The 135546-nt window shown below is 37.2% G+C and overlaps 6 protein-coding genes and 3 pseudogenes across 8 annotated transcripts; 4 read left to right on the top strand and 5 right to left on the bottom strand.

Annotated features, from left to right (window-relative positions):
* Positions 1 to 15491: 15491 nt before the first annotated feature.
* LOC143547410 (uncharacterized) lies at positions 15492 to 16870 on the bottom strand (annotated as a pseudogene).
* A 26980-nt stretch (positions 16871 to 43850) lies between these two features.
* Positions 43851 to 45571, bottom strand: LOC143547390 (peroxidase 27-like). The gene is made up of 4 exons (XM_077038827.1): positions 45347 to 45571; positions 44673 to 44861; positions 44379 to 44541; positions 43851 to 44257 (listed from the first exon to the last, which is right to left on the bottom strand). The coding sequence occupies exons 1-4, from the start codon at positions 45569 to 45571 to the stop codon at positions 43851 to 43853; spliced, it is 984 nt and encodes a 327-aa protein (XP_076894942.1).
* Positions 45572 to 47538: 1967 nt separating this feature from the next.
* Positions 47539 to 50690, bottom strand: LOC143547389 (ribulose-phosphate 3-epimerase, cytoplasmic isoform-like). Its single transcript, XM_077038826.1, has 7 exons — positions 50558 to 50690; positions 50339 to 50413; positions 50160 to 50266; positions 49169 to 49266; positions 48976 to 49068; positions 48839 to 48880; positions 47539 to 47924 (listed from the first exon to the last, which is right to left on the bottom strand). Exons 1-7 carry the CDS (start codon positions 50686 to 50688, stop codon positions 47769 to 47771), a joined length of 702 nt encoding a protein of 233 aa, XP_076894941.1. The 5' UTR covers positions 50689 to 50690; the 3' UTR covers positions 47539 to 47768.
* Positions 50691 to 57458: 6768 nt separating this feature from the next.
* Positions 57459 to 60224, top strand: LOC143547388 (uncharacterized). The gene is made up of 6 exons (XM_077038825.1): positions 57459 to 57691; positions 58845 to 59044; positions 59126 to 59266; positions 59658 to 59738; positions 59830 to 59954; positions 60044 to 60224. The coding sequence occupies exons 1-6, from the start codon at positions 57469 to 57471 to the stop codon at positions 60090 to 60092; spliced, it is 819 nt and encodes a 272-aa protein (XP_076894940.1). The 5' UTR covers positions 57459 to 57468; the 3' UTR covers positions 60093 to 60224.
* Positions 60225 to 91297: 31073 nt separating this feature from the next.
* Positions 91298 to 96507, top strand: LOC143547387 (snakin-2-like). Its single transcript, XM_077038824.1, has 3 exons — positions 91298 to 91389; positions 95950 to 95989; positions 96198 to 96507. Exons 1-3 carry the CDS (start codon positions 91303 to 91305, stop codon positions 96377 to 96379), a joined length of 309 nt encoding a protein of 102 aa, XP_076894939.1. The 5' UTR covers positions 91298 to 91302; the 3' UTR covers positions 96380 to 96507.
* Positions 96508 to 99937: 3430 nt separating this feature from the next.
* Positions 99938 to 100833, top strand: LOC143547402 (gibberellin-regulated protein 1 pseudogene; annotated as a pseudogene). Its single transcript, XR_013137763.1, has 3 exons — positions 99938 to 100040; positions 100269 to 100326; positions 100459 to 100833. The product of XR_013137763.1 is annotated as a gibberellin-regulated protein 1 pseudogene (transcript).
* Positions 100834 to 102445: 1612 nt separating this feature from the next.
* On the bottom strand, positions 102446 to 112133 carry LOC143547386 (5'-methylthioadenosine/S-adenosylhomocysteine nucleosidase-like; annotated as a pseudogene). The gene is made up of 8 exons (XR_013137761.1): positions 111991 to 112133; positions 111857 to 111920; positions 110866 to 110957; positions 110224 to 110330; positions 110053 to 110127; positions 106755 to 106829; positions 106587 to 106679; positions 102446 to 102846 (listed from the first exon to the last, which is right to left on the bottom strand). The product of XR_013137761.1 is annotated as a 5'-methylthioadenosine/S-adenosylhomocysteine nucleosidase-like (transcript).
* Positions 112134 to 114702: 2569 nt separating this feature from the next.
* On the bottom strand, positions 114703 to 116847 carry LOC143547385 (COBRA-like protein 1). Its single transcript, XM_077038823.1, has 5 exons — positions 116766 to 116847; positions 115916 to 116365; positions 115465 to 115624; positions 115125 to 115378; positions 114703 to 115062 (listed from the first exon to the last, which is right to left on the bottom strand). The coding sequence occupies exons 2-5, from the start codon at positions 116199 to 116201 to the stop codon at positions 114764 to 114766; spliced, it is 999 nt and encodes a 332-aa protein (XP_076894938.1). The 5' UTR covers positions 116202 to 116365; positions 116766 to 116847; the 3' UTR covers positions 114703 to 114763.
* A 9751-nt stretch (positions 116848 to 126598) lies between these two features.
* Positions 126599 to 127884, top strand: LOC143547384 (uncharacterized). Its single transcript, XM_077038822.1, has 3 exons — positions 126599 to 126724; positions 126802 to 126877; positions 126998 to 127884. The coding sequence occupies exons 1-3, from the start codon at positions 126633 to 126635 to the stop codon at positions 127784 to 127786; spliced, it is 957 nt and encodes a 318-aa protein (XP_076894937.1). The 5' UTR covers positions 126599 to 126632; the 3' UTR covers positions 127787 to 127884.
* Positions 127885 to 135546: the final 7662 nt, after the last annotated feature.

Here is a 135546-nt window from a genome sequence, read left to right as displayed (position 1 = left end):
TATGTATTAGGTGCCATATACAAGTTAATTCATTAGTTTTCATTGATAGAATTCTACATGTTAATTTTTTAGAGTTTAATTAAATCAATGACAAACAAGTCTAATAGTGTATTTTTTATTATATAATTGTTGTAAAAACTATAGTGCAACAACGACGGTATATTAATAGTGTTTGATAGGTTTACTGTGTGTCGATTTTCACTAGCATTTGATGACCATTTTGAAGGAAGTTTAGCTCTAAAACCAACATACCAAGTGTGACATCCCTCGATTTCGGGTCAAATTGTATTTGTTTTGTATTTGTTTTTATGTTGTAAACCGACCCGATTTATATCCTGAACATTTCAAATATATAAAATATTGGATTTTATGTTACTAAAACATTCCCGCTTGTCTAATTTGAAAAAACCCCTTTTACGGATTCAAAAACGGACTTAAAACGCTCGAGATACATCAAAAACGAACTTCCGGACGCGAACCGACGTGCAGACCAGCAGCCCCATCTTTTTTTTTGTTGTTTTGTGACTTGTCTTGACCCCTCTTGCATGCAAACTTTGATATCACACCCCATGCTTGACCCTTTCAACCCACCCTATATATACACCCCTATACCCTTCATTAATCCATGTTCATTCGTCTCTTTCTCTTCCAATTCTTAAGCATTCAAATGTGTTCTTCATATTTTTTTGGCAGTTTGACTTTCCAAAGTCAAATTGATAGTCTTGCATTATAATCAACTTGTTAACACTTATTTATACTTGAAGATTGTTATACAACATATATATAATAGCACCCTTTGCACCTTCGGTGGGCATTTATCCGGTCTCGGTCGGTTAAGTGTCCGGCCCATAAGACAAAGCTACATGGAGGACTCGTAGTAGTCCTTGATTATATGTATTTTCCGCATCTAACCATCAAACTTGTTATACTTGTTTAAATTCTGCTCATCTTAGTTCTATTTTACATTTTGAGTTCCATGGTTATGGGTTTGTAGAGACTAGCCTCGGTTATTCCGTAAATAGCTCCAAGCTGGAAGCCGAACTCTTGTTTACTAGTTTGTTTAAATAGTTGTATAAACATGTTTTATGTAAGATTTGAGTTTCTAAAATCATTTTAATTAGTTCCATGGTTATGGGTTTGTAGAATCTAACCTCGGTCTTATCCCGAAACAAGATCCGAATCGGAAACCGAACTTTCGTTTAAAGACTTTGTTGTTGACTTTTTGTATGTAAAACTTTGGTATTATTATTTATAAATTCTTTTACAAGTTCTATGATGTTTGGACATGTGGTAACCATTCTTGGCCTTATTCCAAGATAAAAACCGAACCAAACCGAACTAAACCAAGTTTACTTGCTTAAGACACACAAGTGTGTTTTTAACCATTAAAGCTTATATATTTATTTAAAAATACTTTATAAACTAATTTTTAATTATTTTCATAAAGTACTCGAAATGTTGAATCCAACTTGATCTTATAACAAAGTTTGGACCAATTAAACCAAACACTCGCTTAACGGACGTTGTTAGTTCTAAAACAATAGAACTACATACTTGGTTAAGTCTCTTTAAGATTTATTGAGTTATCTCATACATTTATTATTTTGGGAAAGTTGACTTTGGGTTTGGTTAAATCACCAAGACCCGAACCGATCACCCGAACACTCGTTAAAACCCGTTTTAGTATCTATATTATAAAGGGACTTGCTTTCTTGCATTTTTACCCACCTTATTACTTAACATATGTTGAGTAAAATTAAGGGCTAGATACTTTAACCCAGTTTCGAGCAAACTTACATTTTTAAAGGACTATTATTATAATTTCTTAAATATTTACATTTTAAACCTTAAACTTTAAATTGTTTACATTTCTTATCATTTATTTTCGTTTAAAGACTTCCAAGACAACTTTTCTAATACAAGACTTCTTCTCCTTTAGGCTTCGTTCGTTAAACTCATCGTTCCGGTTAATCTCCAAATCATCAAATCTTTCATTGAATGTGAGTACTTTCATCCCCCGTTTTCACTCTTTTATATTTTGGGGGTGACATTGCAAACTAATTCAAATCCAAAGATTTATACTTGAGTCTTAAACCACAAACTTTATTGTATACTTTACTTAAATAAATGCTCGATTTGGTGTTATATGCTTAAGTACTAATGTGTTTACCATTTTTGGATGGTTGATTCACAAAATCCGAGTATATCTGGCATCCTTTTATAGAAAGGTGTCGTTAATGTATTCTTATTAACGATTTCATACAAAATCCGAGTACATTTGGCATCCCTTTATAGAAAGGTGTCGTTAATGTATTCTTATTAACGATTTCATTTATCTAAATTGTTGCTATTATTTATTGTTTTGTATACAAGTTGTGGAATTTCATATTATATATCTATTGTTCAAAAACTATGAAATTGCTCACCAACCTTTGCATTGACAAAATCTATTTATGCAATGTTACAGGTTTGACTTGAGGTTGACTCGAGAACTTGAAGAAAAAACGTTATCGAGACTATTAGGATATTAGCAAAACGAACAATATATTATTTACTATGATTTGAATTCGGTTATTGTATGAACAAGTTATGTGACTCTTTGTGTTTTTATGAATTTAAATGAGTTGATTAAATATTGTCACTTAATAGTGTCGTGTGCGATGAACAATCGGTTGCGCCCCGACGTTTCCGTCATGGTCGGGGTGTGACAGATTGGTATCAGAGCCCATCGACTATAGATAGGTGGTTAGACGTAACGACCTAGTATAGTTTAGGCTTTAGGGTCCTTATACGTGATGCTTATATGTGTTTACCCTACTTGATTGTTTATTGCACTTATTTATTTATAAACTTGATTAAAATTCATTTTTAAATCATAAATGTACACATACACACACTTTCATAGTATTCTAAGGTATCCTTACCTTAAAACGCAAAACATTAGCTTTTTTTTATTATTATGTTTTATGGATCACAAACTTAACTTTGATTCCGTTGTTTAAAATCTCCTTAAAGATCGGCTCTATAATATTCGTTGCGATGACCGTAGGGACTGAACACTTGGAAACAGCCTTTTGACAAAAAGATTCCAAGAATCGAAGGTGATATACTTACCTGGGAAGGTCGAGTTTAAGTGTTCTTTTCTAGGCCAAACGACTTACGTTATATGAGACGACAACTTTAAGTAGTCGAATGCAAGCGTTCCGGTTGCCTTCATATTTTGGTGTTGAAAACATAAAAGCCACGGTGATACGTGGACTAGTGTTTTTGACATCTCGTTGTATCTCCGTTTTATTATATGTTATTATCGCAATTTGAGTCAACGACATAAAAGACGCGGTGATACGTGCATATGTTCGACTCCATATATATATTACATTTATATACAAATTTTATTGTCGGAATATCAAATCATGGTGGTTCATGTACGACTTCCCTGACTATATGTAAATTTCTATACTTCAAAACCTCCCTATTTTTAAACTCCAAAACTTTGAAACATATACTTATACACATTTTATCATTTGGTTTATGTACAAACTTAAAAAATAATAATAATAATAGAAAAAAAAAATTTCTTACTAACATATCATCCTCACTAACTCTAGGAATTCACAATCAAAAATTGAAAATTTATTTTATCTTTATACACCCTCATAATTATTTCCAATTACTTCAAACTCATTCTATTTTCTTTATAAATTTTTTTTAGAATGCCTCCACTACGACGTCAACCACGCAAGAACTCCAACCGGCGTATGGCATCTTTCGTCGTCAAGCAAATAGCCGCTGTGATTCCCGAACTACTAACCCAACTTCAAGCTACCCAACCTCCTCCTGTTGCACCTTCCGTTGTTGCACCCGTTGAACCCAAACCCGCGTCCTATACTTATAAACAATTTACCGGTGCTAACCCAACCAAATTCGTCGGCACGAACTGTGCAACTACCTTGTTGCAATGGTTTGAGAAAATGGAGTGTGTGTTCCGACACAACGAATGCCCCGAAGCGAAGAAAACTAATTTCGCTTCAAGCATGTTTGAGGAAACTGCTCTTACATGGTGGGGTAGTGTTATGCATCTCCAAGGGGCGGAAATTGCCATGGCGCTTCCATGGACCGAACTGAAGGAACTCATGATGAAGAAGTTTTGTCCCAAACACGAGCTCCAAAAGCTTGAAGCCGAATTTTGGGAATTGAAACAAGAAAGTGGTGATAATGCCGCTTACTCGCTCCGTTGTCATGAATTGAGCACCCTTGTACCTCATTTGGTTACCCGCTCGAACGTAAAATCGACAAATACATCGGGGGTTTACCCATGCTAATTCGGGACTCAGTCATGAGTAGCAAACCCGAGACCCTTGAGGATGCAATTACTCTAGCCGGTGCGCTATCGGAGAACCATGTTAAGGCGGGTACCCTAACCATCAAGAAGAAAAGTGATAAAAGCAAAACCGAACGCACCTCAAGCCAAAGTTGACCCACCACCTCAAGCCATCAACTACTCAAACTCTTCCCGCCACAACAACAAAAAGAAACCCAAACAAAACCACCGAAACTATGTCGTTACCTAACCGCAACCGCAACAACAACCCCAAGCCCCCCCACAAAATCGAAAACCCTATACCGGTACTTTTCCACTATGCAACAATTGTCAACTTCATCACCCATCTCACTTACCTTGTCGCCATTGCACCATTTGTAACCGTTTTGGCCATCTAAATAACACATGTCATTCCGCACAACGTACTCAACCCAACCAATCAAGAACCACTCCACAAAACACCCAAAAACGCTTTGCACCTTACCTGTGACATCTGCCCCGATCCGACCCGACCCAGGTACCCGTTTCTCTGATCCGATCTCTTTCTGTTATGATTTAATATTTATTTATACTTATATTTTACTTTTAATAATAATAATATATTTTTCTTCCCGCCTCTTTCTCTCTCTTTCTTTCCGCCGTCCCGTCCCTCTTCTTCTCTCTTTCCGCCTTCTTTTCCCTCTTGTCGCCGTCCCGCCCTTAAGTCTTGAACCCCTAACTGTCCTTTGTTCCTTCCCGCCTAAGGTTGTCTGCGCAGCTCCACGCGCCAGACTCCTTACAAGGAAGCCTGCGTGAAGACCACCTGTTACTGCGATACGCGAGACGAACTGTCCCCGCAGCGCGCTAAGGATTTTAGTTCTTCCCGCGGCGCGCTATGGATCCCGTTCTTCCCGCGACGCGCTAAGGAATACAGTTCTTCTCGCGACGCGTTTAGAATTGAAGTTCTTCCCGCGGCGCGCTTAGAAATATAGTTCTTTCCGCGGCGCGCAAAGGTTGGTTCTGTCTGCCTTCGCGCTCGCGCTCTCTTGACCTTCTGTGTCTGCCTTCGCGCTCAAGCTTTCTCGCGCTATGTCTTGAGTCTTTTCTTCTGTTTAATCCAGCTGTTTACTTTTGTGTTGTCTTATCTTCTGTGCTGTTGACCTGACCTATCTTATGTCTGAAAAGCCACTTTTGGCGCAGCATGCGCACCAACCCCATTGGTTGACAGAAAAAGTGACTGACATTATCTTTTGAGATCTGCTTTTTCCATGCTTGACCAGTACCTTTATCTGACCCGCCCATGCCTGTTTACTGTTCCCTGTCAGCTTTCTCTTGTCCCCTGCAGCTGCCATATCTTTTGATATCTTTTGCTTTTGGAATCTTTTACTTTTTGGAGATCTTTTCCCCTTTTCTAGGGATTGTGTTCCCTAGGGTTTCTCTATAAATAATAATGTTAATTTCCTAACACTACACACACAAAGCACTTAAACTCTCCTGTTCTCTCTTGCTCCTTGCCGTTGTCATTCCTCTGCCGTCTCCTCTCTCATTGCCTTCGTCTTCTATTCTGTTCTGCCCTGCTTTTCCGGTAATATATATTATATATAATAATTTACTTATTAATTATGCTAACTTATAATCAAGACTTAAAACAAATCATTAAAACAATAATCTTATTTATATGTTAACTTGTGCTTGTTTAAAGTTGGTTCTTGCTTTATATTACACCGCACCGATTATCAAGTGAGTAATCTCGTACCTAATCCCTTTTTGCTTTTAATGTTTTGGGATGTTCATGTGTTCATACAAACTTAGAGTCTTAAACTGTTTATGAACTTTAGTCGCGCAGTATCCCATGTGTTGAGGACGTAGACTTGGCTGTTTATTTGTATGTGTGGATCATTAACCGTCTTGTCGGTCTATTCCGCAGTTCTCATGGTACCATTAGATGAACACGGGAGAACTATCGTTTATGATTTTCTCTTTTGTTTACACTTGCACAGTCTTTCTTGTTTGTGAGCTCAATTGTGAGCACTGGCAGTCTATGAATCTTAGAGTTGGTCCCGATCGGATTACACCCTTGTTGAAAACCAGACATACACATGTTGCGCGCAGATTTATTGTTATCTATGTATTGTATTAAACTTGATTTCTCACCAACACGCAAGTGTTTGACGTTTATTTTAACACATGTTCAGGTTTGCAGTAGCTGTTTTGGAGCTTGAGGACACGTAGGAAGTTTTCTTTATTTTGGACCTAGATTAAAATGTATCAAGACAAGTTTTTGCTGTTCGAATATTATGATTTATAATATATTGATTTATGATGATTTATGTTACCTTGTGTTTACTTTGCGCGTGCGCGAATGAATGTATTTATTAAATATTGACACCCAATAGTGTCACGAGTAATGAAACAATATGTGGCGCCCCGATGTATAATCCGCCTTTGGTCGGGGTGTTACAGATTGGTATCAGAGCTCGTTGACTTTAGGATAGGTGGTTAGACGTAACGGCCTAGAATACCTAAGAGTCCCTTCTCGCGCATGAGAGAAATCTCATGTTTGCGCGCTTATTGTTAATTACTCGTTATTTATAAATATGCTTGCGCAGACGCAGTATATGATTTTATGTTTTATTCCGCGATATTTCGATTTTTGTTGAATTTCGATTTTTATTGATTTTACTTACATATTCGTTTGTTGGACTTGAAAATCCGAAAAGTCATGGTGATACATGAATAGCTGATTTTCAATTTCCATTTACGATTACGTTCTGAGGTTGGAGACTTGAAAAGTCATGGTGATACATGAATTGTCAACCTCCAATACTCATTTTCTTGTATATTTTATATTGAAGATTGAAAAGTCATGGTGATACATGAATCGTCAATCTCCAATACTCGTTTGCTCGTGTATTTTAAATTGGGAATTCGGAAAGTCATGGTGATACATGAATTGTCGATTCTTGATTCGAATTTGTTACCTTTATTAAGTCTGCATTTAGGGTCATTTATTTTACTTTAACTTTTGACAGTAACTGACTCCGTGAAACCAAGCTTTTCGAGGTTATGCTTTGCGCTAAAAACCAAGATATTAACTAAAATTAAAACTTTTATAGAATGCCTCCGCTATCTCGCCGCCATCAGAGGAGAGAAGCCTCGCGCAGACGTAGGCAGCAACATTCCCAGGAAATGGCCGCCGCAATAGCCCAAGCTTTGAGCCAAAACAATACCAACACCTCCGGTTACAACATTAAGTCCTTTAACGCGGGTAACCCTCCAAAGTTCACAGGCCTTGAAGGAGCCACCGTGATGCTCCAGTGGCTTGAGAAAATAGAAAACACTTTCCTCCACACCCAATGCCCCTCAGACCGACGAACCCTATATGCCTCCAGTGTCCTGGAAGCAAGGGCGCTTACATGGTGGAATGGAGTAGCTCATGCGCGTGGCGCAGAAGCTGCTTCTAGCATGACATGGGAGGAATTTAAGGAACTTTTGACGCGAGAGTTCTGCCCTCCCAACGAAGTTAAGCGCCTGGAGGAAGAATTTTGGAATCTTAAGCAATACAGCGGTGAAGCATGCGAGTACGCGACGCGCTTCCATGAACTAAGCCTGCTTGTCCCTCACCTTGTTACCCCTTCCCGCCGAGCCATAGAGAAATTCCTTGGGGGTCTTCCCATGGAAATTCAAGATTCTGTATGGGCCAGAAACCCAGTTACCCTCTCTGACGCCATCGAGTTGGCCGCTGTGCTCAGCGACAACCATGTCAGAGCAGGAACTCTGTTCCTGCGGGGAGCTGAGAAGACCAAATCCACCAAAACTGTCCCTGAACCCGCAGAAACCAAACCAGAACCCTCAAACCATAACCAGAAACGTAGGCGCAGACAAGTCTACGTGCTTACCAGCCCGCCCATAGTCCAGCAACCCGCCTACCAACCTCTAGTATACGCCCCTCAACCCCTGTCAACCTACCCAACACCTCCTGTAGTCCACAACTATGCCTTAACCAATCCCGCACTCCCTGCCCCGCCAACTAAGAAACCCTACACAGGAAACCACCCCTTTTGCCCAACCTGTAGACTCCACCACCCACCTCAAGTCCCATGTCGACTTTGTAACCGATGTGGCCGCGCTGGTCACCTTGCAGAAAACTGTAGAGTCCTTCCCGCCAATCCAAATGTGCCAACACCACCAGTCTACCCGCAGAACCCACAACCAACCTACCAAAACCCACGACCCAGGTCGTGCTATAACTGCGGTGATCCCAGTCATTTCCGGAACGCGTGCCCAAGACTACAAGTTCAGATTACGCAAGCGAATCCGGTGAACCAGATTTCGAACCAAGTGTCACGCGGACGAGCTTTTAACATAACCGCGCACCAAGCGCAAGCGAATAATGACGTAGTTAATGGTACATTTTTGCTTAACGGATTTTATGCTTCTGTACTTTTTGATACTGGCGCCGATCGAAGTTTTATTTCTCGCGCGTTTGAGCAGAAGCTTGCGCGACCGCGCAACGATTTAAAAGAAAATTTTTCAGTTGAATTGGCTAATGGCGAAACTGTTTTAATTAACTCAGTGATTAAAGATTGCACGCTTAACCTTAACGAAAATGATTTTCTGATCGACCTCATCCCCATGCCCCTTGGAAGTTTTGATGTTATCATTGGTATGGACTGGCTTACGCATAATCGCGCCGAAGTTATTTGCGCCAAGAAGATGATTCGCATACCTCGAGAAAATGGTGATCTTCATATCTACGGCGAGAAACCCTCCCGCGGTCTTAAACTTATGTCTTGCGCCGAAGCCCGAAGGCTCATGCGGAAAAGGTGTATTGCATTCTTAGCCCATGTGGTTAAACCTGCTGAAGAAAAGAAGAAGCTTCGCGATATCCCTGTTGTGCGTGATTTCCCTGAAGTTTTTCCTGATGATCTTCCTGGTATCCCTCCCGCTCGTGAAGTCGAGTTCCGTATTGATCTTGTCCCTGGTGCTTCCCCTGTAGCTAAATCTCCTTACCGTCTTGCGCCCGCTGAGATGCAAGAATTGGCAAGCCAACTTCAAGAGTTGACTGCTAAATGATTCATTCGCCCTAGCTCTTCACCCTGGGGTGCTCCGGTGTTGTTCGTTAAAAAGAAAGATGGATCGTTTCGCATGTGTATTGATTACCGCGAGTTGAACAAACTCACCATTAAAAACCGGTATCCCTTACCGCATTGACGACCTCTTTGATCAACTCCAAGGTGCCTCTTGTTTCTCCAAGATTGATCTCCGCTCTGGCTATCACCAGTTGCGCATCCGCGATGAAGATGTTCCGAAGACTGCTTTTCGAACTCGTTATGGCCATTTTGAATTCCTGGTCATGTCCTTCGGTTTAACCAACGCACCCGCCGTTTTCATGGATCTAATGAATCGGGTGTGTAGGCCTTTCTTGGATAAATTCGTGATTGTGTTTATCGATGACGTTCTGATTTATTCTAAGACCAAGGCCGAGCATGAGCAACATCTTCGATTGGTATTGCAAAAGCTTCGAACCGAGCAGCTCTTTGCCAAGCTCTCCAAGTGTGAATTCTGGTCTGATGAAGTACAGTTTCTTGGCCATGTTGTGAACAAGATGGGTATTCATGTCGACCCATCCAAGATTGAAGCAATCAAGAACTGGATTACGCCGACCACTCCTTCTGAGATCCGTTCCTTTCTGGGCTTAGCTGGTTATTACCGGCGCTTCATTTCGAACTTCTCGAAGATCGCTTTGCCTTTAACAGCTCTAACGCACAAAGGTAAACCGTATATTTGGGGCTCGAAGCAAGAAGGAGCCTTTCTAACGCTCAAGCGTTTATTGTGTGAAGCTCCTGTCCTTGCGCTACCTGAGGGTAATGATGATTTTGTCGTGTATTGCGATGCATCCAACCAAGGTCTCGGTTGTGTTCTTATGCAACGAGGCAAGGTTATCGCTTACGCATCGAGGCAACTCAAGGTTCATGAAAAGAATTATACGACTCACGATCTCGAACTAGGCGCAGTTGTCTTTGCCTTGAAAATCTGGAGACACTACCTTTATGGTACTAAGTGTACCATCTACACCGACCATAAAAGCCTTCAGCATATCTTTGATCAGAAGGAACTTAACATGAGACAACGCCGATGGAACGAACTCATCAGCGATTACGATTGTGAGATCCGGTATCATCCTGGTAAGGCTAATGTGGTAGCCGATGCGCTCAGCCGAAAACCCTGCCAGCTTAACTGTATCTTGCCGCGCACGCAGCTTCACTTCGCGCCGATCCAAAGCAACCTTGAATCGCGCATTCGTGACGCGCAGCGCGCATCCATCAGTAATGGTAACTTTCGCGCCGAGTTAGCGTGTGGCGCGGAAGCTCATTTTGTCCCTAATCTGAGTGGAATTCTCTGTTATCTTAATCGCATCTGGATTCCCTTTGATGAGAATCTTCGCGCTGATATCCTGAGTGAAGCGCATAAATCTCGGTATTCTATTCATCCCGGCGCTGATAAGATGTACAAGGATTTGCGCATTACTTATTGGTGGTCCGGTATGAAAAAGGATATTGCTGTGTTCGTAGCTAGATGCCTGACCTGTTCTAAGGTAAAAGCTGAACACCAACGCCCATCTGGTTTGCTCGAACAACCAGAAATTCCTGCGTGGAAATGGGAATGCATAACGATGGACTTTATTACCAAGTTACCTTTGACAACAAGCAAACACGATAGCATTTGGGTAATAGTGGATCGATTGACTAAGTCTGCTCACTTCCTGCCCATTCGTGAAAACTACCGTGTTGAGCATCTCGCGCAGCTTTATGTCAAAGAGATTGTCTGCCGCCATGGTACTCCTTTGAGCATCATATCCGATCGCGATGACCGGTTTATATCTCGCTTTTGGAAATCTCTCCAATCTGCGCTAGGAACTCGCTTGGACATGAGTACGGCATATCATCCTCAGACTGACGGTCAGTCTGAGCGAACTATTCAAACTCTTGAGGATATGCTCCGATCTTGTGTTCTTGATTTTGGAGGTAATTGGGATTCACACCTGCCTTTGATTGAGTTCTCTTATAATAACAGCTATCATTCCAGTATCGGTATGGCCCCATTTGAAGCACTTTACGGTCGTAAGTGCCGCTCCCCGATTTGTTGGAGCGAAGTGGGAGAAGCTCAAATCACAGGACCCGAACTTGTTCAAGAGACAACCGATAAAATTGCCAAGATCCGTGATCATCTGCTGACTGCCAGAAGCCGACAGAAGAGTTACGCAGATCGTAGACGGAAGCCTCTCGAATTCCAAGTTGGTGATCTTGTTCTCCTCAAAGTGTCGCCCTGGAAGGGTGTTGTCCGCTTTGGGAAGAAAGGTAAGCTTGCTCCTCGATATGTTGGACCATTTAAGATTCTCGCGCGTGTAGGAAAAGTTGCCTACAGACTTGACCTGCCGCCCGCGCTCAGTAATGTGCATCCAACGTTCCATGTATCCAATCTCAAGAAGTGTTTAGCTGACGAGAACCTTCACATTCCACTTGATGAAGTTCAAGTTGATGAATCTATGCATTTCGTTGAGAAGCCTGTTGAGATTATGGATCGTGAGGTTAAGCAAACCAAGCGCAGTCGCATCTTTATCGTGAAAGTTCGCTGGGAGTCCAAGCGCGGAGCCGAGTTTACATGGGAAAGGGAAGATCAGATGAAGATCAAGTACCCGCACCTGTTCTCTGCGCAACCTACTTCGAGATAAATTTCGGGACGAAATTTCTTAAAGTAGGGGAGACTGTGACATCTGCCCCGACCCGACCCAGGTACCCGTTTCTCTGATCCGATCTCTTTCTGTTATGATTTAATATTTATTTATACTTATATTTTACTTTTAATAATAATAATATATTTTCCTTCCCGCCTCTTTCTCTCTCTTTCTTTCCGCCGTCCCGTCCCTCTTCTTCTCTCTTTCCGCCTTCTTTTCCCTCTTGTCGCCGTCCCGGCCTTAAGTCTTGAACCCCTAACTGTCCTTTGTTCCTTCCCGCCTAAGGTTGTCTGCGCAGCTCCACGCGCCAGACTCCTTACAAGGAAGCCTGCGTGAAGACCACCTGTTACTGCGATACGCGAGACGAACTGTCCCCGCAGCGCGCTAAGGATTTTAGTTCTTCCCGCGGCGCGCTATGGATCCCGTTCTTCCCGCGACGCGCTAAGGAATACAGTTCTTCTCGCGACGCGCTTAGAATTGAAGTTCTTCCCGCGGCGCGCTTAGAAATATAGTTCTTTCCGCGGCGCGCAAAGGTTGGTTCTGTCTGCCTTCGCGCTCGCGCTCTCTTGACCTTCTGTGTCTGCCTTCGCGCTCAAGCTTTCTCGCGCTATGTCTTGAGTCTTTTCTTCTGTTTAATCCAGCTGTTTACTTTTGTGTTGTCTTATCTTCTGTGCTGTTGACCTGACCTATCTTATGTCTGAAAAGCCACTTTTGGCGCAGCATGCGCACCAACCCCATTGGTTGACAGAAAAAGTGACTGACATTATCTTTTGAGATCTGCTTTTTCCATGCTTGACCAGTACCTTTATCTGACCCGCCCATGCCTGTTTACTGTTCCCTGTCAGCTTTCTCTTGTCCCCTGCAGCTGCCATATCTTTTGATATCTTTTGCTTTTGGAATCTTTTACTTTTTGGTGATCTTTTCCCCTTTTCTAGGGATTGTGTTCCCTAGGGTTTCTCTATAAATAATAATGTTAATTTCCTAACACTACACACACAAAGCACTTAAACTCTCCTGTTCTCTCTTGCTCCTTGCCGTTGTCCTTCCTCTGCCGTCTCCTCTCTCATTGCCTTCGTCTTCTATTCTGTTCTGCCCTGCTTTTCCGGTAATATATATTATATATAATAATTTACTTATTAATTATGCTAACTTATAATCAAGACTTAAAACAAATCATTAAAACAATAATCTTATTTATAGGTTAACTTGTGCTTGTTTAAAGTTGGTTCTTGCTTTATCTTACACCGCACCGATTATCAAGTGAGTAATCTCGTACCTAATCCCTTTTTGCTTTTAATGTTTTGGGATGTTCATGTGTTCATACAAACTTAGAGTCTTAAACTGTTTATGAACTTTAGTCGCGCAGTATCCCATGTGTTGAGGACGTAGACTTGGCTGTTTATTTGTATGTGTGGATCATTAACCGTCTTGTCGGTCTATTCCGCAGTTCTCATGGTACCATTAGATGAACACGGGAGAACTATCGTTTATGATTTTCTCTTTTGTTTACACTTGCACAGTCTTTCTTGTTTGTGAGCTCAATTGTGAGCACTGGCAGTCTATGAATCTTAGAGTTGGTCCCGATCGGATTACACCCTTGTTGAAAACCAGACATACACATGTTGCGCGCAGATTTATTGTTATCTATGTATTGTATTAAACTTGATTTCTCACCAACACGCAAGTGTTTGACGTTTATTTTAACACATGTTCAGGTTTGCAGTAGCTGTTTTGGAGCTTGAGGACACGTAGGAAGTTTTCTTTATTTTGGACCTAGATTAAAATGTATCAAGACAAGTTTTTGCTGTTCGAATATTATGATTTATAATATATTGATTTATGATGATTTATGTTACCTTGTGTTTACTTTGCGCGTGCGCGAATGAATGTATTTATTAAATATTGACACCCAATAGTGTCACGAGTAATGAAACAATATGTGGCGCCCCGATGTATAATCCGACTTTGGTCGGGGTGTTACATTACCCATAAAACCTTCCTCAACAACCCCGAGCTTGCTTCAACTTGCATTTTTACCCACCTTATTACTTAACATAGGTTGAGTAAAATTAAGGGCTAGATACTTTAACCCGGTTTCGAGCAAACTTACATTTTTAAAGGACTATTATTATAATTTCTTAAATATTTACATTTTAAACCTTAAACTTTAAATTGTTTACATTTCTTATCATTTATTTTCGTTTAAAGACTTCCAAGACAACTTTTCTAATACAAGACTTCTTCTCCTTTAGGCTTCGTTCGTTAAACTCATCGTTCCGGTTAATCTCCAAATCATCAAATCTTTCAAGTTTATTACTTGAATGTGAGCACTTTCATCCCCCGGTTTCACTATTTTATATTTTGGGGGTGACATTGCAAACTTATTCAAATCCAAATGATTTATACTTGAGTCTTAAACCACAAACTTTATTGTATACTTTACTTAAATAAATGCTCGATTTGGTGTTATATGCTTATACGCTTAAGTACTAATGTGTTTACCGTTTTTGGATGGTTGATTAATAAAATCCGAGTATATCTGGCATCCCCTTATAGAAAGGTGTCGTTAATGTATTCTTATTAACGATTTCATACAAAATCCGAGTACATTTGACATCCCTTTATAGAAAGGTGTCGTTAATGTATTCTTATTAACGATTTCATTTATCTAAATTGTTGCTATTATTTATTGTTTTGTATACAAGTTGTGGAATTTTATATTATATATCTATTATTCAAAAACTATGAAATTGCTCACCAACCTTTGCGTTGACAAAATCTATTTATGCAATGTTACAGGTTTGACTTTAGGTTGACTCGAGAACTTGAAGAAAAAACGTTATCGAGACTATTAAGATATTAGCAAAACAAACAATATATTATTTACTATGATTTGAATTCGGTTATTGTATGAACAAGTTATGTGACTCTTTGTGTTTTTATGAATTTAAATGAGTTGATTAAATATTGTCACTTAATAGTGTCGTGTGCGATGAACAATCAGTTGCGCCCCGACGTTCCGTCATGGTCGGGGTGTGACACCAAGCAATCCTCATGACATGCAATAATAATAATAATAATAAATCAAAAATCATTTCTAGTTTATTTTCAGTTTAGTTATAGAACAAAAATACGTTCTAAAGTTATGTTTATACCATTTTTAGAAAGTTAGTTGGTCTATATTTACTTTTCATAATTTAATAATTTAGTAGCTGTTTTTATAGTCTAGAAACAAACATAAAAATTAATAATAAAAAGAAATTATACAACAAAAATCCCATGGCGTTTAAATAAAAAAAAACATGGTGATGCAGTTAAAAGAAACCCACAATAGACGCGGCTTATTAGCGCAACAAAGACTTCTTTTATTTCAACAAGTACATGTAAATATAATCATAATAATCATAAATATAAGATAACAACTAAAACAGTTCAAGTTGCTACAAAAACAAATCAAACCTTGAACATTTACAAATTCCATCAAATTCACACACCAAATCTTGACATCATAAACAAAAGACCGAGGCCTCTCATCCTTGGCAAATCGCAACACATCTATCCATCTACTTTCATATCTTTATTACTTTCATGAAACATTAAAGGGCACTCGAATAATCCTACACGAGTTGACTCAAGAAATTTAAACACGTACTTCTGATGGAAAGTTTAAGGGTGTGGTGGAATGGGTATGAGGGGATGATGCTTCCATTTTGGAGGAAGGGTGGGTAGAGGAGGAAGGTTAGGGAGTGAAAATGGTGGGCATGGTTTTTTATATAATGGTGGGATTGGCGGCAAGATTTTTGGATGCGGCTTGTAAATTGGGATAGGTGGTGGCAAGATTTTAGGATGCGGCTTGTAAATTGGGATAGGTGGTGGCAAGATTTTAGGATGCGGCTTGTAGATTGGGATAGGTGGTGGCAAGATTTTAGGATGCGGCTTGTAGATTGGGATAGGTGGGGGCAAGATTTTAGGAGGCGGCTTATAGTCTGGGATAGGTGGTGGCAAGATTTTAGGATGTGGCTTGTAATATGGGATAGGTGGTGGCAAAACTTTTGGTGGGCATGGCTTCGGTTTTGGCTTGTAAATTACAGGCGGTGGCAAGATTTTGGGTGGACATGGCTTGGGCTCTGGTTTAGGCTTTGGCTTGGGCATCGGCTTTGGTTTTGGCCCTGGCTTGGGCTCTGGTTTTGGCTCTGGCGGCTTAACAACTACGGGCGGTGGGCATGGCTTTTTGTCGGGTATCGGAGGGAGAACAATGGGTGGGTGGTGGAAAATGTGGTGAAACTTCTTTAACCAAGGGTGGTCTTTAGGGAGCGGCGGCAAAAAGGTGGTGGAAGAGCAAATTGCCGACGAGAATTTGAGTTTCCCGGTCGGTCCAAAAGTGTGTTTTTCGTTTGACTTTGATATGAAAGTGATCTTAGAGGCTTCTAACCCATTGTGAAATGCACAAGGTGCATTTGCAGCATTGTGGAGTTGCACATAGCATTCTTCACTCAACTTTCCATCTTTCAGGATTTCTTGATGAAGATCCACTTTGAATTCTCCTTCCTCATTGAGCTTTCCAACACCCCTTGTTTGGAACTTACCATCTTCTAGCTTGCAATCAATGGTCACCTTTAACCCTGAAAAGGCCAACAATTACTTGCATTGAACTAGCTTATGTTTAATTATGATAAGAGACAAAAGTAAATCATTGACAATGCCTGGCTTGTCTTGATATTATTCTCCTTGCAATCAGCACATTCTCCAAATCCAACTACCTCAACAGTATTGGCATTGCCATAACAAAAACTCCCAACCAACAAAATCCCAATAAGAAAACCGCGCATCATTGCGAAAAACTTAAAAACTCAAAGACAAGAACTTGGTGTTGGAATGAGGAGAACTAGATTCTTCTTGCATATATATATAAGTGGAGCTCATGAGTCATGAGTTATGTGGTTGGCTCACCTATAGGGAAGTAATTGAATAACCTCACATGAAGCCACGGGACCCACCATAGAGCATGTTGATCGGTGAAAAAAGGCTACACTATACCCGCACATTGAATGAGCTCTCAACTACACCACATGTATGTTCATCTCAGTTAGCATGCATGTGAAGGCAATATCTCCACCAACTAACTACAAGTTTATCATAAATACCTTAATTTTCTAGTCACACTAACTCCACTAAGTATTAAGTAAATCAATGACTTTTTAGCAACCAATTTGACAATTTTATCAAACAGTTGGCAGATACAAAGCCCACATAACAAAACATATAGTCATGACCATGTGAAAGCAATATATCTCCAAACCAACTAACTGAAAGTTTCTCATAAATATTATGAGTAAATTCATCATTTTTATATATGTATTTAACTCGATCTCATTTACGCATTTTATCGAACAGTGAACTGCGACACACACATTTTCATGTCATCGATCGCGAATTACGCAATGAATGTGGAACAGAGTTTGCAGAGTGAAATTGAATTTGACGTGAAATTTCTTACAGAATTGGTATGAATGATGAATGATATAATGATGCATGCTCTGACACAAATAAGAATGTTGGAATGAAATGTCATTTCCAAAGATAACAAAAATAAAAACAGAAAAAAGTTATATGCACGGTATTGATTCTCCAATCCAATAACAACTATCACGTTTAAATGTTTAACCTACCAGTGCATTTATATATTTTCTTCTTTTTTCCTTTCTTATATTTTATGAAGGATAAATTCATTGGACAATAATTGCATCAATTCAAAGAGATGCTACGTTGAGGAGGAGAACAAAACCTTCTTTATATGGATGAGGAAACTTTTTCCATCACAACGCGTTTGGGCGCTTATTAATGCTAATGGATAAGAGGTGAATTTCACAGTTAAGCATGCTCAAATGAAAGCAGTATCAGGCTGTGTGACCTCCTGTGAAGTCTCTACCTGGGTAACCGAAATCAAATCCTGAGGTGATGGTGGTACGTCCCGGCCAAAGCGGACAATACCATGGTGCGGCGGTAGCTTGGTTGTTAACAAATGGTATAAGAACCAAGGGCGGACCGATGGTGCCAGGTCTCACGAGGACGCTGAACCCCTGAGAGGGATGGATTGTGACATCCCACATCAGTTGGGGATGAGAACAAAGCATTTTTAATAAGGAGATGGAAACATTCCCCATCATAACACGTTTTGAGCGCTTAATAGTAATGAATGAGAGGAAAATTCCACAGTTAAACATGCTTAGGTGGGAGCAGCATCAGGATGGATGACCTTTTGGAAAGTCTCCACCTGGGCAACCAAAAGCAAATTCGTGAGGCGATGGTGGTACGTCCCGACCAAAGTGGACAATATTGTGGTGCGATGATAGCTGGACTGTTACTCCAACTATCATTTTTTGGTTGATGATCCAACTAACGAATTAGTTGTTAATGGTCTCATTTTTAACGTATTTGTTCTCAACGGTATGTGATTAACAGAATCTTGACGCCGTTAGTTGCAGATCCCGTAAAAGCATTTTTGGCCTGAAAACTCATATTTTTTTTTCCAGAAAACTTTACATTTTGGTTCCAAACATCTTTGTAACCTTGGATCAGACCTTTAGGAATATTTTTTCTTAGTAAAAACCTCAATTATTGAGGTCATCGGAACCTTAAAACCACTGTCTATATCGGCAGCTGGTGGTGCTCAAGTGGTGGGTGGTTGGTGGTGAGTCAGTTGTTGGTGATGCGCGGTGCTCAGGTGGTGTTCAGGTTGAGTTTTCCGGCAAAAAATGTAACCTTTTCGGCCAAAAGCGTTTTTCGGTGACCTGCAAGTAACGACATTAGGATTTTGTTAGCCGCAAACCATTAAGAACAAATACGTTAAAAAATAGAACTCTCAGCAACTAATTCGTTTGTTAAAACTGATAATGACTAAACTATGATAGTTAATATTAATAAAACCAACATACCTTTGTTTTTTAACCAACTCTAGTCCCATAAGTCAATCTAGAAAATACATTTAATGTATGCTTTTTTACTTTAGTCCCATAAGTCAGCACTCGAGTGCTTTTATTATTATTATTATTATTATTATTGTTGTTGTTGTTGTTGGAGTAACATGTTTTTCAACCTTTCTAATTTATTACACGAAACAAAATTTATGTATCATAATATCCAATGAATATCATTTATGATCAATTAGTTTTGCAACTCTTTCTTTTTGTTTTTTTAGGTAAAACGATTAATTTTTTTTAAAACAAGTTTCTTACATCTAAAATTTACACTTACAAAAGATTTGAACCTACTATTATATTTATTATATTTATGAATAGCAAACACCTAATTACCATTACACTATTTGGTCATGGACGATTAATCTTTTTAGATATTACTCGTTTATTAGGACAAGCCATATTAAAACGTAAAACATATCTAGTTATGAATTACTAGGAATCGAAAAAAGGAACCAAGCTTAGACGGTCCTTGATCTATGTTGTTATATTAATATGGTTGATTCGAAAAGCCATATATACCTTAATATATAGATCCATAATTTGTTCACCTTTGAAGACGAGATTAAACTTCTTGTCTATAATTATAATTGGATTAAGAATAGAGGGTAAATTCAATAACTTGTTTTAGTTAGATTGACGTATTTCTTGTCTAATTGTATTTTCTATTGACTCTATTAGTATCTCAGACTCTCGGCTAGCTTTGCTTTAGTGCTAATGCCACCATCCTAAAAAAGCTATGAAATAGTATCGTGAGTAATTTAGTATCCACGACAAGGACCATGACAACAAAATTAATTAAACAGCAATTAATGTATTCAAAATTTGATTCCGGTACATGTTTCTATTACTCTAGACACCCCCACATTTATTTAGTTTTTAATCAATCATTATCATAAGATTATATAAATATGACAGATGCAAGACTACCTCCACGTAAGAATCTTTTTTAGTCTTGTACTCGCTTCACGCTCGGTTTTACTTTAAAATACGTTTTAAGTTTAATGAAGATGTAAGACGTGGGAGGATTTTGTGCCGGCACTATATCTCTCTTTTTGGACCCATTTATGTTTTACTTATCTCTAAGCCTTTAAGCTATAAGCCATAGACTAGTCTCTACATATTATAATCCTTGTGTTTATAATCTCTCATCACTAGAGTAGAGAGCATAAAATAATAATATATTCTTAGTTGCGACCTTTGGACGTAGGTCAACTTAGACCGAACCATGTAAATCCTTGCGCCACGTGTTAATTTATTTTATGCAGTTTGAGTGTGTGTGAGCGTTTGCATAACCAAGATCCTAACATTCTTCTTCATCATGTACAATGTCTCGATAGTCTCATGTCATCTTCTACTTAATCCACCATAGTATCCTCATCAACTATGTATTTGCTATTCTCACTATTATCTCTTGCATTAGTATTAGGCAATGCAAAACTCTATGATAAATATACCGTGCTAAGTCATATTCAAAGGCTCGTAAATTATTCCAACCATAACCTCATTTACAACATCTTTTTTATGTTCGATACCGCTCACATTACCCTCTTGTTGTTCTTATCCCCCGTGGCTTCAACATTATCACTCCTGGTTCTACTATATGTGTCAAAACTCAAAAGCTAGTAGGGTTGGTCCTATTAGATAATGTATTATAACAATGATAATGGTTATATACATGTTAATTTCATAATTTAACCCAATTTCAAGTAAAGTATTACAACAACGATAATGGTTGATAATGTACTTGGATATAACATTGCATATAATATGTGTACCCTTTTCATACACATAATAGAACTTTTGTATAATTGTGTAGGGTTTTATACATGTTTCATGTGAAAATAAAGAAATGTAAAGTAAAAGCATACATTTATTGTACTTAAAGTAAGGGTTTATGACCCCTAATTTCCAGCTAAAGTACCTGGAGTGGGTGGGGTGGGGTTCAAAAATAAAGTAAGTTGTAAATAGAGGAAAAAGAAAATACGATGACTTTTTTTATATTTGTAAAGTTATTGTTCACCCAATATAATATTTTAGGGGTGTGCGTGGTACGGTTCGGTGCAATTTTAGGCTAAAACCAAACCAAAATAAAAAACTTCAGTTTTTGAAACCCTTTGATTTCGGTTTTCCGGTTTTCGTTTTAGTTTTAGTTTTAATTTCGGTTTTGATTTTTCCATTTGAGCTTGAAAATTTTAGGCCGAAAAAAAAGTTGGAGAAAAATAATGAATATAAGTAAATATTGTAAACTATTAACTAGTTGACAATTATACATTTGCTAAAAAATATTCGAGTTACATATTTATTAAATTTTTATTAATTATTTAAAATAAAAGATAAAACATACAAATTTAGAAATTCAGTTAGGTTCAGGTTTTTCGGTTTTTATTTAATGCAAAACCAAAACCAAACAATAAGTTCGGTTTTTACAAAAGCATAAAACCAAATCGTCGGTTTTTGTTTCGGTTCGGTTTTTTCGGTTTGGATTTTTTTTCCGGCTTCGGATCAAGTTTTTCGGTTTTTGCACACCCCTATAACCTTTTAGTATTTTTTAATAGTGGTTGTGAGTTGATGAAAGAGAAAAGATAATGATAAATGTTTGTGAATGTGAATACTTTTTTAGATCCTCAATTTCTTTTTAGATTGTTTAATAATAAGATTTATGATCTATAATTATACATACGCATAAATGATGATCCATATGATCGAGATGGCCATGTTGTCGGTTGATCTTCACGCTTTTACATCAAAATTTATGATTAAATTATAATCCAAGATTTTCAAAGTTGCAACGAATAAGCAACACAAAAAAGATTTATGATAGATATTATTCACAAGGACCATGACAAGTTGACAACAAAATGCATTAAACAATTAATGTATTCAAAATCTGATTTTCAGTATTTGTTTTCATTACTTCATTATAGAATTACAAATTTTGTCCTTTAAACATATACGATTTACGGATAAGGTCCTTTAAAAAATTTACTTGCAGACGGTGTCTTTTACATGACATGTTTGTTTGATTTTAATCATTTTGACTAACGAACATCCAAAAACTCAGTTAAGTGCCAGCATGTGATAAACATGTGATAGTCAAAATGGTAATTACAGATTTACTTAAATAAAAAGAAACTATTTAGTTAATACGGTACCACTAACTATTTTCATCATATTCAACAAATTAAATCTTCATCTTTATCACCATCACAAAAAAACGTTTACTCTTCCGTCATTCAACCCCCACCATCACTCTGACCGCCATTGCCATTCTTGAAACCACCACCGGAGGATTGGTTAAGACACTGAACAAAGTTATTGTTGCCACCTGCTTAATCTCGAATCTGGAATCATCCTTCACCATCACAAAGCCACTACCTCAGCCTAAAACATTGTCGGCCGATATGGTGTTTTCAGGATGCCAAAACAAATCAGTAGAATCACAAACTTGATTTTGAACCGAACACCACCTCTGATTTTCCCCAATTTTGTGAAGAATGTGACAAATTAGGGCAAAAAAGACCCAAAATTGGACCTGAATTGGACTAAACCGGAGATTACAGACCAACTCATTCCTGAATCTAAAAAATCGAACCTGAATGTGGTCTCGTCGTTCTGGCGAAATTTGTGGCAGTGGTCTGTGGTTGCCACAGACGGTGATGGCTGGCGGTTATAAGCCACTAATTCTTCAAACTGAAACCATGCAACTCAAGCCAGTGTTTAGGCTTGGTGTGTGGTTGCAGTTAGTGGTAGTGGTTGTGTATGATGTTCTTGGTGGTTGATGGTGGTGGTGGTTGTGTGGTGCAGTGGTGTTGGTTTTGAAGATGAAGGGTAGATGTGAAGTGTGGGTGGAGTGAGGGAGATGAAGTTATAATGTGGGTCCATTTGTTATTTATCTTTCACATAATTAAGTAAATTTTTTAGAGAAAATGACTGTCTTAGTCCTTGTGGTTTTTAGACGGAGTCACTTTGCGTCCCTGATAAAAAATATGAACCGTTTGCATCCCTGTGATTTAAAAGTTGAGCCATTTTCGTCCCTCAATCTAACATCTGTTAAGTTCAAGGTTAAAATAAGGGGCATACATGTAATTTTGTACCACACTATATTTACCCTAGATGAACTAAACTTCAATATTACAGACATACATATCGCCGTTCACGTTCACCAGTCTCCGCCGCCGGTATCCACCGCCGGTCTCCACGTTCGCCGGTCTCCACCGCCGTTCCAAGTTCGCCGGTCCACCACCGCCGGTCACCCTCTCCGTTCACAATCTGCCGTTCACCCTCTCCGTTCTCCGGTTAATCGCCGGTCAATCTATATCGCCGTTCACATTCGATGACCCGTGTGTGGAGGCTACGTCTTCCTGACGAGGAATTTGATATACAAACTTCCTGTAAGTTTAAATTAGGTTTTTCTTCTTTATTGTTATTAGTTCAAATTATTATGAAAGATTGATTTTTTTGTCCTGGGCATGGGAGTGATGTATGCCTATGTGTATAGTGATGAAGATAACTCCACTGTGTTGAATACCGTGAAACAGAGGATAAGAAGGAAAGCAATTTGTCCTGGGCCTGGGAATGATGTATGCCCATTCTATGTCGGTCAGTTAATTGAAGATAAGGATACGTTGAATGAAATGGTTAAAGCATATGCGGTGGCATCAAGAAGAGATCTTTTCATTAAGAAAAATGACAATATAAGGTATAGAGTTATGTGTTTGGGTAAGAATCCTACTTTGATTAGTGGTGAGGGTTCAAACTTGCCAACTAGGGAAAACCCTAAGGCTCAAAGTGTAAAAAAAACATTAAACCCACTTGCCCTTGGGCAATTCAGATCTCAAGACATTTCAGATCAGTGGTGTGTGAAGACAATCTCCCACCAACATCAATGCCTCCAAACTAGGGTTGTTAGTTTATACACTATGGGCACTATAGCGAGGGAGGTAGAGTCAGAAATTGTAACCAATCCTAATCCTCGTGAAATCACTTAAAGATAAATCCAGAAAAAGCACCAGATCCACGTTTCGGAAATAAAAGTGAGAAGAGCAAAGAAGTTTGCTAATGATAAAAAGGATGGTGATTTTATTCAACAGTACAGCATGCTAAGAGCCTACCTTGAATAACTGGTAAAAGCCAACCCTGGTAGCCATGTCAAAGTAGATGTTGAACCATGCCATGACCCTAACAGTCCTACTAGGCAATTCAGGAGAGTTTATATATGTTATGATGCTACAAAGAGAGGTTTTCAAATGTTGGGAAGAGAAATTTTAGGGCTAGATGGGTGTTTTATGAAAGGCCCATTTCCAGGTCAAATCTTAACTTCAGTAAGTATTGACGCTAACAAGTGTATTTATCCGGTTGCTTTTGCACTCGTGGAAAGTGAAACTATGTACTCATGGACATGGTTCTTAGAGTTCCTTAAAGATACACTTGATTTGCCCACCGATGCTAACTTCACTTTTATTAGTGATCGTCAAAAGGTAATTTTGTCCATGCTCTTTAGTTGTATTTTATGTTTTTTGTTGTTAATGCTGTTTTGTTGCTGCTAATACTGTTTTTTATGCTGCTAATGCTGTATTTTAATGTTGTATTGCTGTTAATGCTGTTTTTATGCATTATTGTTGCTGCTAATGCTGTATTTTAATGCTGTATTGCTGTTAATGCTGTTTCATGCATTATTGTTGCTGTTAATGCTGTATTGTTGTTGCTAATGCTGTATTTTAATGTTGTATTGCTGTTAATGGTGTTTTTATGCATTATTGTTGCTGTTAATGTTGTTATTATTTGCTATTTCAGGGCTTAATTCAAGTGTTAGAAAAAGTGTTCCCTAGAGCTGAGCATCGATTTTGCGTCAGACACATCATTGAGAACATGAAGAAGCAATGGCGTGGAGATGTGTTCAAAAACATGTTCTTAAAAGCAGCTGGTGCCACTTCCATCCCTTACTATTTGAAAGCTATGGAGGAAATAAAGGAAGCAGATGCTACATTATATGATTGGGTCAACCAGATTCCCGCTAAAGCATGGTCAAAAGCACATTATTCAGGTAGGGCAAAGTGTGATATGCAATTGAACAATATGTGTGAGAGTTTTAACAAGCAATTGGTTGGAGCAAGGGACAAGCCTGTGATCACATGCTTGGAGTATATCAGAGAGTACATGACAAAGAGGATTATTAATGTGAGAAAGATATTTCAAAGGCTGCAGGCCCTTTAACACCAAATGCTACAAAAGCATTTGAAGAAATCAAGACCGAGGCATCACAATTGACTGTTCTTATGGTGGATGCTGACAATTACCAGGTAAAATATTATTACATGCCATTCGTTATTCTTATTTTTTGATTCTAAAGTTGCTTTTTGTATTGACAGGTGAACAGTATAAGGTCTTAATGCGTTGTGAACGTGAAATACAAAACATGCACTTGCAGGAAGTGGGATTTGACAGGGATGCCGTGTAAACATGCAGTTGCGGCTATAAATGACATGGCTATAAATAATATGAATGTTGGCATACCTGAGCAATGGGTTTCTGAAGCTTATTGGTTAGATACTTGGAAAAGGGTGTATGACAACCAAATAATGCCAATCCCTAGTGAAGATTATTGGATGCCTTCACGAGTTCCAACAACACTGATTCCACCAAAACATCATAAGCAGGCAACAAAATGAGCCCGAGCTTTGCTTATCGAGCTCGAGCTTCAATAACTAAATAATAATTAATTGAAAAAACATGTTCAATAACTAAAGTATTAATTCAAAATTTTGTTGTCTTTTGCATAGATTGGGAGGCCAAAGAAAAAGAGGAATAAGTCATGGGATAAGTGGACAAAAAGAGTTGCTGAGGATAAAAGGATAAAAAGAGTAGAAGAGGTTGAGAAAGTGCTTTTTAAGGGAGGAAAAATGACAAGAAAAGGAGACACAGTAAAATGCGGAAACTGTGGTGGTTTTGGCCATAATCGTAAAACATGCACCGATAATGATGGGACGACAATTACAAGTGCACAACCTGGGTGATTATCTTGACTTTTTATTGTTATGGTTTATGTGAAGTTATTGACTTTTTAGTGTTTTGGGTTTGACTTTTAATTTTGGACTTGGTTATGTGTGATGGTAGACTTTTTGGTGTTTTGGGTTTGACCTTTAGTTTTAGACTTGGTTATGTGTGATGATATTGACTTTGTTTTGGACTTTGTTATGTGTAATGATATTGACTTTGTTGAGGAAACTGGTCCGGCCTTCTTATGCTGTTACTACAGAAAGGCAAAGACAGCTTACGTTGAGGCATGGATGCCAAATTTGTGATAAGTAGGTGTCTACAATCGAGTTAGTGTGTATGATGCTTATTGCTATAAATGGTATTACGTTTAAAAAAAATTTGTATATGCTAATATGCTATCTTGTAAAGACCAACTTAAGAGTGCATGTAAAAGTGTTTTGTTATGAAATCATAAACTAATAAACAATCACAATTGAATATAATAGGATCAATCATTTGTAACAAAAATTTGATCAGTTGTAGTAAGTTTAAACAAAAAGTCAGCTACACATTGAGTTTTGCTCCATAACAGAACCAAATAAACTAGGCTAAAACATAAGAACATTTGAAACAGCCAATTAAGTAGTGAATCCTAGAAGACTGTCCTGGACTCCTTTGGTTGTACTAGATTCACAGCTAGAATGTATGCTTTTGGATTGAATTCAGTGCTGGTCAAAACATTTCTCATTGACATGATATCACTTTCCAACCCTTTCTTATTCGACCCGAAGACCAAGTTCCGGGCTGTCCCGAAGACCAAGTTCCGATAGACAAAAGCAATAACAATCCCAGTCGGTTCTTCTAAGGTACTTCAATAGTTTCTTCCTTTTCTGTACCATTGCTTGTAGACCCTTTCTAGAGCGCTTATCCTGCACCATTTTCTATCCATCTCAGCTTAATTATTTTTAATAAAAGCTCACAAAAAAACCCTTTTATAGATTTAATAATGCAAAAATAAAGAGCTTATACTATTTTAGCGACTTATATACTATACTATAAAAAAATAAGAAAATATTTGTTCAAAATATAATATGGTGATCTTTTTTGTTGAACTTCTTAAAGTTAAGGGATTCAATCCTTTAGAAGTAGGGTTGTAAACGAACCGAACGTTCAACCAATAGTTCGTGAACTGTTCGGTTGGAAGTTTGTTTACGTTCGTTCAACCAAAGTTACATTTACCGGTGCCACATCATCACCCGAAAAGTTTCAAATCATCAAATGGCAACTTTTAACTGTTTTGTTAATGGTAAAAGTGAACTTTTGAAGTTTGTTCAACAGTCTACACGGATACAATTACGGGGGTTCACAATTCGGTTTTGACGGTTTTTAGATCAAACCGTGAACCAAACCGTCAGTAACGGTTTTCAATCATTGAAAACCGAAACCTAACCGTTGAAAATTGAAACCGAACCATTACTAACAATTTGGTTTCACGGTTTGGACGTTTTGACCTTTATACAAGCTGTCAACATGTAAATAAATATTATTGTCTTATTTTTCTGACCCATTTCGGCTGTTAAATTTACATCATAACTTCTGTATGGTCTTCAACACAGCTTAATCATAATAACCATGGAGTGCAAATACATGAGGATTTTATACTACATAGTTTAAATATTTTAGAATCACTATTTAAAAATCATCTTTTTGTTTGTAAACTTGGGAAGGACATGTATGAACCACTCTATAACTCTGCAAATTACAAATGGAAGCTGGTCTGTTTTACAAAATGAGAATGAACCGATTTTATTCACGAAAAAAAAAATCAATCTTTCATAATAATTTGAACTAATAACAATAAAAAAGAAAAACCTAATTTGAATTTACAGGAAGTTTGTATATCAAATTCCTCGTCGGGAAGACGTAGCCTCCACACACGGGTCATCGAATGTGAACGGCGATATAGATTGACCGGCGATTGACCGGAGAACGGAGAGGGTGAACGACAGATTTTGAACGGAGAGGGTGACCGGTGGCGGTGGACCGACGAACTTGGAACGGCGGTGGAGACCGGCGAACGTGGAGACCGGCGGTGGAGACTGGTGAACGTGAACAGCGATATGTATGTCTGTAATATTGAAGTTTAGTTCATCAAGGGTAAATACAGTGTGGTACAAAATTACATCTATGCCCCTTATTTTAACCTTGAACTTAACAGATGTTAGATTGATGGACGAAAATGGCTCAACTTTTAAAACACGGGGACGCAAACGGTTCATATTTTTTACCAGGGACGCAAAGTGATCCCTCTAAAAACCACAGGGACTAAAACAGTCATTTTCTCATTTTTTTATTTAGGTAAATATGTAATTACCATTTTGCCCATCACATGTTTATCACATGCTGGCACTTAACTGAGCTTTTGGATGTTCGTTAGTCAAAAGGACTAAAATCAAACAAACATGCCGTGTAAAGGATACCGCCTGCAAGGAAACTTTTTAAAGGACCTGATCCGTAAATCGCATATGTTTAAAGGACAAAATTTGTAATTCTGTCTTACTTCATACATCCCCATATTTATATATTTTCTAATAGGAAAATTGGTTTTTATTGGTTCCAACTATTTTATTTTTGTCGGCGCTGGTCCCAACTTTCATTTTGGCTGGCAACGGTCCCAACTTTAACATTTGTTTCTTTCACTAGTTCGCGACTAACGGAGTACTAACTCCGTTATGTTTTGCTGATGTGTCCATCTGAGTTGTCAAAAAAAAAGTTACGTGGCAGCCACTATGGATTGATTATTGAACGATCATTTATTCTCAATCTCTAGTCAACCATCAGTCAAAACCCTAACCCCACCATGCAACTGGAGAATCAGAAACCCCTACCGGACTCCGACCTCCCACCCATCGCCGCCATCAAACTCAAACCCACCTCTCCACACCACCGTCCCACCGCCACTCCCGCCACCCCCCACCACCACCGCCCAACGCCGCATCGGCATCGCCTTCGACCTCTCCGATGAGTCCGCCTTCGCCGTCAAATGGGCCGTCAACCAGTACCTCCGTCCCGGCGATGCCATCATCTTAATCCACGTTAGACCCACCTCCGTCCTCTATAGCGCTGAATGGGGCTCCGTTGACTTATCAATTGCAGACATTGACACCGACAACGAAGAGTCGAAGAACAGACTCGAATACGAGTTTAATACTTTCACAAAGGTTCTGGACATTAATTGGGGATTTTGATTTGGTTGAGCCGTTAAAGAATTAGGGATGATATAAGTATGTAATAAGTTAAGTATAAACCCATATCCACAATGGCTGCCACGTAACATTTTTTTGATAACTCAGATGAACACATCAGCAAAAATATAACGGAGTTAGTACTCCGCCCGTCGCGGACTGGTGGAAGAAACGAATGTTAAAGTTGAGACCGTTGCCAGCCAAAATGAAAGTTAGGACCAGCGCCGATAACAATGAAATTGTTGGGACCAATAAAAACCAATTTTCCTTTCTAGTAAGTTATTAACATAAGATTATATAGCAACTTTTGATGATGCATGGCTACTTCCACCTAGGAATTCTTCACCATCGTTCACAGTCTTGATAATCTCTCATGTCACAATATACTTAACATTAGTATCATTATCAACTATGTAGTTACTATCTAGACTGTCTTCGTTAGTGACGGATCTAAGATTTCTTTTCATAGGAGGTAATAAGAGGATTTAACCAAAATTTTTCATTACACAATGCCCTCTGTTTTTGATACACCGTGCGAGATTGCCATATTTTGACGGACACTCCAACATTATCATCCTATGGTTCTAATGTTATGATATTATCCATGTGTCAAAAGCACAAAATATTTCTATTGGATTATCAACAAACCATTTTCAAGTCGTCAAGTATAAATTACAACCATTTAAGTGATTGTAGTTATTTCTTTCTATATTAATAACACAAAACATATGGTCGCTATGTGACAATCATTTAATGAGACAACGTAGCATGCCATTTAATCAACATTTTCTCTATTAGTTTATTTACTATTATACTATATTTCATTTATCACTTCGTTATATCAAAACTAATAAATCAATATCTAGTTTACTTTTTAAGTTAAATTGAACACACTTTTTAGGTGACACAGATGTCCTCTGCGATAATAACACATTAAGTAAAACAATTAAATAATTATGCAACATATATTAGTAATTATGCATTAAGTAAATAATGAAGTATAAAAGTTAAATAATTATGTAACGTATATAACTAATATGTAAAAATTTAACTAATTATGCAACATGTAAAAATAACTACCAAAATATAAGGCCAAAAGTGTTCATTTGGATCAGGAGAACCGATGTAAGTTTCTTTTATAATATTTTTGGTGTGTTATAATGTAATTTTAGTGGTTTTGTGGTTCTTAGCATCATGCTAAGTTAGGGTTGTCCATGATAACCCTTAAGAACTTCAAGGCCTAAGGTGAGTAAAAAGAAACGAGGCCCTCAAATTTAATACACCAATGCTCTTTCCATTGCAACAAAAAAATCATTTTGTAAGCTTTCGTTTTAAAATAACTATATATCTACAATATATAAATTACTTTAAAGTTTAAACAATTGTAAGTTTATAACCCTTTTGAGAGACGGGCCATGAGCGATTGTGTAATGTCTACCTTGCCCATCCTTCGGATTGGTCCTGCCCTAAGTCCCGCTGTTTTGTTTCTAATGAGAATCCGTTCCTCAAAAGAGAAAAAATCTTAACTTGATATAAGTTAAAAAGAAAATCAATGTGAGCTTCCAATAATGTTCACATCCATACCCTAAAATCCTAAATTAATGCCACTACGCTGGAACATGGTGTTATTGGACAACATTTGGTGGTAAGTTGCTTTCAAATTAAAGACTAATCAATAATATAGTCAATTCCTATTAAATACGATGTCAACCTTTCTTTTAAAATTTAATTATCTTTGTACCCGTTTAAAATCTTGTATCATAGATAATCATAACGAAACTATCTTATGCTTTTTAAAGGGTAAACTTCTATGCCTCTAACCTACTTCTAAATTTATACTATTTTGTCCACTAAGAGACTTGAACCCTCATCAATTATGAAGGAATTCATCTTACCTTTTCTTTTAACTAATTCATCTTACTTTCTAACTTTACTTGTAAGTTGCCCTTATTCGTCGTCCACTTATCTAGACTTGAACCTTTAGAAAAACAAAGCTCCAACACCTTAATAAAATTAAGCTTTTAATAAAAACAAAGAACTTCTCTCTCTCTCTCTCTCACTCTCACTCTCACATGCAAGAAATAATGCACAAATAAGATTTAGCTTACAATTTTTATTTTTTTTTTACTTGGTTTTTGTGATATAAATTGTTTATTGGATTACATCGAAACAGAAGGTAATTACAAATCTGTTGTGACGTTTTCGTAATTTTTATGAATAAGATAATTACACTACAACAAAAATACAAATAGAATAATGATAATTAGTTAATTATGTTGTGTTTGGGGGTGTTTTATCAACTTTGTACTCGTGACGTGGGTTTTATTATATGGTTTTCTTTTGATTAAAGCAATGATAAGATATTTTATAGATTACTTTCAAAATTTCATTAATTACAACAAATATCAATACTGTTTCTACCATTGATTGTTAATAATCTAATGGCTTAGTTCTCTCCTCACGCTTCTATTTATACATATGTGTGTGATACTGTGTTTTTTTCTTATTGTATTTCATTGGTTTTGGGCTTGAAGTAAAAGCACATTATGTAGATGCTAGTAACCTAATATGCACCCCCACACCTTTTTGTGTCACCACACAAAAAGCCCACTTAGCTTGGTTTCTCCAGTACGGCTCCACCCAAAACCTTTACTCTTCAATTACTAATTTAGTAATTTACAGTACATGTAAAGTACACGCAATAAAGTGCATGCGTTTATGTTAGTACCGAATTCCTGCAAACTATACAAACTGATAATTTATTTATTTATTTTTTATTAAATATTATAACTAAACATAACCGTAAAATAGACACATGTGTAGGAGTGTGAATGCATGAACTCAAGCCACATAGAATTTTAATGCATATGCACATTTAACAATCGAGGCAACGATGCATATGTATGCTTAACAAGTTTTTTCATTTCTCAAGCCACATAGAATTTTAATGCATATGCACATTTAACAATCGAGGCATCGATGCATATGTATGCTTAACAAGTTTTTTCATTTCCTTTTTATCATAGCATAGTTCAAATAATTGAAGAATAGAAAATAATGTCGGTGCATGAGTACAAACGGAATGCCGAGGTCCCAGGGCTGCTTATTAACCATGTTGAGGCTCGGGCTAAAAGTTAAGCGAGTTGTATCGGTTTCATCTCAATAAGCTAAAAATCGAGCTCAAGCTAACTCTAATATTGATGAGCGAGCTCGCTTAAATTAAAATTTAAATTATTATTAAGTAGTCTGTTATAAGTTCATTGGCCATATAAACTAATTACTTATAAATGAATTTGAGTTAGAGCTTATAAACATTAAAACCTGGTTTTCACTTAAAAACGTTTGCCAATGAGCGAGTCTACCTTGGGTTGAGCGTACGTGACTTATATATAAACGAGACGATTTCGAGTGAGCATTTTCTAAAGGTTTTTTTTTTTTTTTTTTTTTTTGTAGCGGGAATGTCTATATTAAGTGTGATGTTATGAGTGCCATAATTAGCCACCGTTGTGGTTGCTAGCTTCACTAACGTTAAATCAATTTATTTGACAATTAATTAGATTGATTATAACAGCAAGCCAAACGCAATGTCTCTGTCTCCACTCTCCACTTTACTTCAACATAATTTGATAAAAGAAATTAGAAACACTTATGTTTTGTTGTTTAACAATACTAAAATTACCGCTTGAAAACAATATGCAGGTAAATAAATTTAAAGTTAGAGTTCAAGTCTTGATACAACGAAGCTGATTAGATAAGTCGAGTTTGAAACTTGACCATGCTATGATCATAAGCTGTTAGATCCCGATTACCGAATTTGTGCTTATTCGGTACGTTCAGTTCGGTCAGATTGTAAATTCAGTTTTGAGCTTCACTTTTGTTAAAATAGAAGCTAAAAGTCTCAATCGATGTATTAAACAAGTTTTAACTCCTTTCAATGTCACATCTAACAAAAATATCCAACTTTGTCTAGACAAAAGTTGATCAAGACTTCATTTAGCTTTTACAAGTAAATCCAGAGAGTATCATTGTGTTTCTAGAAATGGCTTTTTTTTTTTTTTAATTATAATCAATAACCCAACAAACATATACGAGAACTCGTAATCTTCCTGGCATTCACACTATCTTTTTCCCGTATCCTAAGTTAGATTTAGTGGCTGGAACCATTATTATGCGAGCCATTATATCATCAGTACCTGTTAAAAGTTTGTACCATCCACTAATCCAATGTGTGAGTGTGATCTATTAAAAAAAACTAAGTAGTTACTACCATAATTTACTAATTCATGACACGATTAAGGGTCCCGATGGATCTTAATGGGCCGAAAAGAATATTAGCCAGGGAGTTGTATTTGGTCACGTACGTTGTTACTTGTTGGATTGGTGTGACGGTTTCCATCATATGAGGCTATGAGCTACTCATAATTGCACAAGGTGTGCCCATTAACACGAAACAAACACGGACATGATTACATGAAGAACAAGACTCATGAAATCGACTTAATCTTCCTCCTCTTATTGCATTGCATTGCATTGCATTGTATTATAGGGAAAAGTTAAAATGTAAAGGGAGATAAAAATAAGAAGTGTGAGAAGGACTTTTAGCCACACAAAAAACCCCTAAAAAATTTATAACTCAAATATTTAAAAAAAAAACGAAAAAATTTAAAAAACCAACCACCCCCCCCAGCCGAAAAAAAAAACCCCCGCCGAAAGGACACAATGCCGTGAAAAAAGACACAATGCCGAAAACGCATAAACAACACAATGATATATAAAAAAACCACAATATGTCGCAAATCTAACATAATACCGCACAAAATATAACACCATTTTGAGTAATATAACACAATATCAAGAAAAAAAACACAAAGTCAAAGAAAAAAGTCACAATTAATAATGAAAATATTCAAAAAACACAATGATAAATAGAAAAACACAATGATATTTTTTTCCTCAAATTGTGTCCTTTTTTTTTTTGTGTAAACGAGGAACACAGTGGAAATATTTTTATATTTTTACATTTTTTGTTTTTTTATTAAATTTTAAGTTATGATTTTTTTTATTAACTTTTCATTTTTTTTGGTTTTTTTTTTCTACAAATCTTTCTAGATCTTCTAGTTTTTGTTCTCATTTGTAGAATAACCTCAACCCTTATGTTATAACTTTATATTATAAAACTTATGATCGGTTTTAATATTACTATAGTTTTTTTTCCTATGCTTTTCTTTGTTTTTTATATATATACTAGTTTTTAGCCCGCGTGTCACGCGGGTTTACTTAAGTTTTTCTTTTTAATTTTTTTGCAATTTATAGTTTTGTAAGTAATTATTTTATTTTTCAACCGATTTTTGATTCGATTTGATATGCATATATTTATTTGTTGCGTTAAAATTATAAATTAAATTAAAAATTATTTAGTTGTATTTCATGGTTGTTTATGTAATGCTCATACACAACAACAAAATATGTGTTGTTTGCATTATCATTAATTAATTGTGTATTTTTTGAACGAAAGTTTTCTAATCGTACGCAACAACAAACTTTTTAAAAGAGTTGAATATTAGTAAGTTTTTTGTGTTTTATTATTATTAATATATTGTTAATTTTAATTTAATTTTAAGTTTGAGCCCCTTGTACTACACGGGTAACCCTACTCTTACATAGTGTGTACCTTTCATAGATTTCTAGTAGTGATTAGATGAAAAGCGGTGTAAAAATTTCAAATCATGAAAACCTCTCAAAGGATCTTGTAACTTTTCTAGCACGTGTTCGTTTGTCAAGTTTCTAGACGAATGCACATATCAATTTGAAAATATAAAACAACATTGTTAAACTCAAACATTAGATATAGCCATCCAAAAGATAAATCACTTTAACTTAATAAAGCACTTAAAAAAGATGAAAGGTATAAGTTTCTCAAAGTTTTAATGATGTAATATTAGACTTTTGAAATTGATTTGAAACAGTTTAACCTGATTACAAACCGTCGACAATTCAAATTTTGATTCGTGTTAATGAAGCGAATCTTGACTATATTCTAATCCATACCTATTTGAGTTTTGCAGCCCTTCGATGCAACTATACAATTTGTGTTTTAACATGCAGTTTGAATTTACACGGTCAAACTGCACCAATTCATTGTCTTAATTACCCGAAAACACATTTGACCTGTTATAACTAACTCATATTTTAGATCCAAAGCTGAAATATTAACCGGTAATGAATTGATCCAGAGTACCCTTCACAACCAGTTTGAAGACATTGCTACTACCTGTCAAAGGCTTAAAGCTGTACATAGCCTGAAACAGATGCACTGCCAAATTGATTTAAGACATTTAATAATAATTAAGCTCAAATGCCAATAAACTTACAAACAAACCCTAAGAACATAATACTACTGATTAATCCAGTAAAAATGACCTGATATCTTAGTTATTATCAACCGCGAGATTCAGGCTACCTAAAACCTGAACACAAAAAAGCATCACCTAGTTATGAATTTCACATCATTAACTTTCAAATTCAGGTTAACTATTTACATAAAACAAATCCATTACATCATTCACCAAACCAGGCGTGAAAATTAGAGCACTATAACACACTCAAAGGATCACTTAAACACACAGAATGTCAAATACATATGTGTATACGTTATTCTTAATATAAAAAGATTAATTTTTATGGAAGAATAAAGAAAAAAAAAAGACGTTATACATAACTTAATCGTCTAAAAACACGTTTTTGCACTTGAAAAAAATAATAATGCAGATTGTACAGAGAATCAGGCAGTGAAAAACAGTTTATGATCGAAATTCAAGTTGGGCATAATCGGTAGGTTAACTTAGAAAATGATTTGGGATAACATTCCGTCTAAAATATAATCCAAAGTCCAAAAATAAATATGCCATGATACAAGTACTTCACATAGAGGAAATGCAAAACCTATAAAGAAACTTACGTCCCAAAAATCTTAAATAGCATAAGTTTTATAGATTTAATAGTTACCAAATCTCATCTCATCTCACTATACTAATAAAAGAAAATCTTAATGCGTAGGTGTCAAGTCTACATTTTTTCTAATTTCTAATCTTTCATCTCATTCATTCTGGCTATCCATGGTCATGGGTCAAAATCATTTAGTCAATTCGGTTATAACATAGTGTAGGGTCAAATCATTTAGTCAATTGGGTTATAACATAGTGTAGATTTTATTCATTATTAAGTTAAGTGTCATTTTCATACCGGAGGTTTGACCAACTATGCAACTTTAGTACCTTTTTTATTTTTAAATTTCTTGTAAATCAATACATGATGTTTACATAATCATGCTATGTTAGTATTTTTTGTTAACCACGTTTGTTTTTTTTATTAAATCATGGATAAAAATAGTAATTTTTTTCATTTCTTATTTACTTAACCATGTGGTAAAAAATAAATGAGTCCAACTACTTTTTTAACAAAAGTAAATGATCTAACCAGCTTTTTAACAAAAATAAACGGACCGAGCTACTTTTTTAATAAAAATAAACAAACCGAAACACATTTTTTTAACAAAAATAAATGAACCGAACTACTTAATAAAAACAAACAAACTGAACCACTTTTTTAACAAAAATAAATGAACCCAACCACTTTTTTTTAGCAAAAATAAATGAACCTGGCCATTTAAAAAAAAAGATAAACAAACCGAACTACCATTAAGTTCATATTTTCCATCATGTGTAGTACAGGGGTGAAACATGGAAAAGATACATTTCATAAGTCATGAACTGAAGAAAAATATAATTCATAAGTTTTGAAAATCATAAGTATTTTGAAAATCACAATTGAAATAACGGACCTAATTTATTTTTACCATTTGACAAATCCCGTGTAATACACGGGTTCAAAAACTAGTATAATTATAAATAAATAAGTTAAATCTAAGCTATTTGACGAAGAACAAAGACTTACAATATGATTTTCCAAGACCTGCCATTCTTCTCTGCAGACCTCCAATCTTTGTTGGCCTTAAAGAAATGAAAACACTATCGATCATTGGAAAGTACGATCATCATCATCATCATCATCGTACTCAGTGTATCCCACTAATAGCAAAGCTATGGTAGGGTCTGAGGATGGTAAAGTGTAGACAGCCTTACCTCTACTCCATAGGAATAGAGAGACTGCTTCCAGTGAGACCCCCCGGCTCGATAGTGGTTTTGCATCAAACCTTGGACATAAGGCACATAACACTCAACCATCAAACCCAGCCGATTGGTGCATGTACCATTGTCTTTCGGTTATCAACGCCACCACATGATGCCTAATTAACCATCCGCCGCTTTTAACGCTATTTTCACGAAATTAGTAAAATAACGTCAAAATTAGCGCAATTTCACTTTTACCCACTCAAAGGCCCATACATATATACATTATATGCATGCACCGCAAACAAGGAATGAAAGTAGGATAATAATGTGAAAATAAAAAATGAAAAGTTGTCATTACCTTCAACATTGCATCTGTTAGCAAAGCAATATTAGCATTATATGATTTTGATTTTTCAATGGCTTCAATGGAAGCTTTTCTACATATTCCTCTTAACAACCTAATAACAGAACAATCTTTATTCTCATTATATCACACCCCGATCCAGGGCCTAGGAGTGTGACCAACAGTTGGTACCTGTTTTGTAAATATATCAGAGTAGCAGGTTCATTTTAGCGGAAGTCTTTAAATATTAAAATATTAATTTACATTATCAAAATTACTAGGAAATTAAACAACCGAGTTTCAGTTTTACAAAACCGTGATATTTATAATACAAGGATTTGTAATATTCAAAAACGAGCCATCTCGAGCGATCTTCTATGACTCCAATCCTTGTATATCATCTATTATCATTTAGTTACCTGCAAGGGTGGGAAAACACGTCAGCTATATGCTGGTGAAACGTTGACTCGATAAAACATTTATAACAGTCGTTAAATACAAACATAGTTTTCAGTTTCACAAACTCAGCAAGAATGTCTGTCCATTCCCGGGATTTGTACCACTGCCCTACACACACAATTCAAAGGTTTCCCGAGTACATAGCCTCTGTTCGGAGACAACCTTCCCCTAGGCTATGTAACCCTTATGGAGAACTGGTTATGACTGACTTGGTTTTGTATGCCAATTATCAGTTATGTTTGGATCCAGACACATGTGTATTCGGTCTGAGTTTCTTTTTATTATCTATTTTGTATTATAACGATTTTAGAGATTATATCTCATGCAAACATTTATCAGACTCTTTGTAATAAACAACCTGTCTATTACAAGAGTGAAATCAGTTCAGACAGTAAAAGGTTAACGTGTTCACCTTATATTATCAGTCGGAATATCAGTATCCTTAGCTTCAGTATGCTATTAACCTATATATCATAATAGGTTTGCATAAGTACCTAGTTGGTATTATTCAGCAGACTTTAAGTCTGTTTCAGTTTCAGCAGACTCGAGATATGATCAGCAGACTTGAAGTCTGATTCAGTTCAGCAGACTCGAGGTCTGATTAGCAGACTCTTAGGTCTGACCTAACCTTAGTATAGTTATAGTCGTTTTATGAAAATACTTTGGATTTACATATGACGTTTGGAATAGCACGCTTTGGCCTTATAAAGGATATCATGTTGGCAAACTTCTCCAGGTAAGCAAACGGGTCCCGCGGTTGATTAGGATGTAGACGAATTGCTTTTCTTAGGCAAGAAGAGTCTACTAATGATATCCCCCTTCCAGTTACTACGTGCCCGTCAAACTAATAGTTTTGGTAACATTACTTCAGTGGAAGCAACGTCTTTGCTTTATAACACATTAGTTGGAAAATATTAGCAGTTTAATGACTATATCCTTAACTAAGTTATAACTATGTATTTCAAGTAACTAGTAAAGTAACTTAACCTTAATCCTACCTTAATCGGCTAGACAGAATCAAGAACTAAGAAAATCAGCAGCAGTTCAGCTCGTGTTTCGATTACGCGATCAGCGTAACGACACCCCTTTTCTTCGCGAGAACAGCCCTCAGAACCCCGGAACAACCTTGACACGATTTCCTAGGTTATGTATGTGAAATGAGTGTGAAATTGTGATGAATGGGGCTGAACCTGTAGCTGCCCTTTTATAGCTGAGTTTTGCAGACCATCGCATAGCGCGATGGCCTTTTTCCCAAGGCCGTTGCGTAGCGCGACGCCGCAATTAATCAGAATAAGACACGTGTTGACACGTGGTTGGCCACGTGTCCCGGGTTACTTAACCTGGTCATCGCATAGCGCGATGGACCAGTTAGGTTGGCCGTCGCGTAGCACTGCGCCCCCCTTTTTCTTGATATGCTAATACTTCTGTCGCGTAGCGCGATGGTATTATCAAGAGACCATCGCGTAGCGCGATGGGTCTGAAAACTCAAAATTTTCATTTTCAGTCCTCTTACTTCCAGATTTGACATTTTTAGTCCCTTAACTTCTAAAATTTGCACTTTTAGCCCAGAATTAGATGGGGTATTTTCACGGTGTTCCACATTACGTTGTGCTGCCTTTTCCAATTTGGCCCTCCAGAACAATATTAAAATCATGAAGTTACAAAATAAATTCTATCTCCTGCAATCCAAAATCCTACAACCAATAGCAAGCACAATGACTATATTACGAAGAAAAATAAAGCCCCAACCACAAACAGAACATCAAGGCCAAACCGTAACAACAAAGAACACAAAAGATAAACTCATACAAAAGATAATACCTGGGCCGATGACTATATCTTGCCTGCTGATTCTTCGCTTTCGATCTCAAAGACCTTTTTCCATCCAGAAGGTGATTTAGTCAATGTGGTCTACACATTCAAACATGTTAAACACAGAAAATTTTTCAATATTCCAACTCTGCCATGCACAAAATCACATCAGTTTGGACATGCATTCAGCATATACAAACCCGTAATTATTTCCAGAATCAAACCAACATGTATAAAAATAGCCTAAAGTACCATTGTAATCATAATTAGCTTTCTAAATAGTAATGACCCATTAACAAAAGACAGCTCATGAATCGGTAGAGAACTTGAAATTCACAATAGACATGATTAAAAAACAATTTTTGTAAAAGATGATTACAGAACCGAACACAAAATCATAAGAGGCTCAGATATGTTGTCATTAACAAACCAACATTGAATTCGCCGGACCATAAAAAAACACCGGTTTATCCGAACCTGCTATGGCTATAATCGTAGTTGTGATTCTCAAAATCGCCATCTGAATTGCACAGCCAAGTTACAGATCGGGTCTTAAAAAACCGATTTTGGTCAACAATCAGTCTGTCATCATTGCCTTGTTAGATTGAACATCAAAGTGTACTTACACAATCATGTAGTCATTTATGTGTACAATTTGTTCACTGCCAATATTTACAACTTTTGACACTATACCATCCATTCGCCAGTGACATATCAATGTATGTTTACATAGCTACAATCAATTAATGTTTTAAACAATCAATTAATTGAAATCCAGGTTCAAATGTAAAATGTTCAGCAAAAAACTTGATTATATCAACTCAAAAAATAAACTCTTTAAATTTTTATTTTTTTTTCACAAAGCTTGTTTTCTTGTTCTACATATGATTACCTATGTTTGCAATATATGGCTCCATCTCAAAGCTATCACACACTTTTAGTTTTGTAGAATTTGGTTTTGATAAATAATTAATATTCGCTCTACCTGCAAGAATCATAAACTCTAGCGCTTAGAATCTAGTGTTTGTTTGAGGAACATCAAACATCGATTAACAGGTCTCTATCAAAAATTAAATCGATTAATAGTTGATATCAAAAATCATACCTTTTAACCCTAAATAGATTAACGATTAACATGTTGGGGTGTAGAAAATAATACCTTCAAACCCTCAATCGATGCACGATTAACATGTTCATGTTTCAACCATAAATCAATTAATAGTTAAATAAATACCATACCTTTAAACAATTGATTTTTGATTTGATGTCTGTTTGGAAGCGAGGAATCATGAATAGATGATGCCATAACCTTGAATCCGATTGACAGTGTGGAAGAGCGACTGTAGATTAGGGTTAGATGAATGAGACACGAGGGAATTAAGTTTTAGGGTTTGTGAGATTGATAGAAAGTGTTGACAATTATAGTCGAAGCTTGGATTAAAAAATCACTTCAGTTATGTGATATAACCCGTTAGAAGAGATTCGGATTTAGGAACCCATGGATACCCACGAAATTAAAGAACAAATGAAAAGCCTCTATCCATAAATCAAGCAATTTAGTAGCTATTAAGGAGGTGGGGAGTAATATGAGACACGTATGATTTTATGGTAGACAATTATATAGATATTTAGATTTAAATTAGATATATATTTTTTTGACTTAATTACACAATTGGTGTCTAATGTTTCATGAAAGTAACAACATTGGGTTTTAACATTTAAAAGTCACTTGTTTAGGTATTCAACTTTCAGTTTTGTAACAAAGTTGGGTACTTAGTCTAACATCCGTTAAAAACTTAACAGATTGGGAGTCATGCGAAAAAAAAACTAAGGGAAATCTTGTCATTACACCTTTAACGCATAATGACGTATCAACTGCTTTTTCTTCGCTTCATGTTTGTAATACAGAGAAGACACAAAGTCACGATTAGGGCAAACGAAGAACAATGGGCGCGTGGGCAATTAGGACGGAGTTTCAAAATTTTGAATTCGACATGGCGTATGGTACATAATTTTAGTTATGACATGCTATTTAGACCCTTTGTTCTTGATAATGAGATGAAATTGAAAACCGTATTTTTTTTATTTTTTTGTTCAAGCCTTCATCCAGAGCTTTTTTCTATCAAAATTCACCATGATAGAGAACTTTCCATCAGCAACTACCACAAAGTTTATGAAAGGGACAAGGTCAATTATATGAATTTGTTGGATGCATAATAAAAAGTGTTACGTATACTAAATTTTTTACTTCAATGACATTTCATCACGTAGAAAGCTTCTGCATTTTTTACTTCAATGACATAATAAAAAAAGTTTGGTTATCTAATGAAAAGAATCGTGAATGTAACGAAAGTCATTGGTAAGTGTCATGGTGTACTAACTTTTTTAATATGTCATCGAAGTAAAAAATACACCGAATCTTTTTACGTCCAACAAATCCACATAATTGACCTTGCCTCTTTCATAAACTTTGTGGTAGCTGTTGATGGAAAATTCTCCACCATGGTGAATTATAAAAAAGGCTCTGGATGAAGGCCTAAACCAAAAAATAAAAAATACGGCTTTCAATTTAATCTCATTATCGAGAACAGAAGGTCTAAAGAGCATATCATTACCAAAATTACGTACCGTAAGCCATGTCAAATTTAAAATTTTGAAACTCTGTCCTGATTACCCATGTTCCCATTGTTCTTCGTTTCCCCTAATCGTGTCTTTGTGTCTTCTCTGTATTACAAACATGGAGTGAAGAAGAAGCAGTGTATACGTTAGTATGGGTTAAATGTGTAATGACAAAATTAGCCTTAGTTTTTTTCACATAACTCTCATTCTGTTAAGTTTATAACGGATGTTAGACTTAGTATCCAACTTTGTTACAAAATTAAAAGTTGAATACCTAGACTTAGTTGCGGGTGTTCAAAGATTTCTAACACAACTGTAAATTTTAGCATTTGCCACGTATTGGGATCTACCCAATGAGTAGTAAGGCAAAGGTAAGATTCAGATAAACCATGTGGAACTAATCAAACATCAGTATAAATTCTCAAATCCTAAAATTGAATCTTTTTATTTTTGCATCTTTCCATAATTTTAAACACTCGTGACTAAGAGTGACCAACTTGCGTGATTGTAAAGCGGTTGGAAATTCCAAACATTCCCATCACGTGCAATTGATGATTTACTTTGAGCGAGAGTGCTTACCAACACTTGACAAAGTCTTGTAAAATGGTTTTTCATAGTAGTGTTTGAATCGGGTTTGAAAACCGTATCACATGTCTTGCAACGAGTACGTTTTGTACTATTTGACGTCTCACGTAAATCAAAATGTTGAAACTTGAAAATGTTATCGGTTTTGATTTGTTGGCAATGAATTTATTTAGTTTATAGGCTATGAATTTAAAACAATATATGTATTGGGGTTGTATTAGATCAGTGACCTTGGGCATTAAAACATTAGTTAGGTAATGGAACCACGACGGCGTCTTTTTGTTGTGTTATAAGTTATAAAGGATACAACTCACGGTCTTAAAACGGTCACAAAATTTGCGACCATGAAAAGGTCGAAAAAACTGGTGGTCGCATTTCGGTCATAAAACTCACCATCTTAGAACGGTCACAGATACCCAGTTTTTTGGTAGTGTTTGGTTGTTCACTCATGTTTCTCTTTGTCACAATGGTATTTCAATAATAAGATTGCATAGATATTTCATAAAAAAATACTTTCACAAATATATACAACAATGCCATAGACAAGAATTATATTCAAGTGAGATAGATCGCTTGCGCGAACCTCCTTATTAAATCAAACCACACATCAGCTTCATTCGCTGAATTCTTTTAAGGAAGAAAATATATCAATCAACATAGTATTAGTTGATTTTACTACAATGTCGTCTGATTTCACCAGCATTGCCAGTCAGAACTCCGATTTGACCCATTTTAACCATTGATTCTTGGAAATCTTTCAAGAAAGTAGATTTTGGAGATTGCGCTTGAAGTTTCACGTAAGCACTCGTTTCGTAGTTGGTGAGAAGAGCAGCATCTGATACAAACAAGCCTCTCCTTTTATAAACATTAGTGTAGTAATTCTTATCAAATGTTCTGAAACTCCCTGGATCCATCTCGAGAAGCGTGGTTGTGTCAGTGGGTTTGCATTTACTCTTCAAGTGAGGTACATATTGCGGATCTAGTGAAGGATCGGTGTCACCTTTGCCTGTGAAATTGTATAGCCGAATCGCTATTGAAGGGCAGTGTGCAGTACCTATGGTGTGTCCTCCTGTATGAGGAATAACCAAAAACATTAGATTGATGTAATTATTAGATATAGTATATTACTTAAGAGTGAATATCGTTTATCGGTTGATTAATATAGTTGGTGACAAAATGGAGAAAAATACCTGAAAGAACAACAAGATCTTTAACACTCAAGCCCTTTGAAGCAAATTGTGCTTTGAGTTGAGCAATGTTTGCAAAAGGAGAAGGTAGAGTTAAACTCTCGGATGCTATGGATACTCTTCCATCTCTTCTTCCCAAGGGCACATGCCAATAAGGGCCTTTAATCTAGAAAAAGAAAAAAATAGAAAACATATATACTTATCTTTAGAAATGCCAAAAGATAGATTTTAGTGATAATTTTTTTCCAAAACCAACATGGTTTTTTTTATGGGACTAGTAAAATAAAGGGTAACTACTTGATAGATGGCATCTCTAGCTACTAATGCTAAGATATCCGCACAAGAGACAACACCCAGGCATGCGGCTTCTACAGCAGTTTTCACAGCATCAATAACTTGATATCCTCTAAGTGAAAGATTGGGAAATCCATCTTTCTCAGCTTGGTTGTTTTTGGTGGAGTCTATTAGAACCGAACCGTCACATCCCTGCAGATGAATAACTCATTATCAACTCAATTTATGATATAGTTGCATGCATTCTGAAATACCTTTTATGAAGTATTACTAGATTGTACTTTTGTATAAATAAAATACTCCCTATATCCATGTTTACAACTCTCTATCATAACTATAAGCCTAGACTTGATTATGTATTTATAATGTTGCCACAACTTAGCTAATACCTTGGTCATTAAGAAACCTATTAAACACCCTTAAGCCCACAACCAACTTGTTATAGCTACTTGAGCTTCCCTAACTCACTAGCTGGACCCTTTTTTCGGGCTAAACAAGAATTGAGCCAACATAAAATAGGATAGATTAACTAATATGCAAATTCTAACGTAATTATGTGAACGAGAGCCTCATTTTTACAAAAAGTAATGGATATAGTTCATGAAAAGAACCTAATGTGTTGTGTCGATCATTAAACGAAATACGGCTAAATAAACATAAAAGTGTAATGTACGAACCCTAACGAAACAATCGTGAAAATGCATTCGGAGCAAAGGAGCTGCAAGAGATGGAGCTAAAGAAATTTTTTCGGCTATTATCTTTTGTACTATAGCCTCAACTCTAGGGCATGTTTTTTCATAGAAACCTAATTTGAGCCCCTCCCCATTGACATTTTTGGTGAAAATAAAAGCAAGAAGTAGAACTTGGAAAATTAGCGACGGAAGATGTTTTATGTATGCCATTTTCCACAAGAATGAGAGATATGATTGGGAAGGTGATGCCAATCTTGATTTTATAGGCGTGGACAACAGGAAAGTCTAATCTTTAGTGATCTTTGCATTAGTTTATCATTGTCAACCTGTACTTCAATATTCTCTTTGGTCATCTTTGAAATTTTCTAATGGATTTTTAATCCTTGAATATTGAAGTACTTGTATAGACCAAATCTTAAGCTTTCTTGCCGGTAATGGTTTGGAAAATACTTTAGTGTGTTCTTAAACACACCATTTTATATTTTTTATTATCATCAAAATGTTCATCTTGAATGTGAGTTTGACATGATAAGCTTCACTTCGATTCTTGAGCATCATATCGGTTCTCGTGTGGCAAAGTCTTCACTGCCTTTTTGAAATTGGCGCAGAAGATCTATAATGTTGTGCTAGGGACTCATCAACCACCAAGTTGCAGTCTCAAGTCAAATCGTTGTGTAATCTAGCGCTACAAACTGAATGTGTTGTGCGCAACATGGGGTTGTGTACTTGTGTCAAGGGGAAGCTTTGGGTTGGTTGACACAATTTCTCAATAAAAAAATGCCAAATGGTATTTTGTGTATGGAGAAAAGTTAAGACGCTTCTAATAAACTTATCAATCAAGATGGCCATTTTAATTATTTTTCCTATCCGGAAAAATATATAATTGTATGTGTTAATTTATATGTAATAAATAGACAAATTACAAATAAGCCTAACAAACTTAAGCTTAGGAACCAACTATTTCAAATGTATCTATACAATAGACGATATGATAACTATAGAGTTTGTATCTATAACTTTATACTTGATTGTTTATTTACTACACCCAGCGAGGTAGGTCCAAAGTTCAAACAGGAGCAAACTGATTAAAACAGGACGACGCCAAGCCCTTAGTCGGACGTATCTCTACAATTTTATATACTTTATCGATAAGAACACCAAGGATCCCTTTGCATTAAGAATGGCCTTTGGAACTATTCGTTATCTTTTATGACCTTTGCATTAGTTTATCGTTGTCAACCTTTATTCAGTAATCTGTTTATCATCTTTGAGATTATATAATGGGTTTTAGTTTTTAAATCGTTGAATTATTAAATAACTTGTATAGACCAAATCTTAAGCTTTCTTGCTTGTAATGGTTGATAAACTATGACCTTTAGGAACCTTATAAAGCTATAAACTATATCAAAATATATCTATATAATTGGCAACAGGATCATTGCAGGGTCGAACTTTCTATACAGTTTTATACTTTATTAGTTTATTACACCCTGGAGAAAGTAGAAACTTCAAACAACAGGAGCAAATATCATTTAAATAGGACAATGGGAAGGCCTTAGTCAAACATATCTCTATAATTTATACTTTACTAAATATGAACACCAGGGATACCTTCAATTTATTGATTAAATAAAAGGAACTCATCCGTTTGAAGATTAGTTAAATTAAATAGGAGAATCTATGTACCTAATCAATCTAAATATGATAGAAACTTGTTGGTTGACACTGGCGGCGGTTTCAAATATAATAATCATCTGGTAATTTGCCAAGAATTCAAATAGTTTATAGCAAAGATTCTAATTTGCCTACAGGATGTAAGAGACAGAAAAGTTGCTCAAGGTTCATCATATATAATAGCACCCACGTGTAGCGCTTGCAACGTGATTCATGCGACACTAGCAAGACGTAGTGCTAGCTAGGTTACGGTAGCGCACATTCTGAAAGAATTGTTGAATTCCATTTATATTAAGGAATTTGAAGGAATTAATTTCGGTTCCAATTCATTTGCCAACCAAACAAATTAAAAATGAAACAGAAACAAATTAAAAATGAAACGAAGATTCATATTCCAACAAATTTACGAGTGAAACACACAGTGAGCTAGTCCAGGTTTTGCAATTGCAAAAAGGTCAGCTTCCGACAAGAAATCCAATTATTGTTTTCGACATTTTAAACTTCCTCGTATTTCTTCATTCTTAATGTATTAAATCAAAATTCTTGTTATTGATTGCATGCAGATGCTGCACGCCCTTTACATATACAATACAACAGTAGTACAATGAGGTATGCTGTATGCACGTATGAAAGTGAATCAATACAAGCAATTGGATTATTTATTTATCATGTTTTCGTTTAGTGTACATAGCACAAACTCAAACCATTCAAAAAGTAACGCGGCATACATGGCTCAACCGCTTTTGTTGGCCTTGTTAACACTTGTTCTGAGTAAAGATATAACTTGAGCTGGCTCCGGAGCTCCAAACACAGAACTACCAGCAACAATGCAGTTTGCACCTGCGGCAGCTGCCACGTCAATAGTTGAAGGGCCCAAACCACCATCTACCTACACCCCAAAATTAAAAAAAAAAAAAAACAATGACCGTCATGTATGATCTACAATGACCATAATGCAAAGTTAACAACTTTTCTTGATAAATATGAGTACTAGGGTGTCAAAGCTATAATCATGTAGGGTTTCAAGCACCTATGTAGTGTTCATTTGTGAATATGAGTAGTGCCCTGTGACTTGGTAAAAGATTTAACAATCAAGAACTCAAGCTCAAATAAACTGTTTTGAAAGAGTTAAGTTCGCTTTTGTCCATGTCGTTTGGCCAGTTTAACTATTTCAGTCCCAAGTCCAATTTTTTGTCATATCAACGTGTATGGTATTATTTTTCAACCCATTTCGTCTCTTACAGCAACCATGCTAGATTTTGTCTGCTAACTTGTTGTATATTAATCAGATTCTTATATAAAAAACAATAGAAAATTCAACCCACTATACAATCTCTCAACTAATCTACTATGATGATTAGGTGTGTTCGCGGTCCGGTTTTAATGGTTTTTGGGTTAAACCATGAGCTAAACCGTTGGTATGGTTTTCGATTACTGTAAACCAAATCCAAACCGTGGAAAATTAAAACCGGACCGTGAACACCACCAAATTCAAGAAAAAATTGTGAAAGAAGGAATTGAAGATTGCATTTCAATTATAATTTTTTTTTGTTTTTCAAATAACTAATAGTATTTTTGTTAATTTAGAGAAAATTAACAGAAAATCTAAAAGAGTCGGTATTAGGCACGAAATGAGTTAGAAAATGAAACCATAGACTCTGACATGACAATTTTGTAAAGATTACCCATTTAGAGAATGAGTAACCACACATAATATCTTTATTTCTTGAAGTTATTACATGAGTACAATATATGCACAAAAATGAAAAGATAATATAGAGGTATAGGAATGAAACAACTAACCTCTATATCAAGTTTTGGATACTTTTCTCTTAGTTTGCGTACCTAATCACCAAATTGAAAAATTGAAAAATAACAATAACAAATTAAAAAACTCAAATTAGAATTTAGTGAACTGCTCATAAGCGAGTATTACATACCTTATCCATCATATCTGGCATGAACTTCTGCCCACCAAATCCAGGTTCCACAGTCATAACAAGAACCATTTCAACAGAATTTTCACCTTCAACCTATAAACCATTTTAATAAAAAAGACATTACATCACTAAATAAGCACTCAACATAAACAACATAATTCCTTTACACTAAGAAAACATGATATTATAATACCAGGGGATACACTTCTTCAACAGGTGTTCCTGGCTTTAACGCCACACCGGGCCGCATACCCTTAGATTTGATTCGTGTAACAAGCTCTTGCCAATTATCTGAAACAAAGACAACATCTTCGATTGTTCTCACCACTTTTTGACTAAATTAAGGCAGAAGCTAGGGTGTAAACGAGCCAAGCCGCTCGTGAGCTACTCTAGATAACTAGATTGGATCACTGAAAGCTCGAATCGAGCAGAGATTAAACGAGCTCAAGCTTAAAAATAAGTTTGTTTGATAAACGAGCTTGAGCCTGAGCCTAAGATTCACTCACCAAGCTTGAGCTGGCTCGCTAGCTTGAACGAGCCCATTATTTGATAATTTTTATTCAATATACTAAGAATATATTTACATAATAATCATTATACATAAAATTATGATAAATCAACTAAATAAAGTTATAAACATTACGTTATATACAAAAATCATAACTATAGATTATATAAAATATTATAACTAAAAATACATACAAAAAACTTTATGTATATAAATTAAAGGGTGTAGACGAGCCAAGCCGCTCGTTAGCTACTCGAAATCAGCTCGCTAAGAAACGAATCAAGCCACGCTTAAATGAGCCTGATCCCGAGCCCTGAAATAAGATTGTTTATTAAACGAGCCCGAGCTTCACTTATTGAGCTTAAGCAGGCTCGCGATCCAACAGGAGCCTATTATCTATATATAATTTTTAGTCGATATATTAAAACCTATATTTGTAAAATAAGTATAAATATAGATAAAATTAAATAATAAACGAGCAAAGCTCGAGTTCGGACTTGGACCCGTTTACACCCCTATAATAAACAAGCCGAGCTTGAGCTTTAACTATCTTAAGTTAAACGAGCCGAGCTCGAGCCTAGTCAAGCTCTGCTCGGCTCATTTCGTTTACACAGTTACACCCTAGTAAAAACCTCCCAAAATAAATAGGGTGACGCAAGTTATCAAATAATCCCACCTTTAGAGACCTCAACATGAAATGTAAAACCCGAAGCACCCGCTTTTCCTAACTGATCAACATAATCAAGAGGATTTGTTACCATCAGGTGGCAATCCAAATAAGCCCTAAACAAATCACATCAACATAAATTATAATTCTTTTTATCAAAATTGGATCATCAACAACTTATTACTTACCTGGTGTGCTTTCTCAAACTCTCAATAACAGGAGCACCAATTGTCAGATTTGGTACAAAATGACTGCACAAAATCAGAAGTCAAAACTAAGAATCACAATAATAAAGATATAATAATAGTTATTAAGAGTCTTGAACACACCCGTCCTGCAAATTAACAAGAATTGATTAGGGGAAAGTTAATAATAATGATAGAAATAAGTGGTATGATTGAAGTTAACCAAGTAAGATCTGTACCATGATGTCCATGTGAAGCCAGTCAGCACCGAAGCTGACCATTTGCTCAGCCTCGGATGCGAGGTTAGCGAAGTCCGATGATAGCATCGACGGCGCGATCTTTGCTTCCACCATTTTGTTTTTCAAACGAGCCGAGAATAGAGGAGATGATGATGATGAAATTGGGGTTTGGAATATGTAACCTCGGAGTTGATACGCTATTAGATTTAGATTAATATTATTTGTATTTTGTAGTCTCTTAGCAAGATACATGATGTGAAAATAAAGCAACTTTTGTGAAAGGTAATGTATTGATTGATAGATAATAAAAGAACAAAAAAAAAAGAAAAGAAAAGAAAACTTTTAATGGAATATGATGAATTCAAAAGCTTGACGTAATCGAGAGAAGAATGAGGTGTTAGAACCTTGTGAGTTAAGAAACCGACTTACTAACTAAGATTAAACCGACTCGTCGTAGTCTAACTTTGATACTTAACCAACTTGGCCGTCATGTTAGCTTTGATCCCTTCATATTCATTCGACTTGTTAAAACGATCCAAAATTACCAACACTTACACATGTCTTGAGAATCATTGATCTCCTATGAGACTCATGTTGTGTTCTTGTGTTAAATAAACAAAGGAAAATAATGGAGAGAATTAAGGAGAGAAAATAAATGAAGTGAAAGGGGAGATTTAATTAACTATTGTGTCCTTAAGGGAAGTGAAAAGAAAATTAAAGATTTCAAATGAAGGAAATAAACATAAATGCTCTTTCCATTTATCTCATTCTCTCTATATTTTGTTCCTTAATAAAACATATAAAACACGACTTTTTTTTATATATATTCTTCCAAATTGTTACTATTCTATCGTTAAATGAAACATAGGAACAAAGCGTCGTAAGATACAATATATCAATTACAATCAACTTCTCCTGTGATGTTCCAAGACTTCAATAGGTTTTAACATACATCTATTGAGACGTATTCCCCTTTCTAACAAATTATTGTACTTTGGTTATTTTATCTATGATTATGAAGTCAACATGTATTGTTAGATTTACTTCTATCATATTGGTCAAGATAAAGTATATTTGACAAAAATATCAAGTTACACATCACAAAATCTTATTATAGTCATATCAATCAAGCCTACAACAATTTAGAGTTTACAAAAATGTATGAACTCATCTTGATTGTTTGAAACTCCTTAATTGGGAATCCTCGTCCATTCTTTGTTGACTTTTTAAAAGTCAAATATGTTATCGGTGTGGATTTCATGCACGAAGCTTCTTTAGTTCAAAGGAAGTGAAAAGAAAATTAAAGATTTCAAATGAAGGAAATAAACATAAATGTTCTTTCCATTTCTCTCATTCTCTCTATATTTTTTCCTTAAGAAAACATATAAAACATGACATTTTCTGATATTCTTTCAAATTGTTACTATTCCATCATTAATAAAATTTAGGAATAGAACGTCATATGACACAATATATCAATTATAATCAACTTCTCTTGTGATTTTTCTAGGCTTCAATGGGTTTTAACATACATCTATTGAGACGTATTCCCCTTTCTAACAATTCATTGACACTGATTATTTTATCTATGATTATGAAGTCAACATGCATTATTATGCATTATTAGATCACTTCTGTCATAGTAGTCAAGATAACGTATATTTGACAAAAATATCAAGTTACACATCACACAATCTTATAATAGTCATATCAATCAAGCATACAGCAATTTAGAGTTTACAAAAATGTATGAACTCATCCTGATTGTTTAAACTCCTAAATTCGGAATCCTCGTCCATTCTTTGTTGACTTTCTAAAAGTCAAATGTGTTATCAGTGTGGATTTCATGCACATTAGAATCATGCGCGAAACTTCTCTAGGGCCAGGGGCCGGCCCCTTTTGTTTTTTTTTCTCACAAGTGTAAATTTACATGTTTTCATCCTAAATTTTGAGTCCGGCCCCTTTATTTAAGAATTTTTTTATACGTATTTCCGTCCAGCCCTTTAATGTTTTGGTCCAAGCTTTGCCACTTATAATATCTCGCTAGGGTTTGCTTTATATAATCATATTAACCTCTAAACATGCTCAATTTGTGTTTACTTAAATGTTGGTAATTGTTTGATCACTGACTGGTACTACATACACCAATTGGTTTTTAACTTGACTCGTTTGACCCTATTGGAACAAAAACTTGCACATAATTTGTTTTTTGTTGGGATTATTTCTAATCCAAGTTTTAGCATTTCAAACAAATCAACATGGGTATATTACTATATTTGACCTATTTAGAATGATTTTGATCAACAATGCTAGTTACAACACAATTTGCATTTAAACGTGTAAACTATATAACACACCAATTTAATCAAATCACGTTTTCAGTATAATCCATATCTTTTATCACAATAAGGAAATATATAATAGCGTGTATCATGAGTAGGTGAAGGTTAATGTATAGCACCGTAACATGAATCACGAGTATGTGAATAATAATTTGTTTCTCCATAAGCAATAATATTGTGTATCTTTAGATGGTCAATGGTTTTGTTACATACATAAATGAGTATACAAATTATATTGCTGAGCTATACTATATTATATATATTCTCAACGCTTCAAATATAAATGAGTGAAGGCACTAGTTTCTTGTGATTGGGCGGATTCAGGAGATGAAAAATGCAATCTCTAGTTCTCTATATGAATAAAATTAAAGCTAAGGTACGTATATACTTAATTTTTCTTTTTAAATTTTATTGCATCTCTCTTATGTTATTATAGTAATTAAAATGAAATAAACAATTAATAATTATAATAATTAATCATCCAACTAACATATACTATTATGATAAAACAAGGCTTATCTGGACTAGGCGCCATCAGTTTTTTCTCCTCAAACCAATCGACCCCCTTTCTCCTTCAGTCGAAATTGTTCCTTTCAGTTGGTAGTCATCCAAATCCACCACCGGCAGTCCACGAGTAGGTGTTTATCTGCTAACCGCCACCGTGCGAAGGATGTTTTGGCGGCAACGAATCTAATCAAGCACAGTCATCTCCAAAAGTCAACTGCTGGTGTAATCGGCTCCGTAAGATCGAGCCGTGGTGGTTCTGATAAGTTTACCGTAGGTTCGTGTTTCTAATTTCATTGGTTTTTGTTGTTGGTTGTTCAAAATTCTGATTATTATTTTACAATTAGAATAGATTGCTAAGATTGGTTGTATAGTTTTAGCTAATTATCATATACTTCAGATATGCTTAGTAACATTGTGTTTTAGTATTGTTCTCAAACAAAAGTTAACAAGCGGAATATACTTTGGTTCAGGTAAGAATCAAAATTTTCACTTAAATTTGTTTAATGTCTAATTAACTAATTATAATCTCATATTCCAAACTGTGACCATTTTTGTAGCCTTTATTATACGAAAATCCAGTTAGGATTACCGCCAAAGGATTATTATGTACAAATTGACACATGAAATGATGTGCTATGTGTTGATGGATTCCCTAATTCAAGTAGTCTGCAAGTATGCTTATTAAGTTATTATTTCTTATAACTAAACAAAATATTATGGAGTTTGATATAAAACATATGTGTCTGTATTTTTTATTTAACAGATTCCAATGATGTTATCAAGAGTCCCAATAATCTGAGTTTGGGCAGTTCAAACAACCGGTACGGTTACAAGTTAAGATATGGCAATAGTGGTTAGTATGTGTCGGATATTATTCATTTAAACGTAATTGGTGTTGGTCCAACCTCAGCTAAAGTAGTATTTGGGTGAGTTAGTTATTAATTATTATCAAGTGTTACAGCTTTATAACATTAATTGAGGAATGTAAATGTTGTTAAATTGGTATTGTACTGATTTATGCAACAATTGTAGCACGTCCTAAACGGGGCTTTGACTACATCCGAGTGAGGTGTGAACAGGATCTTTGGATTAGGTGAGAAAGGGTTGTCGGTAATTTCACAACTTTCTGAATAAGGAACTGCTCTTGATGCATTCTTATTGGAAGTGATATGGGGGTAATTTAGTCACTGGTCAAATAATGGAGCGACATATTGCCTATACTCCACTTAACGCATTAAAGTAAGTTTTCTTTTCACAGTATTAACAACCATGGTGGGGCCATAATCAAGTTGGGAACAACTCTGCATACCTCTCTGAAGATGCTCTTAAACCGTTTATGGATGTTGTAAGTTGTGTAGGTCAAATTCAGGTTTTGGATTTTAACTAATGATCAAATTATAATGTTTGTATCTATTTGTTTCTGTTTCTGCAGATCTCACAATCGATTCACAAAATTTGTAGTCGCTTATTTCGAACCAAGATAAGTGTTGCATAATTACCTCAAGGTTTCTCTTCCATACCAATTAATTCTTAGCGTTATAATATAACCATTTTATTAATAATCCAAATTGGTGGACTTAGGTTGTGCTAAAAGCTTAAACGGATCAAATATAAAACTTTAGCTCAAAACTGAAAGGGTGAAATGCATTGATAGTTCGCCTGAAATATAGGTTTAAGGTCAATTATCATTAGTTTTTTAATGGAAAAAGATCATGTTTTATAAATCCATTTAGTATTCTGGTACGATAAATTATTTAATTTTAGTCAAATACAAATGAACAAAATATAAACTAAACCTGATTAGACAAAATTTAAAATATCCATTGTACTCTTTGGGTGTTGTTGGTGAGGTGCTTGGAATAGATGTAAGAAGTACAAGAGATTATTGGACAACGCCATTACTAGGTTCAGAGTTCAGTTGAGTACTTTCATCAACCTGCACTTGAATCCCGTCGGTTATAGGGGTCAGATCGTTGAATTGGTCGGCCAAACTGGTGACTGGACCAGATTTTATTTTTGTTTTTCCTTTCAGAAATCTCGATTACTAATTCAGTTACTATTTTAAACATCATATTTTCTTTATTCAAACATTATATTTTTTCATATAGATATTCGCGTCAATATTATAAAGTATTAATCTATTTTTGTTTAAATTGGTTTTAACATTATCCTGTTTTCGAAATCGATTCCAACAGTGGATCCTGATCAGTTTTGAAAACATTTGTTATGAGAATTTACTAATCAACTGTCTTATTGCGATTAGTTTTGTTGTAATAATGATGCGAATGGTGTTCTGGTATTATAATTTTAGTTTACAGGTCAAAATTATAAATTTAAAAACAAGTCAAAATTGTCGTTTTTTAGTAAACAGGTCAAGCATATTATTATTAGTAAACGGATCAAAATAATCATTTTTAGTACGCCACTATTTCACTTAATATTCAACTGGTTTTAATATGTGCCATTGATTGGGTAATTTGTTATGGTGTATGAAGGACTTTAGCAAATCATTCAAGAAAGTAAATCCAGTTTGAATGCAATTAAAATAAGTTATATCTTCTTGATTTGAGATTTTGCTAATATTTATTGTTCATGTTTTTTTTTTTCGGTGGATAGGAAAATAAAAATTTTTTAATCAGTATTTTCCAATTTGAAATCTTATACTGAAAGGGCAGCTAAACTTAAACAAGTATATCAAAAGACTATGGAGAATAAGGTTGTGAGTGTTTCTTGATTTTTTGTTGTTTTTGTGAATACATGGTTTGCTATGATTACATGGCTAAACTGAAGTGTGGTAGTTGATTTGCAGGAAAACGGATTTAAAGGTGGGTCAGGTACAGTACAAACACAACAAACAATATATGTCAGCCACATATTAGAGTCGGACTAAGAAATTATCAAGCAAGTGGCATAATTTTGTGACGAATGCAACATCAACATAACCAAAAGGAGGGACCACTAAATAAGGATACGATGAAGGATAGCGTAAGAGAAATAGTAAATCTGTTATATATCATTGTACTCTCTCATCTCATACTTAGAAAGTTTTGTGTTTCCCGTCAATGCTTTATCACTAGAATTCAATCAAATTTGCCTAGAGTTGCTATTAAAATAGTTTATCGATCTGTTGGAATTGTAAACCGCTTCATCTCAATTGCTGTTTTTCAAATGCAGGTTAAACATATCATTTTTAGTAAAATGGTCAATTTAATTAAATTGGCCAAAACTCATTGTTTATAGCAAACAAGTCTAAGATACTATTTTTAGTGAACGGGCCAAAATTATAATTTTAGTGAACATTTTTATAATTTAAATTTCTTATTACGTATTTGGTTTAGGTTGATATTTTGACAATGTTAAATGTATGTGTTTGGGATGTATATTTTGAGCGTGTATGAATGAATGTTCCTGACATGAAACTTTATACATATATATATATATATTGCATTGTAATCTATTAATGATTACTGGGCTCCCTCATTTTACACTTTGTATAACATGTTACTTCTTGATCATGCTATTAAATTTAGCATTTTTAAGTCACCAAACAGCCAATGGCCAAGCTTGAATATATGTATGAGAAAGGATTCTTGAATTATTGAGACAATTGGCAATAATCTCAGTATTGATATCACTTTATGTTATCAACTGGTTTTTATTTATGTTTTATTACTTATGTGTTACCCGATCCTTATTTGATGGTTTTTTCTTGCCAAGGTATGCTAAGCATAATTGATTTTGTTAATTACAATTTTTTTGTATCCAACGCCGTGAAATTCACGGGTTTATAACCTAGTAAACTATATATTTGAAACTTGAGTAGAAATTAACTTTTTTATACATTAATTAAAAAAAGTAAAAGAAATAAAATCCACGTTGCCGTTTATCAATCGATCTCATCATATACCTGCTTACTTTCCCCCAAAATTCTCCTCTCAAATCTCCACTGTAACCAAACCCTAACCACCACCACCACAACCACCACCAGTCTTCATTTCAACTACTCCACTAGCACACAACACAACGACGTTGTGAAGCGTCAGACATGAGGCCGCCAAAGAGGACGATCCAGGTGATATCGTCGTGGGTCCGGCGGCAACCACCGAAGGTGAAAGCCTTCCTGGCCGTAGTGACCGGGATGCTGGCGTTGGTGCTGCTGCGTGCGATTGTTCACGATCATGATAACCTCTTCGTTGCTGCTGAAGCTGTTCACTCCATCGGAATCTCCGTCCTTATTTATAAGCTCATGAAGGAGAAAACGTGTGCTGGTTGGTAACTAACTCTTATTATTATTATTATTATTATTATTATTATTATTATTATTATTATGTTACCTGTATCATCGATCTGAGTAAGTGATTATGTGTTTGATATGATCGATTGCAATGTACTGATTTATTAGGCTTACGTGTTGATTTAGATGGCGAATTGGGGGATTTGGTATTACGAGTAGGGGTTTAATGTAGTTAATAATATGCATTGAATGAACATTATCTTCATGTTGATTATTGGCGATCCATTGATGATTTGATTCTAACTGGGAATTTGCTCATAGGGTGAGTGTGTTGACTAGGCTTGAGCTCGGCTCGTTTAACTTATCAGAGCTTGAGCATGGCTTGTTTAGGCTCACGGGCCAACTTGAGCTTGATAAGTGAAGCTTGAGCAAGGGCTCGAGTAGCTCAAGAGCGAAGCGACTTGGCTCGTTTATACCCAGCGTTGTAGAACTCGCTAGGAACTAGTCAATCGATGGGGTACTAGTCTGATTAATGAGGATAAATCAGATTGGAATTTTTTATATGTAATATTTCAAAGTTATATATAATTTTGAAAAATTATATATAAGAGCTCACATAAATACTTAAAACATAAACATAAAAAATCAAAGAAAGAACAACGGTCCAGTTGCCATTCAATAATAATAATAAATAAATAAATATAGAAAAAAAAGATTGATCACCGATTAATCCCCAAATTTTGACCGATTTGACCAAGTTTGGCCGTCTACCGACTAATGGGACTGATTAGGTTAAATCGCATTGGTCTAGGGTAATCCGATTAATTCTGCATAGATCCGATTTTTACAACACTGTTTATACCTGCTTTAGGCTGCTTTAGTCTAGTTTAGGCTAGTTTTGAGACTTTTTTTGGCAGAATTTGGCCAGTTTGTTAAAAGTTTTTTGTGTCTTGATAAACGCAAGACATTTTTTCCGCAGATTAAAAGGCATTGTATTATTTGAATACAGTTATTTAGGGTTTGATTTTAAAAAGTTGCCTAAAACATGTATCAATCTATCTAGATGTAGCTGCATTTGCATTTTCTTATGTCGGCTCACCTTAAAAGTTTGGTGCTTCCATTTTAGTGATTTCCCGTTTTGTCCATGTACAAGATTGTTGATCTGATTCGGTGTTCAATAATTGTAGGGTTATCACTGAAAGCACAAGAACTAACAGCCATGTTTTTAGCTGTTAGATTATATTGCAGTTTTGTAATGGAATATGATATACACACCTTACTTGATTTTGCTACATTGGTTACAACATTATGGGTCATCTTTATGATTCGGTTTAAACTTAAATCGAGTTACATGGAAGACAAAGACAACTTTGCAACATACTATGTTGTAAGCCCCTTGCATCTTAATTAAATAATTTTTTTATAATAAAAATATAAAAATTTTGCTTTAATACGAATGCTGCTGCAGGCGGTTCCCTGTGCTGTACTAGCTTTGTTAATTCATCCATCAACATCCCATCATATTGTCAACAGGATACTTTGGGCATTTTGCGTTTATCTTGAAGCAGCTTCGGTTCTACCTCAACTCAGAGTTATGCAGAACACAAAGGTTTGATATTCCTAGATGGATAGATTTTTGACTTTGGTTGACTTTTGTTAAGGACCGACTATTGAATGATTGTTGACTTTTGCTAAGGACAGACTATTGAATTATTGTTGACTTTATTAAGGACAGACTATTGACCGATTGTGGACTTTTATTAGCAGGATATTAAGAACAGACTATTGACTGATTGTTGACTTTGTTAGACTTCTATTAAGGACAAGACTATTGACCGATTGTAGACTTGGTTGACTGTGGTTGACTTTTATCAACATGATAATGAGAACAGACTATTGACTGATTGTTGACTTTGGTTGACTATTATCAACCGGATATTAAGAACAGACTATTCACTAATTATTGTCTTTGCTTGACTTTATTCTCTGTTTTTTCACAGATTGTTGAACCATTCACGGCTCATTATGTATTTGCTCTCGGTATTGCAAGGTTCTTGAGCTGCGCTCATTGGGTTCTTCAGGTTTGTATTGACAAATTCACCCCTGATGTCTATTTTAAATTGTTTCATTTATGTTTTGGGTATTTTAGTAATTTTGGGACAAATTGGACAGGTTTTAGATAGTCGTGGACATCTACTTACAGCTCTCGGATATGGATTATGGCCGTCTATGGTTCTTATCTCAGAGGTTGTTCAAACCTTCATTTTAGCAGACTTCTGTTACTATTATGTGAAAAGGTAATATGATATAATGTCGTTATTGTATATTACATTATTGTTGTGTTATTTAGTTTGGTTTATATTTATGTTGTGTTTTTTCTTCCCAGTGTTTTTGGAGGACAACTTGTTTTGCGACTGCCTTCTGGAGTGGTGTAATAAGTTTTGAGGAAATGTTGGCATTGGACTCTAAATTTACTTGTTAGTTTTACCTTGAGGCGGTCAGATGGATGGGTGATTTGTACATTTGTGCCTTTGCTATTACAATCTTAATTTACTCATATATCTAAGTAATCACCTCTAATTATGATACTAATTATGCTGCTTTCTAGTGCTTTGTTCAATGGTATTTTTCGCTTTAATTTGGGGATGTTAGACGAGGATTAAGTGACTATGTTTACCTCGTAGCAGGCTTATCCAAAAGATATGAAGTGATTATTAATTTAGCACAACATATTTACCTTATTTTTCTTTAGGGATTTTACACGTATGTAGTTATGCCCAAGCGTTAGGAATGTCGATTGTCTACCATAGACGCATCACGTCTTCATTAAGCAAATACGATATAATACGTCTTCATTAAGCATTGAATATTGGGTTATTTTATGTTCAATCATATGCTATTTTGACACTCAATGTTAGTATGTAACAAACCAAACTTGAATAATCGAAACCATAATGATTACATGATCTTCAAATATCTCCAAAAATAAAAATACAAGTGAATTTCATTATGAATAAACATCCACATCATTAGTGGTAGCCGTAAAGCCCTATTGCTAGTTCATTGAATTGTTACGCTTAATCTAAATAGATATGATTATATTAGTAAATACCATATCCTTATCATTTTTTCTACCCTCATAACATAATATGTTACTGCTAATCAGCGTCTCAGTTACTGCTATTCCTCTATCCTTGTATGTAGCTCGGCTCTCCTAGCTTCATGGTCTTTCACATTAACGTCCGTGAGGGTTCACGTACCCATGTTAGATGCTCAAAGTAGATTGGTCTTTTATAATATTTGTAAGAATACATACCAAAATTGAATTACTTATCATTCAATATTTTTAAGTTTAAAATTAAAACAAATAGGATAATAGTCTTTAACTAAACAAAATTTGGTTTGTTCCAATCAAAACCTAAACCCATGACCGGTACATAGAATAAAGTCAAAAACCCACGACCGGTAGAAAGTAGGAACAAAACAACTGTCATCTACTTGGAAAAGAAACCATGAAGCTGTATTTGTTGCCAACTTTTTCCTTTTTATTTATAACTTTTTTTATATGAGTTTTTAAAATGTTATAGTATGATCAAATATAATGAAAAGAGTATCAAATGTCTTTTACAAAAAGAAAAGAAAAACAAAAATAGAAAAAACTGGTAACAGCTAACATTAGACCTATGAGCTATCAAAAAAATGAAAGTTTAGATAATTAATAAAATAATATATTAATTAATCTAGTGCAAGACAAACACTGGTTGCACACTTGCACCGGGCTCATCAACATGCCTGTAAACTAATCGAATAAACACGAATAAGGGTATGCTCATGTTCATTCATTTAATGTTAAACGAACACATATTTTGTGTTCGTTTATTTAAAATCTAAAAGAACAAGTTACGAACATAACTGAACATATATGAACAAATGTAAATGAACACAAACAAACATAAACGAACATATATGAACACACTTAAATGAACATAAACAAATGTTCACGAATATAAATGAACGAACGAAACATGCATTCATGTTCGTTCGTTTAATTAAACAAACATAAATTTTTGTGTTCATGTTAGTTCGTTTATAATAAACAAACATAAATGAACTTTCCGCCAAACAGTTCACAAACAATTCACTGAACGTTCAGTTCATTTACTGAAATAAGTGTTGATAGTTTGATAAAGTAGTCAATAGCGGTGGTCAAGGGGGCTATTTTAGTTAAGATATGTTAATTATTTATTATTAGTTGTTGAAAATTATTTAGTATTTAAACATTTAGTGAACTATTGTTTTGGTTTTAATATTAGTTGAAATAAGAAAAATACCAAAATACACATGAAATTAAATGATCAAATTAACTTTGTTTGTCCATAGACCACCGTGAAAAGCTTAGAGAACAAATAAATAAATTGCCTCAAATCTTAGGCTTACGATGAATATATTGACATCGATACGAAAACAAAAAACATACCATAATCAGTTTACGTTGTTTACAAGTGTTGTAGTAATCGCTAGTCATTAGTTGGTCGGTGAGGCAGGGACAAATTATTAATTGGAATTAACTAGAATTAATCGAAATTAATCAACGTTTAGTCAAGAATTTTACAACTATGCTATTCACACATAAATGACAATCTTGTAAATAAATTAAATATTTTATGGTAGATATTAAAGCATATGTGATCTAGATTAGCTCTTCGTGTTGACTTTTATATAGATAAAAATATATAAATATTTAGGAAACGAAGAAGCAAGTTTGACTCATAGTAGTCAATAAATGAATCACTAAACTACAAACAATATTAATTTGGATAATTAACTAATACAAATAAAATCTTGCTGAATAGACCTGTAGAATATGACATCTATCAAACGTTTTTGGTGAAGGTTGTGATACCCACTTGACCAAATTATATATCTAGTGCATATTTATTAAGTATTTAGTGAATTTCTAAGTGCAATCACCTAAAGAACTAGATTTATAAAAACAGGGGCGTATTCACGTGGTAAACATCTTTGTCATTACTCATTACTCGTTTCACACAAGTAACTCTTTTATAATTTATTATGTGGTATCCTAAACTTGCTTGTTATGTTTATGTATTTGAGGCTCGAGTAACTTCGTTTGATTGAATGTTTTCTTTTAGTTAACACGAGTAAAAGTATTCCAAATCTGTCATCACATAGTAAATCCTTATACTTAACAAGTTTTGATTAGAAGTATACATAACACATAATCACGTGACATGATAGTTCTGATATGTATTTTCAATTTAGTAAATACTATGAGGTTGTTTATGCCTTTATGGTTTTGGCTAGGCCCAAACTTGTATAGTTGGTATTGGTGTGGTAGTTTAATTCAAAATTAAAAAAACGTTATGTCATGTCACTGCTACGTAAACAAAAGTGATTTCACTAATCATATCCACACATAATGCTTTCACTTTTTTGTTTTTCTTTTATTTAAGAAAAATGGTGAGGAGTGTGCTTGTGATTGGGGTTAATTAAGTTAACAAACAATCTCTCACACACTCGTCATGAACCATTTTGTTTGGTGAGGTTTTGATACGAACCCACTTAAACAATTTATAATATATTTTCTTAGTGAGGACCGAGTCGACGCTAGGACAAAGTTTGAAATGATCAACCTTGGTAGGGTATACTGCCCCTCCACATCTGTGGAGTGTTCACGTAATCCAGAATACAATCACCATTTTCTCCAGTGAGTTTGGTGCGAAATTGGTATTTTTTTTATGTGAAATTGACAGGGGAACCTCGAAATTCATAGGACCACTCTCTCCTCCTTTAACAGTCATTTGTTGATAATTAAGTAAATATCTAGTCATATATAACTTGTATTAAGTGGATTTCTAAGTGTAATGAGCCCAGAACCTGGATTATAGAAAAATATATATTTATATGCTCACGTAGTAAACCATGCCAATGCTCTACGTTACAATAGCTTTAATATATTTTATAGACTATTTGATACTTGCTTTTCATGTGTTATTTATATGTATTTTACACTCGAGTCACTCTGTTTTACAATATGTTTTTGAAAAGTAATATTGTTAAAGAACTATATAATCATGCGGAATGATAATGTAAGCAACACACCAAAGAAACGAGTAATTAACAACTGAAATTAACGGAATCAAAGTAATTATTACTATATAATAAAAAGAAAGTTTGGTGCCGCAAGTGTGCTGTTGCGTCATTTGTCCGCACCAAACTGTTTCGTAAATTGTGTTTTTGTCTTTTAGTTTAGTCATCGTAACGAATTTAACGGAAACCGACCGAGCGCCAATTTTTTTTAGTTCCAGTATCATAACAAGCATGACGGAAACCGACCGAGTCCCGTAGACTCATCACCCCAACGTCCGGGATTGACAACGCTCGGTTTTACCAGCTCTCTATTTTACCGACTGACGCCACCCCATTGGTCCACCTAAATTTTTGTAATTTTTCTGTTTTTATTTTTGGTTTTAATTCCGGTATAATAACGCACGCCATTGAAACCGACTGAATTCGCCTTGACTTACTTGCTCAACGCTTGAGTTTTACCGACCCGTCCGGCGCAACACGCCGGGTAAAGGTAGTTAACTATATAATCTTATTACGGATCAATAGCCGAATGATTGTACAAAAGGAATTAGAAAACAAATTACAAAGTCAAGAAGTGAATTACAAACTCTAATTTCATCTATTTATCCCCAAATGATTGTTAACGGTTAATAACAAACAACGTTTGTTTCTATCACTTTTAACCCTCCAACTTTAAGACCTTGTTTAATGCCACAAAAACCTTGTACTTTCTTAACACTGATAACCGCTGAATTAAACGGTATGAGTAGGATTTTTTTTGCAGAAGTGATGGTGTATGAGAAATCTTTTTCACAACTAAGCATGTGGTTGAAAAGTTTTCAAAAATAATGCAATCTCCGTTAAAAATGACACCTTGAAGAAACCCTATAGGGTATAGGGTTCCTTCAAGTTATCGTTACTAACGGAGATTGCATGAGTTGTGAAAAAGATTTCTCAAACATCATCACTTCTAAAAAATAAAAAACACAGAGTTGAGTTTAACTATCAACAATGATAATAGAAGTTATTTTCGATTTAATAAGTGTTATAAGGTTGTCTATTTATTTTACTAGACCAAAGTTGTAGAGCTGGTACGATAATGACAACGCCACACATCTCCCCACAGCTTTGCTGTCATTTTCAACAGCCCACTCACCAAATACTTGTGGGATTTCCTTAATTGTTTTATCGTATTTTGGCTCTTCACCATAATTTATTTATCATTACACATAAATACATGCAATCATGATTAGCACTCGTATATCAACTTTTTACTTGCATTTGCGTACAATTAAGACCATCCTTTTAACAAAGGATCATGGTAATCATCGAGATAAACTCGTGTGCATCTGCGTATTTACTGTATAGTTCAGATTTATCTATGACTTTATTTACTCATTTTGTTTCACCTAGCTAGGAAACACCCCCACCCTAACAAACTATGTTTGACATATCTCTCGGTTCAAATTTGCGTCAATTGGTTTCCTACCATGGTCTTTTGAAAGTCATCTACCCAACATAAGTTAGACTTATTTGATCATATTAGATAATTAGCAAGGTATTGAACGGATCTACGAGTTCTAGGATCACCCAAACAAGAAAAAGACTGTGTTTAATAAGAAGACCTTTAGGTGATCTTCGTAGAAGCTTTATATCTTCCCCAAGTAACAATACATACAATAAACTTGTTTGAAGAGTCGCTTTAATATAAAAAAATAAGAACTTTTAATTATCAACTATGTAAGGCAATATATGAGTCACTAAACTACAAATAATATTAATTTGGATAATTATTTAGTACAAATATAATCTGGCTGAAAAGACCTTTAAAATTAGACATTTATATACTGAAGAGGTATGTACCCGCCTCAACACCGAGCGAGGCGGGTCAAAGATATAGACAAGAGGCTTGAAATCAAGACATTATGAAGGCGCAAAGCCAAAACCTATGCGCATGGCGCATATCACATATGCTCAGGCATCACATATGCTCAGGCACCACAGATGCTCACGCATCACATATGCTCACGCATCACATATGCTCAGGCACCACAGATGCTCACGCATCACATATGCTCACGCATCACATATGCGCGTGGCGCATCCGCGCGCGGCGCATATCACATGCTCGTGCATATCACATCTGCGCATGAAACATCTGCGCGTGAGAATAAAGAGAAGACCTCGCGCATCCTCAGGATAGGCGCGTATCACACATGCACATAATCAACCTCGTCCTTATCCAAATCAGGATTAGGGCAACCTTGATTGTGCACGTCAGACAACCTTCCAGAAGGTATCTTTTAAGGAATAAGAATATGCTGATGATGACAGCTGCCAATGAAAGGTGGACAACTCAGCAAAACCCATGTGCTACCACGTGATTATAACCAATGAAAAAGCACCAGGTGTCCCCAAGGACACGTGGCGCAAGTCAATTGGAGGAGGCCAACAAGGCTGAGCCCAATCAGTGGAAACCCTAGCATTATAAATACCACATCAACTCCACATTCAAGGACATTCAATTACATCCAACAACAGACAGTTACAGTCAGTAACACACACAATCACATCCAATCACATCCAATTACAGAGTATTCAGCTATTAAGCAATACTCTCCAGATTTCCTTACTCTGATATTATTATCTTCTCCCACAAATACTTATTCTCACACCGGAGGGTTACCCCAAAGAGGACCCCTCTGTCCCTTTCTGAGGGGTAAGTTGACGGTGCTGTTCATTTTGTATGTGGAAGAACACAGATCCAAGAGAACCATCGGTGAAATAGCCTAATCACACCCGAGGAAAGTAGATCGTCTACCAGTGAGTCGATCCACGTCTCTTCATTGGCGCCATCCACTGTTACAACGGCAACAAGATCTCATCAGATCTATAAAAAAAAAAACAAAAAAAATTCACCATGGTTTCTGGCGTTCGTAACGTTGATCAAGTTCTGGAGGATATTGAACGTGAGGATGTTAATGAGGGACAGCAGTTTCTGAGGGTGCCGCGTGATTCTACGCGCACCACCAGTAACCGTCCCTTCATCACAACTCCTCATGGCCAGACTGAAACTCCTCCAGACGATCTCACGTTACAAAATCTTGCCGGCGCGAAACAAAAAGGACCAATGGGTCAAGAAGATGAAACAAATGACCCTAAAGAATGGCTCATAAACGAGCAAAGGCGTCTAATGGACAAGTACAATGAGATGGTCAAACACAAAAAGTCAGCCGACTTAACACAAAGGCTAGCGTTTGACAAGCAAAATGTTCATGGAACAAAAAGGGCGCGCGCGCCGGAAGAAGGACATTCTGTTCACACTGCTCACACTGAGTTTAGTGATGAAGAAGTGCACAGCATGAGGAAGACGCGAGATACTCATGCAGGAGGCTCACAGCTCCGCGCGCCCGTGAACATGGCGCCTGGAGCCAGAGCCGATCTGGATCTGCACATACCGTACAGCCCACCAGTTAGAGGGCAAGTGGACGTAACCACACCGTACAGACCAGCCATCTTGGTGAAACATTCAAAGTTCACTGAGCGCATCGCGAAGGCTCCCATCCAGCACAAAACCAAGATGCCAAGTGGTTTGGGCAAATATGACGGCACAACAGATCCAGACGATTTCTTGCAAGGTTTTTACAACACGGGAAACCTAGAGAGCTGGACGATGCCAACATGGTGTCACATGTTTGCTCGCTGCCTCACGGGCGCGGCGCGTGTCTGGTTCGAGAGCTTGCCGACTGGGCAAATCGATGGGTTCGAGGAACTATTGGAAAAGTTCCAAGCCCACTTCGTACAGTAGCGCAGACACACGCGCGACCCTGATGACATCATGCACTGCGTGCGCAGGAATGATGAAACGATTGAAGACTACATAACACGTTTCAATCAGGAGTCTCTGGAAATCGGAGGTATAACTGAGCAACTCCTGCGCGTGGCCTTTATACAAGGCGCGCGCAGTGATCAACTCCGCCGAGCTCTCGTAAGCAGAGATGGCATGCCCACCACGTGGGCCAAGTTAATGGAAGCATCGCGAGTTTTCGCGAGAAATGAAAAACAAATTGCCCAAGATAGGGCAAGAGAAAGAGCGCATCAAGCTGAGTCACCGCGCAGCAAAGAAAAAAGGGGCAAACAAAACTCTGTATGGTCCAGGTTGCAACCAACCAGTTTTTCTTCCGCAGAAAAGCAGGCGCAACCAAGCTCACCCCAGCCCCAAAAAGATGTTCGTAATCGCGGGGAGGGTGACAAGAGGGAAGGCGGCAGAGATCCTAACAGACCTCTGCCAAGAATATGGACTCCCCTCACTAAAACGCCTTCACAGGTGTTAAGCACTGAGAATGTCCAGTTCAAAAGCCCCAAGCCACTACACTACAAGGGACCATCAGACAGTGGCAAGTATTGTGAGTTTCACAAGTCCACAGGACACAACACTGATGCATGCCACCACTTGAAGGATGCAATTGAAAAGGATGTGAAATCAGGCAAGCTGGCTCACCTGGTGAAAAACTCAAGGCCAGAAAACGAACAACCAGAAGGAGCCTCTGCCAGCAAAAAGTACAAAAGAATCTGTGTAGCCGAGGGAGGAAGGCAAGGGCAAATATCAAGAAAGAGAAGCGCGCAAATCCAAGGAGATTGGCGCGAGCAACAAGTCATCTTCCCAAGAATCAGGGGAGGCCCTTCCATCAGCAGTCCTCTTGTCATCACTACACACATTGCTCATTATGAAGTGTCAAAAGTCCTGGTGGACACTGGCAGCGAATCAGACATAATGTATGAGCAATGTTTCAGGAAACTGGATCCGGCAGACCAAGCAAGGCTTGAAATTGTGAATGCACCGATCTCTGGTGTTTCCAATGAAATCATTCATCCCCTAGGTCAAATACAATTTGAGCTAACTATGGGGGATGAGAAACACAAGCGAGCCGAAGTTGTTAACTTCTTGGTCTTGCCCACCACTTCTTGCCACAATATGATCTTGGGTAGGGGAACGATTGCCCAATTCAACGCCATTCCGTCGCCAGCGCACGGCGCGTTGGGGTTCCCAACACCAACAGGTGTAACTTTTGTATACAGAGATCATTTGTGTGCAGTGACAAGTACTCCGCGGGAGGGGAGAATGAAACTTCCAATGGCAGACAACGCGCCAGAGGAATGGATTCTCAACCCAAAATTCCCGGAGCAGAAAATCACAATTGGCGCAACGATATCAGACGAGACGAGGTTGAGAATGAAAAGATTGCTCACAGCATATATGTCGGTCTTCGCGTGGCAGCACTCTGATATGACTGGGGTTCCGCGAGACCTGGCGCAGCATTCTCTCAACACCTTCAAGTCTGTAGAGCCAATTGCTCAAAAGAAGAGAGTCATGGGGGATGAAAAGGCGAGGGCCATGAATGAACAGGTTGAGGATCTATTGCGCGCAAACATCATCCGCCCGATACGATACCAGACATGGGTAGCCAATCCTGTGATGGTAAAGAAAAGTAACGGGTCATGGAGGATGTGCATTGACTTCAAGGACCTCAACAAAGCATGCCCAAAAGATTGTTACCCCCTCCCAAACATCGATGCAAAGGTGGACTCCGTGGCGCCATTCAAGCTAAAATGTTTTCTGGATGCCTACAAGGGCTATCACCAGATTCAAATGGCACCACAAGACGAGGACAAGACCGCATTCAGAACCGACAAGGGTGTTTTTTGTTACACAAAAATGCCCTTTGGTTTGAAGAATGCGGGCACCACCTACCAAAGACTTATGGATGCCGTTTTCAACGAGCAAATTGGAAGAAACCTAGAAGTCTATGTGGATGATTTGGTGATCAAAAGCAGGGAGGAAAAACAGATACTCAAAGACATCGAGGAAACCCTTGGGCGCCTAAAGGAAGTTAACATGAAGCTCAATCCGAGCAAATGCACTTTCGGCGTACAAGAGGGAAAATTTCTAGGTGTAATGGTCACCAAGGATGGTTTCAAGGTGAACCTAGAAAAGGTGGAGGCCATCCTTGACATGCCCTCGCCATCCACCATGAAAGAAGTTCAGAAGCTGAATGGTAGATTGGTATCAATCAACAGGTTCCTAGCGAACCATGCAAGCAAATCTACCCCATTTGTCAATACATTGAGAAACTGCTTAAAGAAAAGCCAGTTCAAATGGACTCCTGAGGCCGAGCAAGCTTTCAGTGAGATTAAAGAATGTTTGATAAATCTGCCCGCGCTCACAGCTCCACTTCCTGGTGAAACTTTGACATTGTATCTATCAGCAGGAGAGCGCGCCATCGGCGCAGTATTGTTGGTGGATCGCAAGGGAATCCAAACGCCAATATACTATGTGAGTCGGGTGCTGACAGATCCTGAGACGCGCTACTCCATCATGGAAAAGTTAGTTTTATCACTAACACACGCGTCGCGAAAGCTTCATAGATATTTCAATGGTCATCCCATTGAAGTTCTGACTGGTTACAACATCCAGCAAGTCTTGCGGCGTCCCGCGCTCTCAGGAAGGCTGACAAAGTGGGCGCTGGAATTAGGTGAGCACACGATCGCCTATAAGCCCCGTCCAGCAATAAAGGGACAAGTCTTGGCTGATTTCATCGCAGAAGTCCCCGAAGGAAGAGTTGAAGAGGCTCAGCGCGAGGTAGACCCTCCGCGAGCCAATGATGAAGAAAATGTTTGGAGATTGTTCACTGACGGAGCTTCAAACAACGAAGGGTCAGGCGCAGGTCTCAAGCTGGTGGATCCAGAGAATCATGAATATACTTACGCCATCAGGTTGGACTTCAAGAGCACCAACAATGAGGCTGAGTATGAAGCCCTGCTGGCTGGCCTGCGCATCGCGCACAAATTCGGAGTTAAAAAGCTAGAGGCCCATGTTGATTCATACTTGGTAGCAGCACAGGTCAATGGCCTTTATGATGCCAAGGAGAACACCATGCCTCTGTATCTAGAGCAGGCGAAAAAGCTCATCGAGCAATTTGACAGCTTCAGAATCATTCATATTCCGCGCAGTGAAAACAAATCTGCTGACGCGCTGAGCAAGATGGCATCAACCAGTTTCGATCACTTTGGCAAAGATGTCAGGGTAGAAGTAATGAGCAACCCGTCGGTGGTAGCAAAGTCTGTCCTTGTAACTCATACAACCCCTTCATCATGGATAACTCCAATAATGGAATTCTTGAAGGAGGGAAAGCTACCGGACGATCGCGCACAGGCGAGGAAGATAAGACACAAGTCACAGAACTATGAACTGCTTGATGGTACATTATATCGACGCTCTTATCTTGGACCGCTCATGAAATGCCTAGATGCTGAGGAAGCAAGCTATGTGATCAGAGAGATACATGAAGGAATCTGTGGAATACATGCTGGCCCGCGCATGGTGGTTGCCAAGGCAATGAGCGCAGGTTACTATTGGCCTGGCATGTACTTGGACGCTCTAAAAGAGATCCAAAAATGCAAAGCATGTCAGAGCTATGCGCCAAATACCATGCGGCCAAAGAACAACTTGATTCCGGTGACCTCCGCATGGCCTTTCCACAAATGGGCAATTGACATTGTGGGTCCCCTACCGCAAGCGCCTGGGCGAGTAAAATTTTTGGTAGTGGCAGTAGACTATTTTACAAAATGGGTTGAAGCCAAGCCACTAGCAAAAATCACAGCCGAAGCGATGAAGCAGTTTATTTGGAGCCACATCATATGCCGTTTTGGCTTGCCCATGGAAATTGTGAGCGATAATGGCAAACAATTCACTGACAAGAAGTTATCAAACTGGCTCAAGGAATTGCGCATCAACCAAATCTTCACTTCGGTATACCATCCTCAGGGGAATGGCCAAGTGGAGCGCGCGAATCAAAGCTTGTTAAATGGGCTGAAGAAAAGGTTGGAGGGAGAATCCCATTCTTGGGTCGAAGAGCTACCTAATGTCCTGTGGGCACACAGGACATTAAGCAAAACCAGCAATGGCGAATCCCCGTTCAGCCTAACCTATGGAACGGAGGCAATGATCCCAGCAGAAATTGGATGCCCATCCCATAGAGTGCTCATGATGAACAAGATTGATAACGAGCGCGAAAGAAGGTTGGATCTCAACTTACTTGAAGGGCGCAGAGAGGCGGCTATCATCAGTGAAGCCAAATACAAGAAAAAACTGGAAAAATATTACAACCAGCGCGTGAAAGAATGCCACTTCAAGAAAAATGATTTTGTCCTTCGAAACAACGAAGCTAGCCGCGCGATACCCCCGGGAAAAATGTCCCCCAACTGGGAGGGACCTTATCAAGTCTCGGAAGAATTGGGAAAAGGCGAATACGCTTTAAAAGATTTGAATGGAAAGAAGATCCCGCGCGCATGGAACGCGGCACAGCTTAGAAAATGTTTCATGTAAAAATGTCAAGTTTGTAATCAAGGCTTTTTAAGCCATTATGAATAATGATACGCGCTATCTTCTCTTAATGTGGATTCTATTACCTTTTGCATACATGTTTCACACTTCCCTTTATTAGTTTTGAGCAATATGACAACATTGTATTGACATCAAAATGAAATAAAAACGAAGTAAAACATACATGCGCGAGCTTCAAGCTCAAACGCGTTAACGAGTCCTAACTCTAAAACGTCAGGGCCTTAGCCCAATTCTATTACCTTTTGCATACATGTTTCACACTTCCCTTTATTAATTTTGAGCAATATGACAACATTGTATTGACATCAAAACAAAATAAAACGAAGTAAAACATACATGCGCGAGCTTCAAGCTCAAAAACGCGTTAACGAGTCTTAACTCTAAAACGTCAGGGCCTTAGCCCAATAATATGAGCCTTAGCTCAGGGCCTTAGCCCAATAATGTGAGCCTTAGCTCAAATCACTCACAACATCCATCTTACATGCTGCGCAGCCTGACCATAAAATACCTAAACACAACTAAGGCAGAGCAAATGCCAAAACATAGTTGTTAAGGTCTCAGGTTGGGGTCGCGCATGAAATTGTAGTGGATATCTGAGTAACACATTGACACGTAAAGGCTAAAAAACTCATAATTCCATAAATGCGCGATAACGTCGCGCAAAAGAGGAATAATGAAAACGCCAAGACACGTGTCAACATAATCAAGATATGGCAAAATCACTTACAATATGACAAGGGTTAAGTATAATAAATTCCTTACAACCTTGTTCTTATTTCAACGTGCAAGCATATCTTATTTTCAACAAGCAAACATGCGATATAAAAAGATGAACAGGGATTGCGCAAGATGCAAAGAAGGGAAAGACAAAATTTAATTCCAAAGCATTGAAATTTACAAGTTTACAAGATGATGAGATACAAACTACAAATAAAAATAAAAAACATGAAGGGCTTCTCAAGTCTCCACGTTGACATCAGCCTCTTCATCATCCTCATCACCGCCCTCAGCATATGGCGCAGCCTGCTCCTCGTCATCTCCAAACTGACCATAGTCAAGTTGTTCATCTTGAATGGAGTCTTCTATCACAGTAGTGTCAGGAGCGGATCCTTTGGCCACGCCAGAGCCGCTTGCAGGAGCAGTATTCCCCGCGCCATCATCGCCGTCACCAGCCCCTTCGCACTCGTCAAGTAATTTCTTTAGCGCACCGAGGTCGGGCTGGTCAGCAAGCGCGGATATCTGCAAATCATAAGCAAAAATATGAGTACAAAAATACTTGGAAAATAAATCAAAGTAATCTCATTAAAGTTAAAGTACCTGCCCAAGGATGGGAATGGGAGTATTCAAATACTTCTCCCCCATCGCGGCCATGTCCGCGCAGGCAACGTCGTTCTGATAAGGGTATTCGGATGGGTTCTTCTTCAGCATTCCATATTCATAGCCATCCTTAAACCCTTCAGCTCGACCCACCAAGCGCGCGGCAGCGTTGCAATCCATCACAAGGGCCTGGAACTCGTCTGAGTATTTCATCGCATAAGCGCAACGAGTCATGCCCTGTGAGACTAGCCATTGGCGATCCTGCGAGAGAGAAGAAACAGTCGTCTCGAGGGCAGGAATCTGAGAGTTTAACAACTCAACAGTTTCCTTAGTCTGTTTTAGCTCCTCTTTGTCGGACGCTGCTGCCGCCAAGGCTTCTTCCTTTTCCGCCCGCGCAGAATCAAGTGCTTCCTGGCTAGACGCTGCCATCGCCAAGGCTTCATCCTTCTCGGCCTGCGCGGCCGCCAGCTCCTTCTTCAGGCGCGCAACCTCACTCTCCAGTGATGATTTTTCAGTTATAGACTGGACAAGAGCTTGGTCACGCGCCTCCGCCTCCAGCTCCAAGTCGCGCGCTCTGCGCGCGTACTTGGCCGCGTCCGCCTCCGCCGCTTGTAGCTTCTCCCGCGCAGCCTGAAGCTCATGCCCGCGCTTCACGAAGGCGCTGTTGGCACTTGCTCTGTTCTCACTGAGCTCTGCTTGGAGTTTCTCAGCTCTCTCTCGAGCATCAGAAAGATGCCAAGCAGACACCTTAGCCTCTTGCTTGGCTTCCGCAAGAGCATCACGTACTTTTACGTAATCATAGCGAAGCTCTTGGGAGGCAGCAAAGAAGGCCGACCCAGCAAACATATGATCGTTGAGCAAGTCGTCGCGAGCGCGGTCCTCCTTGAACCTCCTTTCAGATGGAGGCACAGCATGAGCCCAGAATTCCGCACACACACCCATGGACTGAAATGTGCTGTCTTCAGTAATATTCCATCTCGGGCGGTAAATGTGATCGGCTTCCTGCAAAAACAAAGTAATTATCTAAGTCATCAAAACATTAAGATGGAAGTCCGCGCAGCGGAGCAAAAAAGAACCTATACCTGCGGGGATGAAGCAGAAAAGTCAGCGCCAGCCCCACGAGAAGGCTCCGCCGCGAAGCCTCGTGGCGCTGCAGGACTGGCGCGACCGCGGTCGGAGTCTTCAACTTCAAACTCCTCATCCTCCTCGGAAACAGGCCTTTTCTCCTGCGACCTAGAGCCAAAATCGGTCTCGCAAGGAGGGCTGTGCGCAGGAGGAGGTGAGGGAGGTCTCGACGCCGCCAGGTCGGCGCGCAAAACGGCCTCCTGCTCCTTAGTAATCCCAATGAGGGGAGATTCAGCACTAGCAGGAGCAGGAGCAGAACCAGAGGCGCTGGCACCGGCGCCAGGAGTGCCGCCAGCAGCTTGTACGCCAGCTACGACTCCTATGAAAAAGTCAACAAAAAGACATGGTTCATGACTTGATCTAAAAGAAAAAAGTCAGAAAATAAAAGCGCAGTACATACCTTGGCGCAACTCCGTTCGGGAGTCAAACATCGCCATGAAGTCCATTCTACCCTTTTTCGAGGGTAAAACAGGGGACTTCGAAGCGACCTCCGGCGCAGGCGCGGCACCTTCTTGCGCCTGGGGTTGATCCACCAACGTCGCCGGCTCTACAAACATTTGAGTGAGCAAAGATTCATTAGTAACTCTATCAGAATCGCGCTCATAGAGACATAAAGGATAAGCAAAGTATACCTGTCGAAGGCGCAACACCGCTTCCCTTTTCCGCCGCGCGAAGGGAGGAGGTAGTGGCACCATACCGCAGGTGGACAGGAGGTCTGCCCACTTTTTGAGGCAGGGAAGACAAGGAAACCTTGGTGGTAAACACCTGGGTTTTCTCAGGTCCCTTCGCCTGAGCAGGAGGATCCTGAACAACAGGGGCATCATCTTTCTTCTGTTTCTTACTGGCCCCTGTGCCAGTTTTCCCCTTAGCTTTACGCTTTAGTTGGGGCGCCTCCTCTTCCTCCTCCTCTTCCGCGAGCTCCAGCTCGTAATTCTCAAGCGCATCTACAATACATGCAACAGAAGTGTTAGCCAAATTTGGTATTATAAAGGCAAATGCATAAGTACAAAGGCTTACCAGGCGCATCGCTGTCAAAAAGAAATCCCAGATCAACAGGGATGAACATGTCATCAAAGCGATCGGGGAAACCAACCTCCCCAGCGCCGAGCGCGACGGAGCCACCCTCCACATGCTCATCATAGGCGGCGTGGATATACTCCTTGGTGACTGCACAAAACAAGTCAAATGATATCAGCAAAACGAATTATATTCGCGCAGAAGTAAAGCAATGAGATTGACTTACACAAGCCGTCAACTTGGATAACGGGCTCAGTCGCGCTGTCCGCCCACCTCCTGCTCATACCAACCCCCACCAGCGCCTCCTCACAAATGTTCTTGGCGGGGGATGGTTCAGCGGTCAACTTATTTACCCAGGCGCCAGTTGGGTTCTTGAGGACACCCACATCCGCAGGCGCAGAAGAGATCGCGCGCATGGTCATACGGATGGGGATCACACCAGCCCTTATATAAATAAACCTCTCAGACCAGTCATGAAGGCTCTTGAATGAAACAGTGGAGCATTTGACCTTCTGACTGCGAGGAATAAAGGAGAACCAAGAATCTTGGATCTTGGGCTTATAAAAAAACTGAAAGCGCCGAGGGGTGGGCTCCTCGCGCTGGGATTTGCACATGAACTCAAAGTTAGTCATGCGCACAAGTCCAAACGGATGGACTTGGGATATATGAATCCCATAAAACTTAAGCAGTGCACCCACAAACCTTGTCATCGGGAGACGAAGGTTGCAGTGGGTGAAAAAATGGCTATAAAGGGATATATAGCCGGTAGGCGGGTCCGCTGCCGTTTGCCCGGCCCCAGGCAACATGCAGCCAAACACAGGGAGAAAACCCTGAGAGGCGATAAGGCTGTCAAGATCAGCCTGCCTCAGTTTGCAGGGGATTTCATTCCACCTCTTCACGGCCTTGGTCCTCCCTACCTCCTCCGATGAGACCTCAGCAGCCTTCTTCCCCTTGCCGGTCTTCTTCAATGTAGACATTACTAACGATTTTCTACGGCAATGGATGGGGGAGATTGTGTTGTCTGAGCTATCAGACATACAACTGTGACAACGGACAAAGGATGCTCCTAAAGAACAGAAATCTGAAGCAGAAGACACGTAATCGGAATAGAATGAAAGAAAGAAAAGAGCTCTGAATAATAAACAAGAAGATGAAGGATAAAAAAACTCTAAGGGCTGGCTTTTATAGGCCCAGGAGAGAGAAAAATTGGTGCTGATCGGACTCCACGCGCCCCCACTCGCAGGTGAAAGCCAACGCGAGCGCGACACGTCTCCCTGACACTGTGTGAGGAGACACGAAAAGAAACTTTACAGCTGCTGCCAGAGTTCATACGCCACCACTCGCAGGAACGGACCAACGCGAGCGCGACACGTGTCCCTGACAGCATGTGAGGGGACACGAAAGGCAACTGTAGCACCTCGAGCACACGAAAGGTCTGACACGTCTCCATCACTGACGCATGTCAGCAACAACCAACCACGTACAGGGACGATTCGTTTTCAACTAAAAGGATAGAATTTCGCGCAACGATGAATAATAAGAAGAAAAAGACAACCCCTACTAAAAGAGCAAACTATTTAGTCTAACATCTATCTTACCTCGCTCGCGCGAGACAAGACACACATTAGACTGGGGGGGCTTGAAGAGGTATGTACCCGCCTCAACACCGAGCGAGGCGGGTCAAAGATATAGACAAGAGGCTTGAAATCAAGACATTATGAAGGCGCAAAGCCAAAACCTATGCGCATGGCGCATATCACATATGCTCATGCATCACATGCTCAGGCATCACATATGCTCAGGCACCACAGATGCTCACGCATCACATATGCTCACGCATCACATATGCTCAGGCATCACATATGCTCAGGCACCACAGATGCTCACGCATCACATATGCTCACGCATATCACATATGCGCGTGGCGCATCCGCGCGCGGCGCATATCACATGCTCGTGCATATCACATGTCACACCCGGCCCTGAGCGGCGGAAACAGCCGGGCGCGCGCGAGTGGGGATTGATAATTAAGCACGGGCCATTGCAAACATTCAAAGATTTTCATTGCGCATGAAATGTTTAATACAAATACATTACATTGTTTAAAAATTATAAAAACATCCAAGTATAAAACTGTTGAAGATTTCCAAGCCATATCCCCTTGCGCGGTGGGAACAACCACGCGCATCGAAGGGATAGAACTAAAATCTTCCAAAAAGCTGGTTTTAGATGTTCAGCGTGAGGTGCTCTAAGTGTGACTCCATGCGCTACCTAATTATCTCCTGAAAGACACGTAAAAACATTTGAATCAGTATAAACTGAGTGAGTTCACAAGTTTTAGTAACTTGATAAATCGTATTGCATCATAATCATTCTGAAACATAATTCTGGTAGCATCATTAAAGCACAAGCTTGGTAAAACATAGTTATATCAACATATTCTGATAAAATCGTTCCGCGGGTTACGCGCGAACATTTCTGGGAACTGTGCTCGTCTATGCAAAGTGGCGCTGCCACTACGAGCTAAAATAAGTAATACCGTCCCGCGGGTTACGCGCGGACGTTTCAGGAACATGTGCTCGTCCATGCAAAGTGGCGCTGCCACTACGAGCTAAAATAATAATTCCGTCCCGCGGGTTACGCGCGGACGTTGTGCCGGAAAACAAGGCGCTCGTCCATGCAAAGTGGCGCGACCCCTACGAGCGGGCTCAAACCCATAGTACTGCCCCATGACCATACTAGGCACTCGTCCATGCAAAGAGGTGCGACCCCTACGAGTGGGTGGATCAAACCAGCAGTCCCTACCCTTAGAGTTCCAATGGTAAAGTGATCACTTACTCGAATTCTGGCGCACATACATCGTAAACCATAGATAACCGTTTGCATTGCTCATCATGAAACATAATTTAAACACAATCGTTTGCATAACTTGTAAGTATAACATGATAAATCGTAATTTAAACACGTGTCCCTCGCCCCGAAAACAGGTTAAAAACAGTGAAAATAGTGAAATGGGGGCTGTGAGACTCACCTGAGGTTCTTGTTAAGGGATTAATCGAGATTCGGGTTTTCTTGGTGTTGGCCTCGGAATCGAAGGTCTAGTAACAGGATCGGAGCTGGAAACAACGGATGCTTGGGAGAGGATTAGTGCAAGTTTGTAGTTCTTTGAAGTGTGTTTTGGGTGATAATTTAGGTTACAAATTTATAGGCAAACTCAAGGGAACACAATCCCTTGCTTTAGGGGATTGAAATCTTTTCATATCTAGGTGTAATGATGATAAAGTATGGAAATTATTATTGTTTATTGTTTACTTAAAAGTGGAGGAGTGGATAAAAGATCTTGATTTGATTTGGACAGGACATGCAGGTCTGGGGTTGGTGAGAATAGGGTGGCTGACAGTTGACTTTTCATGTTACAGTGTGCTTTTTCAGGTACTTTTGTCAGTGTACAGTAAAAAGTGGAAAATCTCTGAAACACGCTACTGTTTCCTTTTGGGCGGGAGTAATCTCCTTATGTCTGGAGAATAGACTAAGTGTTCTGCGCGTAATACTTTGTGCGCATAGCTTTCTGCGTGAAGGACATTTCTTTGCTGCGGGTAGGTGCGTAACCTTCTCGCAGTTAGGGACATTTGAGTTTCATTTGTAGATTCTCCAGGTGGTCTTGGTATTTCAACATAGTGATCAGTCATGTTGAAGTCAATTCCATCTTGGAGCTTCAGACAAACTAGTTCTCAACGTTCCCCGCCATGCGGGTAGGTTAGTTCCCCTCCCGCACGCGCATAATTGGTTTTGGGATGCACCCGCCTTAGCCTCATGCGTGACGGTCAACCCATTTAGACAACATAAAGTTTCATGAAAAACATAAGGCCAAAACGTTCACGCATGGCGCATATAACATATGCTCACGCTGGTTCTTAACATGGTGCGCTTGCGCAGGGCGCACATAACAAATGCACGCGCTGACTAACATGGCGCGCTCGCGCAGGGCGCACATAACAAATGCACGCGCTGACTAACATGGCGCGCTCGCGCAGGGCGCACATAACAAATGCACGCGCTGACTAACATGGCGCACATAATATTTACAATCACCTAATTATTAGGTTGATTACTTAGTTTAAGGGGTTGGGAATTTACCGGGTGTCACATTCTCCCCTCGTTAAACGAATTTCGTCCCGAAATTTAGGAGACGTTGCTGGCAGAAGCCATGCTCTGAAAGAGGTGTGGGTATTTCATGCGCATCTGGTCTTCTCTTTCCCAAGTGAACTCAGGCCCACGCCTCGAGTTCCATTGAACCTTTACTAACTTGATTTTGCTCCTGCGTAACTTTTGTTCTTTCCAATCGGTTACTGCTATAGGTTCTTCTACGAAGTGCAGCTGTTTGTCGATGTGAATCTCTTCCAACGGCAAAATCAAAGTTTCGTCAGATAAGCACTTTTTGAGGTTGGACACATGAAACGTATCATGAACTCCACTGAGTTCGGCGGGTAAACGGAGTTTATAAGCAACCGGACCGATCCTTTCCAGGATCTCAAATGGTCCAATGTAGCGCGGATTCAACTTTCCTCGCTTGCCGAAACGGGGGACTCCTTTCCATGGAGAGACTTTCAAAAGTACTTTATCCCCTACTTGAAATTCCAATGGTTTCCTTCGCACATCTGCGTAGCTCTTCTGTCTATCGCGCGCTGTCTTAAGGCGATCTCTTATCTGAAAAATCTTGTCTGTTGTTTCTTGGATCAATTCTGGACCAGTCATTTGCTTGTCACCCACTTCAGCCCAGCACAGTGGGGATCTACACTTGCGCCCATACAAAGCTTCGAACGGCGCAACCTTAATGCTTGTGTGATAGCTATTGTTGTAAGAAAATTCAACCAATGGGAGATGAGTATCCCAGCTACCTTCGAAATCGATTGCGCACGCGCGTAGCATATCTTCCTATGTCTGGATTGTTCGCTCGCTTTGCCCATCCGTTTGAGGATGATAAGCTGTACTCATATCAAGGCGAGTACCTAGAGCTCCTTGTAACGATCTCCAAAATCTTGAGGTGAACCGACTATCTCTATCAGAAATGATGGACACTGGGACTCCATGTTTTGAAACTACTTCTCGAATATACAGTCGGGCTAACTTTTCCATCTTATCGGTTTCCTTGATCGGCAGGAAGTGCGCTGACTTAGTTAGCCGATCCACAATAACCCATATTGTGTCATAACCCCCAGGTGTCCTTGGCAGTTTGGTGATGAAGTCCATAGAGATTTGTTCCCACTTCCACATGGGAATTTCTGGCTGTTGAAGCAACCCTGATGGTTTCTGGTATTCAGCCTTTACCTTCGAACACGTCAGGCACTTACTGACATACGTCGCGATGGCGCCTTTAAGATTGGGCCACCAATACAGCGTTTTAACATCTTGGTACATCTTGTCTGCGCCAGGATGTACGGAATACCGCGTCTTGTGAGCTTCGTTCAATACCTGCTCGCGCAATCCTCCCTTGAGAGGGACCCATATGCGGTTAGCGAAATATAGATTGCCGTTCTCTTTCAGATCCAAGTTCTTAACCATACCCCCAAGGCATTCGTTTTTAACAAACTCTGGTTTCAAGGCTTCTTGCTGAGCGTCTCGGATGCGGATAGAGAGATCTGCGTGAATGGTCAACCTTAGAGCCTTGACTCGTAGCGTTTTTATTCGCTCCTTCCTACTTAGCGCGTCTGCTACCACATTCGCCTTTCCAGGGTGGTACTTAATTTCACAATCATAATCATTCAACAACTCCACCCATCTTCGTTGCCTCATGTTTAAATCCTTTTGATCAAATATATGTTGAAGGCTCTTGTGATCCGTAAAGATTACACACTTTGTACCATAGAGGTAATGGCGCCAAATCTTTAGCGCGAAGACAACCGCTCCAAGTTCCAGATCATGCGTTGTGTAGTTCTTTTCATTGGTCTTGAGTTGGCGCGAGGCATACGCTATGACTTTGTCTCGCTGCATAAGGACACATCCGAGTCCTTGATGTGAAGCGTCGCAGTAAACGACGATGTCATCCGTCCCCCCGGGCAGAGACAAAATTGGCGCACTACATAACTTCTGTTTCAACATTTGAAATGCTGTTTCCTGATTTTCGCCCCAAACAAACTTCTTGTCTTTCTGAGTTAGCGCGGTCAGAGGTAGAGCTATTTTGGAGAAGTTCTCAATGAAGCGTCGATAGTAGCCAGCTAGCCCTAGGAATTGCCTCACCTCAGTTGGGGTTTTTGGCGCTTCCCAGTTTTCGATGGCCTTGACTTTAGAAGGATCAACGTGTATTCCTTTCTCGTTTACAACGTGACCGAGAAAATGAACTTCTCTAAGCCAAAACTCACATTTTGAAAACTTCGCATACAACTTTTCTTTCCTCAACAATTCCAAAATCAATCTCAGGTGTTGCTCATGCTCGGCCTTGGTCCGAGAGTAAATCAAAATATCATCTATAAACACAATCACAAACTTGTCCAAGTATGGTTTGCACACACGGTTCATCAGATCCATGAACACAGCCGGCGCATTAGTTAGCCCGAAAGGCATCACTAAGAACTCATAATGGCCGTATCTAGTTCGGAAGGCTGTTTTCGGCACATCTTCCTCATGGACCCTAAGTTGGTGGTATCCTGACCGTAGATCTATCTTCGAATAATAACTGGATCCTTGCAACTGGTCAAATAGGTCGTCAATCCTCGGTAAGGGGTACCGATTTTTGACTGTCAGCTTGTTCAGCTCCCTGTAGTCAATACACATTCTGAACGAACCATCCTTCTTCTTAACAAACAGTACTGGAGCTCCCCAAGGTGAAAAGCTTGGGCGTATGAAACCCTTATCCAATAGTTCCTGTAACTGATTGGATAGCTCTTGCATCTCAGATGGAGCTAATCGATAAGGCGCTCGAGCTACTGGCGCAGCTCCTGGGACTAAATCAATACGAAATTCGACTTGTCACGGCTGCGGCAATCAGGGCAAATCTTCAGGAAAAACTTCTGGAAATTCGCGCACTACTGGTAAGTCTTCAATTCTTCGCTCATCTCCTTTCTTCTCTACGACATGCGCCAGGAAGGCGTAGCACCCTTTCCTTAGGCACTTGCGCGCCTTTAGGCACGAAATCAGTTTCGTCGCAACTCCCCTTCTTTCCCCTTGAATTACCAAGGTTTCTCCGTTCAACAGTGGGATCCGAACCTGCTTCTCATGGCAAATAACTTCCGCGTGGTTCTCGACTAACCAATCCATACCTACCACAATGTCAAAACTTCCCAAGTCTATTGGTAACAAGTTAATATTGAACCCGTGACCTCCCATGACTATTACACATTCTTCAGTTCTTTCGTTCGCGCATAACTGCCTACCATTGGCTAGTTCTATAGTATAAGGCGTGTCTAGCCTACTGGTTGCTAAGCCTAGGGAGTTTTTAAACTCAGCAGATATAAAACTTAGGTCAGCGCCAGTATCAAATAAGACAGATGCAAAATGTCCGTTAAGCAAAAACGTACCGGTTACCACATTCGGCTCTTCTTTAGCTTCGCCTGCGCCGATCACAAAAGCTCTCCCGCGAGCTTGGTTTCCCTTTTGCGGGCAATCCCGACTAAAATGCCCTGGCTTCCCGCATGCGTAGCAGTTGTCGCTTGCTCCAGCGTCTCTGACACGGCAATTCATCGTCTTGTGCCCTGGTCTGCCACATTTGGCACATTCGATTCTTGCGCATTCACCCTCGTGGTGATACTTGCATTTGTTGCACCATGGGCGAGGCCCGCTGTATCCTTTTCGTGGTGGCTCCGCGGCCTGAATCGCGTAAACCCTTGCGCTTTCCTGCTTCTTGAACGGTGGCTGCTTGGAGTCGGACCCTCGGTGGTGAGAGTTCCATTTCCTCTTGGGATCAGAGGTTCGCTGCTCGGTTCCGCGCGGAGTCAACATACCCGCACGAACCGTATCCCTTGTAAGGGTGATGGCCCGCGCTACCCGCCTCATCAAAGGTTGGAGGCGCTGCGGCGTTGAGCGGAACCCTAACAACAGGAGGTAACCCAAAAATATACCTCTCGATCTTCTTTTCCTCCGTGTTTGCCATGTCTGGCACCAACTGGCAAAGCTCATTGAACCGGTTGTTGTAGGCGTCGATATCCGTTCCTACCATGGTGTGGTTCCAGAATTCCTGTTGCAGACTCTGGATTTCTGCGCGAGAGCAGAACTTTCTCATCATCATTTCCTTCAGTTCCTCCCAGGTCTTGTGGAGAGTAACTTCTCGCCCCAAGGTTTTCGTTTGAAGCTTCCACCAAGACGAAGCTGCTTCTTGGAACATGCAGGTCGCGTAAAGGACCTTCTGGTTCTCACTACATCCGCTAATGGAGAGAACTGTCTCCATCTTGTCAATCCAGTTGTAGAGCCCAATGGCCCCTTCGGTTCCCTTGAATGGCCAAGGCTTACAGGCCATGAATGTCTTGTAGGAGCATCCTTTGTCCAAGGCTCCTGATTCGGGTTCTGGGGTCTCATTCTGACGACCCTGACTTGATTCGGCCTTGCTGGCCTCATGTGTCGCAATCGCCTGCGCGATTATTTCCGCGAGTTCCTCGGGTGTCATGGTAATTCCTTTGGCTTTAGTCGGAGGCATTCTCGCTTTAAAAGAGAATGGAAATATATCAAACTTAGCGCATGTACTCTGAGCACATAATGTTATCATTATTTACTACACTGTGTGACCCGTGTTCCTAAGTGTGTGTATAGTTTTTTTTTTTGAAAATATTTTCTTTGAAAAGTATTTCATGTGATTCCCCAACGGTTATAGTCTAGGTTAAAACTTCTTTTCCTAGTTCGCTATAACCAGTGCTCTGATACCAATCTGTCACACCCGGCCCTGAGCGGCGGAAACAGCCGGGCGCGCGCGAGTGGGGATTGATAATTAAGCACGGGCCATTGCAAACATTCAAAGATTTTCATTGCGCATGAAATGTTTAATACAAATACATTACATTGTTTAAAAATTATAAAAACATCCAAGTATAAAACTGTTGAAGATTTCCAAGCCATATCCCCTTGCGCGGTGGGAACAACCACGCGCATCGAAGGGATAGAACTAAAATCTTCCAAAAAGCTGGTTTTAGATGTTCAGCGTGAGGTGCTCTAAGTGTGACTCCATGCGCTACCTAATTATCTCCTGAAAGACACGTAAAAACATTTGAATCAGTATAAACTGAGTGAGTTCACAAGTTTTAGTAACTTGATAAATCGTATTGCATCATAATCATTCTGAAACATAATTCTGGTAGCATCATTAAAGCACAAGCTTGGTAAAACATAGTTATATCAACATATTCTGATAAAATCGTTCCGCGGGTTACGCGCGAACATTTCTGGGAACTGTGCTCGTCTATGCAAAGTGGCGCTGCCACTACGAGCTAAAATAAGTAATACCGTCCCGCGGGTTACGCGCGGACGTTTCAGGAACATGTGCTCGTCCATGCAAAGTGGCGCTGCCACTACGAGCTAAAATAATAATTCCGTCCCGCGGGTTACGCGCGGACGTTGTGCCGGAAAACAAGGCGCTCGTCCATGCAAAGTGGCGCGACCCCTACGAGCGGGCTCAAACCCATAGTACTGCCCCATGACCATACTAGGCACTCGTCCATGCAAAGAGGTGCGACCCCTACGAGTGGGTGGATCAAACCAGCAGTCCCTACCCTTAGAGTTCCAATGGTAAAGTGATCACTTACTCGAATTCTGGCGCACATACATCGTAAACCATAGATAACCGTTTGCATTGCTCATCATGAAACATAATTTAAACACAATCGTTTGCATAACTTGTAAGTATAACATGATAAATCGTAATTTAAACACGTGTCCCTCGCCCCGAAAACAGGTTAAAAACAGTGAAAATAGTGAAATGGGGGCTGTGAGACTCACCTGAGGTTCTTGTTAAGGGATTAATCGAGATTCGGGTTTTCTTGGTGTTGGCCTCGGAATCGAAGGTCTAGTAACAGGATCGGAGCTGGAAACAACGGATGCTTGGGAGAGGATTAGTGCAAGTTTGTAGTTCTTTGAAGTGTGTTTTGGGTGATAATTTAGGTTACAAATTTATAGGCAAACTCAAGGGAACACAATCCCTTGCTTTAGGGGATTGAAATCTTTTCATATCTAGGTGTAATGATGATAAAGTATGGAAATTATTATTGTTTATTGTTTACTTAAAAGTGGAGGAGTGGATAAAAGATCTTGATTTGATTTGGACAGGACATGCAGGTCTGGGGTTGGTGAGAATAGGGTGGCTGACAGTTGACTTTTCATGTTACAGTGTGCTTTTTCAGGTACTTTTGTCAGTGTACAGTAAAAAGTGGAAAATCTCTGAAACACGCTACTGTTTCCTTTTGGGCGGGAGTAATCTCCTTATGTCTGGAGAATAGACTAAGTGTTCTGCGCGTAATACTTTGTGCGCATAGCTTTCTGCGTGAAGGACATTTCTTTGCTGCGGGTAGGTGCGTAACCTTCTCGCAGTTAGGGACATTTGAGTTTCATTTGTAGATTCTCCAGGTGGTCTTGGTATTTCAACATAGTGATCAGTCATGTTGAAGTCAATTCCATCTTGGAGCTTCAGACAAACTAGTTCTCAACGTTCCCGCCATGCGGGTAGGTTAGTTCCCCTCCCGCACGCGCATAATTGGTTTTGGGATGCACCCGCCTTAGCCTCATGCGTGACGGTCAACCCATTTAGACAACATAAAGTTTCATGAAAAACATAAGGCCAAAACGTTCACGCATGGCGCATATAACATATGCTCACGCTGGTTCTTAACATGGTGCGCTTGCGCAGGGCGCACATAACAAATGCACGCGCTGACTAACATGGCGCGCTCGCGCAGGGCGCACATAACAAATGCACGCGCTGACTAACATGGCGCGCTCGCGCAGGGCGCACATAACAAATGCACGCGCTGACTAACATGGCGCACATAATATTTACAATCACCTAATTATTAGGTTGATTACTTAGTTTAAGGGGTTGGGAATTTACCGGGTGTCACATCACATCTGCGCATGAAACATCTGCGAGTGAGAATAAAGAGAAGACCTCGCGCATCCTCAGGATAGGCGCGTATCACACATGCACATAATCAACCTCGTCCTTATCCAAATCAGGATTAGGGCAACCTTGATTGTGCACGTCAGACAACCTTCCAGAAGGTATCTTTTAAGGAATAAGAATATGCTGATGTTGACAGCTGCCAATGAAAGGTGGACAACTCAGCAAAACCCATGTGCTACCACGTGATTATAACCAATGAAAAAGCACCAGGTGTCCCCAAGGACACGTGGCGCAAGTCAATTGGAGGAGGCCAACAAGGCTGAGCCCAATCAGTGGAAACCCTAGCATTATAAATACCACATCAACTCCACATTCAAGGACATTCAATTACATCCAACAACAGACAGTTACAGTCAGTAACACACACAATCACATCCAATCACATCCAATTACAGAGTACTCAGCTATTAAGCAATACTTTCCAGATTTCCTTACTCTGATATTATTATATTCTCCCACAAATACTTATTCTCACACCGGAGGGTTACCCCAAAGAGGACCCCTCTGTCCCTTTCTGAGGGGTAAGTTGACGGTGCTGTTCATTTTGTAGGTGGAAGAACACAGATCCAAGAGAACCATCGGTGAAATAGCCTAATCACACCCGAGGAAAGTAGATCGTCTACCAGTGAGTCGATCCACGTCTCTTCATATACCTATTTGGTTGCGAATCCGACTTGACCAAATTTTAATATGTATTTAGTTAACAATCATTTTGTTTTGTTGATAATCCAGTGAATATCTAGCGCATATTTAGCATGTATTTAGTGAAATTTCTAAACGCAATGAGTTAAGAAACCGGATTATAAGGAATATAAGTATGTACTTAATAAACAATATCGGTGATCTAACAATGATCTGACGGCCAACAGACGCAACTCTTCTAAATTTCATGGCGTATTGAACAGTTGCTTTTTATATGTTATTCACGTACTAACAGACGTAACTCTTCTACATTTTATAGTGTATTGGCCAGTTACTTTTTATATGTTATCCGGATACTTCACTTTTGACATTAATGTTAAATATAAATACTTATATCTAACAAGTTATGATTATTATAACTCTTTGTAATCTATAATCTCGTGGAATGATATTAATAAAATTTATTTTCTATTTAATAAGGATTATAAGGTTGTTTCTTGTTTTGGCTAAGACCAAACTTGTGGAGTTGGTACCATATGCCAACCATGCACGAGTCCCCACGGCTTTGTTGTCATTTTCAACAGCTCACTTTCACCGAATACTTGTAGGAGGCATTTCTTCGTTTCCTTAATTGTTTTATGTATTTTGATTCCTCACATGCGTCTTAATACACTACTGCATGTCACGCACTTCACAACGAATGACCCTACTGCATGTCACGCACTTCACAACAGCGTGTTCGTAAGAGTTAAATCTAACTTTACTCTTTTTACTCTTGCCATCGTATGAATTAGTAAACCATTATAATTATATGCTTATCAATTTGTGATCTAAAGCACTTAGTTTTGTCCGTTTGAGAGCAGTTTACAATTTAAGGATATGACACCAACTGCTACAAGGAGGAAGCATTCAGAAGACAAAGTAGGCGACTAGGCACACACCACCTATTATACTTAATATGCGGGGACGGTGGTTTCATCTTCTATCATCCTGAAACACACTTTAAAAAAGACCTAGTGAGTGTTAAAGAGCTAACGCAAAGCGTAAAAGCCGTCTATTATTCTAGCTTGTTAGGATTTTGCTATATATGTTTTGTCATATTGCATACATAGACTAGTTTTAAGTGCACAAAAAGTTATGGGGGTGCACTATTTGGGAAGAGTTGAGAGGTGATTTGAGGAAATATGCAACTTTTAAACGTTGAGTTTTTAATTTTCGATATGATAATGTTTGAGTTTGTTTGTTTACTTTTTTTTTCTCATATCATATACATATTTTGGTTGATTGGATGATACGATAACAAGAAGAACAAGTTATTACATATCACACAATATTGCATTGGCTGATTCTACTCACATGCTTGACCGCCTATTAGTCCTCGGGACGAATTAATAACCAGAAACACAAACAAAACAAATAATTTAGGATGCATTCTCATATTATTATAATTAAGGAAACTAACTCAAAACTCGATTGCGGTAATCTCTCATCCAATACTCTAATCATGGTTATGTATTTATAAGGATGACCCAACTTGACCAACAAATAATACCAAATATAATAAAACCCTAATTGTAACCCATTACATTATTAATGAAATCTACAAGCCCAAATAGGCTCAACCTAGTAGACATGTTGAGATTATTATAAGGAAACTACCAACAATCACCCCATAATTTCCTAACTCAAAACTAGGAGGTCTTCAATACCAAGAAATCTTCGCATTTCATCAAACTTGATTCTTGCAATAAGTTTCGTAAGAATTTCGGTCTATTGTTCCTTGCCACTAATGTGCTCCACCGCTAACTCTTTCCGTTCTACAAACCCCATATATAATATGCTTGCTACGACTATGAAATACAAGATTTTTAACCATGCAATCGCTGATGTGTTATCGATCTTTAAATCATTTATCGCAATTTCCCTCCGATCAGTTACACCAACAATTCACATAACCATACGACTTGGCCTAGAGCCATGCCCGTGATCATGTACTTCGCCTTGCATGATGAAACTGCCATGTTGCATTGCTTTTGTGAGTACAAAGCTAGAAAATCAAGGCTCCTCCATAATATAACACATGACTAGTAGTGCTTCTTCCATTATCTTCATCAATATTATAGCTTCTATCAATGTACCTGATCAACACCTTTGACCCGCCTCATTTATACATGATCGCTTATCCAACAACTATTGGAATAAACTTAAGAATTAATTTATTTAATTGCTGCCAAGTGAGACTTCTTTGGAGTTTACATGAATATACCAACCATGCCAACCGAAACACCATGTCAGGTCGAGTGTTTAACAAGTAATGAAGACACCCAAAAAACTTTCATTACTCCATTGCATCTGCATCAACATAATCCTCGGCTTTACACAACTTTATATTAGGATCTATGGGTACACTTTTTGTATAAAACTCCCCCATCCTGGTTTTTTACACTAACCACCAAGCATAAGCAATTTCATGGATTGAATCTTGTTCTTCAACTATCAGACTTCGATTATGAGGTAGTAAGTAAGCTTTCCCAAATCGAACGTTTCAAACTTCTTAGATATCACAAGTTTTATGTGATCGTTGTTCGCATCTGTAATGACCAAATCATCGACATACGCATTGACAATAAGAATTCGGCCCCAATCTATCTTTGGTACCTAGCTTGTTCTTACGAGCACCTCGCATTTTTCAACCCCATAGAATACCATCAAACTTGGTATTCCACAATACTCGCCTCAAACGGTATAAAGCCTTGCATAACTTGTAGACCTTGTGTTTCTTCCTTGTGTTTAACGAACCCACCCGCTTGAGAAACAAAGACCTCTTCTTGTAGCTCCTCGTGTAAAAATGCCGACATTACACACAAATGATGTAATTCCCGTCCTTGATAGTTGCCATGGCATTGAGCACACGAATGATTTCAAGCTTTGCCACCAAAGTAAAGACCTAGTCAAAGTCGACTATGGGTTGTTGCACGTAACCCTTTTATCACGAGTCTTGCTTCATCTTGAAAACCCCCTTTCAATCCGCTTGCTTTAGTCTCTCTTAGTAGTTCAGTCAATTTCCACATGTTGTTTCGTTAATAGATTCAAGTTCCACTTGTATAGCTTTTATCCACCTGGTTTAGATTTTGCTTCACCAAAATTACTCGGTTCACCTTCTTTTAACAAAAGAAACTCGATGTCCTTCACTTCCGACCATTGGACACAGTTATTGAACTTAACCGGTGTGAGAGGAACACATGAGGATCATGTTACATTAATTTTTGGTTCGTTAAGTGTTGCTGCCACTGAAGTAGTCGCTGATGGTAATGTTAATCGTGTTGTGGAGCTGCTGGTATTAACAACCAGAGTACCAAATTTGTCGCTAAATTGGTTGATGAGATATTGAATTATCGACAGAAGCTGAAGCTTTCACTGATTCCATTGTTAAATTAATCTGGCGACAAAGCTGAATAGTCGTTGCTAAAGTTGTTGCTTTTCATAGGCTTGGTTACAACTTGTCCTACTCCGGTATCAACAACCTTGTTCCTACCAACCCAAAACGAACCAGGCGCAAGCTCCATTTCTTCGTTGTTGTCCCAAATTAGACCATGCCAAGTCTTTTTCTCTTCAAAAACCACGTCACGAGCTATCATAGCCTTCTGGACATCAGATCAAGTAACCCACATATACTTTTCAAGATACGCAAACAAAAAACCAATGCTTACAGATACACGGTAACAAAATACAAAAATTTGAATGATTCACTTAACACCTATGACAATGTTTCTTTTTAACAAGTATGGCCATATATTTTTTGTTCTCATTTAATATTTCATTGAAACTAAAGTAATCATTAGCTAGTTGTGTTATGACCCCATCTCTTTCTTCTTGTTCTCCCTCTCACCTATAAATACCAGCTGAAACATTGGTTCTTTCATACTCGCATACACACCTAACTCTTGTAAACAAAATGGGTATCGTCAAAGCTTTTGTTGCTTCACTCCTTGTCTCTCTTTTTGTCTTCCAACTTGCCCTAGCCTTTCATCCCACTCAACTCGTAATTCTTCTTCTTCTTCTTCTTCTTCTTCTTCTTCTATTAACTTTTAATACTTAATAATTTAATATGCTTGTATTAATTAACATATTATTTACACTCTAAACACATTATCTCATATGATTTTCCAGGTTATACTTTCCATTCTAGTATGAATCTAAACTTCTAATCCAACTTACATAATTCTTATATATATACTAATCATTATATTTAACATGCTAATATGTATAATTAAGTTTATGGCATATTTTTTTATACCATAGGATGATACTTTGTATAGTTGTCTGTTATTATTGTTAGTTGTATTTAGTTATAATTAGGGTTTTAGCCCATATAGTTGGCTAAAGCCCATGGACCTTTTATGGTTTGATAGCTAGGGTTTATTTGTGTATAAATAGATATAGTTGTTTATGTATTTCTCACACCTTCAAGTAATAAACATTACTTTCACTACAACCCTCTTCTTTACATGGTATCAGAGCTACGGCTCTCGATCCAAACCCTAGCCGCGATCTGACCCGAACCCGAGTCTGACCAGCCGTCACCAGCAGCCTTCAGATCTGAAACAAGCCCCTGCCTTGTTGTTCTGTCCTGTCACGAAATCTTTTTTTTTTTCGACCGTGAAAGTACTGTTCACCGACGAGCACTGTTCACGTTGGAATCACTGTTCATCAGAATACTGTTCACGCCGGAATCACTGTTTCACTCGGAGTACTGTTCATCGCCGGAAATCACTGTTCACGCCGGAAGTCACTGTTCACTGCCGGAAGTTACTGTTCGTTTGCCGGAATTTCTGTTCACTGCCGGAAAGTTACTGTTCGCTGCCGGGATTAACTGTTCACGACGATTAACTGTTTACGCCGGAATCTGTTCCCGCCCTCCACCCGCACTTGTTACTGTTCACAGTCAATTTTCAGTTTCGTGTATCACTATGGGCGAAAATACATACATGTATACATTTACTAAAGAGGAGCATGATCTTATTCAACGGTTTCTTACCTCCCAGTTGCCTCATCCTCAAACCAGCTCGGCACATTCAGGTAAACCTTCTAGCCTTGACTTATCATGGGTGATTGATTCTGGAGCCACACATCACATGACTGAGAATCGGGGTATTTTTTCTAGTCTTCAAAATGTTTCCCATGCACCGGTACGTCTTGCCGATGGATCTTCATGTCATGTTCTCGGCATAGGATCCATCAGTAACTCGGAAAACCTAAAACTGTCTTCTATCCTATTTGTTCCTAAATTTCCTACCAGTCTTTGTTCAGTGAGTCAGATTACCAAACAAAATAACTGTTCTGTGACCTTTTACCCAACTCACTGCGTTTTTCATGAACTAGGAACAAACCGGGTAATTGGTACTGGTTTTGAATCAGGAGGTCTCTATCGTATATCCCCGTTTTCGCATCCTGTAGCAAACTTATGTGATTCCGCTGTCAGGGAGGCTCACTGTCGGTTAGGTCATCCCTCTACAGCGGTTCTGAGGCAAATGCGACCAGATTTACCACTTTCGTCTTTTAATTTTCATTGTGAGTCGTGTCAACTTGGTAAACATACCAGGCGTCCCTATCCCTATAGGGTGCCCAATCGAGTCAGTTCTTGTTTTGAACTGTTGCATTCTGATGTATGGGGTCCTTGCCCTATCAAATCTACGTTGGGTTTTGAATATTTTATTACCTTTATTGATGACTATTCTCGCACTACTTGGGTTTATTTGTTGAAATCTCGTAGTGAGGTATTTTCCATATTTCGAGAATTTAATGCTTATGTTCAAAACCAATTTAACACCACCATTAAAACTTTTCGATCTGATAATGCTAAAGAATATTTTTCCACCGACTTTTCTTCATACTTAAAAACCAACGGCATTATTCATGAATCATCGTGTGCTTATACATCTCAACAAAATGGTGTGTCCGAACGCAAAAATCGTCACATATTGGATGTTGCTCGCACAATCATGATCCAATCACGTGTTCCTCATCGTTTTTGGGGAGATGCCGTTCTCACTGCCACATATCTGTTTAACCGCATGCCCTCAACCGTTCTTCATGGTAAAACACCGTTTTCGGTACTATTTCCCAACGATGATCCATTTCCTCTCGCACCTAAAGTATTTGGTTGCGTCGCCTATGTTCATGACCATAGTCCAAAAACCATCAAACTTGATCCCCGAGCCATTCGTTGTGTCTTTCTTGGTTACTCACGGGTTCAAAAAGGGTATCGATGCTATAGCCCATCACTTCACCGATACTTTACCAGTGCCGATGTCACTTTTCACGAGTCTCCTTACTTTCTCGAGTGTTCCACTCCTGTTTCTGACCCGTTTCCCGACCTCGATATACCCACATCTCCCTTCATCCCCACCATTCCTGTGTCAATTCCTTCTACCGATCCAATCTCTACTGATTCTGACCCACCGACAGAATCTCCGCCACTGCTTTTCACATATGCTAGGCGGGGTAGGGGTCAAACATCAGCGACTCTTGATTCACACCCTGGCCACGACCCCGAAATACCCTCCGATACTCCGTCTACATCTGAGCAATCCACACCTCTCACTAATACATCCTTACCCGATCCAACAACCTCTGATACACCCGTTTATGATCCTCCTGGTGCCCCACTTCCCGATATACCTATTTCCTTTCGCAAGGAACCCCGGAAATGTACTCGTTACCCAATTCAGGACTATGTTGCCTACACCCACCTATCTCCTGAATCTCATGCGTACACCACTACCCTTGATTCCTACCCGATTCCCAAGAATGTGACGAGCGCTCTCGCTCACCCAGGATGGAGACAGGCTATGGAAGATGAAATTGGGGCTCTAAAGTCCAATCATACATGGGATCTTGAAACACTTCCTAAAGGGAAGCGTATTGTTGGTTGTCGTTGGGTGTTTACGGTTAAACTACACCCGGATGGCTCCTTACACCGCTTAAAGGCTCGGTTGGTTGCAAAAGGGTATTCTCAGGCATATGGCATTGATTACGATGAAACCTTCTCTCCGGTTGCTAAAATGTCATCTGTCCGTATTTGTATCGCTCTTGCTGCCATTAATCATTGGCCGCTCCATCAGCTTGATGTCAAGAACGCCTTTCTTAATGGTGTTCTTGAGGAGGAGGTATATATGGAGCAGCCCCCAGGGTTCGTTGTTGAGGAGGAGGCCTCGAAAGTTTGTAGACTACGTCGTTCTCTATATGGTCTTAAACAGTCTCCCAGGGCATGGTTTGGTCGATTCTCTAGTGTTATGGGACAGTTTGGGATGACTCGGAGTGCCTACGATCACTCTGTCTTCTTTAGACACCAGAAAGGAAAGAGGATTATCGTAGTTGTTTATGTGGATGACATTATAATCACAGGTGATGACGAGGTCGGGATTATCGAACTCAAGCAGTTTCTTCAGTCTCAGTTTCAGGTCAGCGACTTAGGTCGATTGAGGTATTTCCTTGGCATAGAAGTATCCCGCTCTCCACAAGGAATACTTCTCTCCCAACGAAAGTATGTTCTTGATATGTTAACTGAATGTGGCTTATTGGGTTGTAAACCTGTTGATACCCCAATGCTTCCTACAAAGAAACTCCTCCCAAAGGAAGGAGATCCAATGAAAGATCCTGAGCGATACAGACGGTTGGTTGGTAAACTTAATTATTTAACCGTCACACGACCAGATATCTCCTTTACTGTCACTGTTCTGAGCCAATTTATGGCTACACCATACACCGGTCACTGGAATGCTGCCATTCGTGTCTTAAGATATCTTAAGACCTCACCTGGCTTGGGTATATTATACTCCGATCAGGGTCATTGTCGTGTAGGTGCCTTCACGGAAGAAGGAGATGGTCGGATATCAGGGTTCTCAGATGCAGATTGGGCAGGTTGTCCGATTTCTCGACGATTTACCACCGGATATTGTGTGTTTGTTGGACGAAATCTTGTATCATGGAAGAGTAAGAAGCAACACACGGTTTCCCGGTCGAGTGCCGAATCGGAGTATAGAGCCATGGCAGATTTAACATCAGAGATGACATGGGTTCGTCGTCTTCTCAGAGAGCTCGGGGTTGTTTCTAATGACTTGATGAGGTTATACTGTGATAGTCAGTCAGCCATTCACATAGCCAAGAATCAAGTATTTCATGAGAGGACAAAACATATTGAGGTCGACTGCCACCTTATCAGAGATCGAGTAGTAGGCACACAAACTGATCCTCCTTCCATTCAACCAGTTCATGTGAAGATAAATTTTCAGCTAGCAGATATTCTAACTAAACCGCTCCGGAAAGCTCAGATAGATTTTATTTGTAACAAGTTGGGCATGATTAACATCTATGCTCCAACTTGAGGAGGAGTGTTAATTGTATTTAGTTATAATTAGGGTTTTAGCCCATATAGTTGGCTAAAGCCCATGGGCCTTTTATGGTTTGATAGCTAGGGTTTATTTGTGTATAAATAGATGTAGTTGTTTATGTATTTCTCACACCTTCAAGTAATAAACATTACTTTCACTACAACCATCTTCTTTACAATTATATTTACGTTTTGTAATTTTTGTTACAGGATGCTGCTAGTGTTGGCACATACCCGCCCATCAAGATTGGTATCATTTCAATTCATTAGTTGTTAATTTTTTTTATGGTTAACCATTAAAAAAACGTATCCAAGTTGATAAGAGTGTAATTATGTGTAGCATAGTAATCCTCTAATGTAACAAAGTTGAAGTTATAGTTCGCTGGATATAACAGATAAATTTTGAATCACCCCTTGCTATTTATACTAATAAAGATTGGTTGGTGTAAAATGGGCAGATTGCGGAAAGGCATGTGCAGCAAGGTGTATACTATCAAAAAGACCTAACCTATGCAACAGGGCTTGCGGAACATGTTGTGGAAGGTGCAACTGTGTGCCTCCGGGCACTTCAGGCAATTATGAATCTTGTGATTGCTATGCTCAGATGACCACTCGGGGAAACAAAAAGAAATGCCCATGAAAATTCCTTACAACTTACATTTCTCTTCGATAATCGACCCTAAATCGTTCATATGCTTATGTATTCAATATGTATTTTTTTCGTTTTTCTTAATTATGTAATTCAAATTTATGTGATTCTCGTCGCAATAATAAATGGTTGTGTTTATTGTGTATCCATGATTCCATGGTGATTACTAACTACTAAGGACGTATGTAAGTTGAGCTTTATCATGAGGTACTTTTGATAAGATTGCTAAAAGCGCAAACCAAATCAAGCTTATTATAATGTGGGTTATTTAATAAAAGAGTTTTAAGTCGAACTTTATACACCGAGCTTTATTAGAGTCAGCTATACGGCCTGGAATTTATATAAATATTATATGTAATATAGCATATTATATTATGTATAGTTATTGTAATAAAACTAGTTAAATACATTTTTAATAATAATAATAATAATGTTAATAAACTAACTAACAAATAATAAACATACGAAATCGAGTTTATTAAATTGTTTATGTAAAGAGTTTAAAACAAGTGGAATTAGCTGCACTCTGATTATAATAATCGTTTATAAACCGGTTTTCATTCTGTTTGGAATTAGCTGCCCAATGGTGACAATTTGTTATAAAATCTTGGTTGAACCTCATTGTTGATATCATGGATTGTTAAGAGAACCATATTAACTTTTTTTTTTCTATGGCCTAATAACTAAACTAGCAAGAGGCTAGACTAGATATAATATACACACGAAATTACAATCACACTAGTTTTTTTTTTTTTTTTTTTTTTTTTTTTTTTTCAAAAGGAATATGAACACCATGGTGAAAACTATGCCGGAATTTCTTAGATTAAATTGCTTTGTTGAAGTTTATTCATTCAGATTAAATTGCTAACTTCTGTTCTATGAGACTTGATTGATTAGGTAATTAATTGATTTGTCTTTTTAGTAAAACTTCAAAACTTCTTGTTTGATGAGAGTTGATTTAGGTTGATAGGTTCGTATTCTTTATTAATTTTATAATTTGATTAGATTATATACAAGTTTCTTTAGTTTTTTCTTCATTTTAAGCTGTTGGATTTTAACTTATTTTTTTAATCCCTAAAGCGATGTTTTCCACGGAAGAAGACAAGTCCAATTTGAAGTGTATGCATACACTAAGATAAGTCAATAAACGACTGTTGAAACTAAATATTATAATAGTATATAGTCTTGATACTAAAATATACAAATACAATTAGACTAAAAGGACCCATAACAAGTTTTTATTTTATTTTTGTTTTTCTCTAACAACAAATTATCGTACGTACTCATAAATACTCATCTAAACCACTTATAGCATTTGCATTCTATCCATCAAATAATATGTTTTTATAATTTAAAAAGTTGTTTAGGATGTTATAAATAAACGAGAAAAATATTATAGGGATTTTTCCTATATATTTAAAAAGTTACTGACTTCCTGTAGCATCTTATTAAATTTTTAATATTTTTTTAAAGTGATTGTGAATAAATAAGAGAGAAAATGTAATGATAAAAGATATAGACAATTATAATTTAACTGAAAGGGAGAGTAAAAATGCATTGATTTTTAATATAATTTTAGGTTAACGATAGTGGAAGAAATATGAATGCTCTTATAAGGATGAGCATACTGATCGATATTGATCCTAAAATACAGGATTTTAACCCTTAATCTCTAAAATAAAGGGAAGGAATCTTATCCAAATTCTCTTGAGGTCCCTATAACAAACAAGTCCATGTCTGTCAACCTCTCGGTGAAGGTTGTGATGCCCACTTGACCTATTTAAAGTATTTATATATTTAACAATCACTTTGGTCGTGTTAAAAATCTAATGCATATTTAATGAGTGTTTGGTCAAATTTCCAGCTGTGATCAATACATGGGATATATTTATTTCGTTATTAAGATTTGAGAAAAATAAAATCCGCGTAGTCCATAGCCGTTGGCTATATGTAGCTAGCTAAAGAGTTACTACACGAAATGATTCATATATTTACTTTTGCGATAAAAATAAGTTTTAAAACCAGACACACAAAGTTGTACAATTCACTCGTCTAACCAAGTTTAGCAGGTTGTAACTAGATTGACAAGTTTGTTAATGGGTTGCTTATCAAATTATAAATTGGTTGATAGGTTAACATATAAATAACTAAATAAGAATACGTTTCTTGTTCTAGTTTTAAACATGATATGTTTAACTAAACGAATTAAACATATAACTTTTCATATCATTCATGTCAGGATCCTTAAAATTTTATGATAGTATAAAAACATAAATAATAATATTATTAATAATGATTATAGTATTATTATAATTGAAAACTATATAAATGTTATAAGGTTGATTATTGCGTTCCCTGCTGCCGAACTTGTAGAATTGGTATATGACACTAATGATAATGCCAACCTTGAACGAGTCCCCACAGCATTGTTGTCATAGTCAAACAGCTCACTCTCACCGAATACTCGTACGACTTTCTTCCTTTACTTTATGGCTTTGTCGTATTTACATATATAGCTCATAATCGTCATTTTAAATAATCCCCATTTGTTTTAATTAGATGATTAGATTAAGTTCTAATTGAAATAATTTATAGGATGATAACTACTTAAAACACCTAGAATAATTAGATTTGCAATTGATCAAACTAACTAGTTTAATGATAAATAGCTTGTGTTTGGGTTAATCTATCTAACATGTAAAATAAACAGGCTTCGTTTAGAATGTAATGGAATTAAATAGGCTGACCTAGTAAGTTGTTTACAAATAAGATTAAAACTCTAAAATATATTATTTAACATTTTCTTTTTTCGCCCCGCCCTCAACCCACAGAGCAAAACCAACATGAGAATGCAACTCCAACAAGCCTCTAACTGAGAACACATAAATGAAAGCCATCTTGCATCATACGCTCACACTATGCCAAACCAACGTCGCTAAGCTAAAAAAAAATGCATCCAGTTGTTGTGATAAGTGCCAATGGATATTAATTTTAGGTGATGAGTTTCTACGTGTTATTTGAAGCAACTAAAGAGTTTTTACGTTGGGTTTGTACATTTTCAACTTTTATGTTATTCTGTTCCCATTATATGTTCCATTACATCGTAATAAAAGCTCATTACTACAACGGAACAAACAAGCGGATACATTGTTGTAATTCGCTACACTCACCATGCGTGCAACAAAACTCAATACAACAATGAAAATAGTTTGAAAACTAAACGCAATGTTAAGGTTAAAAAGAGCATCAGACGATTCTAAATAACATCGTTTTTAAAGAAGCATGACAAGTCTCATATCAAGTTTAAGTGAATAGGCAATCACATATATATCACATCTTTACATATGAAATTGTTCATACATATATACACACTTATAAAATAGCTATATTATGAAAAAGAAATTGTATATCTTATTAAATTGATAGTAATCATTGGGTTATGTCATGACCCCATCTCTCTTCTTCTTCTCTCACCTATAAATACTAGTTGAAACATTGGTTACTTCATGCTCAAATACACCGAACTCTCAAGTCTCTATCCTATCTTAGTATCTTGTGAAACAAAATGGGTATCCTCAAAGCTTTTGTTGCTTCACTTCTCGTCTCTCTTTTTGTCTTCCAACTTGCCCAAGCCTTCCATCCCACTCAACTAGTAATATTTTCTTCTCCTCTTCAATCATTTTTATATAGACTTTTAATACTTATTATGCTTGTATTAATATATTATTTCCACCCTAAACACATGCTAGTTTTTATTATCTAGTTTAAAATTAACAGGTTTTCATTTGGTTTTTAATAAAATTCTAAAGTTCATTATATATTTATGTCATCAGGATGATAATTTATATGTTTAATTATTAATATTTTTCTCTGTTTACAGAAGGATGCTAGTGTTGGCACACCCACACCCACACCCACACCCACACCCATCAAGATCGGTATCAATTCAATTCATTATATCTTTAAAAAATAAATACAACTGCTATTTTTTGTTAACTATACAAAAAATGTATAAAACATGATAAAAGCTACAAATGAATAATGGATATTGGTTTATGTAAATTAAGCAGATTGTGGAAAAGCATGTGCAGCAAGGTGCATATTATCGAAAAGACCTAACCTATGCAACAGGGCTTGTGGAACATGTTGTGGAAGGTGCAACTGTGTGCCTCCGGGCACCTCGGGTAACTATGAATCTTGTGATTGCTATGCTCAGATGACTACCCGAGGAAACAAAAAGAAGTGCCCGTGAAAATTGATTGTGCATATCGATAAAAGCTTGCTTTTACGTGTTTTCTATCTTTATCCATTTGTTTATGATTATGTAATTCAATTTTATGCGACTCTCGTCGCAATATATCAATAAAAATGGTTGTGTTTATTGTGTATACATGTCACTAGGGGTGTACGAAGGGAGAACTACCTAGAAAAGCAAAAATGTTTGGTGTGAGATGGTTTATGTATAATATGCATACTTATTCAGTCATTTGTCCTTCACCTGACACCGATTCATTACGCAGTTTCGAAAACTGACTTTAATAAAAAGAAAAAATCATGAGTTTGCTACTAGTGGGTAAACTAGCTTGGCCAGTCGTAGGAGACTCAAGACCAACTTCTAAACTAATGAGTTGAGCTTAAACAAATTCAACCTAAGATGAAGCTAGGAATCGAGCTTCATACATGTGCTCGCACGAACATATTATTTATAAAAATATAATATAACAAATATTTATGTAATAAATATTATTATGTACAATTACAACATAAATATTATTATGTACAATTACAACAAAAAGAACTTAAATAAACTATTACGTATATGAACATGCGTATACATACATATGTATGTATATATATTAGTCGTATATAAAAATACTTAAATAAATACATAGAAATAGTGAAATAGCTAATAAGTAATAAACAAGATGAGTCCGAATCAAGCTAGTGTTTCAAAACTTAGTTTCAAGTAGAATTGAAGTTTTATACATAAAAGCTCAAAAAAGAGTAAAAAGAGTTTTGAGTTTACGCCCTTCATTGTGGCCATTTCATTTTTGAGATGTTGGCACCGTAAATATTGAGGGTGTTGCTAAAAGTATATCATGTCATACTATTTTTACTAAATGTACACCCTTTAAACTTATCAAAACAATTACCATTTTCCGTTAGCATTATTTGCATATATATTAGTCCCTCAAATATTTTGTTTCACTTAATAGTCTCCACAAAATATATCAAATTAAAAACTATTTTGTTATTATTAACTATTTTATTATTATCACTGTAAATATTTTCACTAATTTTGAAATTTTTTACTAATTTCGTTAAAATAGCGTTAAAAGTGGTGGAAGGTTAATCAGGTATCATCTGGTGGCGCTGATAGCCAAGAGGCAAGGGTACATGCACCAATCAGCCGGGGTCCCGATGGTTGAGTGTTATATGCCTTATGTCAAGGCTTGATGCAAAACCGCTATCGAGTCGGGGGTCTCACTGAAAGCAGCCTTTCTATTCCTATGGATAGAGGTAAGGCTGCTTACATCTTACCCTCCTCAGACTCTACCACGGATTTGCTGTTGATGGGATTTACTAAGTACGATGATGATTTCTAATAGTATCAGTATTAGTATCAGTCTCTCACACACACACATATTTATACATTGTTTTCAAAATATAATAATGCATCGACAGTCAGCGATAATAATAAATATTATTATGATTAAGGACAACAAACACAAAAAGAGAGAAACAAAAAAATAATAAAAATAAAACATTATAGAAATAAAAATAAAACTTTTAAAGAAAGACCATAAAATTTAACAAATGTTAGTTGGTAATAATACGCCAAATAAAAGTGTTGAAAGAATTCGTAGTTTAGGAGAGGAGGTATGACAAGGAAGACAGAAAGAGGGGGTACGCTATTCCTTTCGATATTTTGATCCTTCACTATCATAGTGTCATGGTCCAAAGAGTTTGAGACCAAATAGGCAGGCCCATGTGGACTATGGCCCGCCCAACTTCAACAAATATAAAAGCTGCATTCTTAATTTAGCACATAAAACCTTAAAACAAACCACCCTCACATTTCTATTAAAATTTGGATGCATAAAGTGCTTCCATAAAAGCAAATAATTTGACAAACAATATAAATAAAGTTTTTGATTTTATGTCAGAATACAGCAACTGAACCCTAGCTATGAAGATTTCACATATAAACCAGTACTTTATTTGAATAAGTTCCTGTAACTTTCTGGCCAAAATGCAGTTTTAGAGTTCTGACACAGATTTTCCAGCAATGTAATCAACCACCCTGTAACGGCTTTGCCGAGTGCAACCGTCACTGCAGACAAATTCTGCAAAAATTCCTCCGAAGTTGGTCTGTCTCCATCCACAATATCAGTAACCGCTTTCACAAATATAGCTGGCACTTTTAAGAGATCTGTTACATAACCCACAGCAGCTCCCTGAATAAACAACACTTTCAGATTCTAAACAATGGCACCGTCTGCAATATGTATTAACATATTGGAGACGTCCATGCAGAACACTAAATATTGCGAGGACACAGAACAAAATCGATCATTCACTTTTTCAACCTTTTAAAATTTTGAAATAAAAGAAAATGATAGAAATGCAATGTTTATTTTTCTTACTTGAAATTAATAAAAAAACATATGAATATATTTCACTTATGCATATAACACTACACATGTGTAGGTATTAGCAACATATAACCTACAAAAGTATAGGTAAAAGATTAAAAATTCAAAAACATATGAACAAACTAGTTTGAATGTTTTTTGAATGTGCACAAACATATGCATTTTTAAGTACAATTTTTTAAAAAGCATGAACCATTGATCAAAAGAATAAACAATTATGCTTGTTCACTTTGTCCTTGCAATAATTTAATGTTCTATAACGAACCTCATCGTATAGGGTAGGGATATTGTAGAAAGGATGTTACGTGTGCCAAGAATCTAAGCTGCGACACTTATATTTTAGGGCAAGGGTAGATGTGTCAATAAAATTACAAGTGGTTTTAGATGCAGTGTTGGCCTTAGTTGTGTTAGGAACAAAGTGGCGCGCGGAAGCGAAACAGCACACACATGCACAACGATAAACACACATAAACGAAAATATAAACGACACAAGAATTTAACGTGGTTCGGTCCCCGCGAGGGGACCTACGTCCACGGGCTGCAACTAGGTTTTCTTATTAAGCTCAAGGCACACAAGATTACAATTACAACTAGGGTATATATAGACTAAATCTAGGGTTCCTAACTTGTTCTCCAAGTTAGGCCCAAACAAATAAGATGGGACCCATTAGGGCCGGCTAACCCTAATTAGGGCCGGCTGCCCTAATACCCTTTGTTCGAGTCTCCAACCCTAACAATCTCCCACTTGGAGGCTCGAGCAATCCTCAATCCACCATCCAAGCAAACCCTATACCTGTAACTCCAGTAATCTTAAAAACAGAAATCTTCCAAGCCTCCAGTTCCAAGAACAAGCTAAAACTTCACGGTCAGAAGTTCTCCAAGCCTCAAGCTCCCAAGAACAAGCTATGATTTCAAATAAAAGAAGTCCTCCAAGCCTCAGTTCCCATAAACAAGCTAAGACTTCAATCTAATCCTCCTAGTTGCAGCGGCCCGCTCCTCAATTACCTGAAGAGCCAGTTGAAGCTCCATTGAGCTCCAACCCAACAGTCATCAATGACCCAGCCATGGCAAAACCCGCCATTGACTCATCCTCAATCTCAACCGGCTCCCACTGATTCGAACTACCGGCTCCAGAGACTCCCAGAGAAAACACCACTCTCCAAAACCTGCAAGTACCCAGGAGAGATTTTCCCATTCGGAATTCCGGTATTCAAAACCCAACGGTGTTTTGAACTGTACCTAGAACACGGTTCGTGCTCCCACTGTTCCAAAACCCCTGACCTAGTTTAAACCTCCGAATGCACTCAGCTACATCCCGGTGGCTCCAGGATTCACACTTGCAAAATGAATCCACTTAGCTCTACCCGATGCAGCGAGCCAAGACTTTAATACTCGGAAGTTGGTTCCCTTCTTCCAGCGATACATAAACTTGTACCTTCCCAAAGTCTTCAATAAGATTCACCAATACTTCACTACAGTGGGTAACATGAAATGAAGTATACCAGAATCTCGAACCCAAGAGTCTCACTGCCTTCACTGAGTCCCAATGCATCAACCCAGACACATTCTCAGAAGCAGAATTCATTATCTTTTGACATTGACTCTAAAGAATGTCACGAACCTCCATGCAGCTCCACGAAGTCAACTATGCCCAGCTCCCACTGTCCCTGTTATCCCAACCCATTACCAAAACCAACATTCCATGAGATTATCCCCGATCGTACTTTTCCCGGTAAACGTGTTCACCCAGCACAAGATCCCGGATCCCCTCAAATGTCGAACTGCTGATCACCACCGAACAAGAAATAATTTCATAGTTCCAGACCAGCTAACCGGCAAACGGTTATAACTAACAGCAGTAGAGCTTTACCGAAAGCAAACGGTACCAAGGATTCCGCGATTGTACACCCGATCAGCTAATCCTAACCGAATAAACCTTTCAACCTGACTTCCCTTTTTTTTTCACTTATGTCGTCACCAGCACACCAGAATCAGAATACTTAAAACCCAAAGCATTCCAACCTGCTAGTTCCATTTTCACCTGTTTTATCCCACAGTACCACATCCAAGTTCCTTTGACAAAACCAACCAACCGAAATCCAAACCGGTCAAACCTTCGATCATACCCATCCCGTCTTCAGCTATAACAATAGCAATCAGGAAACAAATCGAAACAGTGAACACATCAATGGTACGAGCCAGAACTTGACGGATGTTCTCTACCGAACATTGTCAACTGACCGATTTGCTCCTACAATAAACTTCGCAGACAAATCTAAACCCAAATATTGATTTTCACGTAACTCGGTTCTCAAACAGTTGATAATAAACAGTCAACAGAAACTAACTAAATCTCTAACCTTTATTCGACGAATCCAAGAGTTTTATAACCAAACCCTAATCGGCGGCTTCAAAGAGATTAACCTGGTACTATAAACAAAACCATTTATACCCGCGATGTCATAACCCGAAACACCTGACCCGACCTTCACCTGCAAACCCGAGTGAGACCAGCAACTTCAAGAGATCCAAAACCGGAACTCTAATTGCAAATTCACTCCAAATCAGCCCCGAACAGCCCTGTTTTCTTTCCCTTTTTGCGCAACCTAGGGTTTCTCCTTTACGAATCGTTCTTCCGTGCAATACCGTGTGCAACAACGAGCCAAAGCTCTGATAACACTTGTTAGGAACAAAGCGGCGCGCGGAAGCGAAACAGCACACACATGCACAACGATAAACACACATAAACGAAAATATAAACGACACAAGAATTTAACGTGGTTCGGTCCCCGCGAGGGGACCTACGTCCACGGGCTGCAACTAGGTTTTCTTATTAAGCTCAAGGCACACAAGATTACAATTACAACTAGGGTATATATAGACTAAATCTAGGGTTCCTAACTTGTTCTCCAAGTTAGGCCCAAACAAATAAGATGGGACCCATTAGGGCCGGCTAACCCTAATTAGGGCCGGCTGCCCTAATACCCTTTGTTCGAGTCTCCAACCCTAACAAGTTGAACGCACATGAACTCACTGTTGTAATCACACAGTGCAATCATGTGTGGACAACTTAGATGCCCGCCCTGTTTGTCGAAACTTTTTAAAACACATCGTTTCTTTCGTTTGTTTTTTTTTTTGAAATTACATCAATGTTATACTCAAATTAAATAGAACAAAATCCTTAATTTTTTGTGTTGTTTAAGGAACATAAAAGATGATATTAGTGGAGGTAGATTCAACCCAAAAAGTCAATAACTGCGTACGATTCCTTAACCATTGAAAAACAGTCCAAAACAATAATGATTTCGTGGTATAGCAAGAATAACTTATTGGAACGGATTCTGAAAACCTTAGAACTAGTTATCCTAATATGATACAGGTTCCAAAAAAGCCATGTGGTCTAACAATATATCTTCCTGTCGGAATTACTCTCCTATATGACCATTTTTTCCCAATGTGTGTAATTAATCAGACGACAAAAGAAATTGATTACTAGCGTTAACTAGTTTGTGTGTGTGTGTGTATAAATAATTGAAGATTACCTCCATGTCTTTGATGGCAGCATCATTTGCAAGTATTGAAGCTTCATCCTGTAAAGTCATGTCCAAAGAATCTCCAGTAGACAATTTACCAACCTGAAAATTGGTAAAAAAGAAAAATAAGTTAGTCAAAGTCAAAGTTTGCAGTGTAAATTGTAACATTAAAGTAACCTTAAAATCAAGTTCCTTCACAAGATTTGGTGTAGAGCATCCTAGTTTCAAACCAACACCATAAAGATCAAAAACCTATACCAACAATCAAAGCATACATTAAAAAAAGTAATAAATTGTTAACAGAAAACCATTGTTACAATTAGAGGTGCACAAATCGGTTTTTTTTAAAAAACCGGTTCGGTTATTAACCGGACCGGTTTTTTTCGTCCAGGAAAAAAACCGGTTCGGTTAATAACCGGTTTTTGTGTATGAAAACTATAACCGGTTAGGACCGGTTTAGGAACCGGTTAGAACCGGTTAATAAACCGGTTTTTTTATTAACCGGTTTTTTAATAACCGGTCTAACCGGTTAACCGGTTTTTTTTTTTTTTAAATAACCATTATTTTTTCACAGTATAAACAAACCGGTAACTACAAGGCAAACCGGTAACTACAAGGCAAAACGGACTGACTCCATTCTTTGCTTTCGTTGTTAGGGTTCTTTGCTTGGAAGATTAAAAACACATAACTTTCATTTATAGCTTTTACATTAAAAATACAAACATTAAATCGTTATCGCATATTCGTAACTCTAAAATACAAACATTAAAGAATGCTTAGACACGATTACATTAACAACTTGCTGTTTCTTACTCATTATTTTCCTCGCTACCCGATCCCGAGCTATTCCTTAGGTAATCGTCGTACGCGGCTTCTTCATCGGTCATTGGTTGAGTGTGTCCTTGATTGACCTCGTCTTCATACAAGCCCGCCTCATAGTCCATTTCCCCCTCGAGTGAGCGTTGATGTTGTGCCCTATCTAAAGAGTCCAAGTAATCCTTGTAGCAAATAGACATCTCTACAGCTGGTGGAGTGAGTCGAGTCCTCCTAATCGATATAACCCTGCCAGAAACAGAAAAAGCAGACTCCGAAGCTACCGTGGAAGCTTGGACCGTTAGTAAATCTTTGGCCATGGCGGCGAGGATCGGAAACTCATCCTCCTTACCTCTCCACCAAGCCAGCAAATCAAGACTTCTAAATTCATCTGGAGTCATGTGTTTCACAAAGTTGGTACCACCATACCTTCCAAGTTCACTGCTTGGGGTGTTTACCTTTTGACGTTTACCGGCGTCTTCCCAAATCATGTAGTACATCCCCATTTCAAGGTCGGTTTGGGATTGGGATTGGGCAACAGCTCTTAACGAGTCATGAATTTGGGAAGACGACCCGTATTTTGTAAGGTAAACATCATACATGTTAGACAAGGTGGTGTTGAAAGCATTCTTTAAAGTTTGGTTATAATAGGGGTTTTGATCGTCGTTTAACTCTAGCTCATCACAAATTTTTTCTATTAAAGCTTCAACACCACCAACATTTATGCAAGGGTTTAACGCAGCAGCACATGTCTAAACAGCGGGTAGTTGTTGAAAATATTTTCTAAATTTTTCTTTCATTTTTACACCCATATCAAAATAAGGTGCACCCCTACAATGAAGTTCACTCAACTTTGTGCACATGACAACAATTTTTGGTAAAGCAATGGGGCTTGTTGGATAGTAAACTCCGGATAAACTAGTTGTGCAAGATTTAAAAATTTGAAGGACCTCCGTAACGATCTCAATCAATAACCAGTTTCTAGGATCGTACGATGCACATTTACCCCTACTTGACATTATTTGATGAAACGCAATTAGTGATTCTTTTTGTTGGATGGCTTTCTCAAACATATCACAAGTCGAGTTCCATCTTGTTGGACAATCCCAATTGGGCCCCAACCATTGACAATTAGCTTCATCACAAAATTTTTTGTATCTTGAAAACGTTTTATTGTTGCTAAAAACATCTCGTAACATTCTTTTAAAATTGTTTCTTTGCGTTTCGATCACGTTTAACCCATCTTGCACGGCCAAGTTGATAATATGTGCAATGCATCGGCTATGAAAAAACGCTCCATCACAAATAGGTTTATACTTTAATTTTAAATGGCCAACCGCGGCCGTATTGTTGGACGCGTTATCAAACGAAATTGAAAAGATTTTATGTTCAATCTTGTATTGTCGAATGACTTTATCCAAGAGTTTAAAAATATTTCTACCCGTGTGCGGGTAATCAAACAATTGAAACGCAACGGTTCGTTTCATCATTTGCCACGACTCGGGGTCAACCCAATGAGCCGTCACACAAATGTATGAGTCGGGCGAACCATTAGGTACCGACCACACATCCGTTGTTAAGTTTACACCAGTTTGTAAGTTTGAAAAGTATGAAATTAGTTCGGATTTAGCGTTTTTCCAAGCTTTTAAGACAATCTCTTCTAAGGGTCGAACGACTTACGTGTTGGTAGCGTGGTTGAACATACTTTTGCATCATCTCCGTGAATTGAGGGTTGTCGAAGTGGTTGAAAGGAAGTGTATTTTGAATCACAAAGTTTGAAAACTGTTGACGTACCGCTTCAAGGTCGTACGTAAACACCGTTCCTTGATTCGTCATCTCCGGCTGCGAACTACTTCCCGATTCGTCCTTCAAGGCCTTGCAAAAGGGCCTTTGTACATGCGCTTTTAAAGAGGAGTTTGCATCTTTGCCATAAAACTTCAAACAATGTTTGCATCGAGCTTTTTGGCTACCGTTAGACATTTCGCATAGGTCGAAATGTTGCCAAACATCTTGGTTTCGTTTCGTGGGGATGACCCGAACGACCCGTGTTCGAGGCACCCATGTTGACGGATGAAGCAGCACTTTGGGAGGCCATGATAATCGACTACGAAATAAGAGCGTATGGAGTGGTAATGTGGTATAATTGAGCGTGAGATAACAAAATAATCGCGTATGTAATAAACGTTTAGAGCGTTTGGAGTTGTATAATCGAGTGTGATCTAACCAATACCCAACCTAAGCTATATATTGATGTTTGTGGGGGGTAAAATGGGGAAAAAAAAAACGGTCAAAAAATAAAAAAAACGGCTATATGGCCGTTACTCAACGGGAAAAAACCGGTTTTTAACCGGTTAACCGGTTTTTTTATAACGGTCAAAAACCGGTTTATAAAAAAACCGGTTAACCGGTTTTTTTAATAACCGGTTATTAAAAAAACCGGTTTTTTAATAACCGGTTATTAAAAAAACCGGTTTTTTTTATAACCGGTTTTGGATCCAAATTGTGTAACCGATATATAAACCGCCGGTTTGTAAACCGGTCAAACCGGTTTACAAAAAACCGGGTTTTCTTAAAAACCGGTTTCCGGTTTAAACCGGCAAACCGGTTCGAGGACCGGTTTTTTTGACCACCTCTAGTTACAATAATACTATCTTTAGCTTACTGGGATTGGTATCCTTCTATCATGAAAGGCAACTTCACACGCAAGATACACATCACCAATACAAGCTCCTTTTGCCTGCAAACATCCAAAGTTCCAAACCTTATGAATCTACATCACCTAACAATATGCAGTTTAATTCAAGATCATGTAACACAAAAACAAAAATCATACTTTAAAACCACCAGCAGTGCCTGCATTTATAATGAGGTCTGGTTTCAAAGCTTGAATAGCAGCATATGTTACAAGAGATGCAGAAACAGTACCAACACTGTCAACTCCTGTAAAGCAAATAATTACAAAACATATGTATTATGTGTGAACCCTCGGGTGGGAAAGCAAATACACGTTGCTTGCGGTGCGCGCATATAATGTATATATGTGTGAACCCTCGGGTGGGAAAAAGTGAAATTGTAGTAATTTTGACGTTATTTTACTAATCTTGTGAAAATAATGTTAAAAGTGCGGAAGGTTAATCAAGCATCATGTGGTGGCGTTGATAGCCGAAAGACAAGGGTACATGCACCGATCGACCGGTGTGCCGATGGTTGAGTGTTATGTGCCTTATGTCCAAGGCTTGATGCAAAACTACTATCGAGCCAAGGGTCTCACCGGAAGCAGCCTCTCTATTCCTACGGGGTAGAGGTAAGGCTGTGTACATCTTACCCTCCTCAGACCCTACCACAGCTTTGCTATTGGTGGGATATACTGAGTACGACGATGATGATGATATGTGTTATATTTTCATAAATTGATTTATTATTCATGAATCATGTGGCATAGTAAATTGCATGCATTAACATAACCGACACTCACCTAAAACAGCATCTTTCCCCGGCCAAATGATGTTCACATTTAAACCTTTGTAAGTACCATGATAGTGGACCCAAGGTGTTCCCTTTGGGAATCTGCATAACGGAATTGTAAATCAAATTCAATGTAATAAACATAAGAAATATAATGAAACACAAAGCTTTTACCACATGGATTTAGAATGATGATACAGGAGTCAATTGCTATTCTTAACAAATAATTGGGGATAAACTATGTGATTGAACATATGTACAAACAAAATCAGCATTGCAAATCGTAGCCTTATGAACATTAAAAAAAGGAAAATTGGAAATAAATAATCCCACGTTTTGTGTATTGGCCGATAATAATCCCACCTTTAAAAATAACTACCAACGGTCCAACCTTTCAACTATTTTTGTCTTGATGGTCCTCTGTTAAAAAAGACTTAACGCCGTTACGATTTTTTCCGAGTTTCAAACCGATGTTTTCGGGCTTTTGATCGGAAGAAGGATACGAGTCAATTGATATAAAACTTATCTTGAAATGGTGATCTAAACGACGGAACAGTGTTTCAATTCGGGTGTTTGAATTTCCCATTAACAAAAATCAATCCATTTGATACATCGTTTCGAGATAAGTTTTACATCAGTTGACTCGTATCAGTCCTCCGATCAAAAGCCCTAAAACATCGGTTTGAAACTCGGAAAAAAACATAATGGCATAAGTGTTTTTCAACGGAGGACCATTGAGAGTTGAAAGGTTGAACCGTTGGTTGGTAGTGATTTTTAAAGGTGGGATTATTTATTTCCAATTTACCAAAAAAAAAGGGTTGAATTGCAAATGAATTCAGACCTAAATCAAACAAGAATTGAAGTAAAATGACCAATGATATTATGTAGGTTTTGTCACATGTTTGGACAACTAAAGAGGTAGGATAAAACCCTGAACTGTAAAATTATTAATTAATTAATTAAAGCACAAGAGGGTAAAAATGGTTAAACAAAAATTACAGAGAGAATTAGCGTCCTCCGTAAGCTCAAACGCGTTGACAAGAGGCAGTGCTTCCGTCTGCATAGCTGATCAACAAACCACAGCTTCCTTCAAACACAATACTAAAACCTATAATATGAATATGAAAGTAAGTACCGATGATGATAGCAATAGTAGATATTGGACGGTTTTGATCACTCGATGACTCCTGCTGGTTGCTGCTGATGTCATCTTCGTTAGGCGGAGGAGTCATCGTCGGCGGCGGCAGTTACTTTCTCTCTCTAAAAGGTCCGGCGATATAGAGAGAGAGAAGTGATTGATCGAATATTAAGGGCGGATGCAGAGAAACAGGTCTTTGATTGGCTTTCTTCCATGCTGGACCCACCTAATATATATTAATAATAATGCTTCAAAACATGTTTTTTTCACTTTCCTGTTTCTTTTTAACCATGAACATTTGATGGCATGAGGTAATCTAATGACAAAAGATGGTCTTATATGTTTGTGATAGCAGACAGCACTAGGTAGTGCAAGCCCGAATTTCCTTTTCTGGAGAAAGTCTGCCTGTCTGATAGCCCTCTTACGATAAAACCTTATTTGGGTCGTATTCAAACTTAAACCTTGTCGCATAATCTCTTGCTCAAATATTTATTTCTTCTCTGATAAAGGTTGAGCTAAAAGCCTAAAAGTCATTAACACGGGATCCACATAATAATGGTTCAAAGCTGCTTATTTGACTATTTGCAAATTCTTTTATATTTTTTTATTATTAACTTATAGGTTATAGTCGTTGAAACTTATAATCCCAAATTTGATGATTAGTTGGCACACGAATATCATCGAATACACACGTGATTTTCTACTAAAAATGGAATGTTGTAATCTATAAAGATTTAGCATACCCAAACCCTATAACTAATTTAAATAATTAATTTTGACGGTTTTTTAGTTGCACCATGAAGTATGTTTTACTCCAAATCATTTGAAGTTATTTTCATAATGAATATAGGCTTAGAAAGAATGTGGTTTAGTAACTTGGTTGAATTTTTCAAAAGGTTTGATTTTTGTGTTTAATTATTCATTTGAAGATTTTTTATATTATACGTGTATAGTGTACTCAATAGGCAACGTATATGTTTTGCATAGAGAGACTAGGATAACATTTATTACACTTTTATAGTTTGGACGGAAGAAAGACAATATAATCATTCAAGCTAGTGCGAAATCGATAAATAGAGATGGAGGTATACTCTTGGTAAAGATGTTGACGTATTGAGAGGTTAATGGAACATGCATAACTTGAAGCTGATTCATCACCGATTTTTGCCGAATAAAACAAATGCTAATCTTAGTATGTTTGGTGCACCGATGTTGTAAACTTGTACTAGGTTTGGACATGAAAACGGTCCTGGCATTGTCACAATAGACAATGGAGGCATGAAGATAAAGGAGAGGATAGTGAATCAAACATGTGTTGGCAACAACATTGGCAACTCCACGATCTTCAGTTTCAACACTTGAGCGAGAGACAACACCCTAGCATTTCAAAGACGAAGATATTAAGTTGTCATCCAAAAATACACAATACCTAGATGTGGATGGACAAGTATCCGAACACCCTCAATCAATATTAGAGAATTCAATGAAACAGTATGTAGATGTGACATATAATTGTAACTTGTGATCTAGAGTACCTTTAATGCAACAGATAATGAGTTTGAGTGCATTGAGATGTGGTTCTCATGGATTGTGTATATAGATAAACCTTGACTACATATGAGATGTAAACGTTAAGTACTATAAAGCACCATCAAGATGGAAGACATAATTAAGATAGGAAAGCTGACTCATTTTTAGTGTGGATAGAAGACAAAGATCTAGGATGACGCTTTAGCCATACTTGCACTCACTCATAGATGGCAATACGTGTCCTGAGATGATCTATTTCCTTTTTCTTATAATTATTATCTAGATGAATGAAATTTGCCGAGTACCGTCCCCAATAAAAAAAAAGGGCAATACATACATCAACTAGAGGTTCTCCCCTTTCATGAAGTTAATGACTTGAGGTGTAGGGTAGATTCTAGAACTGACCATGAAGATTATTCTTGATATCTAGTTTTTAAATGGCAATACCATGTCATTTTGTCCACCACAAGACTTGAACTCTCATTATTTAAGGAGGAACTCTACTTTAACCTTATCAAACACCTTAATACCAGTGGGCTACAAACCTCTTTGGTAAAAATAATAGTTATCTAGCTGATAAGCAAATTGTGTAAAATTAGAGCACTCCTTAATTCACAAGATTTATTAGTCATAAAATTTAATTAATTAGTCATGCAAATTAATTTTCTAGTTAAGTCGACATGAAAATTCAAAATATGATATCATATTTTATATAAAAAAAAACTTGATTTATCTTTGTATTTCCATTCTTTGTAAAGGAAAATGAAAACACACACGAGTTAAACTAGTCAATTAGTAGTCTTGAACACACTCGCTTTCACATCTTCAAAGAACAATATGACCACAAATGAAATGGTTAGACGTTTTCAAAGGGAAACATTAATATTATAATATGTGTCATTTGTATATCATGCAAAAAAAGACCTAAAAGCACGATCATTCCAATATACTTCCAAGGCAAGCACACTCTTTGTTTGCCCATCATTTCAAAATGACTGACTTAAGCTTTCTATATACTTGTTTTTTGGTTACAAACTTGCAAATAAACCAACACTTTGCTAAAACGCATAAGATTTTTGTGGAGCTAAAATGATGTGCAATAACAATCTCTTGGCATTTATACTATACATCCATAATTGCCAAAATGGTTCGTTATTACATATCATCAATCACTATTTTCTGGGCATTCCAAGTGGAACATTGGTTAGTTTGTAGCAAAAAACGGAATATAAAGACGGTATTAGAATCTTAGTAGTTTGAAGTTGATATAGATCATGATTAAGAAGAGGATTAGATTATGGAGCGGTCTACGAGTAGATGCACCATTTGGGAGCATCGGGTAACTGTCCGGAGATGGCATGACACAGTTTTCACCCGCGAAATAAATGGTTCTTGGCAAAGCCCAACCATTCTGTAATGTGAATGTTTTGTGGTCCTTGGCTAGAAGTATTTCTGTTGATACTGAGCCCACTCCATCCATGTCTGCGTTCACGAGCTCGGTGTTGTAGTAGTCTAAGCCCCAAAAGAGGGCTACATCTTCTACAAAAGGTTAAGTTGGTGAAACATGACACGCTTTCGATTAAGATGTTTTTAGCATTTACCTGAGATCCCATCAGTATGGAGTAAAGTAGTATTGAAACTATAAGTTGTTGCAGGCTGACTGAACCCTGGATGGTGAACTACAAGGTTCCAGTTACTATAATTTCTATTGTAGTTTAGATTTGTAACCGTGAGCTTCACCCGCCAATGATCAATATAGTTGGTTTTAACATGCCAATGGACTCGAAGGGGACACATATGATCAGTGCATCGCACCGTGTCCAAAGCATTGATGAATTCTGAACCGCTTGTACCACTTTTCATCAAATCAAAGATTAGATACAATTAGCTAGCTATATTTTCTATAAAGCATATATAGTAGTAACTAAATATCAAGCCTACCTGATGCAGGAAAATGTTTTCTTGTCTGCTGGTCTGCACCCACAGCTGCATTGAGGACATGTTGTAATATGTGGACTATAAAATGTGGACATTGATACACAACATACTGGTGTTTTGTTTGCCAAATAACTAGAGTATGTGCAAGTCGATTTCCATGTTCCTGAAAACCATCGTCAATACTCGCTTTGTGTTAGAAAAAACTTTCTAATTTTAATAACCAGGATCAAACCAAAGTACAAACCAAATTAACTAACACAAATACTTGCATGATGTGGTCCCTGTTTATTGTAATTGTAATAATGTTGTTTTCGTAACCGTCTAATGGGCAAATAAGTTTTGACGGATTTAATCAATTGTTTCATCCAGAGCTAGAAATAGTACAAAAACGATCCACAAACACTTAATTACTTGAGTTTAATTTGATCAGCTTAGTATAAGGATGATATCTTACTAAAAACTTGTTCATATCTTATTCCCCCATCAACAAGAGAAACCGTCGGTTGAGTTTCTTGAACAGGGCTGCAAGTGTAGCCCGCTCCTGGTGCCAGCAACGTAAGATTTACCGGCATATTAGTTGAAGAATTTCCCTGTAGGTTACCAACAACAATGTCAAATGATGAAGATGATTGTGCAGGGTTAATAGCCAAGGCAGCAAGAAGACCACCGCGACAACAGTTCTCTGGTGAGTTAGGATCGCGGCCGTCTGGCATGAGATCTACTATCTCGGGGGTTTGCATACAACAATGAGGTATCTCATTTTTGAAACCAGTGCAGTTCCCTCGGTGAGTTGCAATAGCACCGGATATTGACCAAATGATCTCGTTGTTGGTCCATGTGAATCCTAGTTTCCACCCAGGGTCGCCTACTTGACGATATTGATAGTAGTTTTGGATAGTCACCCCTTGCCTGCATCAACCAATTCAAGATGACAACACGGTTATACAAATGGAGTAGTGCCTAACGAGCCATGTATAGTAATGTTATGATCACACTATTGCTCTAAGTTATGGTATTTTGAACAAAAGGCTGTCATCTACTTATTTTAACACTGTTGGATCGAAGCTTGACGTCGAGTGGAAGCAAATAGACCACACACATAGAATTCTCAAAAAAAGAGAAAAAAAATTGAATGATTGAGCTATTACATAAAGTGGGAAATTATAAATTTGGCAGGTTTAATACAAGAGAACTGAACCTTATGGCAGTAAGTAGTGTTAACATAGTGCACAAAGTTATTACAAATTGCAAGTGGTTGCATTTAAATTAGATAAAATAAAAAAAGAAAGTGTAGATCACAATACTAACCAGATAGCCATCATTCGTCCAACGAAGTACGTCAAATGTAACTGTCACATTTCCATTTGGATCCAACGGGTCATAGCAATCTGCGGTAAGATGAGTGTCGTTGATTAGTTTTCTACTCCACAACCAAAACTACCTTGCATCAATAGAAAAGAAGAGTAAGACATATGCCTGCGAAACTGCATATGGCCAACAGCAACACAAATAATGGAAAACACAACCTGAAACCCATTATTGACACTGAAAAAACGTTGCAAAGGAATAAAAGATATGTGTGAGTATATATTACATACATATGTCCTGCAGATTGCGAAGGAATCTTGGAAGAGCCATCTGCTTGTAAAACATGCCAAAATTCGGCTGGAATAGTCCAAATGTCATTGAAAACTTCACCCATTATTTGTAGTTGTGGTTAGTTTAATATATTTAGTGCGCGTTTGTTTTACATAATGAATTGAAATTGAAATTTGCATAGAATTTGAAATTGGAAGGATTGAATTTGGAATCTGAACATTCAAATAGGAATTGGAATTGGAAGGAATTGAAATCCAATTCCATTCTTGATTGTCGTTTGGCAAATGAATTGTAATCTATCACTCCACAAATGAATTGGAATCGTTTTTTTTTTAACGAGGATAACGGCGGAAACATTTTAGATTTTAGATTTTTTGTTGTTTATTTATATTTTGAGTTATAACTTTTTTAATATTTTTTTTGGAATTTTTTAAGGGTTTTATATTAAGATCAAAACTCCCTTAAAAATATTTAAAAACAATTATAAAAATTCATAACTCAATATATAAATCAAAAACAAAAAAAAAAACTAAAATGTTTTATTCGTCGTCTTCGTTTAAAAAAAATAAACTTGAGAAAAGATTCTCATGAATTTCCTTGAAATCCTTTACATTTTGGAATGATTTGAAATCCCTTTATTTAAAGGAATTTGAAAGAAATGAATTCCAATTATTTGACAACCGAACACACCAAAATGGAATTAAGATTCCAATCCCAACGAAATGAATGCGTCATGTCATGGGATTTTAATTCCAATTCTTTTGAATTCCCCACGAATTCTGTGAAACGAACGCGCAGAGTCCCGTACCAATCAATATGATTCCATTATTTATCTTAATTCTAGAGCAAAGGACTTTGTTTTTAGTTACCCGAGTGGAAATTTTCCACAAGTACGTAATAACAAACTGCATTAACAACGATTTACGGTTATTGAATTTACGAATGATCACTGATCAGCATATGCATTTTTCAAATTCAAAAGCATTTCTAGGATGATCCTGGAAGATCCATGTGGAATCTTAAGCTTCTGGCCCTCGTTGGTATCTAGTAGTAAATTATTTTGATTAAAATAAGTATTGTTAATTCCAATAAGTTCCATGAAAATATTGCTTGTTTATACCTCATGGAAAATTAATACGAGGGATCATATATTAAAGGTTATGTACAACTCCTTTGTCTCCCAATAGCAAACCATAAGAGAATAGACAGGCTAATACACATATTGGTACCGTTTGATGTGATATTAAAAGTTTAATTTATATTTTTAATCATCAAAAACTTAGGTTGAGCCCATGAAGCCTCAAATTTAAAAAATTGTTCTAGCAATTTACAGTTTCAAGTGATAACTCATCAATACTTGGCGAGTCTTGGTTAAATTTCTCTTAAGCTTTTAACTTGTAACTATATATACTAGCATGTTAAAACCCATATACAAATGATATTTCAAGTAAGCACACACCATTTGCACATGACATTTTCAACAAGCTAAATGGTATCTGGTTTCAGTACCGAATCGGGTACTTCTGTTTGCCGGTACCAATTCATGAACAAATTTTTTAGGTTTCAGGATCGGTACAGTACTGGTACCGATATTTTACCGAATGTTTGCCTTTAGTACCATAGTGAGCATTTTCGGTTCCGATATTGGTACCCATTTTTGTCGATTTTGATTTCGGTATTTTCAGTACGGGTACAACACTATGGAATAATGGATGTTGGTACCAAGCGAAGTTTAGCAATTAAAGGTTGCCAGGAAATGAATGAACTTAGCTTGGATTTGTAGTTGGCGTTCCTTTTGAGTGTGATAATTTCTCCAGATTTTTGTTTTTATTTCATTCTTGCTTTGGTCAAGGTTAAAATATATGTTCACTTGTGGATCTTATCATTGATGATGATAGTACTTGGCTTATAAACTTCAATAGTTATTCAACATTACGTGTGTACTTAGGCTATAGGGTATGTATTCACGCCCCTTAACTTCACGTACACACAACACCATATATCTTACCATTTTTCACTTCACCTCATCTTAAGGAAAGTGTTAACCCCCTTAATCTCCTTTAATTTAATGTAAAATTAATTTCTAAATTATTTTGTGTGTGTAAATTTTAAAGCCCGTTAACATTTTAGCACATCTTGCCTTTAACACCCCTTAACCCATGAAAGGAGTAGTGTTGCCAAATCAGCTTTAAACGCCTAGACGTTAATGTGTACCCCTAGGCCTTAACAATTGAACAAGGCTTAGGCGCTTAGCACATTCCCTCCTTTATCTGTTTTAATTACAAAATTTTATGAAGCTTCTTGGTTTAGACTATAGTATGATAGTTTTAACGCTAACTGATTATGTTATAACATGAACTAGAGACATTTTGAAATATTTGAACATAATTTAGGTCAATGGCTGAGTGGTCAATCTATGTCCGAGCATGCATATATCGGGCGCACTGGCGAGGCTTAGTTACGCTACATATAAAAAAGTAGTGTAAATTTACCCGTTTCTGTTCGAAAAGTTTTTATGCGTAACGTAAATTCTACTGTGCTCGTCGTATCTACTATTATATTATAAGTTAAAATCTACAGTTGCTTGACGTATATTATGATGTATATAACTTATTAGAATGGTTAAATATAAAGACGAATATATATATTTTTTTGAGTGGCAAATTTGGATCACTGATGGGCACTGCTCATCCGATTATCTTCATTCCCTAAGTATTGAAGTCTCAGGAGGAAACCCACCATAGATAAGAAAACTTACTTGCCCAACCCGAAACCCCCCCCCCCCCTTTTTTTTTTAATAACGGATGGACTTAAACCCAATATCTTCCTCTTTTTAAACAGAAGTCTTTGGTCGTGTCACCTCATTCACTTGAGCTAAAGATCATTCACAAATACAGCTATTTGTATTTCTGCCTTTATAAGCAGGGTGAAAATGTAGTTAGCAGTCTATCCAATTTGGTTAGTTCTAGTTATTGATTTCACGCTTGTTTGTTCTCTCATATCCTATAACTTGGGACCAACGTTTTTATTGTTTAATTTATTGTACAACCACTTAAAGGTCGACCAAAAATTATTGGATTCAGTTGACTTTTCTTTCCATCATATTCTAACCGATGCCATGCCTTTCAAAAAAAAAGTAATAATAAATAAATAAATAAACAAATATAAATAAAAAAGGATAAGGATGCCCATAATTTAATACATCGAACTGACTCCATCCGGTTTCTGAACATTTAAATGAGAAATCATATATCATGATTGAATCGAATTTGTTTTTTCCTTTCCTTTTTAGAATATCTCATTTTTCAAAATATCTCATAGAATAATAAGTTTTAAAAGTATTCCAACTAGATTATTCATACAATTTGTGTTTCAATCGGGTTACTAATTCTTTAAATTGAGCTTCATCGGATTTTTGGTGTCTAGAAAGCAATGGAGGAGAATATGTACGGGGTCGAGATTTGCAATATATGTAGTCAGGTTTAAAAATTTTTAGAAAAACTTTAGTTATATTAAAAATAAAAAATAAATTCACGTTACCACTTCACATCAACATAAAAACTAAATAAAAATATTTTTTCAATGAAAAAAAACAAAACATGATAAAAAAATGTTAAAACCTATAATTTAATAAAATATAAAAATTAAGTGACTTATTTGGAACACTTTTTAAAGTTGAGTGACTTATTTGAAAGACTTTTTTAAACTTGAGTAAAATAATTGAAACACTTTTGAAACTCGGTTACTATTTTATAAAGTTATCTTTTATTTTTAACCGTAAACATATACCCTTAAATGTACTTCTAAAATCCATTTACTCATCAATTTGTGAAACTTTCACTCATGTCAATTTGATTGAGATAAATAAAGATGCCACTAGTAGACCAAGAGGCAATCGACAAATCAAGTAGATATTTAGAAGAACATAGATATACGATTGTAGCTAAATATAGGCACAATAATAAAACAAAATTTTAACTTTCTTTATAAATTATAGATCATAAATAAGCTTTAAGTTTCTAGAAAAAATGTAAAGCCACTAATTTTCATTTTCCTTTTGTCCCACCTTTTGCTTTGTTTGGGTGTTACCCGTTTTTATCTATCAACTTCAGCCTAGTTTGCACCTCGAAAAATGTTTATTTTTCAACAACCTTACAACATGATAACAATAATTGAACTTTATGTATTTCACGCTTTTAAACAATACCAAATAGATACCATATGAGTTAGATATTGCTTTTCTTTTGTGATCTTTTAAAAATTAAGTTTTAAACCTTTACGATGAGCAATTAGAGCATTTATATTTAAATCCTTATCTTTATCTGTATAATTTAATTAGGTTATTCACCGTGTTTGACATGGGTGGAAATATAGAAATCATCAAGTAAAAACATATATAACTTCAAACGACAAGATATTTTTAATATCTTTTTTGAGACGACAAGATGATTTATAATTGCAATCCATATTCATACGGAATGTAAAAGACATCATTTTACAAAAAAATGATGTTGCATAGTACAATCTTTACAAATAAAATTTAAACTTTAAAACATAAGCATTTTACCTTGCTTATCTAAATTAAGCATTTAACACATTTTCAGCTCTTCACCCTTGCTAAAGCTACATATAATTAACCATGTGTAAAACCCAGTATCTCAAATATACACAACTCTTGCAAGCTACAAAAAACAAAACAAAAACATAATATTGAAAGATATAAAGTAATAAAAAAAATAACATTACATAATAGAATGTTTACAAAGAAAATTTAAAACTTTAAAACATAAAGTTATTAGTAGGCATATAAGATTATAGTATGAAATAATTGTTAAAAGTAAAATATTGATTCAAATGAGCAATTAAAATTAAATTACATAAAGTTACAAATAATGAAATTACATGGCTTAGGTAAATGATATAATATCAATAAAAAAAATGTTTATATATGTACTATTATAAGTCATATGTGACCAGAAAATATGAGGCTGGTGCATTAGTTTTGTTACTGAATATGAGGCCTATAATATTCAGATGATCACGCTCAATACACATATCCAACAAACCTATAAGCGAATTCTTTAAAAAAATAGTAGTTTAAATAAGTGTGAAAAATAAGATGACCCATCGTGGCAATACGAAGAGATGTGTGCAACTCGTTAACATCTTTGCAAGCAATTTGGTGTAAATAATAAGCAACTTTCATGGAAGCAACCTCCATGCATTTGCAGGCGAAAAATGCACTTGTTAATTGTTATATTCTTGATATGCGTTAAACCTTCCGCGTTTAAACTTTTATACAATTATACCTTGCAAACAGTTTATACCAATCAACAACCATACTTTCTTTAAGTGATGTTTTCTTGTGTTCAAATTACTTGATGTGCCCTATTTACAAAAATCAATCAAGCTAACCTTGGCACTGAAGAAATCTAGCATTCTAGTGTATCAGGTGTGACAATAAAATAGAATTTATAGAACCTCATGTTCTGAAATGCAGCCGCTCTCTTTTCGCTCAATTCTTCTCCTACGCTTCTGTTTTCCCTTTCCTATAAGCATTCTCTTAATTTATAAACCTCGTCTTCTCATATACATAAATGTAATATTTAATTACACAAATTACCTCATTATTAGCTCTCTTTCTTTCTCTAAACCTTTTTTATACTATATATAAAAAAAGGAAAAAATATTTTTTTGTAAATAAATACATTAAATGAAGAAAACATAGCCTTAACTATTCGGTTGATCTTACCTTGAAGTTATCCTTTAGAGAGAGACAAAAAACTAAACTGCATCATTTGGTTAACGTCAACCCAATCATCTTTTTAGTATAGTGTTTGTTTTTCCCAACATAGTTTTTACCAATTAATTATGTTAAACCATTAATAAATTGCACATAACAGACCCCCATTGACACAACCTTTATAGTTTGTTGCATTTTTTTCTGTTAATAAATCTTTTTGCATCTTCATGTTGAAAATTATAGTAATTCCGTGTTCTTTTATTACATATATATCTTATTATCTTGTTTGCTATGTTTACCGGAAACTAATAAGCGCAATAACAACTGGTTGCCAAATCCTACAAAACAATTGGTTACCAGCTCTTACAAAAGATAAAATTTTTCCATGTTTAAAGCTATAACAATATCTAATAAAGTTCACCAAATTCCCAATCAAACGGACAGACAACTTATATAAGTTCATGAAAAGTAGAGATCATTAGTGCAGAGTGGTGAATAGATTAAAGTCATTAAGCAAATGCAAAAAGTGGCTTACATGCGCTGGTTTGACCGGCAGTCATCTTCTGGTAAGGGATTATATATGTCTGCAAACAAAAGAAACAAACAATCACTCATAAGAAAGTGTTCGAACTAATCTCAATCAACAACTCCAAATACCAAATGTCATTATATTCTAATTTTGACCAAGATCAAAGTCAAACAATTTGACTTGACTTGCCACTTGTGATACGACCAGCAATTTGTATTTCTCTAATTTCATCCTAAGTCAAAGAACCAACCAATCTTACTTAGTTATGCAACTAATCAACTATTTAACTCAAATGATTCCTCCGTCACAATTGCTTTTGTATCAGGATGCAAATCCGAATTCGAGTGTCCTAATCACAACAAAAGCTTGTATCAATATAAAATATAATTGCAAAAAGCCTTTACTCGTTTCCTTGTATAGGGCTATTTTAGTGGAGCTTATATTGCAAACTCCTCTATATAAAGGATCACTAACTTTCATTCGTAATGTAATTGAAATTATTGGTACCAAAATTTTCATATAAAACCAACAATCACTACAATATTTTAAAAATTGTGTGTGCAACAAACTTTGTTTGGAGTCGATCCATGTGAATGGAAGAAGGATCATAGAAAATGAGCACCAAATCATAGGATCAAACCTGGTCCAACCAATTAGAAGAAATATTGCCAGACAATAAATTGACAAAGCTACAAATCGGCAAAATTAAAACATGACTTGAGTTGTCGGATTGAAAATAAAAAAGTATGACAAAGTAAATGAAAATACAAAGAGATTAAGAAAATGTTTACCTTATTGAAATCGAAAGCCTATGAATGTTAAGATGTTAAAACCTTGAATCGTTATCAATTTTGAAATCCCTTAGTTTAAGGATCTATAATCAATATTTGATATAATATATCGTAATTTTAGCTTTGTATCTGTCAATTTCATTTTTATTTGTTTTAATGCATAGAAATTACGAAATTACTTGATATGATAGGAATGTATGGTAATTAAGCAATAAGAATATGCCAAGTGCCCAAAAAAGATATTCCTTTAATAGTATAGGTAGATTAAGAAAGCACCTATACCACAACATCTATTCAACATTATAAAAGCATCTACATCCGATTCTTCATATTTAGCTCTTTCAAATTAAGACTGTGTGTCGTCTTTGAAGTCATCCCTCGCATTCATCCAGTAATATTGTCTCATGCAATGCCGATTGAACACTAACTGGACATTCATTGAAGCTACTGTTTAAGCCACCTAAGCTTGTTGTGATTCAGGTGAACAGGGGTTTTTGATTTGTGCTATGATCCTAGATTTGAATTACATTGCTCCAATGGTGGTGCAAAACAGTGGCGATTATGTCTTGAAAAGCTAGATGGTTAAAGGTGTGTGGGGAAAGTGACGGGCAGAGATTGTGAACGGGTAGAGGGTGTCAGCAGGAGATGGTGGACGGTCAGCAGCGACCATCATTAAAGTAAAATTTACACACACACAAACGGAGAGGGATGTGTGTGTGTATATATATATATTTAATGTATTTAAAACAAATAATTAAATGGTGATGAATTTACCGAAACATCCCTTTTATTTAACGTCTAAAGGAATAGAGATCTAACTTAGGGACTCATTGTGTTACAGAATTGGAATGTCAGGAACTTGAGCAACCTAAATTTCAAAATAGGGATTTAAGTTAACTTGGCCCATAAATCACATGAACACAAATTGCAATTTACCCTTTAATGAAATTCTTGTTAAATCAATCTGAAAAAAGCTATATGATAACATATTATGAACATCGCAATACGTCACATATACTTCTAAAATTACATTTAAAAATATAAACTTATAAAATATGATTTGATCTTTACCAGCTTATAATTATTGGTCCTAAACTTTTTCTATCTATAATCCATTTGATCAAATTAAATTATTTAGCCAAAACTAAAAACTAAAAAAATGGAATAAAAATCAAATGCAAAATAAAAGAAATAGTGGCCGATTGGAATTCTTCTTTGGCTCCTTCCTTATTCGCGCATGCTGAACAAAACCTGAACAACGACCAACCCTGCCAACCACCACTGTTGGTTCGTCATTGACCACCCGACTCCTCCGCAGTTGACCAAGCCAGCCACCAAGGACCAAAGTATATTTTCCCCCCAATGCTAGGAGCTAGCGCTTCACGAATCATCAGTTAGTCATTAGTTATTACGATATTTGATTTAAATAATATATTTTTCTATGTTTATTGTTATAACATTAAGTGTCGTTTTAAAAAAATTAGCTTATATATATTTCGTTACTCGTTAGGGCTACGTGCCTTCTTATTTTAGCTCGGTTGAGGTACTTAATCCTTGGAGACGGTCCTGAGTACATAGACACTAACATAGCGTTATATATAATGAGAAATTTCTATATACATTATGTTGGTGTCATCAACTTGTTATTTAAGTATTGTTAATCGCTGGACCTGAATTTCAACAAATGTTCTAAAGAGTGTTAAAAGCACTGCAAACACTATAAACTATGTGATTTAATTTCCAAATTTACACAACTTTAAGGGCGATCGTTGACCATTTGGTTTGCTTGTAATCTGTTGGGTAAGCCTGAAGTTATATCGATCATTGATGGGATATAAATGAAGTTGAAGGGCGGATGAGCGGCAAGCGTGGGGGGTTGGGTTAAGGTTGCATGAACATAATTGCATCGCTCGTCATTCTACAGATCTGATTTCATCCCACCGCGTGCTCTTCATAATTAAGTATCATATATTGGTGTATGTTGAATGTCCTGTGATAATTTATTGTTAATATAAAAGGTCTAGCTTCTTGCTATTGTTTTATTTTAATATAGGTTTATCTTGCCTTGAAAAAGACCATTTGAGATTTTTAAGACAAAGCATAAAGATCGAATATAATCGAACATTAAATAAGGGTTCATACTTTTATTTCCAAACACTCCTCACTACCGTATTGTTTATATATACTAATATAGGCCATGTGATCATATCTAAACGTTCAATAATTAAAGTATCAAGTAAAGATTAAGTTTCGTGCTTTTTGAAAACTGGATCAATTATACATATATATAGTTATATATACACTTATTTCCTGAAAACAGATTTCTCTGACTTGCATATCTTGTGCATTTAATAAGAGTTGCCAATATCGTTGACAAATACTATAGACATTCATATTCAATTCTTTGGTCTATAAAGATGGTGAACATACACCAATGATCCAACGGTGGATATTTATTCGGGTTGTATATATAAACCCCTTGATTTAGTAACATCAAGCAAAGTAAGTGATGGCCACAAATAACATAGCCCAAGTGGTACTTGTTGAGGAAGATGGCCTTCCTTGTGGGAACAGGATCCAACCCTTTTCAGTCACACCCAGGCAAGTAACATATATGTTTTCAAATATATTATCTGTAAGGGCAATGTTGTCATATATGTTTTCTCATGTATTTGCAGGATTGAACATGAAAAGAAGGAAAAATCACTTACTTTGGGGGAGAGGTTGGGTTTAGAGGATCTATATTCCATGAATGTGAGTATGATATCATAACTATATGCCAATTTTTTTTCTTAAATCTTGATATGATACGATATTTTGTTATTAGTTCTGAATTGAACGCTTGTTTTTTTTATACTTATTCGACATGTTTAGGTGTGGCGGGCATCCGTGGGAGAGTTGCTAGGGACGGCGGTTCTTGTGTTCATGATAGATACGATAGTCATTTCATCGTTTGAGACACAAACCAAAACACCAAACGTTTTAATGTCGATCCTGATTGGGATCACTGTCACCATCCTTCTCCTAGCGGTTTTCCCGATCTCGGGAGGACACATGAATCCAGTCATATCATTCTCAGCTGCCCTTGTTGGGCTCATTTCGCTCTCTCGGGCATTTATCTACATATGTGCACAATGTGTTGGAGCTCTACTAGGAGCTCTAGCACTACAAGCTGTTGTCAGCCACAAAATTTCACAAACCTTTTCACTCGGTGGGTGCACCCTCACGGTCATTGCACCGGGACCTAACGGACCAATCGTTACAGGGATCGAAACAAGCCAAGCCTTTTGGCTAGAGATCATATGTACATTCATCTTTCTTTTTGCATCTATTTGGTTAGCGTACGACTATCGTCAAGCCAAGTCCTTAGGTGTTATTGCAGTTTTTTCGATAATTGGGACCGTTTTGGGGCTTCTGGTGTTTGTTTCAACTAGTTTGACAGGAAAGAAAGGTTATGCTGGGGCAGGAATGAACCCTGCAAGATGTTTTGGACCAGCCATGATCAGAGGAGGTCATTTATGGGATGGTCATTGGGTGTTTTGGGTTGGGCCTGCTATCTCTTGTATGTCGTTTTATATCTACACAAAAGTTATTCCAAGTGATCATTTTCATGCAAATGGTTACCGACATGATTTCTTTAATGTTTTGAGAGCTATGGTTTGAGTTGCTGGTTTGTACCTTTCTATGTAACAAAATAAACATAAATGTAATAATCAAAGTTTGTTGTTTTTGGTTTTCTTTTGTTATTTATTCTGCTTTAAGTATGCCATGTAATATTATGAAATATGTACTTTGTAAAGCCATGTAATACTATAAAGCACTACAATTGACTTTTTCTAATTATTGCACACCGTTGCTACCTGTTATCTTGTAGAGAGTCATTAATGCTGCGAATTGGTCACGTGTATTAATGTTGCATCCTTTTGTAGGAGACATTTTATTAATAATTTTAAATATAAAGTATTCCTTCCATCCGGTCATCGGCTCAACCATATGTGGTTGTGAAGTGAGTTTCAAAAGTAATGCATTTAATGTAAAGAGATTATTTTCTTTACGATCAAAACTGATTTAGTTTTGGAAGTGATCGATGACTCAACACACTCATGATAATCAAAGACGATAAAACGAACCAAAGGTTCAAAAATAATGTTCTTTTAAATATAAAACTTAATAAATAAAAAACTAACTAAACAAGAAATGGTAACATCCTATTTATGCTAGATAAACATAGAAATAAGATAACAAAAAAACAATAACATATAAAATAACAAAATTAAAAGATATTGTCGATGTTGCTGCATCAAAAACAAATCAACATACTATGGCCGTTTTGATGTTAACGTGTAAGTAACTATCACACCAGCCCAACAGGTTAACATATGACCGGTAGCTACAAAATTAGCAACACAAGTACTTTATTACATAATTGATCATGTCAAGAAATCGAGAATGTGGAAATTAGCCGTTTTTCAACAGCCAGATTTCAATGTCAATGATATCATCACGTGTTTGACAGGACAAGAATGTTTATTATTAAAAAGGCGATGCGGGGATCGTGTACCATGGATCAATGCCAAATGGTGTTGATGCTGCGATTAAACGTTTGGCCGGTAGAAACCACATATTTGAACTTGAGATCTAGACTTTAGAATGTATAAATCACCGGAACATTGTTAGATTACTTGGATACATATCCCATCATGAAACGAATGGTCAAAGTCAATCCCCCCCCCCCCTTCTCAAGTTAGAGGTACCAAAACATTAGTCAAAGTCAATCGGACCAAATTGCAAGTAAAACCCATCAGGCTTAGTCATCTGGTTCAGGTCAAATGGGTATTACCAGGTAAAATTGCAAGTCAATCGGCTCAAAGGGGTATTTATAGTGAAAGTAGTAAAAATGATAGTCAACTTAAAGGTCAAACAAATAAGTCAACGTCGTTTAGTTTATATTGTGAAGGGAAAAAAAATACAAGGGTGTAAATGTTTATAACATCAACCATAGGAATGCAAAACGGAGGATGTAAAGTGGAAATATAAGCTAACACAGTCTATGAATGAAGTTGCATATATTTAGCTTATGAAATATATATCTAACTCGACAACTGCATATAGTTTTTAATTTTTTCTTTTTGCAAAGATTAATTAATATGATACAAAAGAATATGAAAAAAAAAACATTTTTGCTTAAAGGTTTTCTTGAATTTTTTCTCATGATTTTTACGTTTTCTTATGATCCATTTTGTGTGTGTATAGAGGGGGAGCTATTCTACAAAGGATATGAATACACCAATATGCGACATATTGCACGTGGAAAATGAGTAATTTTATGCACGTCATAGTTACAAATAAAGTTAAATAATCACACAACATAAACTAATAATTAAGTAACTTGTATGATAATTGCACAACATTTATTAATAATTGCACATATACATAATTACACAACTTTCTAGAAATAAGCACATAACTTATATGATAATTATGTAACTTATTTTCATAATCACGCATATACATAATCGATCAATCAGCAGGCCCGATCTAGAGGAGTGGGTAGAGAGGGCGACAGCCCAACGCCCATAAAAAGTTGATGTGTTAATATATATGTATATACAATGTAAACCATATAGTTTAATAACTTTAATTTGGCTTAGCTGGCAAACACCCCTCCCCCCCCCCCCCCAAATCAAAAGTAGGCCGCCTGAGTTCAAATCTTGCATTACTCACTTATACTCTTTCATTTTTTTATGGGAAAATTCCCAAAATAGGTATTTATGAAAACAAATTTCTAGTTTTAGGTATCATTTGCAAAAAATTTCAAAAATAGGTATTATAAACTAGTCGTGACGAGTAGTTTGTAGAACCAATTAAAAGTTGTCACGTGCCCTTAAATTAACCGTAACGAGCACGCTTACTAATCATTTACTCGCCATGATTAAATAAGTTTAATGACTCGTAATTAACGCCCACGAGTAATTCATAAATCCTTTAATCGCGACGATTAGTTTGCCCGGTTTACATTCCCTACATGAGTAGTTTATTAGTAGTTAACTCGTCGCGATTAGTTTAACCTTACAATCTACTCGTCGCGACTAAAGGACTTATGAATTACTCGTGTGCGTTGATTACGAGACATGAAACTTATTTAGTCGTGACGAGTAATTGATTAGTGAGCATGTTTGTTACGGTTAATTTAATGACACGTGGCAAGTTCTAATTGATTTCTACAAACTACTCGTCGCGACTAGTTTATAATACATATTTCTGGAATCTTTTACAAATGATACCTAAAACTAGAAATTTATTTTCATAAATGCTTATTTTGAGAATTTTCCCTTTTTTTATTTCCATTTTCATTAATAGCTACTATGTCATTAGCCTAATTCTTATTAACCTCATATTAATAGTCATATTTTTTTTTCTTTGTCATATTTAAAGAAGGAGGCCATTTAGTTTAAAACCAAATGGTAGGATAGCTTTACGGTTCGTTTAAATATTCATATTAAATTATTTTACTTGAATACCTTTTTTATGTCATATTTAAAGAAAGAGGCCATTTAGTTTAAAACCAAATGGTAGGATAACTTCACGGTTCGTTTAAATATTCATATTAAATTATTTTACTGTTTCACAATTATCGTCGTATAATTTACTTTATATATATGATAGTTATTGAGTTTATATTTTTTATGTCTATTTTTTACTTGCCGCAGGCCCTCAACTTTTTAAAAATTTTCATAGACGGCCCTAATAATCGCACATGTATTACACAAAATATCTTGGTTTTGACAAAAAGTAGATTTTAAAAAAATATATATCAATAGAACAGTACATTTAAAAATATATAAATTTTATATATTTATAGTGCCAGTTTTTATTTGTTAATATACTTATATTTTAAGAAATTAAAATATATTTAATATTATTTTTTTTAATCAACATCGTCGACGAATCCCCGATGGACATTCTGTCTTTAAAATTTCTAAGAATATTCTTTGATAAAAATTCCTCAGTAATGAATAGGTAAAAGGTCGTTGCCTTGTCGGTATTTTATAAAGGGCTATTTAAGTTTAATAACCTTAACTATCACATGCTGGTTGCTGCCGCTTCCAAATAACGAATTGGCTACCATTAGTATATACTTTAAACTTGTTTTCATTTGTCAACCCAAACTAACCAAGCACTAACTTGGCTAGTTTGGGGGGTAAAAAGTGATTCTGTCAAGTTGAGGGGGTAAAATGAAATTTTTATTTAACATGTATTTCAACCTTTCTAGTTATCATCTTTGGCCCTCCACCATTTCCGGTCATCATCTTTCGCCACTCCAGCATTTCCGGTTATCATCCCTGACCACTTCACAAGTTCTCGTTTATCACCCCCGGCAGCTCACTAGTGATAAAACCCGGTTTTGTTTGTTTTTTCAATGGCATTTACATTTGCAATTGCAAAATCATAAGTAACAGGTGTCACACCCCAACTGACGGCGGAATACGTCGAGGTGAGACAGTGATTGTTCATAGCACATGATACTACGTGTTACAATAGTCGTTAAATTTAATTTAATATCAAGCAATACAGAGATACAATGAATTGTTTTATAGTCATCTAGGTCCAATCATGCAATCCTATATCTTGCATCAAGTAATCTTCAACAAACAAATTTCCAATACCTGAAAAACATGCGAGAGTGTCAACTAAATATAGTTGGTGAGAACATAGGTTTTAATAAAATAAGTTTTAAGTTGAAAGCAATCCATATGTGTTAAGTTACTTTGTATACTTTGTGATTACAACCAAACCTCTGACACGTTTAGCGAGTCGTCTAATCCACGATTAGACTATTATGTTTAATGTTTAACGATCGTCGGATTCTGAACACACAAGCCTCTACCTAAGGCCTGCGTGGGCGGGTCGGGCCAATAGATCTATCATCATATTACCACGGGCTTAACAAGTTAATGGTTGTACATGCGATTAAGTATACACTTGTAATAATCACACAATGAATATCATGAATAAAGCTTGAATCAAATAACATGTAAAACAAATTGATTATGCATGTTTCCACCCCGAAGTATAAAACGTTTAAAAGCATGTAAAAGAGGCTATGAACTCACCTTCGTTGATGAATTGAGACTTGTAACGCTTTTGTTTAGAGCCCTAATGATCAAGAAAGTTGTTAGAATGTGACCCTATTTCGGTGGAATAGAATCTCCGACCTCAGGTTCCTAGGAAAAGGTAAGTGGGTCCATTCACGCCCGGACACGCCACTTGGTTTTTCCTTAGGCCGTAGCCTTGGTGACAGAACCCTTGGTTGAATATCTATAGACTTGGTGTTTGTTTGGAAGTACAATTGGATTTTAGGGTTTCAAGTGATACTTTATGGTTTAGGGTTTTAGATTATCTTTTCTAGAAAAAAATAGGTTGTTTACTGTTCAAGACACGAATTTTTAAAAATAGTAAACCGTTGAGTTAGATTACTAAAATTTTATATCTTGTAACCGTATGAGTTTTTTAACATGTATATTTTTTATAAGATTTAAGTGTTTATAAAAAAAATATAAAATTCATAGACTACCGAGGGGTCTGATTCTGAGTCAGTTTAGTAGAAAAATAACTAAAAACCGATACTTTAACAAATTGAGGAGATTCTAGTTGGATAATTTTTATAATTAGAAGGTCTACAATATATCCAAAAATTGGGTCATAATTCGTAAACATGAGTGAGTTATGACATTCGTTTTGAGGCTAAAGTTATCTGTTAGGATTTTCAGCAAGACCCTTTGTTAAAGAAAAATAATAAAAACGTTTTTAAAGTTTATAAAATTTTACACCAAAAATTACAGAGATACTAGACACATAAAGAACCAATTTAGGTTTTTGAAATTCGTGATTTGGATATATTATGACCGAGATCTAAGCGTTGAAATAAAAGGTTTTTCTGCAGAATGAAAGAACAAAACATTATACGGAAATTAGAACTTACTAGGAAGGAAACGAGTTGTGAATCTTTGAGAGGATGATGATCACGAATTTTCAACCTTGGGGCTTTGGAATATGCAGGCTTGGAATGAATTTTAGGGGTGCTAGAGAGTTCTATTTATAGGGGTGTTTAGAGAAGAGATTATGATGAATTAGAGATAGAATTTGACTAGGACTTGAATTCAAATTTGGATAAGGCTAATCTTGGAGATCAAGAATAGAATATTCTAGAAGGTTATTCTTAATTTGAATTTAAGGATATAAATAAAATTACTTTAGGATAAAATTGACAGTGACAAATATTAAATCTAGGCATTCCTGGTTAAACGTGTCACGTTAACAATTAACCATGTATAACTAAATGTACATAGAAACATGTAATTGTGCATATGAAAATAATATTAATAACTAGAAATAAATAATATATGATTCCATAATAATATAGATGGTGAACTAATACATAGACCTTATTAAATACGAGTATAAAAGACTAGTGATTTCATGCATGAAAATGCATAGGTGTTACAACAGGAACAATGCCAAAATCAAAAGTACACAATTATCAAAATCAAGTCAAGACTATACCATATTTCCATTGATGAGCTCTAATTTACGTATAAATGTTCAATCTTCTTCTCCAGTCCCTATACAACCACTGCCGGCCACCATAACTTGATGGCGATGAGTTTTCGGTGAAGTCAATGGCGGCGATTATGAACTTGGTGTTTGATGAAGTCGATGGGTGATGGGTCGGGTGGTTAAAGCTCGTGGGTTTAAACTTGGTGAAATAAGTTGCTTTGGATATAAACTTCGTGGCCGGTGAAGTCGATGGGTGGGGTGGTTGACTAGTGAGTGGCCGAAGATGATGACTGCAAATGGTGGAGTAGCCGGAGATGATGACAAGAAATGATAGTGGCCGGAGATGATGACCGTAAATGGTGGAGTGGCCAAGGATCAGTGGCGGATCTAAACATAAATCTCAAGGGTAACGTTCAATTTTTTTAATCGTATTTTATACAATGTAAACTAATACAATGTAAACTAAACAAAAATAGAAACAAGATACATGGGGTGCAAATTTCTCATATTCGGTTTTGAAAGATTGAAATCGAGCCATTACACTCTGTTCTTTTACTTTGTCAAACGTTTTTCTTGCGACCGCACAAATTAAAGCATTGTTCAAATACTCGTCACTCATTCGCTTACGTAAACCCGCATTGATAAGTGTCATTTAAAAAAAACATATTTCAACGGTTACAGTTGCAATCAGTAAAACCAACACTAATTTCAATATTTGATAAACAAAAGAAAATGTGGCATGCTTTTCGGTTTCCACCATTACACGAGCAAGGTCACACATTTACCCAATTTTGAAAATTTATCACCTTTCTTTAAAGTGTGATAAAATTCCGTAGGATCACCCGAAATACACCATTTTTCTTCATTACTAAAATCATTCGGATACATTTCCGAAAATGCCACTATCTTAAATATGCCAAACTTGGAAAAGGAATCTCAAGATTTAAACCCACCATTTTTTCTACACTAAATCTATTTCCAAGTTCTTGAATTTGTATATTCAAAACCGTATTAAAATTTTCAACTTCAAAATGATGATTTAGTTGAGTTTGTTTGATGTTTCTTGTTCAAACAAAAGATAAAATGTTAATGGTTTTTATTTGCTTTGGTTTATAAACTTTGTTTGGGCTTTATTTGATTTGAACTTTTAAAAAATGCTGATTCTGTTGAGCTTGTTTCTGTTTGAGTCTGTCTCTGTTTAATGTTTCTCGTTCAAAGAAAAGAAAAAAAATTGGTTGTTTTTATTTGCTTTGGGCTATAAACTTTATTTGGCTTTATTTAATTTAAACTTTTAAAAAATGATGATTATGTTGAGTCTTTTTATGTTTAATATTTCTTGTCCAAAGAAAAGCAAAAAAAATTAGTTGTTTTTATTTGTTTTGTGTTATAAATTTGTTTGGGCTTTATTTAATTTGAACTTTTAAATTGGTTGGCCTTTAAATAAATAGAGGTAATGCCGTATTTTTCAGAGGTAGCGAAATACGAAAACTGACCCAAAGAAAAAAAATTACACTACCGACGGAAAGTTAAGGGGTAGCAGATGCTATCCCTGCTTATGAAGTACATATCCGCCCCTGCCAAGCATGATGACCGGAAATATTGGGATATATGTTAAATAAAAATTCCATTTTACCTCCTCAACTTGGCAGAATGACAATTTTTAACCCAAAAGTAACTAGGTTAGTGTTTGGTTAGTTTAAAGAGTGACACAGGAAAACATGTTTAATGGTGATGTCAACTCATTAGTTGGGAGTGACATTGGCCAACATGTGATAGTTGAGATATATCCAATAACCGCTGTAAATTCCAACACCGTATTTTAAAACCGAGTATCAACGATTGATTAGCGACAACAACTTTCATGA

The sequence above is a fragment of the Bidens hawaiensis genome, unplaced genomic scaffold, assembly GCF_021521415.1.
Source record: "Bidens hawaiensis isolate Kalapana, Puna unplaced genomic scaffold, B.hawaiensis_p1.1 tig00014716_1, whole genome shotgun sequence".
Taxonomy (NCBI): Eukaryota; Viridiplantae; Streptophyta; class Magnoliopsida; order Asterales; family Asteraceae; genus Bidens; species Bidens hawaiensis.
Note: the sequence above shows the minus strand (reverse complement) of the source record. Positions and strands in the feature narration are given on the sequence as shown.

Bases quoted from the DNA above. Each gene is read 5' to 3' on its own strand.
- LOC143547390 (XM_077038827.1), bottom strand. From the start codon at position 45,571: ATGGCATACATAAAACATCTTCCGTCGCTAATTTTCCAAGTTCTACTT. The intron at 44,862-45,346 runs GTTCGTACATTA...ATTCATCTGCAG, and splicing joins TTCACGATTGTTTCGTTAGG to GGATGTGACGGTTCGGTTCT. The intron at 44,542-44,672 runs GTAGTTACCCTT...TTCTTTTTCTAG, and splicing joins CTAGAGATGCCATCTATCAA to ATTAAAGGCCCTTATTGGCA.
- LOC143547389 (XM_077038826.1), bottom strand. From the start codon at position 50,688: ATGGTGGAAGCAAAGATCGCGCCGTCGATGCTATCATCGGACTTCGCT. The intron at 50,267-50,338 runs GTAAGTAATAAG...TGATTTGTTTAG, and splicing joins AGTTTGAGAAAGCACACCAG to GGCTTATTTGGATTGCCACC. The intron at 48,881-48,975 runs GTATGTAATACT...TTTGGTGATTAG, and splicing joins TGCCAGATATGATGGATAAG to GTACGCAAACTAAGAGAAAA.
- LOC143547388 (XM_077038825.1), top strand. From the start codon at position 57,469: ATGAGGCCGCCAAAGAGGACGATCCAGGTGATATCGTCGTGGGTCCGG. The intron at 59,739-59,829 runs GTTTGTATTGAC...CAAATTGGACAG, and splicing joins GCGCTCATTGGGTTCTTCAG to GTTTTAGATAGTCGTGGACA. The intron at 59,955-60,043 runs GTAATATGATAT...TTTTCTTCCCAG, and splicing joins TGTTACTATTATGTGAAAAG to TGTTTTTGGAGGACAACTTG.
- LOC143547387 (XM_077038824.1), top strand. From the start codon at position 91,303: ATGGGTATCGTCAAAGCTTTTGTTGCTTCACTCCTTGTCTCTCTTTTT. The intron at 91,390-95,949 runs GTAATTCTTCTT...TTTTTGTTACAG, and splicing joins CCTTTCATCCCACTCAACTC to GATGCTGCTAGTGTTGGCAC. The intron at 95,990-96,197 runs GTATCATTTCAA...TAAAATGGGCAG, and splicing joins ATACCCGCCCATCAAGATTG to ATTGCGGAAAGGCATGTGCA.
- LOC143547385 (XM_077038823.1), bottom strand. From the start codon at position 116,201: ATGCAAACCCCCGAGATAGTAGATCTCATGCCAGACGGCCGCGATCCT. The intron at 115,379-115,464 runs GTAGGCTTGATA...TTTGATGAAAAG, and splicing joins AAAACATTTTCCTGCATCAG to TGGTACAAGCGGTTCAGAAT. The intron at 115,063-115,124 runs GTAAATGCTAAA...AACCTTTTGTAG, and splicing joins CCATACTGATGGGATCTCAG to AAGATGTAGCCCTCTTTTGG.
- LOC143547384 (XM_077038822.1), top strand. From the start codon at position 126,633: ATGGCCACAAATAACATAGCCCAAGTGGTACTTGTTGAGGAAGATGGC. The intron at 126,725-126,801 runs GCAAGTAACATA...ATGTATTTGCAG, and splicing joins CCCTTTTCAGTCACACCCAG to GATTGAACATGAAAAGAAGG. The intron at 126,878-126,997 runs GTGAGTATGATA...CGACATGTTTAG, and splicing joins AGGATCTATATTCCATGAAT to GTGTGGCGGGCATCCGTGGG.